Source organism: Rhinoderma darwinii, chromosome 2 (genome assembly GCF_050947455.1).
Source record: "Rhinoderma darwinii isolate aRhiDar2 chromosome 2, aRhiDar2.hap1, whole genome shotgun sequence".
NCBI classification, from domain to species: domain Eukaryota; kingdom Metazoa; phylum Chordata; class Amphibia; order Anura; family Rhinodermatidae; genus Rhinoderma; species Rhinoderma darwinii.
In genome coordinates, this window is record NC_134688.1 from 284,823,331 (window position 1) to 284,945,226 (window position 121,896).

Below are 121,896 nucleotides of genomic sequence, written 5' to 3' on the forward strand. Positions count from 1 at the left end.
ATCTCTTTTTATTCCATTTTTTGGGAGGTGAAGTGACCAAACAATTGTGATTGTGGTACAGTTTATTATTATTTTCTCTTACGGCGTTCACCGGGCGGGATAAATAACGACATTGTTTTGTAGTTCAGGCCGTTACGGACGCGGTGATACCAATTATGTATAGTTTATTTGTTTATTTATATATTTTTATTAATAATAAAGAACTGATAAGGGAAAAAGGGGGACTTTTACTTTTATTACTTTTAAATCTTTTATTTTCTTATTTTTACACAACTTTTTTTTACTTTTTTACACTTTTTTTACTTTGTCCCACTAGGGGACATGAGGGCAGGAGGCTCTGATCGCTATTCTAATACACTGCACTACATACGTAGTGCAGTGTATTAGAGCTGTCAGCTGTTCGCTGACAGCAAGCATAGTGGGTCCTGACTTTGTCGGGACCCACTAGGCTTCCGTCGATGGCGTAGCCAGAGTCCATTGTTAGGATTCTGGTTGCCATAGTAGCCATCACGGCCCGCTATCGTGTAGCAGGCCGGCGATGGCAGCTTAACCCCTAAGAAGCCGCGATCGCTATTGAACGCGGCTTCTAAGGGGTTAATCGGCGGGGACCACCGCGATCGGTCCCTGCACACTAAGCTGTGATAGCCTGCTGTCGGAAACAGCAGGTATCACAGCTCAAGCACGCGCCGGGATTAAATGGCGCCGTGTTTACTCAGGTCAGTAATAGTACTGACTTGAGCGCGAACGTTCTACTTAGCAGGACGTACTATTACTGACCTGAGCGCGAAGGGGTTAAAGGGAGGGTTCAATTCCGCGAGTACCTGCCGGGTAAGAGGGCAAGGTATGGCGTGAAGATGTATAAGCTGTGAGAGTGCATCAGGGTATACCTACAGGTTTAGGATATATGAAGGAAAGGCCACCCCCAAACCAGACTGCATCCTGGACTACAATAGGTACATGGGAGGGATGGACTTGTAAGATCAAGCCCTGAAGCCCTACAGCGCCATGCGGTGTGGTATAAGAAGCTGGCCGGGAACATCATATAGATGGCTTTGTACAATGCGTACGTGCTACGTCGATGTGCAGGCCAGACGGGAACTTTCCTGGAATTTCAAGAGGTGATTATCAAGAACCTAATCTTTAGGGACCAAGAAGGGGGGGCACCCAGTACTTCTGGAAGCGAGCCCACACGCATCGTACCAGGGCAACACTTTCCAGGGGAAGTTCCCCAAACTGGCAAGAAGGGAAAAAGTCAAAAGAGGTGCAAAGTCTGCTATAAGAGGGGGATAAGGGAGGACACAATATATCAATGTGACACGTGTCCCGAATAACCAGAGCTCTGTATGAAAGTGTTTTAAAATTTATCATACATCCCTTGGTTTATAATTTACCCCAATTTTACTTACCCTGATGCCCCCCGCACAGCTTATCCCCCCTCGTCTTTCCCCTCTGGGCCCTGCTGTGTGTCCAGGCAGCTGATAACAGCCACATGTAGGGTATTGCCATACCCGGGAGAACCCACATTACAGTTTATGGGGTGTAGGTCTCCGGTCAAAATGGTCACTACACCTCTAGATGAATGCCTTAAGGGTGTAGTTTTTAAAACGGGGTCACTTCTTGCGGGTTTCAACTGTACTGGTACCTCAGGGGCTTCTGCATACATGACTTCGCACTAGAAAATCCAGAGTAGGCCAAATGGTGGTCCTTTCCTTCTGAGCCCTCCCATGGGCCCAAACGGCAGTTTATCACAACAAATGGGGTATTGCGGCCCTCAGAACAAATTGCGCAACAGAATGGGGTATTTTGTTTCTTGTGAAAATAAGAAATTTTCAGCCAAAACTACATATTATTTGTCAAAAATAATTTTGTTTTCATTCCCAGCCCAATTCAAATAAGTTCTGTGAAGAAACTATGGGGTCTAAATAGTCACATTACCCATAAATGAATTCCTTGAGGGGTGTAGTTTCCAAAATGGGGTCACTTCTGGTGGGTTTCCATTGCTTTGATACCTCTGGGGCTCTGCAAATGTGACATGGCACCCGAAAACCAATCCAACAAAATCTGTACTCCAAAGAACACACAGCGCTCCTTCCCTTCTGAGGCCTCCCATGGGCCCAAACGGCAGTTTATCACCACAAATGGGGTATTGCCGCACTCAGGACAAATTGGGCAACAAAATTGAGTATTTTATTTCTTGTGAAAATAAGAATTTTTGAGCTAAAATGACATATTATTGGAAAAAATATATTTTTTTTAAATTCCCAGCCCAATTCAAATAAGTTCTGTGAAGAAACTATGGGGTCTAAATGGTCACATTACCCATAAATGAATTCCTTGAGGGGTGTAGTTTCCAAAATGGGGTCACTTCTGGTGGGTTTCCATTGCTTTGATACCTCTGGGGCTCTGCAAATGTGACATGGCACCCGAAAACCAATCCAACAAAATCTGTACTCCAAAGAACACACAGCGCTCCTTCCCTTCTGAGGCCTCCCAAGGGCCCAAACGGCAGTTTATCACCACAAATGGGGTATTGCCGCACTCAGGACAAATTGGGCAACAAAATTGAGTATTTTATTTCTTATGAAAATAAGAATTTTTGAGCTAAAATGACATATTATTGGAAAAAATATATTTTTTTTAAATTCCCAGCCCAATTCAAATAAGTTCTGTGAAGAAACTATGGGGTCTAAATGGTCACATTACCCATAAATGAATTCCTTGAGGGGTGTAGTTTCCAAAATGGGGTCACTTCTGGTGGGTTTCCATTGCTTTGATACCTCTGGGGCTCTGCAAATGCGACATGGCACACGAAAACCAAACCAGCAAAATCTGTACTCCAAAGAACACACAGCGCTCCTTCCCTTCTGAGGCCTCCCATGGGCCCAAACGGCAGTTTATTGCCACAAATGGGGTATTCATGCACTCAGGAGAAATTGGGCAACAAAATTGAGTATTTTGTTCCCTGTGAAAATAAGAAATTTTGGTAAAAAATTACATCTTATTGGAAAAAATGACATTTTTTTAATGTCACAGCCCAATTGAAATAGGTGCTGTGAAAAAACTGTGCGGTCAAAATGCTAACAACAACCATAAATGAATTCCTTGAGGGGTGTAGTTTCCAAAATGGGGTCACTTTTGGTGGGTTTCCATTGCTTTGATACCTCTGAGGCTCTGCAAATGCGACATGGCACCCGAAAACCAATCCAACAAAATCTGGACTCCAACAAACATATAGCGCTCCTTTCCTTCTGAGCCCTCCCATGGGCCCAAACGGCAGTTTATCACCACAAATGGGGTACTGCCACACTAAGGACAAATTGGGCAACAAAATGGGGTATTTTGTTCCCTGTGAAAATAAGAAATTTTGATCACAAATGACATTTTATTGGAAAAAATGACATTTTTTTCATTTCAGAGCCCAATTCAAATACGTGCTGTGAAAAAAATGTGCGGTCAAAATGGTAACAACAACCCTAAATGAATTCCTTGAGGGGTGTAGTTTACAAAATGGGGTCACTATTGGGGGATTCCTACTGTTTTGACACCTCAACACCTCTTCAAACCTGGCATGCTGCCTAAAATATATTCTAATAAAAAAGAGGACTCAAAATGCACTAGGTGCTTCTTTGCTTCTAGGGCTTGTCTTTTAGTCCACGAGCGCAGTAGGGCCACATGTGGGACATTTCTAAAAACTGCAGAATCTGGACAATACATATTTAGTAGTGTTTCTCTGGTAAAACCTTCTGTGTTACAGAAAAAAAAATGAATAAAATTGAAATTCAGCAAGAAAAATGAAATTTGCAAATTTCACCTCCACTTTGCTTTAATTCCTGTGAAATGCCTGAAGGGTTAAAAAACTTTCTAACTGCTGTTCTGAATACTTTGAGGGGTCTAGTTTTTAAAATGGGGTGTTTTATCAGGGTTTCTAATACATAGGCCCCACAAAGCCACTTCAGAACTCAAGAGGTACCTTAAAAAAAAGGCTTTTGAAATTTTCTTAAAAATATGAGAAATTGCTGTTTATGTTCTAAGCCTTGTAACGTCCAAGAAAAATAAAAGAATGTTCAAAAAACGATGCCAATCTAAAGTAGACATATGGGAAATGTGAACTAGTAACTATTTTGGGTGGTATAACCGTCTGTTTTACAAGCAGATGCATTTAAATTCTGAAAAATGCAATTTTTTCAAAATTTTCTCTAAATTTTGCAATTTTTCACCAATAAACACTGAATATATCGACCAAATTTTACCACGAACATGAAGCCCAATGTGTCACGAGAAAACAATCTCAGAATCGCTTGGGTAGGTTTAAGCATTCCGACGTTATTACCACATAAAGTGAAATATGTCAGATTTGAAAAATGGGCTCTGAGCCTTAAAGGAACAGTGTCATCAGAAATTATTTTTTTATATGTTAAAGATGTTAGTGCTTTATTAAAAACTTTTATATTTATTTGTGTGTTTGTGTTTTACTTTTTCTTATTTTTACACTTTTTCTTCCCTATGGGGGCTGCCATTTTTTGTTCCATTTCTGTGTGTGTCGATTAACGACACATACAGACATGGAATACGGCAGCCACAGTCCCATAGGGACTGCGAACGGCTCCCGTCCCATTGACTGCAGTGTACGGCGTCTGTGTGGGAACTGCGCATGCGCCGCTCCCACACAGTCCTATTCGAAATTGGCGCCGTCCGGCGCCATTTTCCTGTGGACCGGAAGTCGCGGCCGGACAGTAATATTACTACTTCCGGTCGCGGCTTCCGGATTTCTGCACTTGCACCAGCGGCAGCAAACGGAGCGGACGGGCCGGAGGGAGCTGCGGCGGCAGGAGCAGGTAAGAGATTTCAATGTATGTTCGTGTTTGTGTGTGTTTACTACTGTATGTAAACCTACTACACTGTGGGTTAGCTCAAAAAATGGCGACACACAGTGTAGGAGGTTACACCGTTCAAACCCCTCGTTTATCCCGGCACTAGCCAGGATAAAGGAGGGGGGGATGCTGAGAGCTCACTAGAGCGAGGGCTTTTAACCCAATGTTGCAATGCTGCAATTTTGGGAACAGCTCCATCTAGTGACCAAAAATGGGTAGTATTATAAATTAGAAATAATTTATAATATTTCCTGGACTCGTGCAAAAAAATAAAAAAAATTTGAACAATGTTTAACCACCCACACACTAAATGTTTAATTTTTTTAAAAAAAACATGTTTTTCTGGCAACACATTCCCTTTAAGGCCAAAACTAGGCTGCGTCCTTAAGGGGTTAAAGGACAGACTAAATTCTGCAGCGACATTTCCTGGGGGCTTGTCTGGGATCCCAACACAGATCTAAGGAGACAATCGAAGGTGGACGACAGCTGAGGAAACAACGGGGAATTGCACATAATGCCGGTGAGTAAGAAATGTTATTCTTACTGTGCACATCCCTCTTGTTTTAGCTACCGTCCAGGTATTGTCTCTTTTGACTAATTGGGTACCATGAACACCATTTGTCTATGAGTTGTTGTATGTGTTATAAGAATAGGTGTGTGAGTTGAAACGAATCTGTGAATATATCTGTGAGAGGCTGAGATAAGGGAGCGTTTGTTTTCTGACCCCAAGACAAACAGAAACGTAGCGAAATACCAAGATAACACTAAATGGCCTGTCTGAAGTGTTCCCTCCGGCCCCTGGGTTTAGTCTGTATTAGGATCAGATTGCAAATTGATTTTTGCAGAAGTGACGGGTACCCATCCCCGCACAAGTGATAGTCAGGACTTTCGCACATCCAAACTGTGACACACAGGAGGCGCACCTGGCAGGAAGTAAGAGTATGTTTGTGGGCTAATCCTCGGACGCCCAATCTGAATGAGTTGTTGATTAGTAAGTAACCCCTCTTTAGCTAGAAAGTATATAGAATATCCAAGGGCCCCTAAGACAGTTAGACAGTTATGAATCACACCCATCCCTTTATTGATAACAAAGCAGGTTAACGAAGCTTGTTGATAATAATTATTTGGCTGCTGTTTAGGATTAAACTAATCAGATACGTGGTTAGCCTACTGACAGACTAAAAGATTTAGCAGAGTGCATAGGGTAATCCCCATGACAGACTAAAAGATTTAGCAGCGTGCAAAGGGAACCCCTAATGACAGTCTAAATGTAGGTTGAAGGCCAGGATTTAGCAGAGTGCATAGGGAACTCCCGTTTGATAGACTAAAAAATTTAGCAGAGCACCTGAGGACATCTGGATCTACTGTACGTGTGCCCATGGTAAAGTGCTGGCCAGCAAAGATGAAGGGGCATGCCACTCAATGTTTAGGCTGGGGTAAAACAGCAGCAGATATTGTTAGAAAACTATGCGGGAAAAGGTTTAGTGAAGAACCTGGAGAAAATAAGAAAGCGGGAATGCCCAAGCAGGGGAGTGCTCAGTTATACTAGATGTGATGGTGTCTTGAGAGATGATGGGCCCTGGATTAATAGACAGCATTACAGAGAACAGATAGAAGTGATTGAATGTACCAAAAAAAAAAAAAAAACACAAGGAAACAGTTGTCATTTGTAAGTAAGAATTAACCACTGTCTAATTCTATAGATAGTAACGTTCCAGTAGAAAAGAATGTGCCAATGTATAATTCTTCTATGTACAGCTTTATAAACCAAAGGTTTACAGAAGCAAGAGCTTTCCAAATGTGACATGCCCTCAGTTATTAGCAATAAATTGAGAGAAAGGTGTCATCTGAATTCATTAAGGAATCAATTGACTCTTCACTTCCTAAAAAGCAGACATTGGGTGACATGTTCAGAGAGTTAAAGCCAATAGGATAATTTTAAGTTTAATCACCATGGTTTGTAAAAGGAGAAGTGAGATTGATAAAGTGAAGATTCTTATATATTTCTATCCAGATATAGTTGTTGGAATATACTGTATATCGTCTGTCCTAAATTGTCACTAATGAAATTTCCTCTCATTATAGGAGTTTTTCCAAAACATTTTAAACATTACTGTAAATCTTTTTCCTTTTTGGTTTATTTAACAGTCATTTTAATCATTTCATGGAATGTCTAACAACATACATTGTTAATCTATAGTAACCATGTTAGACTAATATAACTAATGATAAAAGAGAATAAAGTGTGTTACTTACAAGAGCATGATACCTAAGATCTCCATTGTGCAATGACCATGTGAAAATGTTGGGTCATTGATTGACAGGAGCACATGGTGAAATTTTGACCTTGTAGCTCATAAGTTTTGGCTAGTAAGGGGTTAATGCTACATTTCTCTGTTATCTGTTGTAGTATAAGTGTGTCTTCAGCAAGTGCACATTTAGTGCAAAATAAGAACTGTAACTTAAAGATTAAGAAAAAAGAAAAGCCTGATAAGATCAGAGGGCTCAGTATTATATGTTTTTATGTTTATATGATACGTTATATGTGTTTTATGTGTCGTCCACAATAAGAAAAAACCTTCACATTCATATTTAAATTGAATATGATGCGCATGACTAAATGAGGATTATAGTTCATTGGATGAATAATAAAAGAATAGGAGTTTATACACAGTCATTCTGGTTATATACTTGCTTTAGCAAAGGTACACACAAAAGGTATAAATGTATGAAATTGGATTCTCAGTATTGTGAGAGTATGGTAACAGCTGGTGTTGTGAGTGACTGGTGTGTGCGCTGAACTATTTTTAAAGGAAATGGCTTATTTGAAATCACCACAAGATAAGTGATTTGTGTTTCAATCATTTTTATTGAAGGTTTACAAGAAAAGGTAAACTATACATCAAACCATGCAAATAATAAGGAAGGAATAAAAGGGAGGGAGAGAAAGAGGGAAAAGAGGGGGGACAGACAGGAAAATCAGGGCCAAGTGTCTTCTAGGCAAAATTAACCTAAGAGATCGTCCCGAGGTATCTGAGCCATGGCTGCCAAACTTGAAGGAAGGAGCTCCTCCTTATCTGAGACCATACAGAGTAAACAGTCATTGACCCTAATCCAATTCAGTTTCGTTTTAACCAGATTTAGAGGGCTTTTCCCAGGATGTAGCTATAGCAATTTTGGCTGCCAGAAAAAGAAAGGATACAAATGTATGAGAGGCTTTAGATAGTCCAGGGATGGTCTCATTAAGTAATGCCTGTGACGGGGACAGTTTCAAGTTAATCTGAGTTATAGAATATAACATATTAAAGATTAGTCGCCAAAACCGGCATACCCTTGGGCAACCCCATGTCCACAGTGTCTGAAGCAAGAAGATGAGGCGGAAGGGAACATCTTGGCCAGTCCAGAAGGAACTAAGTACCATCGTAAGAATACTTTATAATTGGCTTCGACCAGCGAAGCGTTAATAGAAATTTTTGCAGTGCGTTCTGCCATATCCTGCTATTCCCTAACAGTAAAGGATGTGTGTAAGTCCCACTCCCACATAGACATATATGACAGCCTGTCCGACAGAGAAACCAAAAATGAGTAAATATTAGACAAGAGATGATGACCACTAGAATTATTCAAACATAAATTCTCAAATACTGAAGTACTTTGCAGAACCGAAGTAGGTTTAAATGAGGACATAAAAGGGTGAATCTGGTGGAAGCGAAAAATCTCAGAGTCCGGCATGTGGTGGATGGACTGGTAAAAATGACAGGGTTTTACGCCTAGTCTATCACAAAAGTATCCAATTCGGTATCGATTCTTATCCAGACACCATTGAAACGCTGATGGTTGCATTCCAGGAGCAAAAATAGGATTAGCAAATAATCTGGCTGCAGGTGTGTGCACAGAGCCAGAACCTATGACTCAATTTATCCCACAGCGCCAAGGAAGAAGAGAGGATTGGCTTCAGCCATAACAACTGGTCTACAGGAACATCAGGAGTAGCTGCCGGTTCGATAGAAATCCAACGTGTTTGGTTACTTATACTGTGGAGTGAGACTAAGGGTGTCAAACGAGCAGCATAGTAGTATTTAGTGAGGTTCGCTAAACCCAAACCCCCCGATACTTTAGGAGCATATAGAGTACTTTGTGGGACTCTACATCATTTAGGAGCCAAAACGAAGGACAATATAAGCCTTTGAAGGTCTTTTAAGTAGGGGGCAGGGACATCTATTGGTAAAGTGCGGAAGAAAAATAGGATTCTGGGAAGAACCGTCATTTTAACAGCTGCTATCCTACCAAACCAGGAAAGAGGCATAGAAGCCTAGTGCAACAGGTCTGTTTTCAATTTTTGTTTGAGGGGGAGGAAATTTGTGCGGAAAAGGGAGGAATATTAAGGAGTAAGGTGAACCCCCAGATTGGAGATTTTGTCTTCCCTCCATCTCAGCTCAAAGTTCAATTGTATCAACTTGGCCATTGAATGTGGAATGCAGATGTTCAAAACCTCAGACTTATCATGGTTGACTTTTAAACCCGAGATTTGGGAAAATTGGTCTAAAACGTGATAGAGATTTGGGAGGGACATAAGGGGGGACGACAGAACCAGTAAGATGTCGTCCGCATAAAGTGCACATTTATGTGTCTGACCCCTAACCTCAACTCCTTTTATTTCGTTATTCATCCAGATCAGGTGGGCCAGGGGCTCAATTGCCAAGACAAAAATGATAGGGGATAGAGGACACCCTTATCTCGTTCCGCGGCCTATGCTTATCCTTTGATCATTACCTGGGCAGATGGAGCCGAATATAGACTTCTCAAAAGGGTAATAAATTAATCTCCAAACCCCCAACGCCTCAGGACAAAAAATAAGTAGTCCCAGGTCAGGGAACCGAAAGCCTTATGCAGATCCAGTGACAGGCATAGTGCTCCATTTTCCATGTTCCAGTCCAGTGTGAACGAACAAGGGATATTAGATCAATTGTCATGATCATAGGGTATGTGGATCTACTAGGCCGCACCACCATAGTGGAGAAGCAGCTGGCCTAGTCACAGTCTATACAAAAGTCTATAGCAATTTGTAACACACGGGTACCTAAACTAGTCCAGACAGTGGCTGTGGCTTCAGCACAGATGGCGGTAGGTGCAGCAGGTTGCACCAGACGTGGCGGACAGTACTAGACGTGGCAGACGACACTGGACAAGGCAGAAGACACTGGATGTGGCAAACGACAGCAGGTGCAGTAGGGTACGACTCCAACACTAAGAGGCTCAGAAACGAGAACACAGCACGGGATACAGGATACGGGTAACAGGGCATAGGTAACAACTGAAACGGGAAAACACTAAGCGACCATTTGCAAGACAGACTTGGGACACACTAACAATGCTCAGAAAAGGATCAGTAGGGCAGGGCCCTTCTTATAGTCCAGGAATTATGTGTAGTTGATGATGATGATTGTTTCACATGTGCGCGCGCTGGCCCTTTAATACCGGGTACGAGCGTGCGCACGCACCCTACGGGACACAGCGGACTAGAGTCGAAGTGAGCGCTGGCGTCCCCTAGGAAGGAGATGTGAGCCAGCACTCACAGATCCATGGCTGCGGGCGTCAGGAGGTGACTAAACCCGACAGCCCGCGGCCATGGACGCTACAGTATCCCCCCTCTTACGCCCCCTCTTCTTGGGACCAGAGCGAGAGAGAAATTTCTTAATGAGAGCAGGGGCTCTGAGGTTCTCTTCCAGCTCCCAGGACCTCTCCTCAGGACCAAACCCTCTCCAGTCCACAAAATAGAAAGTCCTTCCTCCTAACCTTTTGCAGTCCATGATCTCCCTCACCTCAAACACATCACAAGAACTGCTGGGAGCAACTGTGCTACTGGAAGTCTTACTGTAGTGGTTCAGGACCACCGATTTCAGGAGGGACACATGAAAGGAGTTGGGGATTCTGAGGGTAGGAGGCAGCCGCAGCTTATAGGAGACAGGCATTATCTGTCGCAGAATCTCAAAAGTACCAAGGAACCTGGGAGCAAACTTGTATGAAGGCACCTTCAAACGCATGTTCCGTGAGGACAGCCAGACTTTGGTACCTGGAAGATACTGAGGCGGCTCTCTTCTCTTTGTATCCGCTTTTCGCTTCATGCAATCGACTGCCAGCAAAATAGAGGACCGGGTGCCAGATTTGCAGAAAGTCCCCAAATGCAGAGTCAGCAGCGGGTACCTGAGGTATCATGTAGTCGACACAGGAAGAGGGACTCTAGGATGTTGACTGTACACAATGTAAAACGGAGTGGAAGTAGTGGACTCGCTTGTGTGGTTGTTATATGAGAACTCGGTCCATGGAAGAAGCTGTACCCAGTTATCATGCCGCAAGGAGATAAAGTGTCTGAGATAATTCTCCATGATCTGGTTGATCCTCTCGACTTGCTCATTGGACTGGGGGTGATAGGCTGAGGAAAAGTCCAATCTCACATCCAGGAGTTTACAGAGGGCTCTCCAGAACTTTGAGGTAAATTGAACCCCCCGATCGGACACAATGTGAAGGGGCAAACCATGGAAGCGGAAGATGTGCTGAATGAAGAGACTCACCAGTCGGGGAGCTGAAGGTAGTCCGGTCAGTGGGATAAAATGTGCCATCTTCGAGAATCGGTCCACCACCACCCAGACAGTGTTGCATCCTGCTGAGGGAGGAAGGTCTGTGACAAAGTCCATCGCAATGTGCTGTCAAGGGGCATTGGGTACAGAGGTTGGAGCAGGCCGGCAGGCCTGGAGTGAGTAACCTTGTTAGAAGCACACACCGTACAGGAAGAGACAAAGTCCACAACATCTTTGGGTAGCGTGGGCCACCAGAAGAGACGAGCAATCAGATCCCGGGTCTTACGAACACCAGCATGCCCAGCCAGTTTAGAGCTGTGTCCCCAGCAGAGAATTCTTATCCTGTCTGCCAACCGAACAAAAGTCCTCCCCGGAGGGATGTCTCTAACCTGTAAATGATTGGCAGTGACAATGCAGGACGGGTCTATGATACTTTGAAGGGGCTCCACCGTGTCATCCGTCTCAAATGACCTGGACAGGGCATCGGCCCTCAAATTCTTGGCAGCAGGATGGCAGTGGAGCACGAATTGGAAATGGGTGAAGAACAGCGACCACCTGGCTTGACAGGGATTTAGTCGTTGAGCTGGAGATAGGTGAGGTTCTTGTGGTCGGTGTAGATCAAGATGGGGTGAGCTGCGCCCTCTAGAAGATGTTTCCACTCCTCCAGAGCCAATTTGATGGCCAGTAGCTCCCGATCCCCAATAGAGTAATGCAGAAGAAAAAAGTCTCGAGCAACAGCCACATACTACTGCCTTTCCTTTGGGGCTCCTCTGGAACAGAAGTGCACCTGCACCAACAGAAGAAGCGTCCACCTCCAATGAAAACTGCCGAGATACGTCTTGATGATGGAGGCTGAAGGGAAGGCTTTCTTGAGGTTAATAAATGCAGACTCTGCTTCTGGAGTCCACACCTTGGCGTTTACACCCTTCTTGGTAAGGGTAGAGATGTGAGCCGTCAGAGATGAGAAGTTTGGAATAAACTGCCGGTAGAAATTGGCGCATCCAAGGAATCCCTCAGGCCTTGAGGACGTGGCCATTCCAGGACAGACTTTAGTTTCTCAGGATTTTTTGAGACCTTGATCCGAGATGATGTAGCCCAGGAAGGGCAAATACTTATTTTCAAAGACGCACTTCTCCAACTTGGCATATAAGCGATTCTCCCTTAGTCGCAGTAGAACCTGACGGACATGCCTCTGATGGATCTTGAGATCTGGGGGAAAATCAAAATATCATCGAGATAGACTACAACACAGATATAGAGGAGATCTCGGAAGATATCATTGACGAATTCCTGAAAGACTGCGAGAGCGTTACACAGTCCGAAAGGTATCACCAGGTATTCATAGTGCCCATCTCGGGTATTGAACGTCATCTTCCACTTGTCCCCTTGACGGATTCGAATCAAATTATAAGCCCCACGCAAGTCAAATTTTGAAAAAATTCTGGCTTCTCGTATACGGTCAAACAGCTCGGATATAAGTGGCAATGTGTATTTGTTCTTGACCATGATCTGGTTGAGACTACGGTAGTCAATGCAGGGTCGAAGAGATCCGTCTCTCTTAACGAAGAAGAAGCCGGCTCTGGCCGGAGAGGAAGATTTTCGTATAAAAACCCTCTCCAAATTCTCCTTGATATAGGCTAACATGGATAAAGTCTCTGGCAAGGAGAGAGGATATACCAGTCCATGGGGAAGAGAAGCTTTTTGAACCAGTTCGATGTGGAAGCAACATCTCAGCCTCTCGCTTGCTGAAGACATCCGCAAAACTGGCATACTGAGATGGTAGATCGGAAAATGACTGAGGCAGAGGAGGGATGTGATGTCTCTCCGGAGACAATGGCCACAGGAATCGATAATTTGGAAGAGGTTTTAACGTTTGGAGACGTCCCACCTAGAGTTGCCTCTCCAACCAACCCTAGGTGCTGGAGTTTCCCGGTTTCTGTGGGCATTGGCGCAAAAAATTACCCTTAAGGCCACAAGACATACATAGTCCAGAGGAGCGTCTGCGCTGCTTCTCCTGTTCAGACAACCGGACTCTGTCTACCTGCATGGGTGTCATGTCCATGGCCGTGGGCCGTCCGGTTCACTCACCTCCTGACGGCCGCAGCCATGGGTCTGTAAGCGCATGAGCCCGTAGTCTAAAATTAACCGTGTATTGGTTAATAAATCCTCTACAGGCTCTGGGATCACCATCATAGCAAGGAGGAAGAGGCAGAAGAACTGTGGATCCGGAACAAAAAAGGGAAGCAATGGGCAGTGGCACAGCAACAGCCTCTAGAGGAAGAACCGGAGGTGCAACAGTGAGTTGATCCAGACGGACCATGATAGTATTTACCACCTCAAGGAGTTGATCCTGACGTATGCGTAGGTCATGCATCTCGGTGTGTATCTTCTGGACTGCGGTCTTGGGCTGGCTAGCGGGTTCCATGTCCTGAGCGTACTGTCACGATCACAGGGTATGTGGATCCACTAGGCCGCTCCGCCGTAGTGGAGAGGCAGCTGGCCTAGTGTAACGTCTATGGCCACGGCCCGTCGTTCTGACTTACCCCTCGACGGCCGTGCCCATGGACATGTGTGTTCTCTGCTGCGTCGTCCCTCAGTGAGGCACCGACACTCACTTCCTGGTATCGAGACTGTCTCCTGGAGGGTGCGCACACAGTCTTAAAGGGCCAGTGCACGCATAATTGCAGGAAGTCTGAAATAAAGCCCAGAATGCTACTGGAATATATAAGGGGCTCTGTCCTCTTGTTCTTTGCCTGAGCATTGTTCGTTACGCAAAGTTTGTCTTGCTAATGGTCTCCTAGTGTTTTCCAGTTTCCAAGTGTTCCCTGTTCCTGTATCTTATTTCCCGTGCTATCCAGATCTAGTACCGTGCTGAGCTGTTGTCGTGTTGTGCTGCATTCCACGCCTGTTCTGCTACTCCATGCCTGACGTCTACCTGTCGCCTGGTCCCTGCCTTGCTACTGTCCGAGTTGCCACAGGTACCCTTGATGGACTATAGACTCTGTACTATACCTGTTTGGTCAGCTGCCGTCCCGCTACGCGGTACGGTCCAGTGGGTCCACACCCCGCATCGTGACAGTATGTTCAGGCCATGGACCCCGCTGGTCAATTCAAGGGCATATCACCCTCCCAAGCCATGCAGGCGGACCTGCAGGATCTCCGAGCAAGACAGGATCAACTTCTTGTGGCAGTGGACTCCATGGCACAGCAGCTAGTGACACTAGCTGCTTCCCTTCCTGCCTCTATGCCAGCTCCTCAGATCAACCCTCCTGCTACACCTCTTTGCAGTTCCGGCTCGGATCCTCAGTTCTCGCTGCCATTACCTTCTCGGTTCTATGGAGATGCAAGTACGTGCCGGGGGTTTCTGAACCAATGCTATATCTATTTTACCTTGCACACACGAGCATTTCCGTCGGACGGAACCAAGATCGCCTTCATCATGTCTCTACTTGCCGGCAAGGCCCTGGCATGGGCAAACCCTATCTGCGAGCGTCAGGGACCTGAGACCCAAGACTTCCAGGGGTTCGTGTGGTTATTCTGGACTGTTTTCGAGGAGCCAGGACGAGTCTCATCGGCAGCCACTGCTATCTTTAGTTCCGGACCCTGGCAGGAGAACTATCATGGAACATCCTTTTGGCATGGTCTATCGGCCAAGATCAAGGACGAATTTGCTGCTCGAGACCTGCCACCTGCCTTGTACGACCCGATTCTGCTTGCCACTCGGGTGGACATAAGGCTGAGGGAGAGATCTCATGAGGCTCTTCAGGAAAGACGGCTTCCTAGACTGGCCCCCAACTTCCAGCAACCCCTCTTGCCTCCTTCTACTGCTTTGCCCGAAGTTCCGTTGCAAGTGGATCGGCTAAAATTGTCCGTCCAGGAGAAACAGCACAGGCACACCTCTGGACTCTGTTTATATTGCGGCCTCGCTGGCCATGTCGTGCGTCTGTGCCCTCAAAAGCCAAAAAACCCCAGCACCTAGGTTTGGTTGGAGAGACAACCCTGGGCGTTACTGCATTTAATCGAGGACTCTCCTCCAAACTGTTCATTCCCGTAACCATCATTGCTGGCGAGAAGCCCCATCCAGTCTCTGCCTACCTGGACTCTGGCTCTGTATCCAATTTCATCTGCCAGGACCTTGTGAATCTTCTTCAGTTGCCCTCTGTCCTGCTGGAAAGGCCATTGATCATTGCCTCGATAGATGGACTGCCATTGCCTGACCAAGTTTTGTCTGTGACCAAGCCATTAAGACTTCAAGTGGGAGCTCTTCATTCTGAGCTCATCTCCCTGTTTGTCCTGTCCAAGGCTGTCAACCCCTACTGCTGGGTTTGCCTTGGCTCCATTTGCATGCCCCAGTCCTGGATTGTAACTCTGGAGAGGTTCTCCAGTGGGGTCCCAAGTGTCTCGACCGCTGTCTGGGTCATATCCGGCTACCGCAGCCTCCTCCACTTCAGTCTTTGGCAGGGTTGCCTTCTTGTTTCTCTATGTTCTCTGATGTCTTCGATAAGAAGGAAGCTGATACTTTGCCGCCACATCGAGCATATGATTGTCCGATCGACTTGGTTCCTGAGTCGTCCCCGTCTCGCGTTAGAGTGTACCCTTTCTCCTACCCAGAGACCCAGTCTTTGTCTGCCTACATTAAAGAGAATCTGGAGAGGGGCTTCATTCGTAAATCCTCATCCCCGGCCGAAGACGGGTTTTTCTTTGTCAAGAAGAAAGATGGATCCCTCCGACCCTGATTTGACTACCGAGGTCTCAACCAGATCACGGTGAAGAACAGGTACCCACTGCCTTTGATTTCAGAACTGTTTGATCGCATACGGGGGCAATTTTTTTCTAAACTGGTCCTGTGGGGGGCCTACGATCCGATTCGGATTCGTCAAGGGGACGAGTGGAAGACTGCTTTCAATACTCGTGATGGGCACTATGAATACCTAGTTATGCCCTTCGGCCTGTGTGGTTTTTCAAGAATTTGTCAATGACATTTTTCGTGTTCTCCTCTATGTTTGTGTTGTGGTGTATCTGGATGACATTTTGATTTTTTCCCCAGATCCAGTAACTCATCAGGGTCATGTCCGCCAGGTGTTCAATACTCGTGATGGGCACTATGAATACCTAGTTATGCCCTTCGGCCTGTGCGGTTTTTCAAGAATTTGTCAATGACATTTTTCGTGTTCTCCTCTATGTTTGTGTTGTGGTGTATCTGGATGACATTTTGATTTTTTCCCCAGATCCAGTAACTCATCAGGGTCATGTCCGCCAGGTGTTGCTTCGTTTAAGAGAGAATCATCTTTATGCCCAGCCTCGAGAATTGTGTGTTTGAAAAAAAGTCCCTTCCCTTCCTGGGCTACATCATCTCAGATCAGGGTCTCAAGATGGACCCTGAGAAGGTAAAGGCTGTCCTAGAGTGGCCACGCCCCCAAGGCTTAAGGGCCATACAACGTTTCCTGGGATTCACCAACTTCTACCGGCTGTTCATTCTCAACTTCTCATCTTTGACTGCTCCCATCTCTTCCCTCACTGAAAATGGCATGAATGCCAAAGTATGGACTCTGGAGGCAGAAGCCGCATTTGAATCCTTAAAAAAAACCTTCACGTCAGCCTCTATTCTTCACCACCCTGATGTATCCCAACAGTTTTCTTTAGAGGTGGACGCTTCCTCTGTTGGTGCTGGTGCACTGTTGTTCCAGAGAGGTTCGAAGGGCAAGACTGTGGTATGTGGCTACTATTCCAAACTGTTTTCTTCCGCAGAGCGCAACTACTTGATTGGGGATCGGGAGTTACTGGCCATCAAGTGGCTCTGCAGGAGTGGAGACACCTACTGGAAGGCGTAGTCCATCCTATCCTGGTCTTCACGGATCACAAGAACCTGACCTACCTACAGACGGCCCAGCGGTTGAATCCTCGTCAAGCCAGGTAGTCGTTGTTCTTTGCTCGGTTCCGGTTCGAACTCCACTACCGACCTGCCGACAAGAATGTGAGGACCTTTGCACTCCAAAAGAACAGGTTGGTCAGTTTTAAAGCCCAATGGCATATGTGGACTGATATGTTCCCTTGTTGAGACACACGCTTGGGATTTTGGCCTCTATTATTATTATTTTCATTGTTATTTTCTTTGTACCATGCTATTGGATGTACAGATATTTCCTTGGTGTTTATCCTTGTTTCCTTCCCCCTCCCAGTGATTTCATTTTTGTTTTGAATGCCTCCATTGTACTTGATTGTGATATTTTGTACTTATCTGAGTGTACACATTTTGTATTTTTGTAAATCGTTGGACTTATTTGATAAATAATAAAAAACTAATGATTCAAAAGAGCACTCTGCGGTCTCCGCGGTGTAAAGTTGGACTTCTCTTCGCCATATCATCCCCAGTCCAATGGGCAAGTCGAGAGGGTTAACCATATTATGGAGAACTATCTGCGTCACTTTGTTTCCAGACGGCGTGATGACTGGGTGCAGCTTCTCCCGTGGGCAGAGTTCTCCTATAATAACCACACTAGTGAGTCCACCACCTCCAGTCCGTTCTTCATCGTCTACGGCCAACATCCTCGTATACCTCATCCTGTCTCTACTATGTCCCAGGTGCCTGCAGCTGACTCTACCTTCAGGGACTCTCTGCCAATATGGCAACAGACCCGACCTTCTATCCTGCTGGCGGTGGACCGCATGAAGAGAAAGGCTGATACAAGAAGACGGGCTCCTCCTCAATTTCTTCCAGATACGAAGGTCTGGTTGTCTTCAAATAATATCTGTCTGAGGGTGCCGTCCTGCAAATTTGCCCCTAGGTTCCTCGGACGCTTCGAAATCCTGCTACAGATTAACCTGGTGTCGTACAAGCTGCGGCTGCCTCCTGCCTTCAGGATCCCTAACTCCTTCCATGTTTCCTTGCTGAAGCCCGTGTTCCTGAACCGCTACTCCAGGACTCCTAGTTCCGGTGGCTCGTCCGGGACTTTTGAAGTAAGGGAGATTCTGGCCACCAAGTAGGTGGGAGGAAGGACGTTTTATTTAGTAGATTGGAGGGGGTTCGGTCCAGAAGAGAGATCTTGGGAGCCAGAGGAGAACATCGATTCCCCTGTCCTCGTGAGGAAGTTATTCTTACACTCTGGTCCCAAGAAGAGGGGGCATATGAGGGGGGATACTGTAATGTCTATGGCCACGGCCCGTCGTTCTGACTTACTCCTCGATGGCCATGGACATGTGTGTTCTCTGCTGCGTCATCCCCCAGTGAGGCGCCGGCACTCACTTCCCGGTACAAAGACTGTCTCCCCGAGGGCGCGTGCACCCGTGCGTGCACGGTCTTAATGGGCCAGTGCGCGCATAATTGCAGGAAGTCTGCAATCAAGCCCTTGTTCTTTGCTTGAGCGTTGTTTGTTACCCAAAGTTTGTATTGCTAATGGTCTTCTAGTGTATTCCAGTTTCCAAGTGTTCCCTGTTCCTGTATCCTGTTTCCCGTGCTATCCAGATCTAGTACCCTGCTGAGCTGTTGTCGTGTTGTGCTGCATTCCATGCCTGTTCCGCTACTCCACGCTTGATGTCTACCTGCCACCTGGTCCCAGCCTTACCTGCCTTGCTACTGTCCGAGTTGCCACAGGTACCCTTTCTGGACTATAAACTCTGTACTATACCTGTTTGGTCAGCTGCTGTCCCGCTACACAGTACGGTCCAGTGGGTCCACACCCCGCATTGTGACACCTAGTCACAGTCTATACAAAAGTCTATAGCAGTTTGTAAAACACGGGTACCTGAACTAGTCCAGACAGTGGCTGTGGCTTCAGCACGGATGGAGGTAGGTGCAGCAGGTTGCGCCAGACATGACGGACAGTACTAGATGTGGCAGATGACACTGGACGAGGCAGAAGACACTGGACTTGGCAAACCACAGCAGGTGCAGTAGGGCACGACTCCAACACTAAGAAGCTCAGAAACTAGAACACAGCACGGGATACAGGATACGGGTAACAGGGCATGGGTAACAACTGGAACGGGAAAACACTAAGGGATCATTTGCAAGAGAGGCTTGGAATACACTAACAACGCTCAGGCAAGGATCAGAAGGGCAGGGCCCTTCTTATAGTCCAGGAATCATGTGTAGTTGAGGATGATGATTGTTTGACATGTGCGCGCGCACCCCTACAGGACACAGCGGAAGTGAGCGCTGGTGTCTCCTAGGAAGGAGATGTGAGCCAGCGCTCACAGATCCATGGCTGCGGGCATCAGGAGGTGAGTAAACCCGACGGCCCGCGGCCATGGACGCTAAATCAATGATCCTTCTAGTCTGATCAGCCGCTGGTCTGTTTGGAACGAAACCCACCTGATGAGGGTGAATGTATTGTTCTAGAAAGGCATTGAGTCTCGTGGCCAAGATTTTAGTGAGAATCTTCATGTCAACATTTATTAATGATATTGGCCTATAATTTTGACAAGAAGAGGGGTCTTTACCTGGTTTTGGGCTCACTGAAATGTATGCCCTGAGGGCTTCTGGTGCAGGAGGACTACCATCCCTTAAAGCGTTAAAGAGGATGACCAAGTGAGGGGCCAAAACCACCGCAAATTTTTTATAATAGAGATTAGAGAACCCATCTGGTCCTGGGGATTTAGCTGGTTTAAGGGATTTAATCGCAGCCAGAACTTCCTGAGTCGATATAGGGGCCTCCATATTATCTCTGTGGGGGTCTGTTAATACGGGCAAGGAGATAACCCTAAATAATGTATCTGTATATAGGTTCAGACAGCACCAGATACGTGGATTGGTGTGGTTTTGCACGGATAGGGGCCCAACCCAAATATAAATAAGTATCAGGCACACCAATATTGAAACAAAGGTATTTTTATTTTGTTTTTGTTTTTAATGCCAGTGGCAGAGTGCGACGTTTCAGTCTAAGTGACCTTCATCAGGCAATGAGCCGTGCTGGAAACTGCATAGACGAGCGCTAGTGGTGCTAATGTATCAGCTTTCACTGCATCTAGCTGGAGAGGGGATTTATACAGGGAAGAATAGAATGAAAAGAAACTATTGAGAACTTCTTTAGGGTGCTGCATGAGATTATTGGCAGCCTTAGTTTAGGGACCATAAAGTTACGAGACAATGGAGCAAGTTTCCGAGCTAAGAGGGTGCCGGAACTTGTCACTTTGGGCAAAAAAATCGGTTTTGCGTGCAACAAATGTGACGTTCCGTGATAGACGTAAGGCATAAGTTCAGTTCAGTACAGGCATCCTCAATTTTAGACTGCAAATCAAGGATAATATCCGCTTTCTGTTGTCTAACTAAAGCTAAATAAGACGCTTCTTTATCTTTAAGAGTTTGGTCCCTAGTTCTTTTTAGACATGAGGCAATCTGAATACGTTTCCCTCTAAGGGTAGCACAGTTAAGGTAGAAATACTGTTCAAGTTCCGTTGTGATTTCTTTGAATATTTGGGGGTTTGTCAGAAGGGATTCATTCAAATGCTATGTGCTAGACCTAGGTTTAAGCCAGAAGCAATCCAATGTAAACCATACCAAGTCATGATCTGACCACGAAATGAGAAGTATTTTGGCACGAAGTAGACTATTTAAGAGCTGAGACGGAAGGAATAGAGGGTCTATACTAGAGTAAGATGAATGGGCATGAGAATAAAATGTATAATCCCTGGTGGAGAGATTGGCAAATCTCCAGGCATCTACAAAATCATGGGAGTGTAAGTTTGGCTAATTGCAACCCCTGTTTAGGGGTGGGGGCGAAGAGAGGAGGGACCTGTGATCGTTTTGTCAAGGAGGTGATCCAATATTACATTAGAATCCCCACCCAAAAACACTTTACCAAGGAGATGAGGAAATAAATGTCTAAACATGGCATTGAAAAAACTTATTTGGCCTTCGTTCGGTGCGTAATAAGAAATGCGCTTGACCTGAGTGTCCTGTAGTGTACCATTCACGAGCAAATACCTGCCCTCAGGATCTGCCACCGTGGTTTGATGTGTGAAGGGAAGATTTTTTTTTAAAAAGATGCCCACTTCTCTCCTTTTCCGCAGCAACCGCTATGTAATACAAAGGATAATCATTTGCATACATCTAGGAGGAGAGCTAGTGGAGAAATGCAGTTCTTGTAAAAACACAACATCACAATGCAAGGACTTATATGTTTGGAAAGCTTTGCACCATTTAGTCTGCGAATTTAGGTCTTGAACATTGTGAGTGACAATGTTAAAGGAGGATGGAGGGTCAGCCATGACCTATATGTTCACAGAAAGCACAATACCTAAGACACTCGACCATCATAACAAGGGGACAGGAAAGAAGGGGAGAGGAGCAAAAGTAAATGAGAAAGGGCAATAAACATATGTTATTTCGGTACATATAGCAAGATGTAAAGCAACGCCAAAACAGGGCCATAAGGGATGTTGAGAGAGCACCACCCCAAGAACAATACAATATCAGTAGGGTCTCTCAAGATCCCAGGGAGGGCATGCCATCACCCAATGGAAGGACGAGCTCTCAATATCTCAATAGCTCAGCCCTAATCTAGCTGAATAACCACAGCAAAAAATACCACAGTAATGTAAGCAAAAGCAATGTAAAAGTAAACGGTAATAGTAAGCATCAAAGGGAACTAATACGTGAAGAAAGTTCCAATCTCAGGTTCCTATGAGGAGTGCATCTAGATGACGTCAAGGATTAGCAAGTTCAGGTTTTAGAAGCTGCGGGTCGGGCCGAAGATCTGGAGCTCCAGAGCGGTAGTAGACGTGCTGTAGAAGAGGAGGAAGCAGATGGTGGTGATTTTCCTCAGATGGGGCATCTTTCGAAAGAAGACCCAAGCGGTCCATAATGGCCTCTCCTTCTCGGAGAGAAGCAAAGCTGTGTGACCGATTGCGGTAGGAAAATGTAAGACAAAAAGGGAAGGCCCATCGATATCTAATCTCGTGACGAATCTGGATTTGGAGGAGAGGTTTTAATGAACGACGCCTCTAGATCGTACATGGAGCCAAATCAGCAAAGATCTGAATGTCGCAGCTACGCAGTCGTAACTGTTCTGAGGACCTGGAAGCTTTCATGACCTTTTCCTTCACAGAATAATAATGAAGCTTCGCCAACACATCTTTAGGCAGACCACCAGTGCGGGGAGCAGTGAGCACCCTATCAATGTCAAAATATTGGTCAGATAAATCAGGAAGCAGCTGTTTTAAGAGATCATGTACCGGAGTTTCCAAATTTAGAACATTCTCTGACAGGCCTCTATTACGGAAATTTTAAAACGGACCAATAGCAGCGATCATATACGTAATTTCCTGCTCAGTCCTCAGATCCTGCTGCACCCGCTCTCTGTTGGAGTTTGAGAGTCGTTGAGAGCGGTTGTGGCGTGAGGCAGTGCAGTTTAGTTTTGAGAAAAACAGTGTAGCAGTAGTTTCAAAACTTTTCCCACCTTCTATCCACTTCCACTTCCCACTCCTGTCCCTGTGTTCCCGCTGTCACCCACGTTTATGCAAATTAATGCCTTTTTATTGGGACTTTTTTTTTTTTTTTTGTTACTTTTTTTGAAAATTCCATTAAGGGATGACTTTATTTATAACTTTATTTTTTACTAATAATGTATTAGCATACTCCTGTATGCTAATACCTTACACTGTGTCACTATGACACAGGCTGCTGATCGGGCAGCACATAGCGTGCCCAAACAGCAGGCAAACGGAACAGACAGCCCTGCGGACTACGGCAATGAAAGGGTTAAACAGCTGGGGTCCGAATGTTTTCCGACCCCAGCTGTCTTCAGGAGGCTGCTCTGAGATCAGGAGCTGTTAGTTACAGCTCCTGCTTAGAGGATGAGCGCTCACGCGAGCACTCATCAGCCTGATCTACAGCGACGCCAAAAGACGTCGTTGTAGGATAAACCTGCACGGCCTGCCGTCAAAAGACGGTGGGCGGTCATTAAGGAGTTAATTTAATTTTTCATATAATGCAAAATACAAAATCTTTATTAGATACAAAATAAAATACATAATATAGAATGGAACGACAAACCCATGATGCAAGGATCCCCACACGTAAATACTAAAAACCTCCTATAGAGAAAAATGCATGAGTAAATACAGCAAAGTGCAAGTGCCTGAACAATAAATTCAGCAGCCCTGTATTCTGTCCTCGTTTTTGTGCCTGTCTAGTCTAATTGTTTTCCCTAACTCAATACTTGTCAATGTTAGACAGCCCCCACCTCCCAGTTGTAGACCGTGCCATACAGCCCCCACCTCCCCCTTGTAGACCGTGCCATACAGACCCCAACTTCCGCCTTGGAGACAGTGCCCCCTTCCTCCAACTTCTAGACAGAGCCAAACAGCCCCTCACCCCTCCAAAACAAAAAAAATTGTACACATACGGGCCCCGTTCCCACAACAAACAGAACTGTTCCACAAAGCCGATGATGGGATGCTTGCGTAGGCCAGGGTGCCCTGAGGACATTTTTTTTTTCCAGGGGTGCCTCGAGTCCGAAAACGTTAGGAAACTCTGTACTAGGCTACAGGCCGTCATCATGCCAGCCTGCGCAGGGATCCTGTCCCTGTGTCTGATAGGCTGCAGGCCGAATGGCCTGTAGCCTAGTACAGAGTTCCCCAACCTTTTCGTACTCGAGGCACCCCTGGAAAAAAAAAAATCCTCAGGGCACCCCTACCAAAAATTGTTTAGAGAAAGACAGAAAATGGCTAAAAACCAGCACTACACTCTTAGGGTATGTTTACACAGTGTTTTTTATAAGGCAGAAAAAATCAGCCTCAAAATTCCTGAAGGAATTGCATACTTTTAAGCCATTGAAGCTAATGCAAAAGTCGCAGGCAAAAAAGCATTTCAAATGAGCGTCACGGGTATTTTCTGCCTCCTATTAATTTCAATTGGACGTTAGAGATGGAAACCACTTGAAGACCATTAGCCCCCCACTTACAGTAAAATGACCATCAGCCCACCACTTACAGTAAAATGACCATCAGCCCCTCACTCACAGTAAAATGACCATCAGCCCACCGCTTTCACTAAAATGACCATCAGCCCGCCACTCATAGATGCCCCCTGTACATAGTGCCACACAGCCCCCTGTACATAGTGCCCCTGAGCCCCCTTGTAGGTAGTGCCACATAGCCCCCTTGTAGATCGTGCCAGACAGCACCCTTGTAGGTAGTGCCACACAGCACCCTGTAGGTAATGTGATACAGTCCCCTGTAGGCAGTGCCAAACAGCCCCCTTGTAGGTAGTGGCACACAGCACCCTTGTAGGTAGGGACGTAGACCCCTCATAAGTAGTGCCGCACAGCCCCCTTGTAGGTAGTGCCACACAGCCCATTATAGATAGTGCCACACAGCCCCCTTGTAGGTAGTGCCACTGTAGCTCCCTAATGGAGCGGAATCCCCCTGTGGCCGGGGATTCAACTCCTGGATGGAGCGCTTGATGTCTCTGTCCATATATGGACAGTGACATCAGGGGTAACTCCTGAAGCGGTATCCCCTTCCACAGCGTTGCCGACGCTGTGACCGGGGATTCAACTCTGGGAAAAGCCCCTGACGTCTCTGTCCATTACCGGAAATTTGCGAGTTTACTCCACGTGCTTATTTTAACAATCTAGTTTTCCAGTTTAAGAGTTACTTAATATATGGTCAGTGACGTCAGGAGCCACCTCTAGGAGCGGAATCCCCGGCCAGAGCGTTGCCGAAGCTCTGGCCGGGGATTCCGTTCCAGGAGCAGCCCCGACGGGACAGTGATGTCAGGGGCTCCTCCAGAAGAGGAATCCTTGGCCAGAGCATGAGTGACGCTCTGGCTGGGGAGTCCACTCCTAGAGGGAGCCCCAATGGAGCTATCTACACGGAGGGTGGCACTATTTACAGGGGGCTGTGTGGGGTGCTCTCTACAGGGGGATTGCACTTTCTACAAGGGGGTGTGTGCGGCACTTTCTACAGGGTGTGTGTGTGGCGCTCCTCCTTTGTCCTGCTCTCTGCTGTACCGAGGATGTCTCGGGAGCTTCGGTGCCCTGCAGTCCCCAGATTACAGCCTCAGGGGCCACATGTTTGAGACTCCTGGTCTAGAATATCACGTTGTTATCTATATTCTATCCAATTTATGTAACGGTTCTCTCTCAGCTAAAATCTTACAAAATACATAATGGTTCTTTTATCTGTAATCTCTCAGGACGTCAAACACATCCTGTGGTGGACAGAATATGTTTCTCTTTACATCTCATGAAACATATCTTTAAACAATGAGGACTGTATTCTTAAATGATGAAATAGTTATTTTGATACATTAATGAAAAGTATACACTTCAAATACATTAATCTTAACTACTCTCACATTTCCCCTCTTTTTGACAAAATACTATATTAAACTATTCTGTCCCTATTGGACCCTATACCCCTATGGAAGATCGGATCTTCCTATCTTTTCCTTCACTTGTTTAGTGGCCATTAGATTGGGGAATCTATCATGAGTTACAGTGGATACTGTGGTATGGCATGGATTAACACGGGTAGCCGTGTAAACTGTTGGATCATGAAACTTGCCTTGAGATCCCTTCCCACAAATCAGCTGCAAATCATTCATCTAAAGAAAAAAAATCTAGTTGAAAGCTCCTTTTGCCATTGGGGACCATCCCTTGAAGACTTCATACCAATGATGCTGGGTATCAGTCTCTATCTTGGTTCCCAAATTGACAAGTCGCTTGCCAACAAAGGTAGTGTATATCTGTATTTCAGGTTAAGTCAGGAAGAAAAGAGAACGTTTCATTGTTCAAAGTTAGATGAGTAATGTCAGACAAACATCCAGAAAAAGGGTAAGCCAAATTAAACATACTAGTAGTTCTATTATCTGAAGTTACAATACAAACATACCGTGGAACACTTCTAGGAAAAACATAAAATCCATACGTAATATAGTACATTCACACTTGTTATAAGTGTGTTACAATAAACATGGCTCATACACTGGAGAATGTTGATGGCAGATCAACTTATCTGATGTTTAGGAGCATAAGGAAAGATCATAGGTCTTGTTGTTTGCACCTATGTGGGTGCCATGAAACTTAGGCAACCAATACTCGGGTTCATGTACTGGTGGGCCAAAAACTACTGGTAACACAACAAATTTACACATGATCATTTTCTTAGTTACATTGAAATGTACGTCCTGCATTGCACACCAAGTATCTGTACAATGTACTGAGTCAGGATGTAGCAAGACCCAATTTTTAACAGGTATGTAGGAACCAAACATTTTCCTCCATACCTGTTCATTGTTAGTCATAAGACTAACTTGTGCATTATTCTTCTGTATCATCTCATATAATGCTTTTATACTACATGTAGTCCAATTTATGAATATTGTGACATTTGTAGAAACCTTTAATGCTGTCAGTTGTGAATCATTAAACAAATTAAAAGATTCCTTATCCAAATTTAATGACTCCCTTGGGGGGGGGATAAAGGTGGTAGGTAACCAACCGGCCTGTATATGCATAGCTGTGGATACATCTTGGCCAAATCCACCAATCTTTCCATTTAATGATTCCATATCCATACTATTCAAAAGGCCCAATCCTGTTCCTGCTCCTGCTAACAAAGTGTCATACCAGGCTCTTTTGATTCTACATTTTCTAGTTTCAGAGAATGTAATGCTGAAGGTAATTTATATTCTTTTGAAACTAGGTTGCTGTATCTATACAGGGCACTTTAACTATATTATCAATATTGACCTTTGGTTTTCTATTTAGGACTGTGATGTATTCTCCCCAGCTCCCACGATTTGGGATTGTGGAATCATTCTGACACCATAACATTTTATCCCTGGGAACAGCTATTGTATTGTTATAGTCGTTACTACTATTTTGGCATCTATCAACCAGATATAAACCTGTCATTCTCTGTGTCCCTCGCATTGATTACTGGGAGTTGTCAAAAATGCAATATTTTATCCTAGTTTCATTGTGCAGTGTCACTTGAATCAAGTTCCCTTGGGGTTCTATCAACATCCTTTCTGGTATCAGGAATCCTTTTTCTACCAACTTCAATAAGTTCTTTATCCCTCTTACAGTATTAATTGGCTGAACATGTCAAATTACCTTGACTTTGGTCATGTGTGAAGTTTATCCAACCCCATGTGCTTCTACCAGTATTTGTCACATTTATTAAACTATATCCTGGTGCATATGAATGTGTGTGTAGAAAGCAAAAACCAACGGTAGACAGCCAAATAATCAACTTCATTATGTTTGTTCACTGAGAGGCTTTTTAGAAATCTTTTACAGTGAGATGCGTGGATCGATGTAGGCTTGCCTTCCACCTTTACAGACATAGGTGTGATAAGCTTCACTTGGTAAGGACTGTCAAAGCTGGGTTCCAGTGCTTTCCTGATGTGCCTCTTAATCATCACCCAATATCCAGGCTCGAGGAAATGGGTAGTGCAGTTTAGTACTTACAGCGTTAAGCCTATTCTCATCTAACCGTGCACCCGTAGTAGTCCATTCTCCTTTTTCCTTGTTAGAGACTTGGTTCTGAAACTTACATAGTTGATCCAAATCCACCTCCTCTGCCTTCCACAACATACATCATAACGGGGAGGGGGACCAACGCAGCTGCCGTAGCAGCAGCGTCTGCTCTTTGATTTCCTTCTGCTTCACGTGTCTGCTGCTAGGTATGAGCTTGCACCTTAACTATTGCCACCTGGGCGGGCAGGCAGCCCAAGTGTTCTGAAGATCTGGGCTCAAGGATGCCAACCTGATTTTTTTTTTTTCAGGACAACTTATCCAAAAATCACGGACAGCAAACATTCTTTACGGACAATTTCGAAAACCACAATGAATGATAAAGATTATAAGTAATATATATATATATATATATATATATATATATATATATAGTGATATGAACACATTAGCAGCATGTACTGTGACCTCTAAACCAATGATAATTACAATCCCAATAATTGGCACAAACTCATTCAACTTCAAAATAATCATGGACGCATCCATTTTTTTTACGGACACTGGAAAAGAGACCTTTATTTGTATGGACTGTCCAGGAATTTACGGACGGTTGCCAACCCTGGCTGGGCTACTATATTCACATTCTTAATAGGTTTCCCTTAGGACACAACAGGGTCCCTGCTGAGCCAAATGGGACCATAGTCATGTGCAATGCCAAATGCATACCTGGAATGAGTGAAAATGTTCACTGTCTGATCCTCGGTCATTATACAAGCCTCAGTTAGTGCTTTCAGCTCCGCCCCTTGAGCTGACATACTAGTAGGAAGTGCCTCCTGCTTAATTACATCATGGAGGATAACTATGGCATACCCAGTGTATGGTTTCCCATCTTGATAATATCGGGACCCATCTACAAAAAGTTCTAGATCAGCATTGAGTATGGGAGTTTCATCTATGTTATCTAACTCCATGGTCTCTATTTTCATCAATTCATAGCAATCATGTTCAAGGATATCTGCTTGAGTTCCTTACTTTAGTGTCACTGGCAGCAAAGTAGCTGGATTCAAAGTGAGATCTGGATAAAGAAAAACAAAGAGAGGAGGACACGGCGCTCCTCTAAGGTAATATTGTAAAGAATGGGGGACGATGTGAGGAAAAGGCGAGCTGATGCACTCACCTGGCAGTGTTGTGCTAGGATAGGCACAACACTATTGCTGAGCATGGAAAGTAGAATGAGATGAAGATCGTTGTGGAAGTCGGCTACCACCCACTGCTAGCCCACGAGAAAAAGTTCTGTTCCCGAGGAAAACGAACACAGGATGTGAAGGGGAAAAAAAATTCAGTATTCGGGACACGGCGCCTGACAGGTAGATATTCAAAACGGAGTATGTTATAGTAGGCTTTATTTGTAATAGATACTACGCGTTTCAGGACCGAACAGGTCCCTTCATCAGGTACATACAGTGCTCCACAAGAAACAGGCATCATTTTATACACAGAAAGACCGGGGAAAAAATTGATGACGAGCGTTTTTCCTGGATGGTAATTACACCTGATTAACAAACAGGAAGGGCGGAGTGAGTTAACCCCAAAGGTCAATCTCGATCAAAAGGTAATGTCAAGTCATAGCTTCTCCTGATGGTATGCAGGTGAACAATAAATACACTATTGTAATGACGGATGTTTACCTTGTCTTTCTCATACAAATACATAAATATTGAACATATTGGAAAGATACATTCAATTCACGTATACATAAATATTTCAGATTGTAAACTGTAAAAAAAAAATTATATATATATATATATATATATAAAAAAAAAACAAAGCATAGTACTGCATGTTTAGATAAAAAAAACGATCTGTTAACGACCAGAGTGGGAAAAAAAAAAAAGGATAAAAATTTATAGAAAACCATTCTTATTCAAACATAATGGACAAAGTAGTGACTGGCTGGTTTTGGTGTAAACCAATGTGTATGCAAACCAATGTGTATGATCTAGTCTAACGACCCAATTTTTGCTGTTATTACAATTTTTAAAACGGTGCTAAAATGGTATAGTGAGGCTACCCTTAATTAAGTAGATGGATTGTTGTGTAAAAGAACCGTCCCATACAGTGTGCTGTCATCCTTTACTAGTGATTAATATTGAATTGATTTATATGGGTGCTATTTAGTGCTGAGGGCCCCATAGGGTATATATTTTATTTAGCAGGTGTTCTCCAGGGTCTCATTCAGCCCCTCCGGAAAGAGGCTGCAAAATTTGTAAATCCAAAAGGATTCCCTATTTTTTAAAAGTGAGAATCTGTTAGTGGCCTCGAGGGGAATTTGTTCTAGTGGTGTGATCTTCACCTCAAAGCTTCCCCCATGATATTGATGCAGATGCCTAGAAAAAAATGTGTTTTAAAAAATGAATATTTGTGTTAGATCTGTGTTTGTTTATCCTGGTTCTCAGCATTTGTTTGGTCCTACCAATATATTGTAGTCCACATGTGCATTCCAAGAGGTATACCACGAAATTTGACGCACAGTTTAGAAAATGTTTAATAGTGAATACTGCTCCCGTTATATTGCACTTGGTCGTCAGCTGTCTGTGTTGAATATTATCGCAGCACTGACACCTAGATGTATTACATCTGTAGGACCCTGTTATCTTAGGGAGAAAGCGAACTCCTGTGTTTTCCTTCCCTTTTACATCTCTCAGTCTACTAGGGGCAAGTATATTTTTGATATTTCTACCCCTCCAATATGTGAAGTTTGGCTTGTTTGGTAGGATTGTTTTTAGCACAGGGTCATTTGACAGCACACTCCAATGTTTGGCTAGGATGTTCCTTATCGTCCTATGACCACTATTAAAATCCGTGATGAACACATTTTCTTTTGTTTGTTGTGACCGGGGTCCTCTCTTTTTGTTTTATTTAATAGGAGTCTTTGCGGAATTTGTAGGGATTTTCGATACGCTGACTGAACCAACTCACGAGGGTAATTTTTCTCATAAAATATTTTTTTGAGGATACTAGCTTGCGGTCTAAAAGTTTTTATGGAACTGCAATTTTTTTTATACGTTTGAACTGGTTGTTGGGGATATTTGTAAGCCATGGCTTATAATGGGCGCTAGAAAAATGTATATAGCTGTTAACATCAACATTCAAGTGGGTTTTGCTGTTGATTTTATTACTTTCAATAGATAATGTGAGGTCCAAATAGTCAATTGTGATATTAGATATGTTCATAGTGAATTGTAGACCCCAGTCATTATTATTCAGAAAGGCAAAAAATGTCTCTCCAGGGTGAGTTTCCTTATAAAATAATTTAAAATCATTAGGTTTTGAAGTGGGACAAAAGGAAAGGCCCCTAGCTAAAACCTCAATCTCCTCTTCTTTTAAAATATACTGTGAAAGGTTAAACAGTGGAATTTTTGGGGGATTCAAACATTCCACATTACAAAGGAATTGAAACTATACAAAACACACTATCTAGTGTAGGGGACATGGAACCATCACAAACAGCATTTTTAATCAACACTATAGAGTTCATTCTGACACACAACATATTCACTTTTCAAAAGAAAATCTATAAGCAGGTCAGAGGTACCGCGATGGGGAGCCGTTTTGCACCCAGCTATGCGAATATATTCATGGGATGCTTTGAAGATTTCATTCACACAAATCTCACGTACAGTGATAAGATTCTATATTACAAAAGGTATATAGACTACTTATTCTTTTTATGAACTGGGGATGAGGAAAAGGCGACAAATTTTGTCGCCTTTCTGAATAATAATGACTGGGGCCTACAATTCCCTATGAACATATCTAATATCACAATTGACTATTTGGACCTCACATTATCTATTGAAAGTAATAAAATCAACAGCAAAACCCACTTGAATGTTGATGTTAACAGCTATATACATTTTTCTAGCGCCCATTATAAGCCATGGCTTACAAATATCCCCAACAACCAGTTCAAACGTATAAAAAAAATTGCAGTTCCATAAAAACTTTTAGACCGCAAGCTAGTATCCTCAAAAAAATATTTTATGAGAAAAATTACCCCCAAACATTGGAGTGTGCGGTCAAATGACCCGGTGCTAAAAACGATCCTACCAAACAAGCCAAACTTCACATATTGGAGGGGTAGAAATATCAAAAATATACTTGCCCCTAGTAGACTGAGAGATGTAAAAGGGAAGGAAAACACAGGAGTTCGCTTTCTCCCTAAGATAACAGGGTCCTACAGATGTAATACATCTAGGTGTCAGTGCTGCGATAATATTCAACACAGACAGCTGACGGCCAAGTGCAATATAACGGGAGAAGAATTCACTATTAAACATTTTCTAAACTGTGCGTCAAATTTCGTGGTATACCTCTTGGAATGCACATGTGGACTACAATATATTGGTAGGACCAAACAAATGCTGAGAACCAGGATAAACAAACACAGATCTAACACAAATATTCATTTTTTTAAAAACACAGTGTTTCTAGGCATCTGCATCAAGATCATGGGGGACGCTTTGATGTGAAGATCACACCACTAGAACAAATTCCCCTCGAGGCCACTAACAGATTCTCACTTTTAAAAAAATAGGGAATCCTTTTGCATTTACAAATTTTGCAGCCTCTTTCCGGAGGGGCTGAATGAGACCCTGGAGAACACCTGCTAAATAAAATATATACCCTAGGGGGCCCTCAGCACTAAATAGCACCCATATAAATCAATTCAATATTAATCACTAGTAAAGGATGACAGCACACTGTATGGGACGGTTCTTTTACACAACAATCCATCTACTTAATTAAGGGTAGCCTCACTATACCATTTTGGCACCTTTTTAAAAATTTTAATAACAGCAAAAATTGGGTCGTTAGACTAGATCATACACATTGGTTTGCATACACATTGGTTTACACCAAAACCAGCCAGTCACTACTTTGTCCATTATGTTTGAATAAGAATGGTTTTCTATACATTCTTATCCTTTTTTTTTTCACTCTGGTCGTTAATAGATCAGTTTTTTATCTAAACATGCAGTACTATGCTTTGTTTTTTATATATATATATATATATATATATATATATATATATATATATATTTTTTTTACAGTTTACAATCTGAAATATTTATGTATACGTGAATGTATCTTTCCAATATGTTCAATATTTATGTATTTGTATGAGAGACAATTGTGATGACAAGGTAAACAGCCGTCATTACAATAGTGTATTTATTGTTCACCTGCATACCATCAGGAGAAGCTATGACTTGACATTACCTTTTGATCTAGATTGACCTTTGGGGTTAACTCACTCCGCCCTTCCTGTTTGTTAATCAGGTGTAATTACCATCCAGGAAAAACGCTTGAAATCTATTTTTTTCCCCGGTCTTTCTGTGTATAAAATGATGCCTGTTTCTTGTGGAGCACTGTATGTACCTGATGAAGGGACCTGTCCGGTCCTGAAACGCGTAGTATCTATTACAAATAAAGCCTACTATAACATACTCCGTTTTGAATATCTACCTGTCAGGCGCCGTGTCCCGAATACTGCATTTTTTTCCCCTTCACATCCTGGATTCAAAGTGACACATCTTTTGATGGTTACATTAGGTGGCGTGAATAAGGCCAACTCATACTTAGTCTATCCATTGACAAATGTTTAGTCTTAGCTTGTGATAACAATTTCTGTACTGAGTGAAATACTTGTATCACCATTGTATGTTCTAGTACAATGTTGCTAACCTGGTCTTTGAGCACTGCACAGGCCGCTACTGCTCTTATACAAGAGGGTGCTCCTCTAATAACGGAGTCTAGTTGTGTCGAGTAGTAGCCAAGGGTCTCTGTTTTCCCCATGTTGCTGGGTCAACATTCCTTGTGCGTGTCCCCGGTGTTCATAACAGAAAGGTGTGATCAGCGAGTTGTAATTGGGAAGTCCTAGCACTGTTTGAAACAGCTTTCAGTTTCATCAGTCATTTTGAAAGTTCCTCCCTTGTTACAGGTTGCGATTAGGTCATAAAGAGGCTGATGCAGCCAGGGACGACGCTGAAGGAATCCACTCGCAGCAATATCCCAGCAGGCCTTGGAAGGGTTCATACTTCCCTAACCGTGGTCGGTGGGTTTACCTGGCAAGTGCCTCCTTCCTCTCATGTGTTATATCGTTCGTCTAAGAGATGCAGTGACCCAGAAAAGTCACTTTTAGTTGTTCAACCTGCAACATGTCTCTGGATACTTTGCATCCCTCTTGGTGTAGAAAGAAGCTTCGGGTCGTTGTGCTGAAAGGTGAAATACCTCTTCATCTTCAGCTTTTTAGCAGAGGCCTGCAGGTTTTGTGCCAATAAGGCATGATATTTAGAACTGTTCATAATTCCTTCCACCTTGACTAAAGCCCCAGTTCCAGCTGCAGAAAAAAACAGCCCCAAAGCATAATGCTGCATCCACCATGCTTCACTGTGGGTATGATGTTCTTTTGTTGGTGTTCTTGGCTTTGCGCCAAACATACCTTTTGGCATTATGGCCAAAAAGTTCAACCTTCGTATCATCAGACGATAACATTTTCTCACATGCATTTGGCAGACTTGATGTAGGTCTTTGCAAAACATAGCCAGGCTTGGATTTTTTCTTTGTTGAAAAAAGGCTTCAGTCTTGCCACCCTACCCCACAGCCCAAACATATGAAGAATACATGCGATTGTGGTCACATGCACTACACAACCAGTACCTGCTAGAAAGTCCTGCAGCTCCTTTAATGTTTTTGTAGGCCCCTTGGTAGCCTCCCAACCAATTTTCATCTTTTCTTTTCATCAAGTTTTGAGGGATGTCCAGATCCCTAATGTAATGTCACTGTTGTGCCAAATATAATCCATTCCTTGATGACCGTCTTCCATGGCATATCTAATGCCTTAGAAATTCTTTGGTACGCTTCGCCTGACTGATGCCATTCAACTATCAGATCCCTTTGATGTGTTGTAAGCGCTTTACGGACTATGGATTTTACTGTCACATGGACCAAAGAAAATGTCAGGAAAATCCTAATAGAACAGCTGAACTTTATATTGAGTTACTCAGAATCACTTTAAACAATGGCAGCTGTGTACGGACTACTATTTAACATGAATTTAAATGTGATTGTCTAATTCTGAACGCAACCACATCCCCAATTATAAGACGGTATTCACACTTCTGCAACCACACTATTGTAGTTTGTTATTTTTATCTTTCCCCACTAAATATCAGTTTGTTTTTCAATGAAATTGTTCAGATTATGGGTCACATTAAGGAGGCTCTGTCAGCACATTATAAGTGCCCTATCTCCTACAAAATCTGATCGGCGCTGTAATGTATATAACAGTAGTGTTTTTTATTTTGAAAAACGATAATTTTTGAGCAAGTTATGAGCAATTTTAGATTTATGCTAATTAGTTTCTTAATGTCCAACTGGGCGTGTTTTAACTTTTGACCAAGTGGGCGTTGTACAGAGGAGTGTATGATGCTGACCAATCAGTGACCAATCAGCCTCATACACTTCTCATTGTTCCAGCCCAGCTTCTTTCACTGCACAATCACAATGTGCTGTGGATCATGCCGAGCTGAAACAATGAGAAGTGTATGATGCGGATTGGTCACTGATTGGTCAGCGTCATACACTCCTCTGTACAATGCCCACTTAGACAAAAGTTAAAACACGCCCAGTTGGACATTAAGAAACTAATTAGCATAAATCTAAAATGACTCATAACTTGCTATAAAATGATCGTTTTTCAAAATAAAAACCACTGCTGTTATCTACATTATAGCGCCGATCAGATTATGTAGGAGATAGGGCACTTATAATCAGAGCCTCAGTAAAGGTGGAAAAAGTTCTGAAAGGATTCATCCTGTACTGATTTTTTTGTCATGACAAAAACCTGGCATTTTAACAGGGGTGTGTAGACTTATGTCCACTGTATATCTACATAAAGCAATATCCTGTCCTTCTCAGGAATACGTTTTAAACCATTGATTTCCCTACATTACCGAATGATAAAGGCCAAAGTTTCTGTAGGAATATCAAAAAGCAGGGGTGACCATCGGCATCCCTGCCTAGTTCCTTTATAAAGGTTAAATACAGGGGGATGACCTACAATTGACTATTATCCTTGCTCTTTCCCCTCCATATAGCAACCCTACTCAATCAATAAAGACCCTTCCAATGCCTATTTTATCTAGTCCCACTCGACGCGGTCAGCAGGAAACTGGAGGATGAAAACATGCGACGTACACGTTTTTTTAATGTGTTCATTCAATAGAATTACCTGAAGCAGATTCAATTAATTATTATGCGGCAAAAATATTGTTCTCCACAGGAGGTGTCCAACTGGGAGCAGAAGGCGTGAAAACAAGATTCTGATTGAATGTGGATGGATAAGGCTTCGTTCACATCTGCGTCGTGGCTCCATTCATGGGTTCCCCTGACGGAAACAAACTCAACCCAAACAAGGTTTCCGTTTGCATCACCATTGATTGGTGACGGATCCAGTGCCAATGGTTTCCGTTTGCCACCGTTGTGCAAGGGTTCCATCGTTTTGACGGAATGAATAGCATAGTCGACAACAGTATTGATTCTGTCAAAACGACGGAACCCTTACACAACGGTGACAAACGGAAACCATTGGCACCGGATCAGTCACCATTGAAATCAATGGTGATGCAAATGGAAACCTATGGTTTCCGTTTATGGCTTCCCCTGACTGAAAGGTCTGACGGAACCCATGAACGGTGCCCCGACGCAGATGTGAATGAAGCCTAAGGGAGGTAAACCGGTACCACCCAAGACACTCTTGATGGCACTTGTATTGATTGTGTATCAGATATGCCTTCAAGACTGCAAAGATCAATTTGGTAAGATCTAATTGGTATGGCCCAGGTTTTATAGTGGTTACTGGTAAATTGTTAGAGCAGTTTGATTTGCCTGCAGAATAGTCCTGGCAATAGCTGCACATTTCCTAGATATCCCTGTCCAGTGGGAGAGAGACGTTTATAATAAAGGTGTGTTTGATTTAGTCCAAGGGCTAGCCACTTTTATCGCATGCACTTAGAACTCTTATAGAGCATGTCGATGTTATCACCAGATGAGCATCTATTTTAACAATTGACAAAGGCTTGGTCCCCAGCAAGTGCCAACAAATTTAAACCAAAGACTCAATCACAGACAACCAATACAACGTGCTGGTCATGAACAGAAAGCAGTATCACAAATTCAAGCAACCTTGCAGACAAGCAACTTACCGGACGAAGAGGACATAAATGCAGATGGTTTGTGGCAAGTCATAATAAAACTCCACTAATCCACCTACGAGGGAACTCACCCCAGGCTCACAGTACAAAGTGCTGTCTACAACCCGGTGTCGGACAGATGAAGAGGACCATACCAAGTCCTGCGGACATCAACCAGTCAGTAGCATCCAAGTGTTGTTTACAGCGGGAGACAAGCAAGTGACCAGGAGGTGGGTAATAAATCCCCCACTGGACACCACCATACAGTCCGACTCCACAACTGTGTGGGTTACCCTAAGGGGACAGTCAGTGAAGTACAGAAGACAGGGGGACGACTATGTACAGGACTAGTCAATGCACTAATGGGACCCAAACCTGGGGGGGGGATAGCAATATTTTATTAGTGGAGGCCCTAGTGTTGATATTGTTTCGAGGTTTATAATCAATACAAACTACAATGTCTTAAAAGGGTTTCATTATGTGGAGTTATGAGTGACAACAACTAGTGACCATCTCATAAGTAAAAAGCACATGGCAGCAATGAGAACCCAGAAGACCTGTTGTGACATTACTACTGGGTATTTTTAGGTTTGAAAAAAATGCTGTCCCTCACGTTATAGCCGTAGTGGTAAAAGGTCTTAATAAAATCCCCGAGTATTAGCAACTAACCTACATACTAGATTATTTTGATAGCTCCCCAGTGGGGCATGTGCCAAGTAGTTGGCCAAGCCTGTTGCAATTATATTGATCCTTCTGGCATTGTACAGGTAAGAAAATACTGGAAGAGTTCAGGAAATCCAATTCCAAAGATGATTGGAACTTGGAGTGGCCAGGTTGGTCGCCATGGCTCAATCACTCTAACTGGTTTAAGGGTATTGGGTGGTGGATAATGGGCCTGCTCCAGAGTTTCTTGCAGATTGTTTTATTATGTATCACACTATATTTGCTTCTGAATCTCATATTTTGGGGCTTGCCAAAACTTTTGCAATGCTTCGCAGCAAAGGCTAATCCACCATCCTAGATCCTTTGAATGGGAATGAAATGTGTATGGGGAGGAATTTTGTTGACATGCTCAGGGGATGAGGTGAAAAGGTTAGGAACGTCCTCAAGGGGGATAAGCCCTCCTTTAAGTACCTGGCTTGGATACAAAATGTCCTCAAATAAACAAAAGTTGGGAAATGTGAAAGTGAGCAAAATTTGTTTGTGACTCCATCTTGTATGAAGAATCTGTTTCTCTGTAAAATTATATTTTTGTTGGGCTTGTCTGGACACTCATAACATTAAACATTCTTAGCTATGTTTACCATTCTTTATCTGAGACTGCTATGAAAATGTATGTGTTGGCCTCGCAGCTGAAGGCTGTTATGGGGAAATCTTATCTTACTCATTTTTCATGGGAAACACTTGTCTTGCAGGCAAGTTCCTATAAGAAGCCTTACTTGCTCATGATTGGCTCTGCTCAAACTCCCCATTGTACGTGATTGGCTGAGCTAGAGCCAACGTCTCATTTGTAAGGGATTGACCCCATTTGTAAGCGATTGTCTGAACTCAAGCCTACTCCCCTTGGGCTTATTGATGGAATGTAATTTCAATAGTATCAGAGAAGGATTTTTGGTATAGAAAGCATTTTCTCACTTCTCGCCAATATAACTTATGGATTTGGATCTGGGCAAGAGTACAGAAGGATATCTGTTGACACACCCATCAAAACCTTCAAATATATTTTGGCCAGGATTGCGTCAACAGGAACGGACTGTTTTTTGGCTAAATGCATGAGATGGACAAGGTGCACTGTATTCTGGTTACCCTCCCTTCCTGGGACAAATCAGACTTGCTCAGGATTATTAAGTGAGGGTAAATGTGTTTTTAGGCCCGATGCACACGAACGTGCTTTTGCGGCCGCAATTCCACCGAAAATCCACAGGAGAATTGCGACCCCATTCATTCCTATGGAGCCATGCACAGGACCGTGGTTTTCACAGTCCGTGCATGGCCCAGGAGCCCAGACCGCAGAAAGAACGTGCATGAAAATAATGGCCGCGGCCATGTGCATGGCCTGTGATTTGCAGGCGGCTGACCGACCGCTGCCGGCCGACCCGAAAATCACGGCCGTGCACATGGCTACGGTCGTGTGCATGAGGCCTTAGTCTGTAAAAAATGTTAAATCATTCAGTAAGGAGATTGGTTGGTAATTGAAGCATTAGGTGTTGTCTTTGCCCTACTTGGGGATAATGGATATATGTGCGTGAAGCATATGCGGCAGTAGAAGGGAGCCAGATAGGGTATCGTTGCATACTTTAAGTAGATGAGGTAGCAGTCGCTTTATCCCCTTCAGGACACAGCCTGTGTTGGCATGGTTGTCACAGCCGATTTTCAAAATTGACATGTTACTTTATGTTTGAATCCCTTGGACAGGTAAAAGCATTCCAAAGTTATTACGAGATGGGTTTTGTCTTGACAAATTGTACTTAGTGGAAAAATGCTTGTAGATAAATTCAGAATGTGAAAAACAGCAAATTTTGCCAAAATCCAAATTTTTCTAAATTTAAAATGTATCTGCTTGGAAAATGGCAATAGCGCACAAAATAGTTACTAGTTAACATTTCCCATATGTCTACTTTATGTTGGCATTTTTTGAACATCCTTTTATATTTCCAGGACATTACAAGGCTTATAAATTTAGCAGCAATTTCTCATATTTAACAAATTTTCCAAAACCTATTTTTTCTTAGGGACCAGTTCAGTTCTGTAGTGGCTTTGAAGAGTTTATATATTAGAAGCACTCATAAGCCACCCAATTTTAATAACTGCACCCCTTAAAGTATTCAAAACATTTAGAACGTTTTTTTAACCCTTTAGGTGTTTCGCAGGAATTAAAGCAAATTGGAGGTGAAATTTACCCTTTTTTTTTTTTTTTTTTAGAAAATTCATTTTAATCCTTTTTTTTTGTAACAATGATTTGCGTTTTTCTGGTAAAAACTTTTATTTCCCAGATTCTGCAGTTTTTAGTAATATCCCACATGTGGCCCTAGTGTTGTAATGGACTGAAACACTGACCTCAGAAGCAAAAGTACCACCTAGTGGATTTTGGGGCCTCTTTATTAGAATATATTTTACGCACCATGTCAGGTTTAAAAGAGGACTTGTGGGACCAAAACAGTGGAAACACCCCCAAAAATACACCATTTGGGAAACTACACTCCTCAAGGAATTTATCGAGGGGTATAGTGAGCATTTTGACCCAGTTTTTTTTGCTGAATTTAGTGGAATTAGGCCATGAAAATCTAAGGTTTTTTTTTTCTAATAAAATGTAGTTCTAGCTCAGATTTTTCCATTTTCACAATAGATGGAGAAAAAGCACCCCAACAATTGTAAAGCAAACTCTTCTGAGCACGGCAATACCCCATATGTGGTAATAACCTGCCATTTGGACACACGGCAGGGATTAGAAGGGAAGGAGCGCTATTAGGCTTTTGGAACTCAAATTTAGCTTCAGCAGGATTTAATTTACAGCTGTATCGTTCGCTAAGACCTGAATCAGTCAGTCCCGCGGACCTGATGGGTTCAGTGTCAGTGGACATGCAGGATCCACCTGTAATCTATCACATCTAAATTCATAACTTAGATGTGATAGATTACAGGTGGATCCTGCATGTCAGAGACACAGAGAACCGGCTTTCACTGAACCAGTCAGTCCCGCGGATATGATGGGAACAGGATTTAGCGCTAGATACAGCTACTCTGTATAGTGAATACAAAGCAGCTGTTTCTCAAAAGTGGAAATAATTTTTAATAAAAGCGAAGTTATAAAATTGCACCAATCGCACGGACTGAGCTTTGTCTTAAATAAAAATAAATATTTGTCTTTCAAAAGGGGTTAAATACCCTTTAAGGGGAGGGGGCAAAAACCAGATTACACGCATATGTCATATTAGATCATACACACAAAAAATGCCACGTATGAGCCCGGCCTTCAAGTTAATGGGTTTGAAGCTGTAAAAGTCTCTGTACAAGCTTATATGAAATTAAAGTGGTATGGGTGTAATTATCTAATGTACCTTACATGATTGTCCTATGAAACGTAGAGTAACTTTAAAGGTTTCCATTTACATATCGGATAGATACAAAACCAATCTTTTTTTACAACTGTGATTGAAGCTTTTTTTTTAAAATATTGCAGTCATTTAATAGTCAAGTGTTCTGCTTAAGCTCCAGAGGTTCTTTTTAAAATCAGAAACATCCATAATTTCAAAGGGCAACTTTATTTATAAAACGACAACCCTCACTACCAAAACGCAATTTACATTTATAACAATTTACAAAAATACTTTACAAAGTAAATATAATTACATTCAGACAATATACATTACTTAAAACAGATAAATATATATATCTAAAAAGTCTAACAGATTCACACTTCACACCCTAATTACACAACTATAGTAGTGTTCTTGATCTCGAAATGCAGGAAATCTATTGATTACATGCAGCAGATAAGAGACTTATTATACTGGAATACAGTGTGAAATATGTAGAAATGGTCTCTGATTTATTGACTAAAAAATAGGGCAAATACTGAAACTGTTTTGATATAGCTACATCATACCAAAAGATATAGATTGTAGAAGTCTAATTTCTTACATGGTAGAGCATACACCTGCAGATGTACTACCCGTATCACTCTTGCAAAAATATTGGGCTATAATTTAATGGGGATTTGATGTAAATGAGAATTGTAAAAGAATAAAACATGAAAATTTACAAATCGAAAATCTCTACAAGACAAATATATTCATTTTACAGACAACAGAATAAACATGGAAGGAAGTAACACGTTCAAGCAACATTCAGTGTTGTCCTTGTCAACATTCATTAAGTATATGTGTATCCACATGTACAAACAAACACTCTCCTCTTTGTTCACCTATTTTACTAAACATGGAAGTAAATGCAAGGGCGGCAAGCTAGTTCTCCAGGAAAGGGAAGATGCTGCGATTTTTGCTGTTGGCAACATTAAGCCGGTCTGACTTAAGACGCTTAGGAGAAGGGGTTGCAGCACTGATGTTTCTTCTTACCTGCAGACAAAGAAGAAAAGAAAAAAGCCAGGAGTTAGGATTTCATGAGTACTCACCGTAAAATCCTTTTCTTGTCCAGTTCATTGGGGGACATGGACCGTGGGTATATGTTGTTACGCCCAGGAGACTTAACACTAAGAACTTATTTTATTTTTATTAAAAAGGTATACCTCCTACAGGATATACCCCGCCTACAGACACCGCGCTATTCAGAATGTCTGCAAGAAGTAGGAGCACAAGCAGAAAGAGAGTTAAGAAGATAAGCCAAAACGATAGAGGAAAGACAACGAAGGAAGACTTCTCGCAAAGGTTCAAATTACAGAACCTCTAAAAATAAGTTGATTCCAATAAAGAATCGAAAAACGATAGGGAGAAACTGAGATCTCAGAACGGCGGCTTCAACAGCCATGCCGTTAAACGTAGCGACATAAAACTCTGGTGGAAGAGAAGCCAATGAGAGAAGGTTGGGACGAAAAGACAAGGGCCACGGGATGTCGGCCAGGAGGGACACCCCGATCGAATACAATCAATGACCAGGCCGAACTGGGTCTACCAGAATGGCCGGAATTCCCTCGGCTTTGGACTTTAGAGGAGCCGAGGCAGGAGAAATAGGGAAGGGGGGGGGGGAGAGAGAGACATATAGGAGCCTAATGTAGGTCCACCGAGCAGCTATCTGGATCTAGGGCTCAGGAAGATTAAGAGAACCTTGAGATTTAACCTGAATGCCAACAGGTCCACATCTAGTCTGCACCATCTGGTGTAGATCTGGTCAAAGACCTCCTGGCAGAAATACCTTTTCACAACTCCGGTCGTCTGCAACCCAGTTGTCGACCCCTGGAATGTGTACTGCTGACAGAGCAGACACGCGACATTCGGACCAAGCCAAAAGGAAAGAATCTTCGCTGCCTTGGCCAAAGATGTGAGTCCCGCCCTGGTGATTGAGATAAGCCACGGCCGTGACATTGTCTGTTTGGACTTGCACCAGATGGCTGGACAGGACCAAAGTCCAGTGCAACTGCAAAGAAAGATTGCTCTGAACTCCAGCAGGTTGATCAGGAGAGAAAAGATTCCTGTGGGGACAGCCCCATAGCCGTGAAATTCTGAAATGTTCCTCCCCACCCCTTGAGACTGGTATCCATAGGGAGAATCTGCCAGTTCAGCAGAAGGAAGGAGTGACATCAGGGAATGGATGGAAGGGAGACCCACCACTGGAGAGATCGATGGACAGCCAGAGGAAGAAGAATCTGTTGATCCAGAGAACAGTTCCACTGGGAGAGGATCGCCCACTGAAGACGACAAGTGTGGAGCTGCGCCAAGGCGAATGGGTCTTGGTCAAGGCCTCTATTGTTCCAGGGACCCTCATGCAAAGGCAGAGGGAGGTCGGTGCAACGGTCCGCAAAAAGCAAATTCCTTCCTGGACAGACAGCCTTTCCTGGGGAAGGAACACTCTCGCTGACAGTGTCAAAGGCCACTCCGAGAAAAACAATCTGCTGGGAAGGGAACAGGCAAGATTTGGTCCGGTTGACAACCCAACAAACCGGCAAAAAGGGTCCAGAGCAATCTGGAGCGCAGTCACGTTGTCCTTCCTGGTGGGAGACTTAAGCAAGATATCGTCCAGGTAGGGGGTAACCGACAACCCACTGGTCTGGAAGAGTACCATCCCAACAGACAGGATTTTTGTGAAAACGGAAGGCTATAGCCAGGCTGCACGGAAGAGCCACAAATTGGTAATGGTGAGGCGGCACTGCAAAGTGTAGGTGAAAAGTGCAAATACGCATCCTTTATGTTCACTGAGGAAAGAAACTGCCCATGTTCCATCGAAGCGACGACTGATTGGAGGGAATACACATAGAAATGGTGGACCTTGACATATTCGTTGACACTTGAGGTCTATGATGGACCGAACCGAAAAGTTGTTCCTTGGCACGACAAAAAGGTTGGCGTAGAAACCCCGAAAACTTTTGGTCGGAAGCACTTGAAAATTGACTCTTCGAAAAAGCAGTCAAGTGATCGAAAAAAGGCACCCGCCCTGGAGGGAGAATGAGGAACAGAGGAATACAAGTAATGCTCTAGGGAAAGACTGGTAAAGTCGATTTTAGGGAGAACCTAAGTAACAAAAACGGGGACCTGCCTTCTTGACAGGGGCGGTTTTGTTTGACCCTGTTCCGGAGGAGGAGAGTGCTCTTGCCACCAATAGCTTCTGAAATGATTTTATCAAGTCTGGTCCTGAAGAAGCGGGAAGGTGAAAAGCAAAGTGCGGTCAGGGACCGCTTGGAAGCCATCTCCAGACCAAGCTAATAGTTAGGCTGTCCTGCGTATAGCAATTACAGTGACTGAAGCCCGAGCCAGCAGTCACCCTTCATCTTCCAGATGTGTGACTTTTGGAGGGAGAGACTGGTAGAACTTGCAAGAGGTCTTCCTTAGGCTGACACTTTCGTCCCACTTGTCTTCATAGGCAGGGGACAGCGGCGCTTTTGTAGTATGACAGTGGGCCCACCTTTAAGAGGACAACACGGAAGCATCCCCATTTCCCAGGTAAAAAAAAGTAAACAGAAACATGGTAATATTGCAGAAGTAGGAGTGTCTTCCTCCTATGGACACTAAACTAAGACTGAATAGCTCGGTGTCGGCAGGTGGGATATTTCCTACAGGGAGGAGCCACTTTTCTTTTTTTCTTTAATTCTTCATGTCAAGCCTCCTGGTGGTAAAAGCATATACCCATGGTCTGTGTCCCCCAATGTAACGAAAAAGAATGATTACTTAGTAACATGCTTTTAAAAGATCACCTCTGACAATATAAAGGTACTGGAGCACTTGTCACAGCAACATGCCCCACTTCTCTTGGGGAGGGATAAAGACATTCTTTGTCTCCCCAAGAGAGGCATAAGAGGTGAAGGGGCAAGGAGCTCTGACGAATGCCACAGACCTATCGATCTAGCGATCAGAGGCTTCATAAGACAAAGAACCTCCAACTAGTGAAACCTTCAGACAGTTCTATAACATGAAATAGACATATTTTGTCAGGATATATTTAGATCTGAAAAAAAAATATGCTTTAGGTCCAACATGAATGTAAATTAATTTGGTTTTATCCCACACCATGTTTACTTGATCATCCAGGTTGTCTGATGGAGCTTATGTCAGATATATTAAAATATTTACAAGTTTAAAATTCATACAGATAGTCCATATCATAACAAGCTATAATACACAATGGGTTATTTAGTTGAAAAAGGCACATATTGGTGTGATTTTATACACCAAAAAAACCAAAAATATTTGCAGTAATAATTTTTTTTATTACATATTATGTACACTGACTAGTCAATGCACTGGATAGACTATATATTCCTATACCATGGCACACACACCAATGCTGTATAATATTTAGACAGAGAAAACTTAAGAGATGCAATCACAAGATGCGCCAAATTCATCTCAGCGGTGCATGGTGTTTGACAACTTTAGTCGTCCTTGCTTGTTAGACGCTTTTTTTCCCCCCTTTTCCTTAAACTACTTTATATTTGGCTTCCTTTGTGCAAGAAGTGTGCGCCAGTTTTGGTACAATGTTGGCGTACTTGGATGCAGTTTAAGCCACGCCCCGATTCCGCTAAGACACAACTTTTTGCTCTACATTTTTTTAAAGTATCTAGTGAGGTGCAAATATTCAAAATGCTCCAAATTGCACCAAACTTTGGAACAGTTTTCAACACATTCTAGTCTCAGACACTGTAGTAGGACACATTGGGGCAGACTCACTAAATGTTTAGCAGAAAGCAAACACAAAGCTACAGGGGCACTTTATACTGCCAGAAAATTGATAGCTCAGAAATGGCTACAGGAAAACCTGCCTAACATATGGGACATTACTGCCAAAATAAACTGGCTTCTCTCTATGGAAAAAAATATTTATATTAAAATAAAAAAGGTAAAAAAATTTGAGGACCTCTGCTCTGTCTGGTTAGTGAATCTGGATCGGCTACACCTGCTTTGACTTAGGGCTCATTTAGACTAACGTGAATAACGTCCGTATGCTACAAAGGAAAATCACGCGCAGCACACGGACCCAATGATTTCAATGGGGCCATTCACACATGCAGGAGTTTTCACGCAGTGTGTGTCCGTTGCGTAAGACTGTCCTATATTGCTGCATTTTTCACGCACCTATCGCCCATTGAAGTCGGATGTGCATCTGCGTGCTGTGCGTGATTTACGCATCAATTCAATTGAAAATAATAATTTTTAAAAAAAAGATGTGCTTTGCAAGTGCGTGAATAACGCACGGCACTCACAAAGCACAGATGCAATAACGCAACACATACAGACCAGATTCATGCGCGTGAATCTGGTACACTCGTGTGAATGTAGGGACAGTACTCTCAGGGGGATTGTGTAAATATCTATTGTAATGCCTTGTCCCGTTTGATGTGTATTGTTGGTATGTTGTACCTTCTAGTATCGATGGACTCCTGTTAATTCAGGTTGGGGACTACTCCATTATATGGGATCATACAAATGTACTTTGTGATGTTATTGATGATATACCGGTGTACCTGGTTACTGGAGGAGGAGGGGTATTTTTTGTTCATGTAAAATGTGAAAATTTGTTACCATTTACATAATTTAAAAATAAATATAAACACATGCAATAAAGCCTGTTTAGAAAATGTAAAATACATATCTCAATACTCCTATATACACTAGGGGAATCAAGTGGGTGTTCTGATAGTAGCCAAATTCACATGAGACCCAGATGAGCCAAGGGGATGCCTTTACCATAAAGCACATAAAAATTACAAGCCGTAATACTCACTAGAAACATACCAATACCCTATTTACTGAGCAATATGAATGACATAAGCTATTTGTAATACTTCTTGCTTCAGTAAAGCATGCAGCACCCATGCACATCTGAAATGCACAGCATTCCCATGGTATTGTTTGCTGCAGATAGAGCATATTACCTTTGGTTTTGGTTTATCTGTAGATTCTAGTTTCTTTTGTGGAGACAGCGTGTGAAAGACAAAATTCCTCGTGTTTCTTGGTGCGTTGGGGTTTAGGTCTGACATTGCTGCCAATTTCTGAAGTACTTCTTTTGGCTTGTTTAACAGAGAACCTGTTTTCATCTGATAGAATAAATTATGATTTATAAGAACAATTTTGAACTATAACGTTAAAATGTAACTTACTGCAACACAACAAACGCCTTTTTCCGTACTGTATTTACACATGAAAATTCAATGTCCGGTGACATGATTAAGCATAAAGTACATTCTTCATTAAATGTCTCCTGCTTCACCCAGAAAGAAGTGCAGTGCCACCTTAAAACACTAAAATAGATAAAATCACCTGGTCCAGTTAGCATACACCCCCGCATTCTGCAGGAATTAAGTACTGTGATAAACACACCCCTATTTAAGGATTCTTTCATGACTGTCTGTTCCACAGGACTGGCACATCGCAAATGTAGTGCCAATATTCAAAAAGGGGTCAAAAAGTGAGCCCGGAAACTATATAGACCTGTAAGTTTAACCTCCATTGTGGGTAAAATATTTGAGCGTTGTCTAAGAGATGCTATTCTCGAGTATCTCAATGCAAATAAATTGTTAATGCAGCATCACCATGGGTTTATGAGGGATCGGTCCTGTCAAACCAATCTGATTACTTCTATGAGGAGGTAAATTATAGACTGGATCTGGGTAAGGCTGTGGATGTGGTGTATCTAGACTTTTAAAAGGCATTTGATAATGTGCCGCATAAAAGGTTGGTATATAAAATGAAAATGCTGGGACTGGGGGAAAGTATTTGTAATTGGGTTAACGACTGGCTCAGTGATCGAAAACAGAGGATGGTTGTTAATGGTACATCCTCAGAGTGGGTCACAGTTACCAGTGGGGTTCCAAAGGTGTCAGTATTGGGCCCTTTTTTTAATATGCTTTATAAATGACCTTGTAGAGGCTTTAAAGCAGCTCTGTCACCACATTATAAGTGCCCTATATTGTACATGATGTGATCGGCGCTGTAATGTAGGTCACAGCAGTGTTTTTTTATTTAGAAAAACTATCATTTTTGACGGCGTTATGACCTATATTAGCTTTATGCGAATGACTTTCCTAATGGCCAAAAAGTAAAACACGCCCAGTTGTCCAAGTGGCCGTTGTACAGAGAAGTGTATGACGCTGACCAATCAGCGTCATACACTTCTCTCCATTCATTTACACTACAGCTGGCGATATAGCTATATCGCTATGTGCAGCCACATAAACACACTATAACGTTACTGCAGTGTCCTGACAATGAATATACATTACCTCCAGCCAGGAATTTGATGTGTATTCAGAATCCTGACACTTCGCTAATGCAATCCCGACACTACAGCACAGCAAGCGTAATCTCGTTTGATATTACATCGTAATATCGCGAGATTATGCTTGCCTTGCTGTAAATCCCACAGAGACGCTACAGAAGTGACAGGATTCTGAATACACATCATCTCCTGGCTGGAGGTAATGTATATACATTGTCAGGACACTGCTGTAACGTTATAGTGTGTTTGTGTATGTGGCTGCACATAACGATATAGCTATATCGCTATGTGCTGTGTAAATGAATGGAGTGAAAGTTTATGACACTGATTGGTCACTACAGAGATCTTTCGAATGATCTTTTTACATCTAGGCCTGTAACAAGGATAAGGGGGCATCCTCTACGTCTAGACGAGAAAAGGATTCACCACTGTCACAGATGAGGATTCTTTACTGCGACAGCAGTGAGATTATGGAACTATGACAGGATGTTGTGGTGGTTGATTCTTTAAACAAGGCCTTGATGCCTTTCTTGAAAAATATAATATTACCGGTTAGGAGTACTAGATTCTGGAGATGGGACGTACATCCAGGGATTTATTCTGATTACCAAATTTGGAGTCAGGGATGAGTTTTTATGCTAATGAGGTGATTGGCATCAACCTCATGGGGGCTTTGCCTTCCGCTGGATTAATACAGTAGGATTATAGGTTGGACTTAATGGACCGATGCCTTTTTTTCAACCTTATCAATAATGTAAAAACATATAAAAACTTACCGTTGGAAGACTAAAGGGTCGGTGCATTTCAAATGGATTTTTAGAGGCTTGTTTTTTGGGCTCCGTAGATTCTATGGTTGCTGTGAAAAAATAAAAAAGTTAAAAGCAGGGTTTATAAGTGAGCAAAGTTAGGCACCAACTACGACAGCCGTAAAGCGAATTGGTCTGATATTTATGCCGCCCTGTCTGAGACATGTAAATTGTTCAGTCATGCCAAATTGCTTAAAAGAGGGGACGTTTGGTTCATTTTAGCCCTGCATACCCGAATCTTGCCAAAGATCTTTAAAATCTACTCACCTCTCCTCTGTAAAACTTTTTCTGTAACTTTTTTTGCTAACTTCATGAACTGACTGTTTTCCCCAATCTCTATCTCTTCTTCCTTGTTACCGTTCTCAGACTAAAAAATAAAACAATTACTGTAGGTTAAAGTCATTACACAGCAAGGGCTAACACTGATGTGATATAAATGACGTTACAGAACATATAACAGATTATATTAATTTTTTGCACGGATTTAATCGTACCTCAGGTGCAAGTGAAGTGTTTTGGAAATAAATCATGGTTAGGAAAGGATCTCAAGGAGTTATTAAATAGAAAGAAAAAAGCCAATAGAGATAGGGATGATGAGGCGCTTAATATAGTGAAAGGTGAGTCGAAGTATAAAATAAAAGAAAGTAAGGAGGTGTATAAAAGGAAATTGGAGCTCAAACTTGCAAAGAATAATGTAAGGAAAGTCTGGTCAGGAATGAAGGTCATATATAGGGATGAAGAACACACAAAGAATAGTCGATATGGATGAGGAAAAATTAAATGAATTGAACGAGTATTTCAATAGATTTTCGAATGTTAAGGATGATATAGTGAATCCTATGATTAAATCTAATGTGATTGGTAAAGATGATACAATTAATAGAGATGCATGTGGTACAAGGGTTTTTATTGTGTCAACGGACGCTGTGAGAGAACAGTTAAAAAAATTAAGTGCAAGGACGTCACCAGGCCCGGATAAGATTAGTACAAGGGTGCTAAAAACTTGTGCTGATATGTTGTGTGAAATAGCGGATTTATACAATTGGAGTTTGATGCTGGAAAAAGTGCCGAAGGTATGGAAAACATCTTGTATAGTCCCAATTCCTAAAGTAGTGAAACCTTTGAGGGTGGGTGATTTAATTGATAAACAAAGTTGCTTTAGTAATAGATTACTACAATTTCGATGTAGTAAAGAAAGATTTATAAGATCTTTTATGCCAAAGGCTATTGCACTTTACAATATGTCACTATATTTGTGTCATGATGCTGTAAGTTTTTTTTAGATAACCTGTTTTACTATATGTCGTTATTGTATGTTGTATTTGTTTTGTATGAATATGTACTGTAAATGGGGGTTATAACTGTAAATCAATTTCCCCTTGGGGATAAATAAAGTGTTTAACTATCTATCTAACATGGCAGCTTATACATTTATTGTAGACTTACTCAAAATAAAAAATTTCAACATGCGTAACCCAAGGCATTTCGGGCATTCTACCTGTTCACGTAACCACTGCTCTCGTTCAAATCGTTCCTTCCTCCTTTTGGCTTCTGCCTCATCCATTTCTTCATTATCTGCCTCCTGATCTTCCAATTCAGAATATCTGTGGAACATGTCCATCTGAGAGGCATCATCTGAAGAAACACAAGAAACAGATCATGTACTGCAAATCATTATGCGTGAAGTACATAGTTATTATACATGAAATGCAAGTTTCAGGTTACGCTTATTTATTTATTTTTTTAAAGGAAAAACAAGCAAACGCATAGATATATAGCTACCTACATATGGATCAATCGATATAGCTATAAATTCATATTTATAGCCATAGATCATAATGTATATAGCTAGAGATATAAATATAAATATATACACACATATGCACTATACGGACTAAAGCATTAAGACACCTACAGGAGATTTTAGGATATCTCATTCTAAATCCATAGGCATGAATATGGAGTCGCCGCAAGAAATTTAACAAGCTGACTTTTTGCAACGGTGGCATCCTATTACAGTACCACGCTGAAATTCAGTGAGCTCTTTCAAAACGACCCAAAAGATTTTAAAAAGGAAGACTGCATGGCTAGGTGCTAATTTTATACACCTGGGGCAACGGGACTGAATTAAACACCTGAATGTCCCAATATTTTTGTCCATATATTATAGTGATCGATATATAACAGACACACACTATGGAGGAAGTTTAACTTTTCTACGCCAGTTTTCTAGAGTAGAAAAGTCGCAAAAGGCCCAAGACATGCAAAATTGGGACTTTAATATATGTATATACCAGTTCATTAGCCTGTGTACGGATAGTACACAGGCAGTTGTTAGGACATACCTAAGTATGCCCTAACAACAGGAAATATGGTAAGACATCCCTGGGGTCCTTCAATGGACCCTGGGCTGTCTGCCCATATATGGTATGTCCTTCAATCGCGTCACAGGGATTCCCTGTGATGTAATCCAAGGGGCATCGCCTCATTTTCCCCTTCAATGCTGCGGTTACTTTTGATCGCAGCATTCAGGGGAATAGCAGCGGAGATGAGAGGTTTCTCTCATCTACGCCATTACAGCGGGTATGCGGCTGTGTAATACAGCCATTGCCCCGCTCCTGACAAGTGTGGGCACGGTCAGCATGAGGCAATGCAGCCTGCGCTGCACTAATGAGCGGCGGCGCAAGCACTGAAGACAGAACATGGGGGTGTTTTGCAATGCGCCCGGCATGTTCTGTCTTCAGTGCCACCGCTCATGAGGACCGCGTGCACTTGTCAGGACTCGGGAGCGGGGCAAGGGCTGTATTACACAGCTGCAGCCACTTTCTCATACATTCATGTGTTACAATGCTAAGCTGTGTGACGGCACAGCTTAGTATCGAAATACATGAAATAACAGTATCGAACCGTTTGAGGATGCACGGCATCGAAGTTTCGATGCATCGTGCATCCCCAATAAAGACTCTTCTTGACTATGGGAATTAGGCACGTTTTACGCACCAAAAAATTGACCCATCGCTTCTTTTTTTACACATTTTTAACACACGGATAAAAAAATAAGTCGTATGAACTAACAATTCGCTTTTGCATTGATGTCGATAGGAAGCTTAAAATCATGCGTTTTTGACGCGCTCTTGACACACCGGGTGAACAGGGCCTTAGGCATTTTACTCTGCCCTCCGGACTTTGAGGGGAAAAAAAGGCAGGGCTTAAAAAAGGGGGACGGGACGGACGGACATATTAGGCAGACAAAAAAAATGGTGTCAATTATACTGGTAATCCACAAAGACTCCTAGTTGGCGTAGATTTCACTCTATTGGGCGTAGCATGGTAGAGGCTTGTGCCAGGCGCAGTGTTTTGATGCAGTTTTGGGAGCCAAACTCAGGAGTAGACACAAAATAAAGGAGACGCATCAGTCTTTTCTTTATACTGAATAGATTGCTCTTCAAAGATACTATGATGCTCACATATACACAGGTTGCTACCAATGACGTCAAAGACCAGAAGTGTAAACTTTGCTCACTGAATGAAGATGTCATCTACTGAACGGAAGTGTGATGTGACAACTTGTGTTATCACATCAGTTTGCCAGTCAGAGTGTGTATGTGTTGGGGATGCCAACAGCAGGGAGGAATGAATAGGAAGATTAGCCGCCTTTTATGCTATCTATTACATTCTCAGGTTGCATAGGCAATCCGCCACCTTCCAAGGTGGGGGGTAGATGACTCCATTAAGAATATTTAGTTATAATTCGGACAGTACAAAGGAGTTTTGTCCATTGAGACTAATGTGAACCATATGTTGATTATGAGAAGACCACTAGAGAATCACAAGCTGTGCATGCGCGTATCCAATGGGATAGTTATTGATGTTAGACACCCAATCAGAGTGAGGATTTTATGTACAATTCAGAGTGTAAATTTATAAAAGTGGAGAGAACGTGCGGAATGTGTTAATGCTCCCAGCCGGTCCTGAATAAGCCTTATCCTCTTGAAAACGCGGTCTCTTTTTACTGGTATTTTACAACAATACCTTTCCTATCTTTTGGATCCACTATAGGCTTTCGATCAAAAACCGAATCCAAAAACTGCATTTGCGAACCTGGCCTTAGGCTTTTTCCACGCTTTTTGTGTAACTTCTTTGGGCTTGTAAAAATCAAAAAATATGATGTGTTTTTTTTTTTTTAAAGGTGGCATTTTTAATTTTACTCTTTTGGTGTGTTTATTTTATTTCTAGAGAGAAGCCTATGGAAAAAAAAACGCTGGGAAATAAACCAAACAAAAACATGCCAAATCCATCCCTTGCTGCGATTTAAAAAAAAAACAAAAAAAAACAAAACACGATTTGTAGTGAGTTTAATAATTCCCTATTGACTTCAAACTAATAGTCAGTTTTTGGCGCAACCCCCCCCCCCCCCCATCAAAAACACCACAAAACACATGGCACTTAAAATGGTGTTTTTTTTTATTCATAAACAAAATTTACCACCTATCCAGAGGATCGGTGATAAATATCTGATCTGTGGTGTCCGACCCGCTGGGACCCCCACCGATCACGAGAACTAACTTACCTTACCGTTTCTGGGAGTCGCATAGGAATGGAGCGGTAGTGCGCATGCTTAGCCACCGCTCCAATCATTTTAATGAGGGTAAATATTAAATATTGATTATGGGAAAACCACTAAGGCTTTTACAGTTTTGTTTATAGCAGGCGTTTATGTTTTTGCATTTCTCTATCAAATTCGGTAGAGCAGCCTATGGGAAAAAAAACAATACATAGAAAGTGCTGCGTTCTGAAAAAAACGCCATTGACCCAAAAAGCTAGAAAAACACTAAACACTAAACAAACTAGCCTGGTTTCTAAAGCATTTTATATTTTACTATAGACATTCAACTAATTGGCCACAGCGCTAAACAAAACGCAGGAAGAAAAAAAAAAACACGCGTTTTAAAAAAAATAAAAATTACCAGTTTAAATAATCAAGGCTGAATATCCGTCCCGGTGGCGTGAACCACAACAATTATATCCTTAACTATAGAGCACTTCTATTCTGCCTCTCCTGGCACTATCCACTTGGATAAACACAATTTCTCATTAACCCCTTAACGCACCATGACGTAACTGTACGTCATGGTGAGCAGTAAGTTCGCGCACCTTGACGTACAGTTACGTCAGTGCTTTGACAGTTAACCGCCGCGCGGCGCTACACCGCAGCGGCGGTTAACTGTGCAGGCTGTCAGCCCTGCTCTCCCCGTTGCCGATCAGCGGCCTGTCGCCGCTGATATCGACAGTTAACCCCTTAATTGCGGCGCTCGATTTTGAACGCCACAATTAAGGTCTTTAGCGCCGATCGGCAGCCCCCATGTGAAATCACGGGGGCTGGCGATGGTACCCATGGCAACCGGACGCCAGACAATGGCTTCCGGGTTGCCATGTACAGAAGCCTATGAGGACCACCCCGAGGGTGGTCGTCGTAGGCTTCCTGTCAGTGTGACTGTCTCGTCACAATGACAGTTGAAATGCATTACACTACGTGTGTAGTGTAATGTATTCCAGCAGCGATCAGAGCTGCAAGTCTAAGTGTCCCCTAGTGGGACAAGTGAAAAAAGTAAAAAAAAGAATAAAAATGTTTTAAAAAAAGTGTAAAAATAAAAGTTATAAGTGACATAAACAAAAACTGCTTTTTTTCCTATAATAAGTCTTTCATTATAGGAAAAAAAATGAACACGTAAAAAAAAAGTACACATATTTAGTATCACCGCGTTCGTAACGACCCCAACTATAAAACTATAATATTATTTTTCCCGCACAGTGAACGCCGCAAAAAAAAATAAACGAAAAACAATGCCAGAATCACTATTTTTTGGTCACCACCCCTCACAAAATATGTAATAAAAAGTGATCAAAAAGTCGCATGTACGCCAAAATAGTACCGATACAAACTACAACCCGTCCCGCAAAAAACAAGCCCTTACACAGCTTTTTTGACTGAAAAATAAAAAAGTTACGGCTCTCAGAATATGGTGACACAGAAAATACATTATTTTCTAAATAAGTTATTTTATTGCTCAAACGCTGCAAAACATAAAATAACGTATATACATATGGTATCGCCGTAATCGTACCGACCCGCAGAATAAAGTATAATAGTCATTTATAGCCCAGGGTAAACACCGTCAAAAATAAATAAAAATCATTGTCAGAATTGATGGTTTTTGGTCACCTGGCTTGCCGAAAAATTGAATAAAAAGTGATCAACAAAATTGCATGTACCCCAAAATGGTACCAATGAAAAATACAGATTGTCCTGCAACACGGCTCCGGTGGTGAAAAAATAAAAAAAGTTCCGGCTCCCAGATTATGGCGATGCAAAATGTGCAGAGTGTTCCAAAAGTGGATAAGATCGGGCACCATTTATCCGCGCGACACCGGCCACATATCTGTGGATTATTATTTATTTACCCCATTATTATACCCTCTTATTATGCCCCTGATGTACTCTGCCCAGCCTACATGTGCCCCAACATTATAAACTGAAATACCAGCAAAACGCCAGAGCTACTACCAAGCAAAATATGCGCTCCAAAAGCCAAATGGCGTCCCTCCCTTCTGAGCCCTACAGCGTGCCCAAACAGCCGTTTATGTCCACCGATATGGCATCGTACCAAAAAATGGTACCAATAAAAACGACAGCTCGTCCCGCAAAAAATAAGCCCCCACACCGCTCTATTGACAGAAAAATAAAAAAGTAGTGGCTCTTGGAAAGCGGGGAGGAAAAACGAAAAAGCAAAACATGAATCAGTTCGTAAAGGGTTAATTACTTTCTAATGAAAAAACATTTATGACCACATGTGGGGTATTGCCGTACTCGGGAGAAATTGCTTTACAAACGTTGGGGTGCATTTTCTCGTTTATCCTTTGTGAAATTGAAAAAATTCAACATTTTAGTGGAAATAATGTTGATATTAATTTTCACGGCCTAATTCTAATAAATTCTGCAAAAGACGTGTGGGGCCTAAATGCTCACTAAACCCCTAGATAGATTCCTTAAGTGGTGTAGTTTCCCAAATGGGGTTACTTTTGGGGGGCTTCCACTGTTTGTCTCTCAGGGGCTTTGCAAATTCGACATGACACCCAAAAACATTCCAGCTAAATTTGAGCTCCAAAAGCCAAATAGCGCTCCTTCCCTTCTAAGCCCCGGTGTGGGTCCAAACAGTAGTTTATTACCACATATGGGGTATTTACGTAATCAGGAGAAATTGTTTTACATATGTTGGGGTGCTTTTTCTCCTTTATTCCTTGTAAAAATTAAAAATGGCTACCTTTTTTCAGAAAAAAAGTAGATTTTCATCTTCACATACTAATTCAAACAAATTTAGCAAAAAAACTGTGGGTTCAAAATGCTAACTATACCCATAGATAAATTCCTTGAGGGGTATAGTTTCCAAAATGGGGTCACTATTGGGGGGTTTCCACGGTTTTCTTCCCTCCAGTGCATTGCAAACGCGACACGGCACTGAAAACTATTCCAGCAAAATCAGAAATCCAAATGGTGCTCCTTCTCTTGAGGCCTGCTGTGGGTCCAAACAGCAATTTATTACCACATATGGGGTATTGCTATAATCGGAAGACATTGCTTTACATATGTTGGGGTGTTTTTTCTACTTTATTCCTTGTAAAAATTTAAAATTTCCTATTTTTTTCACAAAAAAAGTAGATTTTCACCTTCACATACTAATTCAAATAAATTTAGCAAAAAAACTGTGGGTTCAAAATGCTAACTATACCCATAGATAAATTCCTTGAGGGGTATAGTTTCCAAAATGGGGTCACTTTTGGGGTGTTTCCACTGTTTTGGCAGCACAAGGCCTCCTCACACCTGACATGGTACCTAAAATATATTCTAATAAAATAGAGGCCCAAAATCCACTAGGTGCTCCTTTGCTTCTGAGGCCTGTGTTTCAGTCCATGACCGCGCTAGGGCCACATGTGGGGTATTTCTAAAAACTGCAGAATCTGGGCAATAAATATTGAGTTGCATTTCTTGGGTAAAACCTTCTGTGGTACAGAAAAAATTTATTACAAATGAATTTTTGAAGAAAAAAAATGAAATTTGTAAATTTCACCTCTACTTTGCTTTAATTCCTGTGAAACGCCTAAAGGGCTAAAATACTTTGTGAATGCTGTTTTGAATACTTTGATGGGTGCAGTTTTCAAAATGGGGTGATTTATGGGGACTTTCTAATATATAAGGCCCTCAAAGCCATTTCAGAACTGAACTGGTCCCTGAAAAAATAGACTTGAAATTTTCTTGAAAATATGAGAAATTGCTGCTAAAGTTCTAAGCGTTGTAACGTCCTAGAAAAATAAAAGAATGTTCAAAAAACGACGCAAACATAAAGTAGACATATGGGAAATATAAACTAGTATGTATTTTGTGTGGTATTACTATCTGTTTTACAAGTAAATACATTAAAATTTAGAAAAATGCTAATTTTTGCTAATTTTCTCTAAATTTTGGCGTTTCTTACAAATAAATATTGAATTTAATGACAAAATTTTTTCAGTATCATAAAGTACAACATGTCACGAGAAAACAATCCCAGAATCGCTTGGATAGGTAAAAGCATTCTGGAGTTATTACCACATAAAGTGACACATGTCAGATTTGCAAAAATGGGGCTGGTCCTGAAGGCCAAAACAGGCTTAGACACTAAGGGGTTAATATCATTGGGGGACACAGCACCAGGCTATAGGCCACTGCCACTAGAAGGCTGACATTAGGTAAGAAAGTGATAGCAGGTCATACTCTCCCACATACACTGAGCTAATCAGTTTTAGCATAGTGCCTGTAGCAGGAAGTCATAACCTACTTCTCATGTCTGCTGCACTTTGTGTTTTAGTTCTATTTCTTTTCTTTTTTTCCCCAAGGGTTCAGGGTGGTTTGTCAGCCTGGTCAATTCCCTAAGGGAGCAAGTAAACCAGGCAGTACTCTGCACTGCGCTTCCTCCGCCGCCAGTTACCTAACACTTATTTATGCTTCCACAGATTGCATGCCGATACTATGTGTGATAGGTTACTCAAGTTTAGTATATGTATCCCGGGGATGGGTCAGTCATCTAGGAGGTCTTTTCCCCTTAAAGGGTTATTCCCATCTTTATAAATAGATTTATTTAGCTCAAGCTTGTAAAGAGAAGTATTTTTTCTAATTACCTTTATTTTTCAAAAGTATTTACTTTTCCCGTTATTTCATGCTAAGTTTCTGTTCGTTGCGTCAATGTTTATTGCTAGTTTCCTAGGGTTCCGGCCACCACTGCCTTCCTCTAGTGGTGGACACGCTTGCGCAATGACATCCCCTCCGCCCTTAGGATGCAAAGAGGGGGGTTGTTGAAGCGAGGGGGGTGTAAGGAGCTGATCAAGAGGGTGGTGGCGGTGCCGCGACAAGTGTTGTTCCAGGTGGGGGGTGTCGCCGCGAGGGGGGGGGGGGTAGTGGGTTACGGAGAAGGGTGGCTGGTGTTGGCAGTGAGTGGCGTGGGTGAATTGAAAGTGTTACTATAATACTATTTAGGGAATATGGGGGGGGGGGCGTTGGTCTCGCTCACGCTTACCATGCCTGGTTGAGACGATCGTTCTCCCGATGCTACTAGAACTAGATTATCTAGCAACGTCGGAAGCACGCACAGTGCAGAGCGGCTTGATTGACACTGAGCCGCTCACGCCCCCTTTTATAAAAGGTTACTAGCAGTAGCTGAGCCATCAAGTTGGAAAAAAAAAAGGTAGTTCGGAAAGGAATTTTTTAAAAAGTTTTAACAATAGATTTAGAATTTAATTTCGGATTAGGAGGATTTATAAAAAAAATATACTCAATTTGGGATTAACCCTTTAACAAGAGCATTTTCCTAAGAGGACTGCTATGTTCCAGTTTAGCACATTTTTTTTTTTATAGGAGGTCTATAGACCTCTCTGTTCCGCATTTTGGGGGTTATTTCCATCCCCAATTAGGATTATACGTTCTGTGAGAGGTCCCCCAAATTACTCCCAGCATTTCTTATTAATTTATATAGCTGACGCGCTGCTGCGTGGGTCCTTGCTAATTTAATCCATGGCTTCCCAAAGGACTAGGACCCAATAGTCTAGGCGGTTTTTCCAACCCACATCTAGTCATGTGCATCCTTATGACCTATTGGCCTCTGTGGTGCCTGCTCAGGTGACTTGCCAAAATTTCTCACTACGCAGGCTTTCTCCTGGGTGGTCTCCCTTTTCAGCGCGGGCTTCAAGTAAAGGCAGTATCACTTCTGCCATCCTTTCCAGAATCCTTCAGCCTCCTTTACAGTTCCTTGTCCCTCTTCAAGCCATTATGAGATATCTCACTCTACTTTAGTTCCTTAAGTTGCCTTCGTTGTGGCCCTTAATTCTATTAGACAGGTTCCGGAGCTGGCGGTACTTCTTGCAAGTCTTCCTTTCTGGTGATCCCCAAAAATAAGGTAGTGTTTTCCGGCCTGTTCCATCTCTTCTCCCAATGGTGGTCTCTGCCTTCCAGATCAATGAGGACATTTTCCTCACTTTCCATGGTCTTGATGTAGTTAAAGCGGTTCGCATTGATCTTGCTGTGACAATCCTTCAGACATTTGTGACCAGATGGTCCAAAACTACCATTGCTCGCTGAATTAGGTCTGATCTTGGAATCTAAGCAGCCCAAAAGCCAAAGCTCTCTTTTCAGGTTACAGCCCATTTCATGTAGGCTATCTGTGCACCCTGGGCGGAATGCCAGCAAGCTTCTGTCTCTCAGGTTTGAAAGCCTGCGGTACATTCCAAAATTCATACTCTGGCTTCATTTGATGTCAGCCTGGGTCGCAAGGTACTCCAAGCTGCTGCGCGTTAGGCAAGCCGCCTGGTAGATATCTTTTTGGCCCACCCTTTGTTAGCTTCAGGAGGAATCCCATGGTGCTTTGTCCTCCAATGATATAAACGAGAAAATTGGATTTTTGTACTTGCCGTGAATTTATTTTCTTGTCGAATTCATTGGGCGACACAGATCCTGTCCTCTTGTTGTTCTTGGGTCTGCCACTACCGGGACCCTAGATGTGCGGTCGTCTTCTCCTACAGATTTTTTTTATCTACTGATTAGAGCAAGTGTCTGTGGGAAGGGTATGAACTGCCTGGGCGGAGTAAACACTCTTTCTTACCTAGGGTAAGCCTCCTAGTGGCAAGGGCCTATACCCATAGTGCGGTGTCCCCCAATGAATTCAACAAGGGATTTGACGGTCAGTACAAAAAACTATTTATTTATTTTTGCGATCTGAGTCCTCAAAAGATCACAAGATGTTGAAAGCAAAACAAAGTAATTTTGAAACATTACTTTATAAAGCAGCTCATATATTCGGAGATCAAAATGTCTAAATACAGGAACTAAGCAGACTACCAACTATAGCAGCAACATTACATTTTCATACATACCAATGTTCTTCCACCTGAATTTTCGCATCCTTCCTGGACCATCACTGTGAAGGTCCCCATCAGCCAAGTACCGTTCCTGGTAAAGCCGCAAGCGTCGCTTGTCTTCGTCCATAGTAACTTTCCTAGAAATAAAAAGTCACGTCAAGTTTTATTGTAAACCTTAAACGAATTAGAAGTGAACTTCAGTAAAAGATATATACATGTGGATTTTGTTGACTTGTTCCTGCAGCTCATCATCTGATGGGAGGTCTTCATCTATGGCTTCTTCTTCATATTCATCGTCCTCATCAAATTCATCCTCATCGCCACTCCCAATATCACTTCCGGAAAATTCTGCCTCATCTTCCATGAAGTCCTGCAGTTTGCTGCAATTTATACATAGTTAGTTACTGAATAAGTAATAATCAGTAGTATATCTAAAAGTTCAAACTGTTACCACCAGATTTTTCTCTCACTTTTTATAGTGCAAAAGTTGTAAGTTTTTTCAGGTGGTTTTATTTTTTTTAGCTTTTGACTCCAACTACTTACAGCTTTCTTTTTTTCCCTTGTTTTCTCAAAATCTCCTCTTCATCATCATCATAAACCGAGATATTTTCTTTTCCGTCGTCATCATCATCATCATCACTTTTCTCCTCCTCTTCTCCTTCCTAGATGAAAATCAATTATATTTGTAAACATTTTTAGTGGCAAATAACCATCTCTTGGCGACCAAAAACTATTAGCCAATGTCAGTAAAGAAGACTGCATTATTGTAGCACAGAGGATAACAAATTCACATGGCTGTAATAAGTCTCTATACAGCTTACAGCACTGTAGTCATTATTAACACTACAGGTTTGAACTGCAATTTTTCACCAACCTTTTCACTGTCTGATTCATCGCATGGAAGGAGTTGAAAGTCACCAAACTCCTCTTCCTCTTCATCATTATTATTCTCTCTGCAAATATTTGATTACCTGTTTAACAAGCATTACTTAAAAAGTATTGACAAAGTAACCAAGTTATTTAAGATATAGCAATGCTTCATTAAAAGTTCACAGGCTATCATGTATTCAACTTTACTGTTTATTTACAATGTAATGGGAGTTGGAGGAATGCTAAAAAGGGAGAGAAAAAAAAACAGCGAGTATAAAAGGGGAATAGCCATTATGAGGCAAATTGAAATAATGAAAAAAATGAATGATGCCTGAATGGAGGAAGACTAACTGGAGGAGAAATACTGCAAATAATAATACTGTCTGCAGCAACAAGGCCAGTAGCAGATCTTTGGAGAAAAGAGTAATGCGAAATAAGAGCTCATAGTTACTGTTGTTCTGGAATGGAAACCACAGCTTCAGAAAACCGATGCTCTTTTTGCGACTGTATGTTAGCTTTGACCAAGCCTGAGGACTCTTGCGTTGAGCAATCCGCTAAACAAGAGAAGACCAGACAGTTATAAATGTGTAACGTCTTCAGACGCTGTAAGGCCTCATGCACACGGCCAGCGATTGCAGGCACGGCAGGCCACAGACGCCCGCTGGCCGCATTTTTGTGTCTGCGGCAAACAGAACCGGAAAGAAAATTTCAATAAGGCTATTTTTTCAGGGACCGGTTCAGTTGTGAAGTGGCTTTGAGGGCCTCATATTAGAAACTCCCTATAAAACACCCAACTTTAGAAAGTTCATTAACCCTTTTGGTGTTTTACAGAAATCAAAGCAAAGTGGAGGTGACCTTTGCAAATTAAATTCATTTTTTGCAGAAAATCTGTTTATTAATTTTTTTCTGTAACAGAAGATTTTACCACAGAAACACAACTCCATATTAATTGCACAGATTCTGCAGTTTTTAGAAATATCCCACATGTGGCCCTAGTGTGATAACGGACTGAAACACCGGCCTCAGGAGAAAAGGAGAACCTAGTGGATTTTGGGTCTCCTTTTTATTAGAATATATTTTAGGCACCAAGTCAGGTTTGAAGAGGGCTTGTGGGGCCAAAACAGTGGAAATACTCCAAAAGAGACACCATTTGGCAAACTACACCCCTCAAGGAATTTATCAAGGGGTATAGTGAGTATTTTAACCGCAAAGGTTTTTTGCTGAATTTAATGGAATTAGAATGTCAGAATGAAAATCTAAAATTTTTTCCAATGAAATGTAGAAATCTTCAATATTTACAAGGCATACAGGGGAAAAACGACCTCAGCATTTGAAAAGCACTCTCTCTTGATTACGGAAATACCCCATATGTGGTGATAAACTGCTGTCTGGACCCAGAGCAGGGCTCAGAAGGGAAGAAGCACCATTTGGCTTTTGGAGTTCAAATTTTGCTGGAATGGTTTTTGGGTGCAGTGTCACATTTGCAAAGCCCGTGGGGGAGCAAATCAGTGGAAACCACACAAAAGTGACCCCATTTGAGAAACTACACCCCTGAAGGAATTTATCGAGGGGTATAGTGAGCATTTTAACACCACAGGTTTTTGGCTGAATTTAGTACAATTAGGCCAAGAAAATCGACGTTTTTTTCTAATAAAATGTAGTTTTAGCTAAGATTTTTTCATTTTCACAATAGATAAAGGAGAAAAAAAAAAAGCACCCCAAAATTTGTAACGTGAACTCTTCTGAGCTTGGCAATACCCCATATACGGCAATAAAACGGCTGTTTGGACCCACGGCAGGGCTTAAAAGGGAAGGAAGACCATTTGGCTTTTGGAGCTCATGTCACATTTGCAAAGCCCCTGCGAGAACAAATCAGTGGAAACCACCGAAAAGTGACCATTTGGGAAACTACCCCTCGATAAATTCCTTTAGGGGTGTATAGCTAGCATTTTGACCCCAGTGGTTTTTTTTTTTTTTGCTGAATTTAGTGGAATTATGCTGGGAAGCGGATATGAAATGTTAAATACTTTTGTGTCAAAAAAGACAAAAGTATAATAGGTATGATACCTTTATTGGCGAACCATAAAAGTTATATATGCAAGCTTTCAGAACACACAGGCTACTTCTTCACGAAAAGTAGTTAACATTTCATATTGTCTCTGGCTAACACGGTACTACACTATATATTGCTGGGAAACTGAAAATTACATTTTTTTCTGATAAAACGTGGAAATTTTCACAAGGAAACAGGGAGACAAAGCACGCCAAGATTTGAAAAGCAATTTCTCCCGATTACAGCAATGCCCCATATGTGGTAACAAACTGCTGTTTGGACCCACAGCAGGGGTCAGAAGGGAAACACCACCATTTGGCTTTCGGAGAACAAGTTTTGCTGGAATGGTTTTCGGGAGCCAGGTCGCATGTGCAAAGCCCCTGAAGGACCTAAACTGTGGAAACCCCCTCAAAAGTAACCTCATTAGGGAAAATAAAACCCTTAAGGAACTTATCGAAGGGTATAGTCAGCATTTAGATCCCACAGGTTTATTGTGCAATTAGAATGTGAAAATGAATATCAACATTTTTTCCACTAAAACGTTTACATTTTTCATTTCTGCAAGGGTTAAAGGAGAAAAAGCCCCCCCAACATTTGTAAAGCAATCTCTCCCAAGTACGGCAATACCCCATATGTGGCAATAAACTGCTGTTTGGTTACACGGCAGGGCTCCGAAAAGCAGGAGTGCTATTTGGCATGCAGATTTAGCAAAATCCTGGAGGTACCAGAGTATAGTGGAAGCCCCCAAGAAGTGACCCTATTTTAGAAACTACACCTCTCAAGGCATTTATCATTTGCCTGGACATATGACAGGGCTCAGAAGTGAAGAGCACCTTGCACAGTTGGTCTAATTTGGTGATTTTCACAGCATTGGCCAACAACTGCAGAGGCTCTGAGGTCAAATAGTAAAACAAACATCAAGTAGTGACCGCTATTTTGGAAACTACACCCCTTAACCCCTTAGTGACCAGCCCATTTTAGGCCTTAATGACCAAGCTATTTTATTCGTTTTTCTAGTCGCATTCAAAGAGCTATAACGTTTTTATTTTTTCGTCTACATAGCTGTATGAGGACTTGTTTTTTGCGGGATTAGTTGTGCTTTTTAATAGCACAATTTTTGGGTACATATAATTTTTATATTAACTTTTATTAACCTTTTGGGGGGGGGGGGATTATAAAAAAAAAACTGAAATTCCGCCATTGTTCTATGCGTTTTAAATTGACGCCGTTCACTGTGCGACGTAAATAACAGGTTACCTTTATTCTATGGGTCGGTACGATTACGGCGATACCACATATGTAGAGGTTATTTTATGTTTTACGACTTTTGCACAATAAAAACACTTTTGAACTAAAATTATTTGTTTTTGCATCGTCTCTTTCCAAGAGCCGTAATTTTTTTATTTTTCCATCAATGTAGTGATTTTTTAGGCTTGTTTTCTGTGGGACAAGACGTAGTTTTGAATGGTACTGTTTTGGGGTGCATGGGACTTATTGATTCATTTTTATTATGACTCTTTTGGGGGGCAATGGAAAAAAATTGCAATTTCGCCATAGTTTTTTGAATTTTTTTTTTTACAGTGTTCACTTTGCGGTTTAAATTACATATTAACTTTATTAATGGAGTCATTACGGTCGCGGCGATACCACGTGTACTTTTTTTTTACACTTTTACTAAATAAAACCACTTTTTATGGAGAAAAATGGATTAATTTTTTTACTGTACTTTTTATTAATAATCTTTATTTCACTTTGATGACTGATTTTATTAGTCCCACTAGGGGACTTTACTGTGCGATGTTCCGATCGCTGCTATAATGCTCTGGTATACTTCGTATAGCAGAGCATTATTGCCTGTCAGTGTAAATCTGACAGGCAATCTGTTAGGACGTGCCTCCGGCGCGTCCTAACAGGCATATGTCCAGGGCAGACCTGGGGGCTTTTATCAGTCCCCCGGCTGCCATGACACCCCATCGGAGACCCGCGATTGCATTCGCGGGCCGCCGATGGGTGACAGAGGGAGCTCACTCCCTCTGTAAACAAAGTTAAATGCCGCGGTCGCTATTGACGGCGGCATTTAACGGGTTAAACGGCCGCGATCGAAGTAAACTTCGATCGCGGGCGTTGGAGCAGGAGCTCAGCTGTCATCAGACAGCAGAGCCCCGGCTCCTGCCTGCACGGGAGACCCGTGCAGGACTTAGACTAGGCTGACGTGAAAAGGCGTCAGCCTAGCCTAAAGCCCATTAGTGACCGACGTAAAAAGGCGTATTAGTGGTCACTAAGGGGTTAAGGAATTTTAAAGGGGTGTAGTGAGCATTTTGACCCTCACAGGTGTTTTTTCATTAGAAATGGATGCGCAGCGGATTGAGCAGTGAAAATTGCAATTTTCCACTGATATGCCATTTTAGTGCACAATATGTTGTGCCCAGTTTGTGCCACCGAAGATAAATACCTCATTAAATGTTCAGCGGGTTCTCCCGGGTATGGCGATGCCATATATGGGGATGTGAAACTGCTGTTTGGGCACGCTGTAGGATTCAGAAGTGAGGGAGCGCCATTTGGAGTGCAGATTTTGCTTGGTAGTTGTTCTGTTTAGGGTCTTACTGCTATTTCAGTTTATAACGTGGGGACATATGTAAGCTGTGCGAAGTACATCAGGGCATAAAAGAGGGTATAATAATGCGGTACATAAATTTTAATCCGCAGATGTGAGGCCAGTGTTGCACTGATAAATGGTGCCCAATCTTATCCGCTTTTGTAACGATCTGCACATTTTATGTTGTCATTCTGAGAGCCAGAACGTTCTTATTTTTTCTTCATCGGGGCGGTGAGGGCTTATTTGTTGCGGGACAATCTGTAGTTTTCATTGGTACCATTTTGGGGTGTACACAGTTTTTTGATTCCATCTTTTGGCAGGCAAGGTGACCAAAAACAATCAATTCTGACAAAGTTTATCCTTTTTTCTTTTACAGTGTTCACCCGGGCTGGAACTAGCAGGCTTCCGTACTTGGCAGACTGGAGGCCACTGTTACGCTTCCGGTCTATCAGAACAGCCATCGGTACCCTGCGATTGGCATTGCAGGGTTCCGATCTGCTACGAAACCCCATATATGCATCGCTTGCTTTTGAGAACTGCATCTAAGGGGTTAATCGGCCGGATCGGAGACTAGCTCCGGTTCTGGCCTTGCCCCGGGGTGTCAGCTGTAATATACACCCGACAGCGATGGTGCAGGCTCAGCTTCTGAGCCCGAATCAGCAACACAACATAGCAGTACATTGTGTTGCGTTAAGTCCTTAACGACAACGGACTAGTACGTTGGAGGTCCTTAAAGGAACAGTGTCATCACAAATTATTTTTTTATATGTTAAAGATGTTAGTGCTTTATTAAAAACGTTTATATTCATTTGTGTGTTTGTGTTTTACTTTCTTATTTTTACACTTTTTCTTCCCTATGGGGGCTGCCATTTTTTGTTCCATTTCTGTCTGTGTCGATTAACGACACATACAGACATGGAATACGGCAGCCACAGTCCCATAGGGACTGCGAACGGCTCCCGTCCCATTGACTTCCGTGTACGGCGTCTGTGTGGGAACTGCGCATGCGCCGCTCCCACACAGTCCAATTCGAAATTGGCGCCATCCGGCGCCATTTTCCTGTGGACCGGAAGTCGCGGCCGGACAGTAATATTACTACTTCCGGTCGCGGCTTCCGGATTTGTGCACTTGGACCAGCGGCAGCAAACGGAGCGGACGGGCCGGAGGGAGCCGCGGCGGCAGGAGCAGGTAAGGGATTTCAATGTATGTTCGTGTTTGTGTGTGTTTACTACTGTATGTAAACCTACTACACTGTGTGTTAGCTCAAAAAATGGCGACACAGTGTAGGAGGTTACACCGTTCAAACCCCTCGTTTATCCCGGCACTAGCCAGGATAAAGGAGGGGGGGATGCTGAGAGCTCACTAGAGCGAGGGCTTTTAACCCAATGTTGCAATGCTGCAATTTTGGGAATAGCTCCATCTAGTGACCAAAAATGGGTAGTATTATAAATTAGAATTAATTTATAATATTTCCTGACTCGTGAAAAAAATAAAAAAAATTTGAACAATGTTTAATCACCCACACACTAAATGTTTAATTTTTTTTAAAAAAACATGTTTTTCTGGCAACACAATGCCTTTAAGGGGTTAAAACATCACTAGCCGGGAACCCTGCTCCCGTTAAGAGCTGTGAGAAGTGCCTGTAAATATAGCAGTTTAGCAATGGTAGCATCCTGAGCGGATTGAACTGCACAGGCTCAGATTATGCACTTGCATAGAGAGAGGATAAAGGAGATCTTTACAGCACATGCATATAATTTATTACAGGGCACTGGTGGAGGGCGGCTTGAGGGCAGAAGATGACGTAAGGTTAGCAAAGTGATTTCTTCAGGGAGGCATTTTCAAAAATAAAATTTTAGAAAAGGATATGGGCATAAGTAGACATAGGCAAAGCAATCATGTTGACAGGACTACCCCCTTGAAAAGATCATTTTGAAAATAATCAGCACATCTTCGGGTCTAAAAACTAAATTATATTAATAGTTGTAGGTTCACTGTAATCGGACAATCAGGAAAAGATACTTCAACTTCTGTCCATATGCCCTATACATGGACGTCATGGGGAGGGTGCTTAGCTCTATGAGGAGAGAGGACAGCCGCTTTATATGAATGGCCATTTATTCGATTTCCAATCCCTATATACGTGTACCTCAAGACCAGAGTTAACCCCTTCCCGACATCCGCCGTATATATACGGTGCTGTCGGGAGGTGCTTCCCGCAAAGCGCCGTACATGTACGGCGCAGTGATGGTGCGGGCTCAGAAGCAGCCGGCACCATCACCGCGGGGTGACAGCTGTATTATACAGCTGGCACCCTCCTGTAACTGCCAGGACCGGAGCTACTCTCCGATCCGGCAGATTAACCCCTCAGATGCTGCGCTCAATAGAGCGCAGTATCTGATAGGTTTTCACCCGATCGGCAACCCAGTGATGCAATCGCTGGGTTGCTGTGGCAATCGGACGCCAGAAAATGGCGTCCGAGTCTGCCTTGTACGGGAGCCGATGAGGACCCGCCTGCGGTAAGTCCTCATAGGCTTGCTGTCAGTGAATAACTGACAGCGCTAATACACTGCACTACTGCAGTTACGGCACTAGTAATGCGGTGATGAAAAAACATCTCAATGCGCAGGCCGGAGGGGAACATTCCTACAGTTTCAGGGCCCTAGTATTTAGGAACTAGGAAAGGGAAGGGACATAGCACATCCGCTGGAAGCGAGGGTGCCCGTATTATACCAGCGCAAAACTTTCCCAGTAATATTTCCCAAACTACGAAGGAGAAAAAGTCCCCAAAAGGTGCAGAGCGTTACAGAAGGGGATAAGAAAGAAAACCGTTTATCAGTGTGACACCGGCCTGTGCATGACGGATCGCTTCACAGCGTAACACACATCTATGGAGAATTGTATTATTTACCCCATTATTATACCCTCTTATTATGCCCTGATGTACTCCGCACAGATTACATATACCCCTGATATACTCCGCACAGATTACATATGCCACCACATTATAAACAGAAATACCAGCAAAACCCCAAACAGAACTATTACCAAGCAAAATCCATGCTCAAAATGGCGGTCTTTCCCTTCTTAGCCCTACAGTGTGCCCTAACAGCAATTTATGTCCACAAGTATGGCATTACCATACCCGGGAGAACCCGCTTAACAATTTATGTGGTAAGATTCTCTAGGGGCACAACATCTTGTGCGGTGAATGGGCAGAGTCTAAATTCTCACTACACCCCTTGATAAATGCCTTTAGGGGTGTCGTTTCTAAAACGGGGTCACTTTTGTTTGGTACATCAGTGGTTTTGCAAATGCAACATGGCATCCGCAAACCATTCCAGCAAAATCTACGCTCCAAAAGATAAATACCGCTCCTTTTCTTCTGAATGCTCCGATATATGTAAACTGCTGATTATAACCACATATGGGGTGTTACCGTACTCGGGAGAAATTACTTTACAAATGTTGGGGTGCTTTTTCTTCTCTATTCCTTGTAAAAATGAAAAATGTGTATCTAAAACGACATCTTGTTGTAAAAAAAAAATTATTTTTCATTTTCATGGCTTAATTTTAATTAATTCAGCAAAAAACCTTTGGGATCAAAATTTTCACTATACCCCTAGATGATTCCTCAGGGGGTGCAGTTTCCCAAATTGAGTCACTTTTGGGGTGTTTCCACTGTACTAGTACTACAGGGGCTCAGCAAATATGACATGACACCCAGAAACCATTCCAAAATCCAAATGGTGCTCCTTCCATTCTGAGCCCTACCGTGTGTCCAAACAGATGTTTGTGACCACATGTGGGGTATTGTTTTACTCGGGAGAAGTTGCTTTACAAATTTTGCGGTGCTTTTTCTCCTTCAGTCCTTGTGGAAATGAAAAAAAAATACCTAAACCTACATTTTCTTTGAAAAAATGTCGATTTTCATTTTTACGGCCTACTTACAATAAGTTCTGTAAAACACCTGTGGGGTCAAACTGCTCACTGTACCCCTAGATAATTTCCTCATGGGGTGTAGTTTCCAAAATGGGGTCACTTGTGGGGGGTTTCCACTGTTTTGTCCCCTCAGGGGCTTTGCAAATGCGACATGGCCTCCGCAAACTATTCCTGCTAAATTTGAGCTCCAAGAGCCAAATGGCGCACTTTCCATTCTAAGCCCTGCCGTGTATCCAAACAAGCGTTTATTACCACATGTGGGGTATTGTTTTACTCGGGAGAAATTGCTCTACAAATGTTGTGGTGCTTTTTCTACTTTAGTTCTTTTGGAAATGAAAAAAAATTAGCTAAACCTACATTTTATTTGAAAAAATTTAGATTTTCATTTTCATGGCCTAGTTCCAAAAATTTTTGCAAAAAAACTGGCCGGTCAAAATTCTTGCTACACCCCTAGATAAGTTCCTCGAGGGGTGTAGTTTCCCAAATGGGGTCACTTTTGGGGGGTTTCCACTGTTTTAGTTCCACTAGACCTGTTCAAAGCGGACATGGTGCCTAAAATATATTCTAATAAAAAGGAGGCCCAGAATCCACCAGGTGCTCCTTTGCTTCTGAGGCCGGTGCTTCAGTCCATTATCACACTAGGGCCATATGTGGGATATTTCCTAAAACTGCAGAACCTGGGCAATAAATATTGAGTTGCATTTCTTGGGTAAAACATTCTGTGGTACAAAAAAAATGGATTCAAAATGAATTTCTGGAAAAAAATAATGAACATTGTAAATTTCACCTCTACTTTGCCTTAATTCCTGCGCAATGTCTAAAGGGTTAAGAGACTTTCTAAATGCTGTTTTGAATACTTTGAGGGGTGCAATTTTTAAAATGGGGTGACTTATTGGGGGTTTCTAATATCTAAGGACCTCAAAGCCACTTCACAACTGAACTGGCCCCTGTAAAAATAGCATTTTGAAATTTTCTTGAAAATGTGAGAAATTGCTGCTAAAGTTCTAAGCCTTGTAACGTCCTAGAAAAAGAAAATGATGATCAAAAAACGATGCCAATCTAGACATATGGGGGATGTTAGTTAGTTAGTTATGCTGGGTCAATTGTGCAGGTTTATTTCCATGAAGAAAAGGAGGGGGGGGGGGGGTTGGTTTATCTCCCACATCAAACCTAGCATGTACAGATCCAAAATTTTCATAGACACACCCCCCCCCCCCCCACATCTGCCATCGGGGGAGGGGGGCAGTCTGGAGGATCAAAAACACGTTAGATTGTCAAACAAAGGCAAACAAAAAAATCAAATCAAGCAACCTGACCTAATGGTGGCATTTGGTTCATAGAAGACAAAGGAGACCAAACCTAAAATGATAAACCTCATTCTAGTAGATGCTTCTTTTAAATGTGACTCCTTTAAAAATGTAGCAGTTTGTTTTACCTTGTGAAATAAACTTTCCAGAGCATAATCCCAGAAGCTCATCCATGGGTTCTTTCTTGGACACAACCTCATCATGCCGAGTGGAGTCTGACAGGGAGCCTCTGAAGTTTCCTGAGCACAGGTCCAACAACTCTCCCATGTTGGCATCCATAGCATTCTCATCCATTGTATCCAATACTAGCCTTTGCTTAGCAGAGCTGTATTTACTCCTGTTGTGTCCTACATTTAGGAACCTTTGAAGACAAATATGGTCATTGCAGATATCAACAAACTACACGGCAGACCTAATAAGTGAAAACTGAGTGCAAAATGTTACACATAATTATTGAAAGCTTAAGTAAAAAGACTTTTTTAGAAAAATACTCCTCACCATAAAATCCTTTTCTTGTTTAGTTCATTGGGGAACAGAGACAGTGGGCTATTGCCACTAGGAGGCTTCACACCCCCAAAAAAAAAATAGAAAAGTTGTAGCCCCTTCTACAGGATAGACCCCACCTACAGAATGTGAGCTAATTCAGCCTGCCCATAAGAAGTAGGAGAAGCAAAAACAACAGGAGAGAATTCCTTCAACTGACAACCATGAAAAACCTTGAACAAAATGAGTGGAAGCTGTGTTTCTGGACGAGAAAAAGGATTTTATGGTAAATACTTAAAATCCTGTTTTCTTATTCATTACATTGGGGGAGTGGACAGACTGTAGGACGTCTTAAAGCAGTCCCCATGGACACTGTGTCCAAGGGTAGCAACTGCGGAGGAAAATGTGTGCAGCTGATGGAGATTGACAAAAGATTGCAAGGAAGCCTTGCACACCTGAATGGCAGAGGCCTGATAGCACACAACCCAGGTAGATACAAATCCCTCTGGTAGAGTGGACCGTGATCCAAAAAGGGTATACCTTATCCCAAACCCAGTAAGCCTCACGAATAGCCATCTGAATCAAATAGACAACCCCTTCCTAGGACCCCCTGGGAGGATAAACCGATTTGGGAAAGGAAGCAGTTACATAAGAGACAACATCCAGGTTGTGGAGGGAATGCTCCCTTGGATGACCGGGATGTGGCTGAAAAGGACAGTAGAACGATCTCCTCATTCAGGTGAAAGGACAAGATGACCTTAGGCAAGAAGGAGGGTACCATACGGAGCACCACCTTTTTCTGATGAGTTAGGATTGGAGAGCGGCATGACAAAGCCACCGGTTAAGAGGCCAATCATTGCTATCAGGAAAACCACCTTCCACGAGAGAGGTGAAAGTAGACCTCTCATCTCGCAAAGGTTTAAATGGAGCAGATTGCAGAACCTCCAAAACAAAAGTTGATACAATGAAGAAATCGGAAAACGATAAGTTCTTGATATTGGACTTGGAGGCAAGGGCGACTGAACAGGATGGAAAGTGCTGACACCAGTCACTGAAGGAAGCTAAGGGCCAAACCCTGATCCAGGCCACCCTTAGAGAGGAAGGTAAGAACTCTGAAGAGAGAAAATCGCAAGGGAGGGAGATTTCAATCCCCACACCAACAAAAGCAGGTATGATGATAAATGCGCGCCCAAAAAAGCTTACAAGTCTTGAAAATGGTAAGAATAACCCTCCCCGACAAACCGTGTACCCACAGAACGGTGGCCTTGACAGCCACACTGTTAAACGTAGCAACTTTAAATTTTGGTGGAAGAGAGGGTCCCTGAGAGAGGTGGTTGGGATGGGGAGGCAAGGGCCAATGGACGTCTGCCAGTAACAATGACCTGGCCAATCTGGCACTACCAGGATGGCTGGAGTCCCTTCGGCCTAGAGTCGTCGGATGAGACGAGGCAGGAGAGGTAGAGGGGGAAATACGTACAGGAGCCTGAAGCAGGTCCACGGAGCCACAAGAGCGTGTTTCTGCAGACCAAAATTTCAGCCAGGCCATCCTGCATATTGCAATGATAGAAGCTGAAGCACAAGCCACCAGAAGAGAAGAGTGTCAAGAGATGCCTCGCACAAGTACTTGGACGCATTAGAGGGGTGATGGGAAAGATCAAACCATTTCTCTTGAGGAGCCACGGAGATGTGAACATGATGAATTTGGCATACCCATTCAATGGTACTTCAAGGGGGTAATGGCTGCCTGGTTACCTAGGTCTGCTAGGTGAAGAACTTCTTCCGTGAGTAAAAACCGCTCAGGGACAGAGGGCCAGGAAACCTGTAGCGAGAGGCGCCTAGGGCCAGTCCTACCCAGTTCCTGGAGTGTATTTGCTGTCCTAGAGGCAGGAGGTCCCGTGTCCCCAGTAGCGTCTATCCGAATGAAGGACAGACAGAGCGGGGAAGATAGGCCACAGCCCCAGACTGCTGCGAATGATCACCAGTGGTCATGTGCCCATGCTCAGCCAATTGGGAGATAGAGGGAGATTCCCCATGAGGTGATAGTGAAGTGCACTGAAGCACGGTTGGACAAGCGGCGTGCCCGCCCCCCGACTGAGAAAGCACACTGTGAAATGGCGCCCGTGCCTACAGCAGTCAGAAAATGGCACCACCCATAGCAAAAATGGCGCCTATAGAACTAAGGGCCTGGGAGCCCAAAAAACTAGCGGTCAGTCAGGCGGAGTCAAGCAGACGCCATTAGTGTGTCTCATGCAGCGTGTAACTGTATGTACAATCGGAGGCCCGAGGGAGGGGAGGTTGTAACACTCCATGTCTGCTTTATTCATTACCAAGATGGTGAATCAGCAGGAGCACCCCCTCATTGATTAACTCTTTAGTCAGGGAAGACTGCGCCGTAGGCTGGTGGGTGACAGAGGAGCTGACTTGTTCCACTTGTCTTCATAGGCATTCGAACAACGGTGTATTTGTATAGATGACACCGTGCGCCCTCCTTAAAGAGGCTCTGTCACCACATTATAAGTGCCGTATCTCCTACATAAGGAGATCGGCGCTGAAATGTAGATGAGAGCAGTGCCTTTTATTTACGAAAACTATCTATTTTCACCACTGGAACCAACTTGCCGTACCACGAGCAGAAGTTTTTCCAGATCTTAAGATACATTTTTGAGGTAACCTCTTTGTGGCTTTTCAAAGTAGTGGAAATTACCTCATCAGAAAGTCCCTGGCTTTTTAGGATCTGCCTATCAGGATCCAAGCTAAAAGCCTAAGGGTCTCCAAGTCTTTCCAAGTCTTGATGGAATAATGGGCCTTGGGAGAGAAGATCCTTCTTTAGTGGAAGTAGGATAGGTTTCTCCAATGCCAGATGTTTCAGGACCGGAAACCAACTCCTTTTGAGTCAGTAGCTTTATCATAATCACCTTTAGTTGCTCTTCCTGAATTTTCCCGAGCACTACAAGAATTAAAGGAAATGGAGGGAATGCATAGGCTAGATCCATATTCCAATGTTTAGACAGCACATCTATTCCAGTTGGGTTTGTTGCTATTATTTAGGGTATTTTGTTTTGTAGCCATCTGTGGAAGGCCCCATTTCTCTTCAAGGGTTTGAAAGACTTCCCTGTTCAGTCTATTCTCCTCGATCTATTTTCCTGCGACTCAAAGTTGGCTGACAAGTTTTCTGACCCCCTTGATGGCCTGCTGATAGAGAATATTTTCCTCTGCCCAACCAAAAGTTTGAGCGGTAAAGGACTGAAGATGGTAATGTATCGTACCTCCTTGATGAAAAGACACTGCTGTGATGTTGTCTGATAAGATCCTTAGATGCGTTCCTTTTAAAATGGGAAGGGCTTCCCTCAAGGCTTCCCATGTGGCTCTTAGTTCTCTGTAATTCAAGGACATCTCTTATTCTGGGAGACCAGGAACCTTGAAAGTATCTGCCCCGAACCAGGGGATCCCCAACCGTATTTGCTTGCATGTGTGGTAACCACTAGGTATGGGGATTGTTTCCACTTGCCTCCCTTGTTTAAATTACTTGGGACGGGAGCCACCAGTGAAGATTTTATTTCCTCTGTGATAAGAATCTTGGTATTTAATGAGTCTGCGATCCCATAACTATAGAATTAATTCATGAGACAGATTGGATGCAAGAGGTCATTATGCCTAGGATTCGCATAGCATCTTTCAGGAGGCAACTGCCTTTCCTGCAATCGCTGTTCCTGACCGTTCGTCCCGTGTGTCAGCTGTAACATACAGCTGACACCCACAGCGTATGGAGCAGGCTCAGCGTGTGAGCCCGCTCCACGTATCACCCCTCACACCAGGACGTGCTATTAAGTCGTGGTACGCGAAGTGGTTAAGTCTATCGTACACATGGCTGCACCCTAGTTTATCAAGGGGGTAGTGGAACAAATTGATTCCATCTTTAATCTCCGATACTTCACCCATCGGTTTAAGAACTTCAGGTTGATTATGGTTTTGAAGTCCGGTTTGGTTTCTAGACTAGGAACAGGTTGGAATGGGAGAGATGGCATTTAGTTGTATCAGTTTCTGTATGTCTAGATATAAAGTCTACTGGAGATTTTTTGAGTGGTAAGAAGTGAACTGAAATCTCTCTGGGGTAGAAAGGAGAATTCTATTCTGTATCCTTCTATGATGTTTTGAAGAACCCAAGGGCTTTGGAGTTGTTTTTGTCCAATTGGTGTGGACTTGAAGGAGTCTCCCCCTACACCTCGTGTGTCATTTTTTGTTGGAAGAGAAAGCGTTATTGGGGCAGAGTAGAAACCCCCAGGCCCTTCCCCCTTTAGGAGAACTCCAGCGCCCAATTTTTCCCCTGTAGTGGTTAGGCTCTGTACGATACTTCCAAAAGGAGAGTATTTTTCTGGGTTTCACCTATTGAAATTTTTTTGTTTATCTGATGCATTTTCTAGAATATTGTCAAGGGGTCCAAATAACAGTAGTCCAGAAAAGGGGATAGGGAAGTTAATTTTTGGACTTTGTATCTCCCATCCACAAAGCTTTGACAGCGCTCCATTTTGAGTAGCAAATCTTACGGATTCCGCTGATGCGTCTGCTAAAAGTCCTGTTGCAGTCTGAAGGGGAGGAGTTCTATTATTTCTTCTCTAGCGGTTTTCGTCAGATGATTTTATTTGGTTTAACCAGATGAACATTGAACTTGCGACTGACGTAGCAGCAATCCTAGTTGAAATTAGGGCGGAAGATGGTTCCCAAGCTCTTTTAGGAAGTGTGTCTGCTTTACTATCCATAGGTTGGGAAGAATACTCGAATGGAATAGCCGTTTACTTTGCTACTCTCACGACTAGAATGTCTACACGTGGGGCTTCACCCCAGGGTTTTGGGTCAACGATGTCAAAGAGAAGTCTATTTTTTAAACGCTTGAAATAAGAAAACCTTTTTTTTTTTTCACGAATCTTCCCTCTCTGCCAGGATCATTTTCTTAAGCTTTTCTTTCACTAGGAATACCTTAGTTATCCTTTCCGTAAGACCTCTCAAACATTTAGTTCTGGATAGTAAGTGGCTCATTTTCCTCCTGAATATTCATGGCTTCCCTAACAGATTGAATTAGAGTGCCTGAAATTTCTGAGAAAAAAGTAAAAAAATAAATAAATCTCCTGGGCAGATGAAGTTGAAAAGACAGGTTCATCTGCTTATTCCAATTCCGAAAGAGTAGCACTCCTGCTCATAGACCGATGCCTGAGAAGGAGGGCACCATGATTGATCCATATCCATTCTTGGTTTCTTAGCCTGGGAGACAGACCGATTCTTGAGGTGGAACCAAGGAAGCCACAGACTGTTTTACTTCTTCACAAATAATGGCGCTTAGGTCGGGCATAAATGAAGGTTGTTCTTCCTCCAAGAGTATTGTGATGCAATCCTGACAGCGGTTTCATGAGTGTCCTGCACTTTCTTCCCACAGGTGGCACACTATTTAACACTATTCTTGGTGTCCACCTGGGAAGTGTCTTTTTCCTAGAAAAAGGAGTAATAAATAGATTTTTTTTTATTGGGAATTTGATATTCCCACCCACCTCAAGATGGCCGCGTACCAAAAGTCACCACCCAGTCAAGTCCGGTGACACAGCTTCACCTACATATGGAGGTTCAGCCGCATCAGAGGCCTACTCCGGCCACGTCCCCTGTGTTTCCAGCAGATGCGGCCTATCAATGTGGCCTCCATGTGCTCCGCTCTTTACTCCACATTTGGTCAGCGGGATAAACAACCGCACACCCAGACCCTCAGGATCAGACTCCAGCCTAGTAGTCCCACTCTGCAGCACCAGAGGTAAATGTAGCGTCTGGGCATCCGGCAAAGCTATGGGACCCCTTGCGTGATCGGTATGAGACAGACAGAGAGACAGAGTGGGACAGACAGAGACCGAGAGAGAGAGAGCGAGAGAGCGAGCGAAAGAGAGAGAGACAGAGAGCAAGAGAAAGAGAGACAGAGAGAGACAGAGTGCGAGAGAGAGCGAGAGAGAGAGAGAGCGAGAGAGAGCGAGAGCGAGAGAGAGCGAAAGAGAGAGAGCGAAAGAGAGAGAGACAAAAAAAAACATCCGATCTTTTCCTCTTCCATAAGTATCATATATTTCTCTGGAAGGTAGCCTCTGCACCTGCCTCTAAATGGACAGGGAGAACACTGGCAAATGGGTAGTGGGAGGGGTCTTTTAACCTGCCTTCCTGTCCCTGTAGAGGTCAAGAGGGCAACCTCCTGTAGTGCCGTCACGAGGGACGTCCTGGAAAGCAACCTTTTAACGCTACGGCACCGCGGCTACTTAGCTTAGACAACAGTTATGGTAAAACCTTGGAGAAATAACGGAGCCCTTACCTAAACAAAAACAGCATGCACACCAGTCTTACATTAAAAAGCTTTTACGAGGGGAAATCTTATAAAAGACTGTGGCCTTAGAGAAATAGCTAACTAGTGCATCACACAAAAGTTTATATTAATCTCTGCACTTTCAAAATAATCAGAAACCGAATGGAGTTTCAATTGTGATTATATTAATACATGCTAGCTCTTACCCATCAGCATCCAGTAATTGGCTTTGTGTGTCATCTTCCAAAGAAAACTGGAACTGAGAGTCTACACCAGCACAAGCAAAAGAAGCTTTAGGTTCAGGCGAGGCATTGTACAGATCTTGTGAATCTTCCACAGGAAGGGATGGTTCAGACATCTTTCCTGAACTCTAAGATAGTTAAATGAACAATTAAAATCTACCAAGCAACTGGCAAAACAAAACAGAAACCATTGCAGATAAATAAAAAGTAGAAAAAAGTTGAAAAATCACAAATTATATATAATAAAATACTACAGTAATCACAAACATATTCCAAGAGCAAGAGGCATTCAGCAACAAGTAGTTTATTATCTAACCTTTGATGTAGAACTGAGAAAGTTTGCTTTGAAGGTAACTGGAGAAGGTGATCGGAATCCCCCCACTCCTGGAAGAAGGGAACCTCGTCCACTCTTAAGAGGTTGGTATGAAGGAATCATGGACCCAATAAACTCAAAGCTACTGTTGTGGCTGTTGTCTTTTGTCATGGGTAAAAGAAAATCATCTTCCTCTGCATAATTTAAGAATGAAAATTTAAACTAAAAGTTGTAAGTTTTATCAAAATGATTTTGTGCTATAGTATATAAAATTTACACAATGGTAATTACCGAGCTTGTCACTGCCTTTACATTCGTTACCATCATGCTCCATCTTGTCAGGTATGGAATCACTGCACGACAAAACAGTTTTGCATTAACACATGGCTTTGTGGCTGCGACAATACAGTAATCCACAGCAGAGAATGTGATTCAGTAGTACATGAAAAACATTACTTTAAATTAGCATATATATTTTTCAAATGATCAGATGTGCTACATATGCAAGAAAAAAAATATGTTAATTATGAAACGGAGTAGAGGAGATATGTACTACAGGTGTGTGAAGGTGGGGATGACGCAGTGCTGGAGGATATAGAAAATAAAAAGGGTGGAAAACTATAGCCACAGCTGAAGCTACACAAATCGATATTAAAAGTAGATGGACTAGGCTAAAGTGAGGCAATCTATCCTGCATCCAGATTCAACCTTTAAATATTGAACGTATTTTTGTTCACGCACATAAAAAGCATACATAGCACCGCAAATTTGTGGCTAGTGAGAAAACGAAAGAAAATTATGGCAGGCGAAGCAACCAACTACAAATACTTAGAATCAAAAAGCTTGAACCATTACCCATTTTTTGTTGAACTGTCTTTAAACAGCATCAAAGTAGAGTCTGTTGTTACAGATCTTGGCACGGAGAGAGTCACTTTAGTTCTAACATTTTCTTCCAAACCTTCATCTTTAGGCTCAACTTCATTTCCATCTTCTCCAAGGAGATACTCTAAAGTCTATAAAGTTCACACAGAAACATCTGATTTTGTCAGGGAGTTTCAGACATCATTAAAACATTGCCGCAAAAACGGGCAAACACCTCAGAATATAATTTTGCCCCAGCTAATTTACTAAAATGTCGTCTTCTGGTTTTTCTCCTCGTCTGTATTTTAATACTTGGCAACATCAGCAAGTCGTTGAATGCAGTTTTCCAAGTATAACTATACATTCTGTTCTGTGTTTACATACCTCTGCATTGCCCTCTTCTTCATTCCCTTGTTCCTCCTCTTCTTCAGACTCATCTGTCATGTCTTCCTCCTCCTCCTCATCATCTTCATAGCCATTTTCATTGTCCAGATTATACAATGCTTGGCGCTTCTGACGCTCTTCAGTGCGTCTCTGTTTCATTGCCTCCTGAAGCTTTGCCTTAAGAACTTGAAGCTTTTCACCTGGTCAAAAACAAACTCACAGTAATATATTATGGAAACAACAAAATGACAATGTGAACATGCTTGTGTGTAACACACACACACACACACACACACACACACACACACACACACTAACCTGGTTTGCCATGTACTTTGTCCTCATGGTTTTCAACATCTACAGTGACCGGTACAACATCGGCTTTTAGTTGTTCTTTACCATCGGCAGTCCTCTCTTTGCGAATAATGTTTACATTAACTTTCTTCTCAGTGACAGCCTTAACTTTGCGCAAGCTTTGTTTTAGGAATCGCTCCTTTAGTGCTTCAAGATCTAAGGCAGTATTGGAAAGATATTATGAAACGTAATAAAAAAATAAAAAAAAAGACAAGCCCCAAATCCTCAGGCCATGCAGAACAAATTAAATAGAAATACACCAAAATACTATACATGAATAGGAATTAGGCTTTGTTCACATCTGCGTTGGGGTCCCATTCTGACGTTCCGTCGGAGGTTTCCGTCAGAACAGGACCCTGAACAGACACGAACGGAAACCAGAGTTTTCCGTTACCATTGATTTCAATGGTGACGGATCCGGTGCCCATGGTTTCCGTTTGTCTCTGTTGTGCACCGGATCAGTCGTTTTGCCGGAAGCAATAGCGTAGTCGACGGAATGTCAGAACGGGACCCCAATGCAGATGTGAACAGAGCCCAAGTGAAATTAAATAAGAAAAGAAAGGTCAATAAATGGGCTTCTGTACAAATAGCATTTTAGTTGGCATTTTTCACAGCTTTATTTATTTTTCTATTTTATTTTTTTAAGGTCAAACACTGCAGCCATATGTTAAAGTCTACAGTGAAATAGTGGAAAAGCTAGATATAAAAGCAATTTGGATTTGTGGCATTTTTCCAAAATGCAGCATGCTCTGGGTATGGTGTTTTCCCATAGGCTCCTTGGTGGGACTTCAAAAACCACCAGAAAATACGGGTTACATTTATAAAAACACTGGCGTGTTTACTTGCAGTTTAAAATGCCAGGGAAAAGCCACGTATGAAGGAGGCCAAACACCGTTAAAAAAGGTTCACCTGTCAACTAGGATATGCTACACTTCTAGCTTACCACCGGTTAGAAAAAAAAATTATAGTGCAGGAGTTTGCAATATAATTGATGTTCTAAATCACTTTAGTAGGATACATTGCTGTTACACATGCAGCACGGAACGGCCCGCGGTCTGCAACTAACTAGACAGACCGTCCTGCTGTGCCTCCTAGTAGAAAGCTACTCCTGCACTAGAACGTTCTAAAATGATAAATAAAAAACTGGCTACAGGCTTTAACCCATTGCTGACCAAGGTGTAAATATACGCAGCAGCTCTCGGGTTGTTCCCACAAGCCGCCATACATTTACAGGACATTGATGGCGCAGACTTAGGCCTCATGCACACTTCCGTAGGCCGTTGTACAGCCGCTAATAACGGATGCGTAAAACACGGACCGCACACTAATGGCTTCCGTGTGCAGTCCGTTGTTTCACGCACCAAATCAGTGGAAAAGCCGAGACCTTTCCGTCAAAAACGGACAGGTCCTACGTAGGACCTGTCCTATTTTTGACTGAACGGCCGCACGGTTCCGTTAAAACAACGGAAGTGTGCATGGCCCCATTGAAATGAATGTGTCAGGGCGCCATCAGTTAAAAAAAACTGAAGTGGGCATGAGGCCTTAAGAGCTAAGCCAACACCATCACTTGCGGGTGCCTGCTGTATTATATAGCAGACACCTCATTCTAACGGCCAGAGAGAACGGTTCCGTCATTTAACCCATTTAAATTTCCACGTTCAACTGTGACTGTGGCATCTAAGCGGTTAGACAGAAGGAAAAAGCTCCCACTGTCAGCCCATTGACCCCTCCGTGATGCAATCACTGGGTGCCGATAGGTTGCTATGGCAGCCAAGGGCCTAGCAATGACCACCAGGTCTGCCATCTTACTTCACCTATTAGCATTATGCGCACAGGAATAACGCACAGCAATACAGAAGTCTTGCAGTGTATTATATTAGTGACCAAAAGATCAAATAGTTGAATCCCGAAGTGGGAAAAAGTGTCAAAGTCAAATGAAATATGCAAGAGTATTAAAAACAACAAAACAAAAAAAACACCAAAAAATTAAACACACACAAAAACAAAACCTAAAATGTATGTGTTTTCTTTAGCCTGCCTCTCAAAACGAGAGAATAAAAAGCAATCAAAAAGCGGTTTGGACCCCAAACGGGTGCCAATGAAATGGTCACCTCACACCACGAAAAACAAATCTACAAAAAAAACATGGTGTGTCTATTGTGCAGAAGTAGAAAAACATTTTTTTAAAAAACAAAAGCTATTTACATTTGTTATCATTGTAATCGTACTGACTTAATGTTAACATGTAATTTATACACCAACGTAAAAAAAAAAAAGACCCACAATCGTCAATTTGTTTTTCTCCACTGCACAAAAAAAAAATATTAAAAAGTTTTTCACTACATTATATGTAGCGCAAAATGGTGCCATTTTAAAATACAACTCGTCCCGCAATAAAACAAGCCTTCATACAGCTATATTGATGGGAAAAAAAATAAAAAATTTACGGCTTTCAGATTGCAGAAATGAAAAACGAAAAAGTCCTCCAAGGATTGCTAAAAGTTTCTAAACACTTTTGACATGTCAGGAGAATTTGATCGGTATGGGTCCGAGCACTGAGACCCCCACCGATCGCTAAAACAAAGCGGCAGTAGCCCTCAGGTGAGTGCTGTGCTGCTTAGTTTCGGATCGGCTTTCCACGGAAAGAATAGCGAGCGGCGTATGGACTCAGACTTTATTAACCCTGTACACTGTTTAGAGAAAAGCCAAATCAGGGCTCACCCGAGCGCTTCTGCTGCTTCGTTTTAGCAATTGGTGGGAGTCTCAGTGCTCAGACCGCCACAGGGAGACCACCAATCAAATTCTTCTGACACGTCACAATGACACGTCAAAAGTTTTGTTACGCTTTCATTACGAAATAGTAAGTGCCGGAATGCATCAGAAAAGGACATTGAAATGAAGTTTATTATAGCCCTTATTATTCAGGGACTTGCAATTATTGATTAAGGTCAGGCTGTGTCCACACGTTGTGGTCAATGTGGATTTGTCACTTTTTTTTTCAGTCGTGTCAAAATGAAGCAGTTCTTAAAAAACGTGAATTGTCCACAATGTGTGAACACGGACTTAAATATGTATAGGAAGGTGGAAAATTTGAAACCTATAGAATGCCTAATTTAATCCGTATGCAAGAATTAGTTGGTGCATTTCTGTGGTTTGGCGTTTCTTTAACGCGCACACACACCCCTCTGGTCATAGACGTGTGGTATATATAGACTCCTCATCTTTCAGTGCTTTGCAGAGTACTTTTTTTTTTTTTGAGTAAGGGGTCTGCGTGAGTATGCGTTTAACCCCTTAATGACCAGCCTATTTTAGACCTTAATGACCAAGCCATTTTTTACGTTTTTCCATCGTCTCATTCAAAGAGCTATATATAGCCTTTTCATTTTTGCGTCGACATAGCTGTATAAGGTCTTGTTTTTTGCGGGACAAGTTGTAATTTTTAATAGCACCATTTTGGGGTACATAGAATTTATTGATTAACTTTTATTAACTTTTTTGGGGGGGGGGGGGGGGATAGAAAAAAAACCCCCAGCAGTTTCGCCACACTTTTTTGCATCCTAAAATTTACACCGTTTACCGTGTGGTATAAATAACACAATAACTTTATTCAGTGGGTTGTTGCGACAGGCATCTGCTAGGTCATGCCAGAGGCATGATCTAGCAGGCATTCACGACAGGCAGACCTGGGGGCCTTTATTAGGCCCCCGGCGAAAGACACTCGGCGATCTTATCGCCGGGTGTCAGTGAGATGAGAGAGCGCTCCCTCCTCTCCAAAAACACTCAAATGCGGTGCACGCTATTGAGCATCGCATCTGAGGGGTTAAACGGGTGAGATCGATACGAATATCGATCTCATCCGGTCGAGCAGGGACGCCCTCAGCTACCTCTGGCAGCTGAGAGCAGGGAGATTTGACAGCTCCCTGCTCTGTTTACTTTATTCTGATGCAGCGACGTAAAGTCTATTGCATCGGAATAAGGCCCGTTAGTGAACGACGTAAACACACTATGGGCCGGTCACTAACGGGTTAAGGTCACAAGATTGAATGTTCATGTAATTGTTGCTTAAATACTATCCATGTGGGAAAAGCAGTATAAGTTTTAGGCACAAATGTATGTTCGAATGCATTTTTGTTTTTCAACAATTCCTGTTTGTCACAAAGTAACGTGAAGGTGGACAAGGCTGCCAACAGCACATCAAGATCATTGCAATAGTCAGGTTGTTTGCTTTCAGGAAATATAAAATACAGGGATCTCACCCTAAAAATTGTCTAGGTACCCAAAATTGTAAGGTATATAACAGGTGGTGAGCCAGTTTCAGATATGACATGTGGTGTTGAGCCACACTATTTCAAGGGAAAAAGTTCACAGAAGATATGACCAAGTGATATAGCTCTTACATTACTGGTAACTGTCCGTAACAGTTGTTACCCTACTGCCATACTTGAGTAATAAATGCGGTGACCACCCTGGTGCCACTGGTTTATAGTAGTATCTGCGGGGGACTGTTTGGGAAACACTGCTATCGGGTATACAATTGATTATACCGTCCTGGTGATATAATCCTCTGTTTTTTTAGTTGATTTCTACACATTGTCATCTTATAGAATACTAGAAGAAGTACCTCACGCTGCCCTGGTATAAAGTTTCGGTTTGTGTGTTCATTGAATTTGTGTCAGGGGTGCACAGGAGGCCAATCCATGTGCTCTATTTTATTTTATTTTTTGTTTACGGGGAAATCGCTAGTAGCCCTATATATCCCGCCTGTTACAAACTATTTATTTTTTAACCTCCTAAATACCCAACGGCTAAACGGATAAGAGATGGACATAAGACTAAAAAATGCATGTTTCTGATTCTCTACTGGCAAAAGAGATCCAATGAGATGGAATATCTGCCCTTGTATCTTAAATGTGGGAATGAAACCAATCTCTGACTTCAGTTGCTCCAAATGAAGTCATATGAAAGCAGTTGTAACTTCAGATTTTTCTAAGAAATCTCTTTAAGGCTATTGCCTGTAAGCAATGACTTGAGTGGCTATGGAGGAGTTCGCAAATCTGGTATCTGTACCTTGCCTCAAGAGCAGCACATACCTGGTGCCTCCGTGGGAAACTTTAAGGCACCATAGAAAGTGCATGAAATTTCCATGTTGCCAATCACAACCAATCTGTTGGCCATAGGCTGTGTGTGGATCATAATTGAAAGCAGCATCATGCTTGAAAGCCCACTCATTAGCACGCTGAACAACAGGATGTGAACTCTGGCCTGGGTTTGAACAGGAGTCTCTGTACTTCTGAGAGCCACCTGTCTGACATGTTGCTGAGGAGTGTCAGCGGCTTGAGCAGCAGTATGACGCATTTGATCAGCTTGCAGTCAGGCAACAGTTTGCGGAGGAGTCTCTGCAGTTTGTGATGCACCTTTCCTCTTGGCCATTGGAGACTTCCTGGCAATTGCGGGAGTTCACTATGGCGGCATTTTTTTTTTTTTTTTTTTTTTAAATCAGTTTCTATTACATTTTCAAAAACCAAAACAGCCCATAAACACATTAGTCAAACCCCATAACCCCACCCCTGTTCCAGACATAGTTGTACATTTCAAACACAGCATAAAGTATCACAGATGGCTACCTTGCAGGGTAGGAAAATGAAGGCCATGAAAACATAAGCATGGATCAATACGTATCAATGACAGATCTACATTTCATCATGTTATTTAGTCGGATATAACACAACCCCTAAAGAATAGCAACAGTTCCTTATCTATTCCCTGAGTTCGGGAGGCTTAATATTGCGTTGCATATCCTACCTCTTAGCAGAGATATATTTGCTAACCCAGGTGTGTCTAGCCACGGCTTTTCAAATTTGAGGTACATGGTTTATGAAATACAGCCCTTTTCATTAGAGGCGCTCTGTCACCACATTATAAGTGCCCTATCTTCTACATAAGGAGATCGGCGCTGTAATGTAGGTGACAGCATTGCTTTTACGTTATTAGCGATTTTAGCTTTATGCTACTTTCTTAATGGACAACTGGGCGTGTTTTTACTATTGACCAAGTGGGCGTTGTACAGAGGAGTGTATGACGCTGACCAATCAGCAGCATACACTTCTCTCCATTCATTTAGTCAGCGCATAGTGACACTGCGTTGTTCACTATGTGCTGTCTTATACTGACACATTAACGTTACTGATGTGTCCTGACAGTGAATAGACATTCCTTCCAGCCAGGACAGGTCTATTCACAAGCCCGACACTTCGCTAACGTTTGTGTGGGACTTACAGCAAAGCAAACGTAATCTCGCGAGATCACGCTGTAAATGACAGGTTACAGCGAGATTACGCATTTATGTGCTGTAAATCCCACAAAAAACTTAGCGAAGTGTCGGGATTGTGAATAGACATCCCGTCCTGGCTGGAAGGAATGTCTATTCACTGTCAGGACACTTCAGTAACGTTAATGTGTCAGTCTAAGGCTGGGTTCACACGACCACATTAACGTCCGTAATGGACGGACGTATTTCGGCCGGAAGTCCCGGACCGAACTCAGTGCAGGGAGCCGGGCTCCTAGCATCATAGTTATGTACGATGCTAGGAGTCACTGCCTCTCCGTGGAACTACTGTCCCGTACTGAAAACATGATTACAGTACGGGACAGTTGTCCTGCAGAGAGGCAGGGACTCCTAGCATCGTACATAACTATGATGCTAGGAGCCCGACTCCCTGCACCGAGTTCGGTCCGGGACTTCCGGCCGAAATACGTCCGTCCGTTACGGACGTTAATGTGGTCGTGTGAACCCAGCCTAAGACAGCACATAGTGAACGCAGTGTCACTATGCGCTGACTAAATGAATGGAGAGAAGTATAGGACGCCGATTGGTCAGCGTCATGCACTCCTCTCCACAACGCCCACTTGGTCAATAGTAAAAACACGCCTAGTTGTCCATTAAGAAAGTAATTAGCATAAAGCTAAAAATCGCTAATAACGTGGTAAAAATAGATTGTTTTTCTAAATAAAAAGCACTACGGTCACCTACATTATAGCGCCCATCTCCTTATGTAAAAGATAGGGCACTTATGTGGTGACAGAGCCTCTTTAACAGAACGTTCACTTTCCCAATAAACTCAGCTTTCGAAGGAGATATAGGTTGTGTCCAATAGAACGCTATTAGTTTCCTCACGACATAAAAAGGAGACGTCCCACCGCCCTTATACCCTGTATATCCAATAGAAGTTCTTCAACATAACCTAAAATACAAATCTTAGGGTCACTGGTTACATCTATTGAGTATGCTTCAGCTAGGATTCCCAGAACGTCTGACCAGAATGTATGCAACTGCACAAAACTCCATCACATATGTATCACATTAGCAGTTTCCTGTCCGCACCTTGGACAGCTCGCATCCGACCGTACACCAATACGATATAGCAGCTGTGGTGTCTTGTACACTATGTGGTATGTATAGCTGTGACAGCCGTGCACCTTCACCCAAAGTTGTATCAGGGACAGCCTCCAGAATATCAATTACACTGATCCGCTGTAATAACCGGAATATCTTCATCCCACTAAAAGGAAAGGTCTCCAAGTATTTATCCAATAGTAACCTGTAAAGACCCAAGATGAGACCCTTCACATATCCCATCGGAGCAACATATTGTAGCATAGCATCCTTTTGTATCGTCAGAGGTTTTTCTTTTGACCTGATCCTCGACGTGTCACAATTGTAAATACCTGTAAAAACTTTGTCTAGGAACATGAGTCATCCTGTATCTGCTGTATCAGCGAGATTACGCCGTGCTGCAAGTCCCACAGAAACTTTACCGAAGTGTCGGGAGTGTGAATAGACATCGCCTCCTGGCTAGAGGCATGTCTATTCGCTCTCATGACACTTTGGTAAAGTGACTGTGGGAGTATTGGACAGCACAGCATGATCTCGTAAGATCACGTTGTGCTGGGAGTACAGCTAAACTTGAATGAAGAGAATTGTATGACGCGGATTGGTCAGCGTCACACTTCTCTTTACAACGCCCACTTTGTAAAAAGTTAAAAAACGCCCAGTTGTCTATTAAACTCATTAGCATAGATCTAAAATGGATCATAATAAAAACTACTTATCTACATTACAGCGCCGATCAGATTATGTAGGAGATAGGGCACTTATAATCTAGTGACAGAGCCTCTTTACCCCTTGAAACAGTAATATATAAAACCATGCATACACATTTGCTCTCCCTCTGGAAGAGTGGGCATACAATAACAGTGACAGCTGAATGCACTTTAAAACTTCGCCATATCGGCATCCACAGTTTCAGCATTGGTAAATCATACAACATTGCCGGAACAGGTAGCAATTCACAGCCCTCCTTCCCGCCCTACCCCTCCAGTCGGGTATCCTTCCAGGAGAATAAAATACAACATATAGACAAACCGTCACCGTGTGACACTTCAGCCCTGTCAGACCTGCAGTTCAACACCATCTTCCCATAACCAGGCTCTAGGAACTTCAGAATGTCCTCATAAGACAAAGATCATCCAGGAGCATGTTCCTCTGTCAATTGCCCTTCATGGCGGTCCACCCATTTCAGAGCTTCAGTAGAGTCCTCCAAAAAGTGTGTGCGACCCAATGCCGCAATCTTCAATTTGGCAGGATATATTATTGAATAAGTCAGTTGCAGTTACCGGAGCCTCCTTTTAATATCCAGGCATCTGGCTCTCCGTTGTACATCCGTTAAATAGTCCAGGAAGAGAGAAATTCGACATCCATTAATGGTCAGATCAGGGTGATCCCGAGCTTTACGCAGGAGTGTCTCTCGATCCCTGTAGGGTAGGATTTTAGCCAGGGTCAGCCTGGGTGGTTTCCCAGGCGGCAATGGTCTCGTAGGGACTCTATGAGGCCTTTCGACTGCATACAAGGGAGATAACTCTGCTCTGCCAAACTTCTGCGCCAGCCATTGGTCTATATAATCCGTAGGATTCGCTCTTTGCTCTTTTTCAGGTATGCCTAGAATTCTGACATTATTGCATCGTAATCTATTTTCCAAATCGTCAGTTTTGGACCATAGAGCAACAGCATCCTGGGCCGTTTTGCCATTTTCTTAACTTTGGAATGATCATCCTCTATTACGGACACTCTAGCATCCACCTCAGTGGTTCTCTCAGCAATTTTATGTACATCTTGTTTAATTGTAGAAGTTCCTCTCTCAAGCATCCCAGTTGCATGGCAAGAGAGTGAATAGCAGAGTTAACTTTTGCAATGGCTCTCATAACATCTTTGAGTGTGGGCTCCACTCCATTCCTTTCCATCCTCCTGCTCGCTTTCTCCCTGCGATCATCAGGTGGCCTCGGGGACCTTGCCTTGCCGCTCGGCATTTACTCATCGGAGGCAGGGCCGCCAAGTCTGATATGCTGTCACCCGGAATCCACTCACCGCTCTGCCGGGTCTCCACACACCCTTCAGGGAAACTTTGAGCCGCTCTGCCACTCCCTTTTACTTACTTGGAGGACAAACGTCCCTACAACGCCAGCGTAGATTTCACGATCCTGACAGTTATATCGGAGTTTTCCCCTTCCTCGGCATCTATAATGTGCAATGTGCTGGCTAGTCGGGTCCGGTCACTCTTGAGGCACAAGATGGACCGTTTGTGGGGCAGTTTGAAGACTGTCACAGGATATAAATCGGATAAGAAACAGGAGGTGTGTATCCTAGAGCATGCTCAGTCAGGCCACGCCCCCTTCAGCAGCATTTTGCAAATGGACGCTAGTTGAGCTGAAATTTGCTAAGTTTAGATCGTGAAGGCGTAGTCGTTGGCTTAGGAGCCAAATACAATATACCTTAGTAACGCGAAAACAAAATCTCACAGCCAGAGTGGCTTTAAGCTTCAACTGGACTTGGTTTTATTTTTCAAGACTTCGTAGTGGGTCCAAAAGGATCCCACTGAAGTCAGGAAGATCAACTGGCAGTTGCCACCCAATTCAATATTCATGGCTGAAAACCAAGATGCAATGGGGATGATTTATCTTAACTGTTGTAAAAGAAAAAGGAGGCGTCCTCAGGACGAAGAAACAGTTGAACCCTATGGTAGAGCATGGATCCGTCAGTTCCCTGCTCTACAATCCACTGTGTAACACAGATAGGCGCGATGACATCACTGCCTTGTACCTGTCTGTACCGAGCCATGAGCGTCTCAGAACACATTTTCAGAGTCCGCTGCACTGCTATATACCGGTGTTTCAGGCATCCACAGCATCTCCCCTCAATGCCCGCGCGCCGTGTTGAGAGGACAGTGCCCCAATTGTATATTCAGGGAGGATGGCGGGCTGGTATATACAGGGATGTTGGGTATACACAGGGATGATAGCGGCTATATACAGGGATAATGGGGGCTATATACAGGGACCCCATCATCCCTGCTTATACCAGCCCACCATCATCCCTGTATATAACCCTCATCATCAGTGTATATACCATTGGAACGTGCACTGTCCACTTGCCATGGCGCGTGGGCATTGAGGCTAATCAAAAAGTAAACGGGGCGGGCATCGAAGACCAATAGGATGCCTGAAACGCCGGTAAATGGCATAAGTCCAGCAGAATATGAAAATATGCGCCAAGACACACAGACCGGAGGAGCAGAGGGATCGCCTCCACTGGTTGTTTTTGGTACGGGGTTAGGCGAGTATTTATTTTATTAGGCACTATTGGGGCAGCTATACGGACATTAGGTTGTATGAAAGGCAGTGTCGGGGGTATATTATATACACAGTAGTATACAGCAGGCTTAGGAGATAAATATTAATTAAATGACGTGGCATGCAAATAGGGGGTGTAGCATGTGAAAATGGGTGTGGCCTAAAATTGTTTATTAATCTTATTTTTTTTATTAAGGTCATAATCCCCCAGCCCTAACCCGATGTACCAAATTTGGGGTCAAATGGCTCAGGCGTCTGGATGCCAATATAGGACAGACATTTGCATATATACACACAAACAAACAGATACACACACACACAAACAGAAGTGCGCAAAAAAAATAGAATCATCAGGTTATTGATCTTGGTCTGCTAAGTTTTTGGTAGAAGTGATATTTCTACATAGCAAATTATTAGAAGTGTAGTAAAGTAGAAGAAAAAAACAAAAAACAGAGCCAACAATTAGGACAGGCACGCCGCTCATTCTGAGTGATTGAATCATTAACTCCTTAGTGACCAGCCCATTTTAGGCCTTAATGACCAAGCTATTTTATTCGTTTTTCTATAGTCGCATTCAAAGAGCTATAACGTTTTTATTTTTTCGTCTACATAGCTGTATGAGGACTTGTTTTTTGCGGGATTAGTTGTGCTTTTTAATAGCACCATTTTTGGGTACATATAATTTTTATATTAACTTTTATTAACCTTTTTGGGGGGGATTATAACAAAAACCTGAAATTCCGCCATTGTTCTATGCGTTTTTAAATTGACGCAGTTCACTGTGCGACGTAATTAACATGTTACCTTTATTCTATGGGTCGGTACGATTACGGCGATACCACATATGTGGAGGTTTTTTTATGTTTTACGACTTTTGCACAATAAAAACACTTTTGAACTAAAATTATTTGTTTTTGCATCGTCGCTTTCCAAGAGCCGTAATTTTTTGGGCTTGTTTTCTGCGGGACAAGACGTAGTTTTGAATGGTACTGTTTTGGGGTGCATGGGACTTGATTCATTTTTATTATGACTTTTTTGGGGGGCAATGGAAAAAAATGGCAAGTTCGCCATGTTTTTTTGCGGGTTTTTTTTTTTACGGTGTTCACCTTGCGGTTTAAATGACATATTAACTTTATTAAAGTAGTCATTACGGTCGCGGCGATACCACATGTGTACTTTTTTGTTTGTTTTTTTTTACACTTTTACTAAATAAAACCACTTTTTATGGAAAAAAATGAATTTATTTTTTTACTGTACTTTTTATTAATAATCTTTATTTCACTTTGATGACTTATTTTATTAGTCCCACTAGGGGACTTTACTGTGCGATCTTCCGATCGCTGCTATAATGCTTTGGTATACTTCGTACACCAGAGCATTATTGCCTGTCAGTGTAAACCTGACAGGCAATCTGTTAGGACGTGCCTCCGGCGCGTCCTAACAGGCATATGTCCAGGGCAGACCTGGGGGCTTTTATCAAGCCCCCGGCTGCCATGGCACCCCATCGGAGACCCGCGATTGCATTCGCGGGCCGCCGATGGGTGACAGAGGGAGCGCACTCCCTTTGTAAACAAAGTTAAATGCCGCGGTCGCTATTGACGGCGGCATTTAACGGGTTAAACGGCCGCGATCGAAGTAAACTTCGATCGCGGGCGTTGGAGCAGGAGCTCAGCTGTCAGACAGCAGAGCCCCGGCTCCTGCCTGCACGGGAGACCCGTGCAGGACTTAGACTAGGCTGACGTGAAAAGGCGTCAGCCTAGCCTAAAGCCCATTAGTGACTCACGTGAAAAGGCGTATTGGTGGTCACTAAGGGGTTAAAAGGGGCTTGTTCAAAATAATAGCAGTGAGGAGTTAAATTGGTGAAGTCATTCTGTGGAATAACAGGTGTCAATTTTGGCCCTTATTTAAAGAGGCTCTGTCACCAGATCATAAATGCCCTCCTACATAATCTGATCGGCGCTGTAATTTAGAGAACAGTGGTTTTTATTTTTAAAAAAACATCATTTTTGACCAAGTTATAAACCATTTTAGATTTATGCTAACTCGTTTCTTAATTCACCAACTGGGCGTTGTACAGGGGAGTGTATGACGCTGACCAGTGTCCTACACTTCTCATTGTTCTGGCCGAGGATTCTGCTCCTAGAGGGAGCCCCCACGTCTTTCCATCCCTGCTGATCGCACCCCCCACTCTAAATAGCGCCACCTGAACTGACTCTAGGAGCGGAATCCCCCGTGTCAGTTTGCACTGGCCAGGGATTCCGCTTTTAGACAGAGCCCCTGACGTCACTGTCCATTTGCACAGACACGTCGGTGGCTCTCTCTAGGAGCGGAATCCCCAGCCGACACTCTGGCCGGGAATTCCGCTACTGAAGAAGCTCCTGGTGTCACTATCCATATATGGACAGTGAGGTCAAGGGCTACTCCTGGAGCGGAATCCCCGCTCTGGCAGGGGATTCCACTTTTAAAGTTAACCCCTGACGTCACTGTCCATATATGGACAGAGACATCAGGGGCTTCCTGTAGGAGCGGAATCTTCGGCCAGAGGGATTACGCTCCTACAGAGCTACAGTGGTGCTATCTGCAGCGGGGATATTGCTAAATACAAGGGGATGTTGCTATCTACAAGGGGGTGCGGCACTATCTACATGGTTACTGTGGCAGAGTATTGGCACTCTACAGGGGACACTGGCGCTATCTACATGGGCACTGTGGCACTAGGTGGGCATTATCTACAGGAAGAACTGTGGCACTATATACAGTGGGCACTGGCATTATTTACAGTGGGCAATGTGGCACTATCTACATGGGCACTGTGGTGTTTTCAGGGGGTTGGGACAAAAAGCCCTAACAAATAAAATGAATCCTTTTTTTTTTAATAGTTTTTTTTTTTTTTTTTTTAACGTCCATGAAAAGCAGATGGCACATTCCGGTTAAAAACGGAGTGTCGGGAAATGGATTCAAAACAACCATGAAAAACTGACCATTTATCCGTTGTTGTCTGCCATTTTGTTCACGGTCGTGTGTGTATATGTATATATATATATATATATATATATATATATAAAAATTACAAAAAAAGTATTTTTTCTTTAATTTGTAGTGATTTGTCTGCTCATAATAAAAACATTGAATTAAACGAATATAGAAAATGAAATCCCCAAGTTTTGTATAAAAAAACAAAGTAAAAATAGTTGTGATATTCAAAGCGGTTCCAAAGATATCGTTTAAAGAAGTGCATATCAAAAATTGAAAATTTGACCTGGACACAGGGGCATCAATGACCCTTGGTCATGAAAGGGTTAAGGTAGGAGGGTGGCAAATTTTGCACATTTTGATTATAGTGCATTTCCTTCTGAAATACTGGGGAAAAACGGGTCATCCCAAACATCGTTCTGATGAAAAACGTACTTTGATTTAAAAGTTGGAGAGGGAAAAACATATAGAAAAGTGCAGCAAATTATAGGCTGCTCAGCTATAACCTCAAATGCCTTGAAGTGGCAAGGAAAACCTGAAAGACGCGGAAGGAAGCGGGGAAATACTGTTCGAATTGATCGAAGAATAGCCAAAATGGCAAAGGCTCAGCCAATGATCCCCTCCAGAAAGCTCAAAGAATATCTAAAGTTACCAGTGATCACTGATACAATCAGAAGACGATTAAGTGAAGCCAAGTTACCAGCAAGGACTTCCCGCAAAGTCCCGTTGTTGAGAAAAACAAACCACATGTCCTGAATAGCTTAAAATGTGCCAAGGGACACATTGACTGGCCCAAAAAGAAATGGCACAACATTTTATGGACTGATGGAAGCAAAATTTTTCTTTTTGGGTCTAGTCGCCACAGACAGTATGTCAGACGACCCCCAAGCACTGAATTCAAGCCAGAGTACACTGTGAAGACCGTAAAGCATGGAGGCGCACAAATCATGATATGGGGATGTTTCTTATACTATGGTGTTGGGCGTATTTATCGCATACAAGGGATCATGGATCAGTTTGAATATATCAAAATACTTGATCATGTGCCTTGAAGAAATGCCCTTCAAATGGGTGTTTCAACATGACAATGACCCAAAACCCACCAGTAAGCGAACATCTTGATCACAGACAAATAGGATTGAGGTAATGGAGTGGCCGGCCCAATCCCATAGAGAACTTGTGGGGTCACATCAAAAATGCAGAAGTGTGAATGTCATCCAATCCTCCTGGACTGGACTACCTGTTCAGAGGTGCCAGAAGTTGGTCGACTCCATGCAACACAATGTCAAGCAGTTCTCAGAAGCAATGGTTATGCCACTAAATATTAGTTCAGTAAAGTGAAATCTGAAACATTTTTTTCAGTTTATACATTAAATTTGGGGATTTAAAAAGAAAAATGCTAGCACTGGTATTTTTTTTGCACAGCCTAATATTTCGTTTTCTTTACTTTCTGTAAAGGATTAACACAAACTGGATTAATTTTGTTATGGTTTTGATTTGTAATGGAACGTGTAGTATTTCCAGTGCATTTGCAATTATGCAAATAAGTTATGATTTTGCGATTTTATTTATTTTTAACAGTACTGTATATACACAAGCATTATACAGCGTTTTTTGGTGCCGATTTTGACAAGGAAAACACATCGTAATCAGCGCTAAACAATGCCCCAAATCGCCTTCTATGGGAGGCAGAGGCTTTATTTTTCCAGGGTTGCTTTTGACTGCTCACGGGAAAAAAGCGACATGCTCTTTCTTGGGGTGGTTTCGTTTGAAGCGTTTTTGTTTTGTTTTGCCAAAAACAGCCTGCAATTTTTGTATTGGATTCATTTTTTTATTTTTATTTTTTTTTTAAAAAACACCTAACAAACACCACGGCAAAAAAGAAAAAAACAAAAAAAAAAAAACCTGGCATTTCAAAATCTCAAATATCCTGAAGGAATTGAGATTTTTTTTTCTGCCTGACAAAAACCTACATGTGAACTGACCCAAAGGACACCATATTGTGATGACCACTGAATTGACTAGGCATCACATTATAACAGGAGGGAGGGTCACAATATACAAAAATAGTGAGAAGTTCAGTCAAATGAAGTGGTTATGTGCAGTGAACTCATGTCCATTGCCAGGGCTAATTAGCACAGATTTCTCCATAAACCATTTGGGAGGACATCATTCTCCCCCATCAGCAGATAACTGCCCTCATATCTTGTCCAAACACAGAGGTAAGAAATCAGGTTATAAAAGCCTGGGTCCTTACTTTAGTTGAATATAGCTCAACACATTTGCAGTCCGATTGCCTCTTATGTCTCTCTCAGGCACATGCCAATCTGTGCCTACCTGACACGTATCTCAAGCAACTCTGCAGCGTGGATTAGTCCTCCGTGTCCACAAGCAGAGAATTCACCTACACGTGCCCCAGTGACTCCGTAACCCCAATGTACATTGCATGTTAATCTCCTGAATATTGGGCAAGCCTCCCCTCAAATCTCACAGAACACATTTTCTTTGCAAATTAAATTATACACAAATGTATAACGGCCCCAGCATTTCTTAGTTAATCAGGTGGCAAACTTACTTTCAACCCTGAGCAGCATGTTAAAACTGAAGTTCAGATGGACAACAATATCTTTATTCTTACATATATTTTTTTTTAACCTCTTAACGCCGAAGGACGGATATATCCGCCCTCCGCAGCTGCTAGTTCGCCCAGGAGGACGGATATATCCGTCATGTGATGGCGCGGGTACTGCCAGTGTACCCATGCGATCAGCGGCAGGAGCACGGCTGTTCTACACAGCCTGGCTCCTGCTGCAACTGCCGGAATCGAAGCGCGCTCCGATTCCGGCAGTTTAACCCATTAAATGCCGCTGTCAATAGTGACAGCGGCATCTGATGTGTTTGACAGAGGGAGGGAGCTCCCTCTGTCACCCGATCGGCGCCCGCGCAAACAAATCGCGGGTCGACGTCGGGTTTCCAGGACAGCCGGGGGCCTAACAAAGACCCCCAGGTCTGTCTTCAGCAAATGCCTGTTAGGCGATGCCGGAGGCATGACCTAACAGGTTGCCTGTCAGTTTTACACGGACAGGCAATAATGCTTCGGTATACTAAGTATACCAAAGCATTATATATGCGATCAACAGATCGCATAGTGAAGTCCCCTGGTGGGACTTTAAAAAAAAAATGTCAATTAGTTAAATAAAGTTTGTGAAAAAATAAATAAAATAAATGACAGTCAAAATCAAATAAAACTACTTTTTTTGCCCAAAAAGTGGTTTTATTTAGTAAAAGTGTCAAAACAAATCACACATGCACATATATGGTATCCCCGCGATCGTAACAACTTGACCAATAATATGAACACATTAATTAAACCGACGGATGAACGGCGTAAAAAAAAAAAATGCAAAAATTCCCATTCCCCCCCATAAAAAAATAAAATAAAAGTTAACCTATAAGTCCTATGTACCCCAAAATAGTACTAATAAAAACTACACATTGGCCCGCAAAAATCAAGCCCACATACAGCCACAGACGGAAAAATAAAATTACGTCTCTTGGAATGCGGCGATGCAAAAACAAGTAATTTTTTTCTAAAAGGCTTTATATTGTGCAAACGTAGGAAAACATATAAAACCTTTACATATTTGGTATCCCCATAATCGTGCCGACCCATAGAATAAAGTGAACATGTTATTTACGCTGCATAGTAAACGGCGTAAATTTATAACGTGAAAATTAATGCTGGAATAGCTGCTTATTTTCAATTCTCTCCTAAAATAAAGTTAATAAAAGTTAATTGATATATTATAAGCATCTAAAAATGGTACAATTACAAAATACAACTCGTCCCGCAAAAAACAAGCCTTTATACGGCTATGTCGACAGAATAAAAAAAAGTTACGACTCTTGGAATGCGACCGTGAAAAAAACTAAAATAATCCTTGGTCATTAACGTGCAAAATGGCCCGGTCATTAAGGGGTTAAAGGAGTGGTCAGAGATTGGTAGGCAAGAGTCACTCAGAGCTCAAGAACACTCCAAACTCACAATTCAAGTATTTGATCCCTCTTTTAACCCCAATTTACAAAGCAATCAAGTACCTTTATTTGGCTCCGGCTCATCTAAATTAACGAAACATCCATCATCTGAACAGAGGCGAGGTTTTATTGACAGGTTGATTCCCAGGGCACGTAATTTTTCCAGTTTGGACAGCTTGGGCTTATTTTGACCCACAGCAATAATCAAGCATCTGTTCTCCGCTGCATTAGCATGGCCACATGTTGTGCTTTCGAGTTCTGGTTCGGCAATATCTTGCAACATTCCGTTGGTCTCTTCTTGAACGTATTCCTCATTATCCGGATTAGCAAATGTTTGATGTGCTATATCAGTACCAAAAAGTAAAGTTGATTTTTCTGAATTCTTAACAAGTATTGTTTTGTTCTCCAAGATACCACCATCTGCAGAAGTATCGGTCACAGCTTCTAGGGCAGCAGGTTGCAGCTCCTGGGGAGATACTTCACAATCTACCTTACATTCTGGTGCTGAGGCAGAGTCACAACCTTCAGCCTCAGTGGGATTTGCTTCAGCACTTAAAGGATGGTATGTGGAAGACCTACAAAATACAAAAGTGATACAATAGATAAGACGGCCTTCTTGAACATGTAAACAGCACAAAATAGTTCCCCTGTGGCTGTACGAGAAGCAAATTGTACTTACACTTTGTAATACACATTCATTAAAAATGTGGCCACTAAATTAGTTAACGCTTTCTAATGGAAAAAGTGGTATACCGCCATAAAGGTTGTTCCCAAAGATTCCCAAATGTGTGGGATGTATGGTATAAGACCCAATTATCCTTTTTTCACCTAGGTCATTAAGAGCTGGACTCGCATCTGTCTTGGAAGCCTCCAGTGAGTATGTCCCTGGGATACGTGGAGAATCCAGATACTGGACATTACCTTTAAATTACCTGCTCTAACTGTGCACCCTCTGTAATTACTTTGATGCTATTCCAAAGTCAATTTGATATACTTTTAAACTGCGAATCCCACATGTGCAACGTTATGTTGAATTTAGCTTTTTTTTTTTTTTTCACATTCGGTTCGTAAAATGTGCATGCAATACATTGCACATATGATGTACTGCATTATGTATTTGTAGTTTATCCATTTAGACTGTGGCTGTTCGACCATCGTATATGTTCCTTGTTTGACCGAGAACAGAGTACCTGGAATTATTCTAGGATTATTTTTTTTTTATTGATGAATATATTGTACTACATTGTGAGTTATATATATATAAAAATAAAAAAGTAGTGGTTCACTCCCACCCTACTCACAGTAGCAAGCCAGGAGCGGTTACACAGATTGCTATTTAAAGAGAACCTTTCACCTGCCCATACATGTGCAGCACAAACCCTGTCTCACTTAAAATTATATTTCTAACTTCCTCCGTTATTTACATATCGGTGCCATTATAATTGGCGCCCGATATGTAAAGAAGCCCCTGAACTGTCAATGGGGCGTTTCTATCTAACTAAACGGCAAGGGGGCGTGATGTCTTCGCTCTGACACTGTCCAATTAGCTGCAGTGTCAGGGCGGCTTGCGCTGTGTTCCCTCCTGCGAGAATACACACAGACAGAGAGCACTGCAGAACCAGCAGTCTGTGTTCACCCAACGCAAATCGCCCTGACATTGTCCGTAGCGGATTGGACAGCTTCAGAGAGAAGACATCACGCCCCCTTGCCATTTAGTTAGATAGAAACGCCCCATTGACAGTTCAGGGGCTTATTTACATATCGGGCTTCAAATATAACCGCACCGATATGTAAATAACGGAGGAAGACAGGAAAAAAAAATGTCAAGTGAGAGAGTGTTTGTGAAGCCATACCTATTACACGCTGCACATGTATGGGCAGGTGAAAGGTTCTCTTCAAGTGGCTTTTTGCCTGCATCTGAGCAAAGTGCTGCTTACACAGATGACTATTATAGATTCTATACATAAAATATCTTAACTCCTGCACAATCCCTTCAAACAAAGAGAATCTGTTTCTCTTTACAGGGCCCCATGCACACTACCGTAATTTACGGATGAAATTGCGGACCCATTCATTTCTATTGGTCACAGACACCTTTCTGTATATTTACGAATGCGTGTCTGGGCCGTATAAATGATCGCCAAATTATAGAACATGTCCTATTCTTGTCCGCAATTGCGGCATGGATTCGCTCGTAGAAGTCCATGGGATCTTCCGCAGTTGCGGACGGCTACGGATGTGTATCCTTAGCCGTCTGAAACGAATTTGTAAAAACCTTTACGGTGGTGTGCATGAGGCGGTAGCTGGTCCCCACCGCCCCAAGCCACATGACCAGGGCAATGAGGAGTTTGAAGGGAGCACTGGACAAGAATGCGCTGCCGCCACATTCAAACTCTATGGGAATGACATACAGTCAATCACTAGTGCTAATTTCTAACAAAATATGTAAAAACTACTGATCTACTTTCTTTAACCCCTTCAGGACAGCCTGTTTTGGCCTTGTGGCACAGACAATTTTTTCAAATCTGACGTGTCACTTTATGTGGTAATAACTTGGGAATGCTTTTACCTATCCAAGCGATTCTGAGAAGGTTTTCTCGTGACATTTTGTACTTTATGTTAGTGGAAAAATTAGATCAATAAATGCAATATTTGTTTGTGGGCATCACCAAACTTTAGAGAAAATTTGCATTTTTCTGAATTTAAATGTATCTGCTTGTAAGACAGATAGTAATACCACACAAAATAGTTACTAATTAACATCACCCATAGGTCTACTTTATATTTGCATCATTTTTTGAACACCCTTTTATTTTTCTATGACATCACAAGGCTTAGAACTTTAGCAGCGATTTCTCACATTTTCAAGAAAATTTCCAAAGCTTATTTTTATAGGTACTGGTGTTCAGTTCTGAAGTGGCTTTGAAAGCCTTATATATTAGAAACCCCCATAAGTCACCCAATTTTAAAAACTGCACCCCTCAAAGTATTCAATACAGCATTAGAAAGTTTAACCCTTTAGGTGTTTCACAGGAATTAAAGCAAAGTAGAGGGGAAATTTACAAATTTCTTTTTCTTGTCGGAAAATCCATTTTAATAAATTTTTTTGGGTACATGCGACTTCTTGATCCCTATTCATGCATTTTTTTGGGAGCTGAAGTGACTAAAAATAATGATTCTGGTTTCGTTTTTTGTATTATTTGTATGGCGGTCACCGTGCGGGATAAATTACATTATATTTTTATAGTTCAGGCCATTACGGACACGGCGATACCAATTATGCATAGTTTATTTTTTTCTAATAATATAAGGGAAATAGGCCGATCTTTTATTTTTATTTTTTTTTTACATTTTACTTTTGTAAAATTTTTTAGTAACTTTTTTTTTTTTTTTAGTCCCACTAGGGACTTGAAGATCCAATTGTTGGATCGTTGTTATAATACCCTGCAATACATATGTATTGCAGGGTATTATACCTGTCAGTTTCACACTAACAGGAGGCATAACAGGACCTAATCGCCTTCCATAGATGGCAGACCGGAAGCCTTTGTTAGGCCTCCGGTTGCCATTGCAATCGCCCCCCCCCCCCCCTGCAACCGCGTAGCGGGGGTGCCAATGTTGCTATAACAAAAATGCGTCGGTCGCTATTGACTGCCGCATTTAAGGGGTTAATCGGTTCGGCTCACCGCTGTGAACCGACCCGATGTTTTTCCCCAGTACTAAGGCTGCTAGTAGCAGCCCGTACTGGGAGAAGCCGGGCTGCGAGGAGTGCCTGTGTGCTCTGTTAGGAGCACACGTGGATTAACGGGCTGCAGGCACAACGACCATTGCTGCAGCCCGTTAATCTACGTGGGGTGGTCGGGAAGGGGTTAATAAGGTTTGGTTGCCTACAGCACTTACTAATTATAAGAAAAAATATATAAAAATCACCTATGTCCAAACAATCTCAATTTCAAACCATTATGTCAAACATAAATAAGATCAGTGACAGCATCCATATTGCAAAAAATAAATTGTTTAGTAACAGACCCAAAAAAGTGCATGCAACGTTTCGACTCATCCAGGAGTGTTTGTTAAGCATGCTTGACAAGGACTCCTGCAGGAGTCTAAACTTTACATACGTTTTTCTGGGGCTGCGTTATTAAACACTTGATTTTTTGCAACATGGATGCGGCCACAGATCATCTTATATAATGGACACTTTCTTTAAAAGGAATATTCTTACTTGATTAGCTGCATTGCATTTCCGTGACAAACTGGTCTTGATCGACGCTTGAAAAAGTCATGGATACTTTTAGGTTGAGGTACGTGATATGGCAGAGACACAGCAGACTCTAAGAAAATCAAATTTGTACAATTTCAATTTTTGTACTAATCCTGGACTAAATACATTGCAACGATTTGTACAAATATGAACTAAAGCTTGCCTCGCAAGAGCCTTTGTGTTTCACTGTGCAAATGCTTTATGGCTTCCTTGCTTATTCGTGCTGCTTTTCTCTCCTTAAATATAAAAAAAGAAATACATTTTAAAAAAGTCAGATGAACCTTATTTGAAGACATAGTTTAAGAAATTGTAGATCTCTTGTACTTTACCATCTCTTAATACTCTTTTTTTTTAGTCCTCAAAGTAGTAAAGATGTATTAAAAATAGGGATGTCACGATAGCAGAATTTGGACTTCGATACCGATACTTCGTGTAGTATTGCGATTTCGATACCAAAATGATACTTTGCCAACAGTAATAATAAAAAAATCTTCCATTTTCTGATGTGAGGCGCGAGGTGTTATTGAATTTTGAATGTGCCTCACATTAATAGTAATTAACCCCATCATGTTCCTCAGTCAATGGGTTATTGTGTAAGGTACATGATGGGATTAATTACCATTAATGAGGCACGGAGGTTAAATTCATTACACCTCGTGCCTCACATTAGTAAGTGAAAGAAAGCAGTTTTTATTTTATTTTTTACAGCGTACAGATCATAAATGACGCAAAAAAATTGTTGAAGGTGATCACCTTCGCAACGATACCGAATGTGTATATTTTATGTATTGACTTATTTTAAGGTTTATTGTAAAAATAGTGTATGTATTTTGTTTTTATTTATTACTTTGTTTTTACTTTATTTTTAAACTTTAATGTATTGCATATAGCTATATGCCAGTACATTAGCCTGTGTACGGATAGTAAACAGGCAGTGGTTAGGACATACCTAAGTATGCCCTATTAGGAAATATGGTCAGACAGCCCTGGGGTCCTTCAATGGACCCTGGGCTGTCTGCCCATATATGGTATGTCCCTCAATCGCGTTACAGTCAGCTTTGATCGCAGCATTCAGGGGAATAGCGGCGGAGATGAGAGGTTTCTCTGATCTCCGCCGTTAGAGCGGGGCTGCGGCTGTGTAATACAGCCATTGCCCCGCTCATGACAAGTGCGCACGCGGTCAGCAGGAGGTAATGCGGACGGCACTGCACTAATGAGCGGCAGCGCAGGCACGGAGGACAGAACACGGGGGTGTTTTGCAGTGCGCCTGCCATGTTCTGTCTTTATTGCCGGCAATCATTAGTGCAGCGCTGGCAGCATCAACTCATTCTGACGGCGCGCACTTGTCAGGACTCAGGAGTGGGGCAATGACTATTCAGGTATGTTCACACGCTAGCTACCTTTTACGTCTGAAAAGACAGACTGTTTTCAGGAGAAAACAGCTGCGTCGTTTCAGACGTAAAAGCTCCTCCTCGCATTATGCGAGGCGTCTGACACTCGTAAATCTTGAGCTGCTCTTCATTGACTTCAATGAAGAACGGCTCAAATTACGTTGCAAAGAAATGTCCTGCACTTCTTTGCCGAGGCAGTCATTTTACACGTCGTCGTTTGACAGCTGCCAAACGACGACGCGTAAATGACAGGTCGTCGGCACAGTACGTCGGCAAACCCATTCAAATGAATGGGCAGATGTTTGCCGACGTAAAACGAGGAATAATACGCCTCGTTTACGTCTGAAAATAGGTCGTGCGAACCCAGCCTCACACAGCCGCAGCCCCGCTCTCATACATTCATGTGTTCCTATACTGAGATGTGCAGCCGCACAGCTTAGTATCAAAATACTTGAAATAGCGGTATTGAACCGTTTGGGATTGCACAGTATCGAAAAACAGTATCGAAGTTTCAATGCATAGTGTATCCCTAATTAAAAACAGTACATTTTATTGGGGTCTATATGCACGTATTGCACTTTATTACCGTCTGCGGATGGCTTTGCATTGCAAGTAACTAATTTGTTACAGAAAGCTGTCTTTTGCCTTTAAAGAGGCTCTGTCACCATATAAGTGGCCCAACTTCTACATAATGTGATCGGCGCTGTAATGTAGATTACAGCAGTGTTTTTTATTTAGAAAAACTATCATTTTTGATGGAGTTATGAACTATTTTAGCTTTATGCTAATGAGTTTCTTCATGGACAACGGAGCGTATTTTACTTTTTGACCAAGTGGGCGTTGTGGAGAGAAGTGTATGACGCTGACCAGTCAGCGTCATACACTTCTCTCCATTCATTTATTCTGCACATAGTGATCCTGCATTGTTCACTATGTGCAGTCAACATACACACACATTGACGTTATTCAAGTGTCCTGACAGTGAATAGACATCTCCAACCAGAACGGCATGTGTATTCAGAATCCTGACACTTCGCTAACGTTTGATTTACAGCACAGCAGGCGTAGTCTCGTAGTAAATGGCAGTTTACAGCGTAATCTCACGAGACTATGCCTGCGGTGCTGTTAATCAACCACAAACGTTAGAGACATGTCAGGATTCTGAATACACATCCTGTCCTGGCTGGAGGTGATGCCTATTCATTGTCAGGACACTTGAGTAACGTTAATATGTGCGTATGTGGCTGCACATAGTGATCTAGTAAGATCACTATGTGCAGAGTAAATTAATGGAGAGAAGTGTATGATGCTGATTGGTCACTGATTGTCAGCATCATACACTTCTCTCCACAACGCCCACTTGGTCAAAAAGTAAAAACACGGCCAGTTGTCCATTAAGAAAGTAATTAGCATAAAGCTAAAATAGGTCATAACTCCGTCAAAAATGATTGTTTTTCTAAATAAAAAAACACTGCTATAATCTACATTACAGCGCCGATCACATTATGTAGAAGCTAGGCCACTTATAATGTGGTGACAGAGCCTCTTTAAGTTCATTTATTTTTTCTTTCCTTCCAGCGGGGTAACAGGGGCAACGCAGTCACCTTACTTTCCCTAATGTCTGGCGGGCACTGTTTAACGGTTGTACCAATGCCATGATGAAAACAAGAGGGACAGGAGCGCAAACTCCTGTCGCCCACCAGCCGAAAGGTCGTCCGCTTTGCTCCCCACCAGCGTCCCACCTCACTAAAGCCAACACATGGAGACTACCCAGCTGGTCTTACATTCTGGGGATGAAGTATACATTAGGACAGGTGCTATTCCAAACCCCCCCTCTACCTGTGCACATGATGCATTTTTCGTGCAATTTTTTTTGGTGCATCCCTCTGGCGCACTCTTCTGCATCGGGCGACTCCTTGCTCAAAGCGCCGCTACAGGCTCCTTCCCCAAAGGTACCTTAGGTGGAAATACTGTGTCCTATGTCCCGCATCCCACTTTGGAGCCTGCTTGGACAAAATCATCTTGGAAGCAACAGGTGGGAAAAGCACTCAACTGCCTCAAACTAAGGTACATAGTGAATCCAAGGAAACCGGGGCCTTGTTTTTGTCCTTTCCGCAGATTCCTAGGTCCACAGGAATCTGTACAGCGGTACCACCGGGACGGGGAACAAATCATCATTCAAGCTCAATTCCTCTTGGTGCATCCACTCTCAGGTCGCTAATGCTGTAGTGTGGGGGGGGGGGGGGGTATGGAGTCCTGTATGAAGGTAAAGCCCTTTTAGGTCTCGCGTGGGCGGTACTTATTTTTTCAAGCACATCTGGCTCTTGCATCCTGGACATCTGGGTGCGGGAAGTAGTGTATTCCGGGTACTAGATTAAAATTTGTACACCTTACCCCTGACAGGTTCTTCCAGTCCAGACCCCCTTCACCTGCCAGAGCAATCGCCTTTTTTCGAGCAATCGCCTTTTTTCGAGCAATCTTAAGTCAAGAAGTCATTGCCCCTGTTCCTCCAGGCTAAGAGTTTTACTCAAATCTTTGTTGTCTCCTAAAATGGATGGTTCAATTCTTCTCATTTTAGACCTGAAAGGTCTGAACGCATTTGTCAAGATCCGTCACTTCCGCATGGAGTCCCTCTAGTACATGATATTCTCCATGGAACAGGGTGACCTCTCAGTTAACATTAAGGGACGGGAGCCTGCACGTCCCTATTTGCCTGTCCCATTAGCGCTTCCTGCGATTTGGAGTTCTACCTGACCAACTCACAAAATTGCTTTGGATACTGCGGCTTGTTTTAGATGGATTGCCAACCAATCTAGATCTGCCCGACTCCGTCGGAGACCCACTTTCCTGTGATTGGTGTTTGACAGACTCGCCACAGGTGTCCTTTCCTGCAGAAACGGTCCACCCTGCAGCAGGGAGTCCTCTCTCCGCTTTTGTATGAAGGTTCTGGGCCCCAAGGTGGCATCCAGTTTCACACTAGTCCACTTCAGTGGGTGGATCCTGTCCCAGTGGAACTGCTCTCGAGATTCTCTAGATCGCCGAATCCTTCCTCCCTTAACCAACCACCGGTCTCTTCTCTGGTGGTTCCCCCGGTGATGCCTCAGGGCCGCTCCTTTCTCCCTCTCCGCTGGCAGGTCCTGTCCACAGGAGCCAGCCTTCAGGGTTGGGGCGGACCCTTCCGGAATCTCAGGGCCCAGGGTCTCTGGTCCCACCTGGAAGCCAATTTCCTCACCAACATTTTGGAACAAAGTGCTTTGTATCTCTGTTTCAGTCACTGGACGACATATCGGGCCAGCAGTCCGGTTTGTCTCAAGGGAGACCGTGTTATGGCAGTCACCTACAGTACCTCAATTACCAAGGCAGGACACAGAGTTCGGCGATAATAGCGGACGCATCCCAGATCCATGATTTCTCAGCATCCACATTCGAGGGCGACAATTGATTACCTCAGTCGCGAATAGGTCAACCCAGGAAAGTGGTTCCTTCATGACGAGTTGCTCGAACCAACCTGTTCCAGGTATGGCACGCCAAACGTGGACTTACTTGACTCACTTGCCAGGTCCCCCTTTTCGTCTCAGGATCCCGAGGAACGAGTGGTCGACGCTCTGGTGGCTTCATAGGATCACTTCAGCCTGTTTTAAATGTTTCCCCTGCTGCCTCTTCTTCCCAAGCTCTTTGGGAGGATCCAGGCCGAGGAGATTCCGTCTGTCCTCGGCATCCCAGATTGGCCGCACCATTGTTGGTTCGTAAGCGTCGGCACACTCTCAAGGGCATCTCTACCACCCGAGTTTACAGTAGCTAGGATTAACGGCGTGGCTGTTGATGTCGCAGTGTTGAACGCTCGAGGCTAACTGCAGTGGGTAATTTGCATTTATCACTGTACTTGGCAGACATATCTGCAGTGCTGTGAGGATCGACCTCTTACTACCCTGGTTTTCTATTTGTCCAGGCTCCTGGCGTTACTCCAGGAGGGGTTGGATCGTTGGCTTATCCCTCAGTTCCCTTAAAGAGGCTCTGTCACCAGATTTTGCAACCCCTATCTGCTATTGCAGCAGATAGGCGCTGCAATGTAGATTACAGTAACGTTTTTATTTTTAAAAAACGAGCATTTTTGGCCAAGTTATGACCATTTTTTTATTTATGCAAATGAGGCTTGCAAAAGTACAACTGGGCGTGTTGAAAAGTAAAAGTACAACTGGGCGTGTATTATGTGCGTACATCGGGGCGTTTTTACTTCTTTTACTAGCTGGGCGTTCTGACGAGAAGTATCATCCACTTCTCTTCAGAACGCCCAGCTTCTGGCAGATCACGCTGTGACGTCACTTCCCCAGGTCCTGCATCGTGTCAGACGAGCGAGGACACATCGGCACCATCGGCTACTTACCTGCAAACGCTGATGCTGCTGCAGAATCATCTGTAGCCTCTGGTGGCCGACACGATGCAGGACCTGTGAGTGACGACACAGCGTGATCTCTCGAGAACACGCTGTCTGCACTGCCAGAAGCTGGGCGTTCTGAAGAGAAGTGGATGATACTTCTCGTCAGAACGCCCAGCTAGTAAAAGAAGTAAAAACGCCCCGATGTACGCACATAATACACGCCCAGTTGTACTTTTACTGTAAACACGCCCAGTTGGACTTTTGCAAGCCTCATTTGCATAAATACAAAAATGGCCATAACTTGGCCAAAAATGCTCGTTTTTTAAAAATAAAAACGTTACTGTAATCTACATTGCAGCGCCTATCTGCTGCAATAGCAGATAGGGGTTGCAAAATCTGGTGACAGAGCCTCTTTAAGGAGCAGGCATCCGCATCATCTTATTTCAGCAAACCGCTGGCGTTATAATCTGAAGACCAAACGTTTTTGCAGGGGGTTTCACACTGTTCCCCCTCTGCCTCAAACTCAGTCTTAATCCGTTAGTGACCGCCAATACGCCATTTCACGTTGGCCACTAATGGGTTTTATTCTGATGCATAAGCCTTTTTACTGCTCTCAGCTGCCAGATGAAGCTGAGGGCATCCCTGCTGTAACGTGTGAGATCGATGAAAGTATCGATCTCACCAATTTAACCCCTTAGATGCGGCACTCAATAGCGTGCGTCGCTTCCGAGTTGTTTTAAACGGACAGACAGTAATACACTGCAATACAAAAGTATTGCAGTGTATAATAGCGATCGGATGATCGCATATTAATGTCCCCTAGTGGGACTAGTAAAAAAGAAGTTTAATAAAGTAAATAAATGTAAAAAAAAAATTAAAATAAAAAACCCACTTTTTCCCCTTACAAACTGCTTTACTATTAAAAAAAAAGTAAAGGTTACGCATATTTGGTATCGCCACGTATGTAACGACCCCGACTATAAAGCTATTATATTATTTAACCCGCACGGTGAACTCCGTAAAAAATAAAATACTATGGAAAAATTTCTGTTTTCTGTGAATCCGGACTTAAAAATAATGTGATAAAAAGTGATCAAAAAAGTCGCATCTACTCTAAAATGGTACCAATAAAAACTACAAGTCCTCCCGGGAAAAAAAAGCCCTCATACAACTGCATCGTCGGAACAATAAAAAAAAAAAACGATGGCTCTTCAGATATGGAGACACAAAAACAAATTTTGAAAAAAAAAAAAAAGCGTTTTTACTGTGTAAAAGTAGTAAAACATACAAAAACTATACAAATTTGGTATCGTTGCAATCGTAACAACCCGCTGAATAAAGTTATTGTGTTATTTATACCACATGGTAAACAGCGTAGATTTAGGATACGAAAAAGTGGTGACATTTCAGGTTTTTTTTCTAGAAGCTGACACCTGCAGTGTATGGAGCGGGCTCAGCGAGTGAGCCCGCTCCATACATCACCCCCTCCAGCTCCATGATGTGCCAGCACGTCATGGGTCGGGAAGGGGTTAAGTAATGAAGCGGTCATGGCGCCCGGCGATGGGTCCCTTGACTGCGGGCTAGAAAACGCAGGGACTTTTTAGCAAGACTTATTCTTGCTAAAAACGGTGTCTTATAGTCTGAAAAATACGGTAGTTATTCCAAGTGTCACAGAACCATGTGGCAAAAGCATTTACCATGGTCTGTGTCCCCAATGGACTGGGTGAGAAGGAAGCCTCATATTTATTTGTGGGACAACCCCTTTAAGAGATGGGTGGGGGTACTGATCATACACAAGTATAGGCCAAAAATGTTATATTTTAGAAAAACACTTAAAAGAACAAACCTTTTTTTTCACAGACTCTGTTACTTTTTCTTCCATCACTTCATCCTCGGCCCCATCAAATAAATGAGTCTGAAATATTTTAAAAATTGGCAAGTGCTGAATAAGTAATGTACAGTTCTTAAAGCGGATGTTCTTATACTATGCGGCCCTGTTTAAACGCAGCATATAATTGGGACAGGCCCAATGCAATAAAAGCCCAAATGGTGCACACAAAAAAAAAAAAAAAAAAAGAATACATCGAACTGTTACAAATCTGCTGTATTCATGAGGGGAACACTCGATGGGCTGCCATGTATCTGCATGTATGGCATCCATTCATCACAAGTGACAAGGCTGAGTGAAGCACACCTATCATTAATAAAGCTAGTATGAAAAGAGAATATACACTTTTTCTGAAAATGTACGTAGAGAGATGGAAAATGACCCAAAAAATAAAATTTAGATACGCAATTTCTGGTTCATTTTAAAAGTGATCTAAAGCTGCCTAAAGAGTGACAATTCTTTGTGTTTTTGACATGGGCTGGATAAAACAGCGGAAAAAGCATGTTTGGCTATTTCAGATGCCCACATTATAAAATCTCATTCACTATATGGTAACATACAGTATGTGTAATCTACTGCAGAGGCGAAAACTTCACATGCAAGACCAGTGTGCAAGTACCCTTAAAGCCTCATGCACAAGTATATTTGGGATGTGTCACTGCATTCCAATGAGGCCATGCATACCATTTAAAAAAAAATGCCATATATAAATCTGACAGTTGTCTTGAATTCAGCGCTGCTAGAGGAAATCTTTGTGAAATGATACCCAATTAAGAACGTAGAGGACACAATACCGTTCCATTTAACAGGTCATACCTATAAAGAAAACTACTGGTCTGTATATCAGTACTCCACAGAACATTTTCCTAAGGCTAATTCTTTGTGGTCAGAGAATAAACATATTAGGCCATGTTCGCTCAGCAGGTTGTAAATTTAAATTCAAAGCATGCTCTTAAGTCCAAGAAGATATTTTCCGTTGCATGTGAAAGAGAGACTTACTGAACGACTCTTAAATCTGCCTTTCACGTTAGCACGTATCGAGTCTAGGGATTCTTCTTCAGGATTATCACTATCCTCATCCTTATCATAGAGATCTCCATCAGCTAAAAGACAGCCGCTGTCATTTAAAGGAGGCTGATCCTCTTCCCTTAGTAGCTGAGAAAAAAAAAACAACACCATGTACAAGGGAAAAATTCCAGTGCGTATTGACACAATATACCAAGTCACAGTAAAATAGCACGTGCCCTGGAAAACGGCTGAAAATAAGCAGTGTCAACATACCCTCAGAGGAAGTGAAGTTGAAAACGGTGATATAGGAAGGTGTAGGCGGACTAGGTGCGGAACAATTTAGGACAACGGGCAGAGGGATGTGGTGGGTGGAGATTAGTGTGCAGAGCAGACATGTAAGCATTATGGGACAGGTAGGAAGAGAGCCAATCTAAAACCAGGAAGTCTTACAGCGTTTGTGGAGCAATATAGATGTATCGGTAGAGAACATATTAAATTATTTTTTAAAGATAAAACAATGGAATTACACTGGGCAGCCAGGTTCAATGTATTTGGTGGATTTTTTTTTTTGGGCTGCCATCAGATAACCCTTTTAATCCAGTAAGTTGTGCCGTATGTGGGAGATATCACCTAAAAGCATGCGATGGTGCTTGAACAATTTAATTCTGTCAGATTCTCAGAATTTAAAAGAAAAACTGTGTCACCATATGAAATGTGAAGCATACAGGGGTAAAGTAAAGCCCCTCGCACCTCTATAGGTGCCTTTTACAGCCCCATACATAAAGCCGTAATAAGAGATGCAGCTTGCAAAAGAGCTAGTTCAATATCGGGGCTAAGACTAATGCCAGGTACTATTCTGGCACTGACTTGACCCTGAAGTGGGGGGGGGGGGGGGGGGGAGTCTCCAAATAACTGGATTGGGAAGTATTCAAACATCTCAAACATACATTCAGCAAAAGATTTAAATTTGATTGTACTTTCCAAAGTGCAGCATGCTTTATCTTTTGTTTTTGTGTACCTTTGATTCCCCCATTCCAAATGCATACATGCAAAAATAAAAGCAAATCACTTAAAAAAAAATAGGTATTGTATCAATGTGAATTGGTTTTCTATAGTAGCAGTTACCTGAATATTTATCAGAATTGCATGTTCGGAATGAACGCACTAAACTAACTGTGATTTTTAGAGGCAGGAGTGCTGTGGCTCTCGATACCTCACTAACCCATGTGAACCCACAGTCTTGTTACTTACTTTGGAATTCTGCTTCTTATCCTTTTTAAACTTTTCAATAGTTGCCATTTTCTTTCTCTCTTTATCTGCTCTCCGTATAGATTTGCTCTTTTCTTTTTCATCTAGACCAGTCTGTTTTTTTGAAGACTTGTAGTTATTTTGCCTAATAATGGAGGTCTTATTCCGTGGACTGTCTTGATCAGTGGTGGCCCCTACATCATTCATCCCACCATCAGAATCACTATCATCACTGTCAAGAAGAGCTGCTCTGATTCGCCGAGGCTTTACCCTTACTGTGGCTTTTTCCTCTTTGTTTTCTTCATCACTTTCACAACTCCGCTCAGTGTTGGCAGTAACAGCATTGGTTTCACCTTCAGGATCACTGTCAGTTTCTTCAAAAACATTCTTATTTTTAGATTTCTTAAGCACCAAGATTTCATCATCTGAATCTTAAGCGAAAAATAAAATATTAATAATCTTATAAGATTTTTTTTATCTACTATATTCTACTGTGGTTCTAGGAAGGTGTTAAATGTGAAAAATGAGAGCAAGACAAAAAATGTGAAGGAAATAGGTATACAAATGGACAATAAGGTGTGAAGCTGAGGCAGACAAAGCTGCTCTTCCAACACCAACAAAGTCAAAAGCTGCTATATAGTTTTAAATATTAAGCCCTTAGTGACCACCAATACCTCTTTCCACAGCGGCCCAGTCTACGTTCTCCACGGGTCTCCCATGCGGGCTGGAGAGGGTGCCCGGCTGCTGATGCTCGAACGGAAGGCTCCTGCTCCAACAGTAGTGATTGAAGTTCACTTAGATCGCGACCGTTTAACCTGTTAAATGCTGCGGTCAACAGTGACCGTGGCATTTAAGTCGTTCACAGAGAGAGGGAGCTCCCTCTGTCACCCATCGGCCGCCCGAAAATGCAATAGTAGGCCTACGATGGGGTGCCATAGCAGCCAGGGTCCAAAAAAAGGCCCACAGGGCTGCCCTGGTTATATGCCTATTCGGCCGTGCCAGAGACATGGCCTAATAGAGTGCCTGTCCGTTTTACATAATTATTTTGTATACGAAAACTGTATTCTTGAGGGAGGTACTATTTATTGCCCATAAGGCCATGGCGATTAGATGGATGCGCCCGAGACCACCATCCATCTGACAATGGAGAGCTTTGGTAAACTCTACCTTAACTTATGTCAAAATAGTATATAAAAATAGAGGGTGTGAAGGGAAATTCTAAGGTAAGGGGCTCCTGGTTCGAATCGCCAAACACTAAGGTTGATCGACCTTAGGAATGCGATGTTAGCACATGCTATTGTATGATACCATGGAGATTCTATGACTATATATTGTTCTAAGTGTATAATATTGTCCTATACTCTCTCGTAATGTGTAATAGTTTTAGGACTTGATTGTATGTTTTCTTACTACCTTACCTATGTATGCCTTCAGTGATATATACTGGGATTCCCTATGCAACATGTATTATATGTTACATATGTGCTAAAAGAGGCTCTGTCATCACATTATAAGTGTCCTATCTGCTACATAAGGAGATGGGCGCTATAATGTAGGTGACAGCAGTTCATTTTATTTAAAAAACGATCTGTTTTCACCACTTTATTAGCGATTTTAGATTTATGCTAATGAAGGAGTGGCTCAAAAAGAAGCACATTAAGGTCATGGAGTGGCCTAGCCAGTCTTCAGACCATAATCCCATCGAAAACTTATGGAGGGAGCTGAAGATCCGAGTTGCCAAGCGACAGCCTCGAAATCTTAATGATTTACAGATGATCTGCAAAGATGAGTGGGCCAAAATTCTATCTAACATGTGTGCAAACCTTATCATCAACTACAAAAAACGTCTGACTGCTGTGCTTGCCAACAAGGGTTTTGCCACCAAGTATTAAGTCTTGTTTGCCAAAGGGATCAAATACTTATTTCTCTGTGCACAATGCAAATAAATATATATAATTTTGACAATTTGATTTTCTGTTTTTTTTTTAATATAAAATCTATCTCTCACTGGTAAAATTAACCTAGCCTAAAAATTCTAGACGGTTCATGTCTGTGACAGTGGGCAAACTTACAAAATCAGCAAGGGATCAAATACTTATTTCCTTCACTGTAAATGAATGGAGAGGAGTGCATGACGCTGATAGGTCAGCGTCATACACTCCTCTGTACAACGCCCACTTGGTCTAAAGTAAAAACACGCCCACTTGGGCATTAAGCAGCTCATTAGCATAAAGAAGTGGTGAAAACAGATAGTTTAAATAAAAAGCACTGCTGTCACCTACATTATAGCGCCCATCTCCTTATGTAGGAGATAGGGCACTTATAATGTGGTGACAGAGCCTCTTTAAGGCTTGTTCTTAAACGGTATTCTCTGAATGAGAGACTACCCACCTCCTTATCAGGCCTTCAAGGCCGTTCTGAGATAAGACTGCCAAGCTTACTGGAGACAGACATGATACTCAGACAACATAAAGCTTGTAAACAGAACGATGTGATATAAGTAGGGATGTCACGATACCAGAATTTGGACTTCGATACCGATACTTCGTTTAGTATTGCGATTTCGATACCAAAACAATAAGTTCTTACATTTTCTGATGTGAGGTGTGATGAATTTTGAACGTGCCTCACATTAGTAGTAATTAACCCCATCATGTTTCTCAGTCATAATGGGTTAATGTGTGAGGTACATGACGGGGTTAATTACTATTAATGTGAGGCACATGGAGGTTAAATTCATCACACCTCATGCCTCACAATAAGTGAAAGAAAGTAGTTTTTATTTTATTTTTTCAGCGAACACATCATAAATGACGCAAATAATTGTTATGCAGGTTATTACGGCCGCGCCAATACCAAACGTGTGTATATTTTATTTGAGACTTATTTTAATGTTTATTGTAAAAAATGTGTATGTGTATTTTTTTAAATTTAATATTACTATGTTTTTACTTTATTTTTAAACTTGATTGCACTAGCATATATCTATATACTGATAGTAATGTACTGGTATATATCTATATGCCAGTACATTAGCCTGTGTACGTATAGTACACAGGCAGTTGTTAGGAGATACCTAAGTATGCCCTAACAGGAAATATGGTAAGACAGCCCTGGGGTCCTTCAATGGACCCTGGGCTGTCTGCCCATATATGGTATGTCACTCAATTGCGTCACAGGGATTCCGGTGATGCTATCCAGGGGCATCCCCCTTCTCATTTTCCCCTGAACGCTGCAGTCATCTTTGATTGCAGCGTTCAGGGGAATAATGGCGGAGATTAGAGGATTCTCTGATCTCCACAGTTATAGAACGGGGCTGTGGCTGTGTAATACAACCATTGCCCCGCTCCTGATAACAAGTGCGCGCACTCAGCATGAGGTGATGCGGCCGTCGCTGCACTAATGAGCGGCAGTTCACTCACTGAGGACAGAACATAGGGGTGTTTCGCAGTGCGCCCGCTATGTTCTGTCTTCAGAGTCGCCGCTCATTAGTGCAGCGCTGGCCACATCACCTCATCCTGACAAGCGCGCACTTGTCAGGACTCAGGAGCAGGGCAATGGCTGTATCACACAGCCGCAGCCCCGCTCTCATACATTCATGTGTTACTATACTTAGCTGTGCGGCCGCACAGCTCAGTATCGAAATACATGAAATAACTGTATCGAACCGTTTGATGATGCACGGTATCGAAACAGTATCGAAGTTTCGATGCATCGTGCATCCCTAGATAGAAGTACGCATTTCTTATGTAGTCAATAACTCGTAAGGTGGTTCATTGATGGTAGATAGCCAGAAAAACCTTTAAAAGTGTAATCTAAAGGTTAACCTATAGATCTTTTGTCGAATGGCCCTTTTACACCGGCCAAAAAGCGGCCGGTGCAGGGAGCGCTAATCAACGAGACATCGTTGATCGGCGCTCGTTTGTTCCTGTCACACGGAGCTATAGATGGAGACGAGTGGTCGGTACTCCGATCGCTCGTCCCCACACATTATCACGTCGGCAGTGCGTCTCCGTTTACACAGGGAGATGTGCTGCCGACAACGATAATATTTCACTTTTTTAAAACAATACGACCAGCAGATGATCGAGCGTTTGCTCGTTCATCTGCCGATCGCTCCCCTGTTTACACAGGGCAATTATCGGCAACGAGCGTTCTATGAACGCTCGTCTGCCAGATACTCGTCCTGTGTAAAACCCCCTTAACTCTTGAAAGGATCTGCGTGGCCATGTCTTTCTCATTTCTTATTTTTCTCAAAAATTTTAGGCTATATTCACATGGCGGATTATGGTAGGTGGGTCGCACTGCAAAATCCGCAGGGGAAATATTCCTGCCAACAGGAAGATTCCTACTCCCCTTCACTTCAATGATAGGTTTGGGCGTAATCCGCCCGAAGATCAATCTGGACGCTTTTGTCCGCTAGCTGAAAAAAAAAAAACAGCTAGCGGGAAAAAGTAACATCCACCTCTCATTGAAATAAATGGGAGGCGGAATTTTGCTGCGGATTCCACTGCAAAAATTCTGCCGTGTGAACAGGGCCTTTATTGTAAACTTACATCTAAATACATTCTCCTTTAATTTCACTGTGGGACAAGAGTTTGTTCAAGATTTCTTCCAGAATTCTAAAACAATCGAACATTGTTATTTCATGGGCAATAAGTATTTACTAAAACACAAATGTCAGGAGAGCCCTCCCAAACGGCATAAAATACCTCCATTATCCATGAAGTCCATTCTTTCTTGGTGGTCTCTAGAAGAACTTATTCTGCAGTTCCCCTGGCCACTGTCTGAATCGCTCTCCAAGACTTTAAGTCCAATACTTTTCTCTTCTGATGCCAAATAAACCTGACATAATAAATCAATGTAGTAAAAATAAAGTGAAATTAAAGAAGCCAAAAAGTATTCATATGCTCTATTGTGCAAGTGTTATTTATTGAGTGTATAAGGGTATATGCAAACATTTTTAAACAGTGTTGTTTGTTACGGTCTTGTGTAAACTTGCTCTTTTTTTTTGCGATAATCTCTGCAAAAAACTTTAACCCCTTCACGTACCCGAACATGCCATTACGCCCGGGTGCGGGGGGTGATGTTTGGAGCGCGCTCACACGCTGAGCGCGCTCCAAATGCTGTGGGTGTCCCTTAACAGCCGGAAACGCGCTCGCGCTGTTCCTGGCTGTTTAACCCCTCAAATGCTGCGGTCAATCGCAACAGCAGCATCTGAGGTGTTGAAAAGAGGAGGCGGCCCCCTTCCGCACCGAGATTGGGGGTGACGACGGTTGTCATGCTAGCCCAGGGGCCTAACGAAGGAACCCAGCACTGCCTTCACTTTGCTTCTCTGAAGCCCTGCATTTTTACAGAAGCCTGTAAAAATGACAATATACTGCTATACCTTAATAGATGCCTGTCAGAATCACGATATACTGCAATACATTAGTATTGCAGTATATCATGCAAGCGATCTAACGATCGCTGGTTGAAGTACTAATAAAAAAAAGAAAAATGAGTTAAAGTTTTTCTTTTGTGTAAAAAAAAAAAAAAAAAAAAAACCTTTTCCCATTTTCCCCCTCGAGCATAGTAAAAAAAAGAAATAAATAAACATAATTGGTGTCGCCGCGTCCGTAAAAAAGTCTGAACTATTACAATATATCATTATTTAACCCGCACGGTGAACGCCGTAAAAAATAAATTGTAAACGCCAGAATCTCTATTTTTTGGTCACCTCATCTCCCACAAAAAATGAAAAAGTGATCAAACCGTCGCATGTACCCCAAAATGGTATTATTACAGCTTATCCCGCAAAAAATAAGCCCTCATACCACTTAATCGATGGAAAAATAAAAACGTTATAGCTCTCAGAATTTGGCGACACAAAATAAATTATTTTTTACACTTAGGTTTTTACTTGTAAAAGTAGTAAAATATAGAAAAAACTATATATTTGGTATCGCCGTAATCGTATTGACCCACAGAATAAAGATAACATGTTGTTTTAGTTGCACAATGAATTCCGGAAAAACGGAGCGCAAAAAACCATGGAGGAATCACTTTTTTTTTCATTTTCTACCCTACAAATAATTTTTTTTATCGTTTCCTAGTACATTATACGGCAAAATAAATGGTGCTACGAAAAACTACAACTCGTCCCGCAAAAATCAAGCCCTCATAGTACTATATAGACGGAAAAATAAAGACGTTATGGCTTTTGAAATGTGGGGAGGAAAAAACAAATTAAAATCTGAAAGACGTTTATGACGGGAAGGGGTTAATAGATACCTGTCAGAATCACGATATACTGCAATACATTAGTATTGCAGTATATCGTGCAAGCGATCCAATGATCACTGGTTGAAGTCCCCTAGGGGGACTAATAAAAAAAATAAGTAAAAATGAGTTAAATAAAGTTTTGGTATTTTTTAATTTTAAAAAATTTAAAGTTCAAAAAACCTCCCGTTTTCCATTTTCCCCCTAGAGAACAGTAAAAAAATAAATAACATAATTGGTATCGCCGCGTCCGTAAAAGCCTTAACTATTACAATATATCATTATTTAACCTGCAAGGTGAACGCTGTAAAAATAAAAAAATGTTAAACGCCAGAATGTCTATTTTTTGGTCACCTCATCTCCCACAAAAAAAATTAAATAAAGTGATAAAAAACGTCACATGTACCCCAAAATAAATTTTTCCCCTTTCCTAGTACATTATATGGCAAAATAAATGGTGCTACGAAGAACTACAACTCGTCCCGCAAAAATCAAGCCCTAATAGTACTATATAGACGGAAAATAAAAAAGTTATTGCTTTTGGAAGGTGGGGAGGAAAAAAACCTAAATTTAAATCTGAAAAAGGGCTGCGGCGGGAAGGGGTTAAAGGCACATTCAGACGAGCGGGATTCTCGCCCGTGTGCTGTGCGTTTAAATAATTCACAGCACACGTACCCATCCACTTCAACGGGGCTATTCAGACGTGTGTTTTCACGCAGCGAGTGTCCATTGCGTGAAGCTCGCTGCATGTCCTATACTGGTGCACGGTTTTTGCTCACCTAGTCACCCATTGAAGTCTATGAGTGCGTGAAAACCACAGTTTCACGCATCAGTTACAAAGAAATGTAAAAATAATAAAAGGTGTGCTGGCACGGATGTTAAAAAAAAAAAATCGCACGCCATACGCATGTCTGTATTGCACACAGACATGAAATGTAGGAAAACCGCTGCATTATTTTACGCACGCAAATTCGGACACGCTCGCCTGAATCTAGCCTTACTTTGCAGCATTTTTCCAAGACTGCCTAAAACTTTTGCACGTGTGTGCGTGTATATATATATATATATATATATATATATATATATATATATATATATAAAATATCACACACGCTTCAAACAATCTACTTTCACTTAAATCTCAGTTATAAAAATGTATTGCCACAACATGAATATTCAGTCTACAGATTACAGCCAGGATGTAAACGAGCTCCACAATGCACAGTATTATAATGTAATCTAAATCTAGATTCTCCACAAATACAGTGCATGACCTCAAGCTTCATCTATACAAAGACGAGCACTCACCCAACAGCAGCACACAGCATTTGTTTGGTGCCAGAGGAGACTAACTAGTAGTATATAGCGGTAAACAAATGCACCTCTATTCATATAACACCCATCCCACACAACTCTTCTTCACCTGAAGCCCCGAGCTGGCAGCCATTGCACTCTCCGGTGACAGCTCCCGCCAATACAGTCTGCCGCCGCCGCCGCCGCCTCGGAATTCGCGCCCCTAACGGTAGGCGGGGCATAAAAGTTTTGCACCAATGCGCTGAGGGGTACAGACTGACGTACTTCTGCGACTGAGCTGCTTCCCCCTACACCAGGCAAGGAACGGGAGTTTGTGACGTCATCTGTTGCGGCCAGAAAAGCGACAGATGTTCATGATTGTGTCTGGAATGGATGTTACAGCAGTAACGCTAATGTACCTGATTCATAGCAGAACAGGCTACAGTGGAGAGGATGCATGAAGGATCCTGTAGTGAAATATATTCACAAAGCTGCGTTTTCCAGTGGATCCCAGACCATAAATCTTCCAGATCAGGACAACACGGCCGTTTGCCTTATTGATGTACTTTTTTTTATGTCACATTAAAGGCGTTCCTCCTAACTTTTAAGTATCACAAAGAGGAACAACCGATGCGGCACAGCAACTTTTTCTATTTTAAGCCTCACCTCTAATCCCACCCAATCCCCGCCCATACACACCCGGTACAGCCCAAACAGTATCGTATAATGCCCACACAGATGCCCCCCTACAGTATAATGCCCACGCAGATGCCCCCATACAGTATAATGCCCATACAGATGCCTCCATGCATTATAATGCTCAAACAAATTCCCTCATACTGCATAATACCCCATAGCTGCCCCATAGAGTATAATGCCCCCATATATTATATTTCCCACACAGATGCCCCCATACAGTATAATGCCACTATTTCTGCCCCATACAGTATAATGCCACTATTGCTGCCCCATACAGTATAATGCCCCATAGCTGCCCCATACAGCTTAATGCCCCAGTAGCTGCCCACATACAGTATAATGCCACCCTAGCTGTCCTTATACAGTGTAATGCCCCCTTAGCTGCCTCCATTGCCCTTGCAGATAGTGACACAGTGCCCATGTAGATAGTGTCCATGTAGCTAGCACCACAGTGTCTCCTATAGATAGTGTCCATGTAGATAGTGCCACACACCCCCTTGAAGATAGTGCCACCTCCCTGTAGATAGCGCCATTGGGACTCCCATATGCCGGGGATTCTGTTCCAGGAGGAGCCTCTGACATCTATGTCCATATATGGAAAGTGACCTCAGGGGTTTCCTCTAGGAGCGGAATCCCCGGCCAGATCATCGGCAACGGGGATTCCGCTCAAGGAGTAGCCACTGTCGCTGCAGAATTTAGTATGTCAGTTAACTTCGGACATTTTCTGCATTTGTCTATGAGTTTCAAATTGAATGATATTCTCTCTCCTGGAGGTTCAGAGAGTGGCCGGCCAGAGAGACAATGACACGCATGGGTTGGTGTTCAAAACAGTCTCTGCCCTAGGGGGCGGTCCATCTTTATTTATAAGAAAATGAGAGTAGGTGGTAACCTCGTACTTGCAAAGCATGAGCATTCTAAATATGGTAATATCCCAAAACTCCACATATATCTTTAGCCATAAGAAATACAATGTCAGCACGTTTTCTCACGTTGCCTTTGTAACAGCTGAAATGCAAAGCCATAAACTAAACGACTTGAAATAGAATAGCCATCCCCCCATGTAGGCTCTTGTTTCAGCAGATCTGTGAGCTCCAGTGACAAATCAACTGTACATTTAAAGCAATATATGTTCACACATATAAAGATAATTAAAATATTTTTGACACCACTGACGTCACTGTCCATATATATGGACAGTGACATCAAGGGCGTCCCCGAGCACAACGCTTAATGTATCTCTGTGCCCGTGGAGTCCTCGGCGAACAGAGGAGCAACCTCTGCTCTG

General features: G+C 42.5%; 1 protein-coding gene across 1 annotated transcript; it reads right to left on the reverse strand.

Moving 5' to 3' along the window:
• Window positions 1-41,414: 41,414 nt before the first annotated feature.
• CLSPN (claspin) lies at window positions 41,415-120,231 on the reverse strand. Its single transcript, XM_075853366.1, has 25 exons — window positions 120,043-120,231; window positions 117,071-117,203; window positions 112,362-112,789; window positions 111,102-111,257; window positions 110,061-110,129; window positions 102,609-102,681; window positions 102,407-102,515; window positions 98,245-98,756; window positions 80,455-80,646; window positions 80,137-80,336; window positions 79,747-79,904; window positions 79,183-79,244; window positions 78,895-79,085; window positions 78,543-78,706; window positions 71,657-71,889; window positions 62,082-62,184; window positions 61,635-61,713; window positions 61,304-61,422; window positions 60,976-61,140; window positions 60,776-60,897; window positions 50,817-50,953; window positions 49,586-49,685; window positions 49,289-49,368; window positions 47,170-47,331; window positions 41,415-42,205 (listed from the first exon to the last, which is right to left on the reverse strand). Exons 1-25 carry the CDS (start codon window positions 120,064-120,066, stop codon window positions 42,095-42,097), a joined length of 3,882 nt encoding a protein of 1,293 aa, XP_075709481.1. The 5' UTR covers window positions 120,067-120,231; the 3' UTR covers window positions 41,415-42,094.
• Between the last annotated feature and the right edge of the window lie 1,665 nt (window positions 120,232-121,896).

What these genes read in the sequence shown, in the direction of transcription:
- CLSPN (XM_075853366.1), bottom strand. Translation starts at nt 120,066, where the DNA reads ATGGCTGCCAGCTCGGGGCTTCAG. An exon ending in GACAGTTCAACAAAAAATGG is followed by an intron (nt 79,245 to 79,746) that starts GTAATGGTTCAA and finishes TTTGTCGTGCAG; the next exon opens with TGATTCCATACCTGACAAGA. An exon ending in GACCCTTTAGTCTTCCAACG is followed by an intron (nt 47,332 to 49,288) that starts GTAAGTTTTTAT and finishes TTATTCTATCAG; the next exon opens with ATGAAAACAGGTTCTCTGTT.